We start from the raw sequence: 144,179 nt of genomic DNA, 5'->3' as shown, positions 1-144,179 counted from the left end.
CTCAGCAGAATCAATCGGCAGCCGCACGGGACATGCGCTGCGGGAGGAGTGAGAGGTCCGTGGGGCGTGGCCCGGCGGAGAAGCTCTCACTGTCACCCTCAGATCTCCCAGAGCGCCAGCCGGCGGTCCTCTGCTCGAGCCAGAGAAACCGGGACGGGTGGCGACAGAGGGGTCTGCTGCACTCCCCTTGAGGAGTGAGAGACGCGATCGCAGCGATGCCATGCTCATACGCCCACAATAGACGCATGAGTCATCCACGAGCGCTGCCTCAGCGTGTTGGACGCCCAGGCACTGCAGACAACGCTCGTGACCGTCAACCGCGGACAGGAAACGACCGCATCCAGAAGGACACGGACGAAACGGCATCTTGAAAAAGACGCGAATCGTCCGTGATTTGCTCTTTTAGGAACTGCTCTCTTAGCCGAAGCGCCCAGGGGAATCACTGCTGCAGGGACACCGCTGTAGTGCGCCGTCACGCCGACCAGGAACAGCTCTCCCACAACACAAAGATGAAACGGCTTTGTAGTGATATCCCATCAACTACTCGGCTCCGAAGCAAAAATCTGAATGAGTGGATGCACCTGTCGCCTATTTATACCCGTAGGCACGGGGAGTGGCTCAGGTATGTTAAATCCACTAGCCAATTTTCATTGGCGTTTTCTCTTAAACTCAGAGATGATTGGCCTCCCAAGTGAGACCCCATATGTCGTTCGACATAACTCGTAGTGACCGACAGATAGGGAACTATAACTTTATGTATTATTTTGCAATAAATAGGCTATTTACAAATATTTGCCATTGTTGATGGCAACACTTTTTTTTTCTGTCTCTCGTAGGCACTATATTTTTTATCTCGGTTTAGGTTTATAATTCCGGTTATTTATTTATTATAATCCATACATATTAATAAAGGTACACAGATTATTTACCAGACCCTTCATATGTAATGGTATTACATTATTTGTAAATTACATTTAATACTAAAACTTTTGTGATTTTTTTGGCCTATGTTTTAGCTTATTTCGTATGTTTGGAAACAGTGAGTGAATTTTTTGCGAATCAATTTGTTCAAGATTCAAGTGGCGTTAATGGTATATGGGAAAAAGGCTTTGCATTGCCGAATACTGGTAAAATAAAAAACATCAAAATAAATAAATGAATAAATAAATAAAAATAAAATATGGTAAAAAGAAGGAAAAGGTTAAAACAAATACAAATTGATTCAGTTCTGATTCTTTCAAAGCTATATTCAAAAACATATTTCGTCTCAGTAACGTTATTAGTTGTAATGAAATTACCCCGTACGCGGACTTCAGTATACCAAAAAAGGACTTTGGTAATCACAAGTTGTTGTAATGTTCGCAGTGGTTTTGTACATTGCAGTGGAATGTTTTTCTTAGTAAAGCTTTAAGATAATATGAAGGTTCAATTAAATCCAAACCTAAACTCCACCCCTGATTACCTGTCAGTTTTTTTTTGTGTGTAATGACTTGCCGATTATACACTATTCCTTAAATATGAAACCATATACACCGCTCTATCTCTGCTGTTCCATAAGCGCCACCTGGAGTCAGACAGCGGATTCACATTTTCATTCAGCCAGTCTGCAGTTTTGCTCAAACCAATGCAAAAGTCAAGCTGCATTTTGTACTGTTGTAAATTTTTAAAACAAGCTGTGCATTCTAAAAATCTAAACAATTTGGATAGTAAGGCATAAAGAATTATTACCAGAGCAGATAAAATCACTCATTAAATTTAACTTGTATCCTTTTTCTTAAAATCACTTTAAAATCTGTAATGTAAGGTTATTTTTTCTTTTTAATAAAAAATTTAACATAAATACATGTTACTGATAACATATGTATAGTGACCCAACCAATATATATATATATATATATATATATATATATTTTTTTTTTTTTTTTTTGTCATCGTTGTAAATGTAATTATTTTAAGTTGTTTCTGCTGTGGTTTCATTTTAGCCTATTAAAACCTTAACAACTGATTTTGGGTGGTTGGTGTGGTCGTTGTTTTTTGGTTTTGTTTTTTTCCAGTGTCCCATGGAAAAAAAGGTTGGGTTGAAGTGTTTTTTGTTGCTGCCTTTTATATAATATAGCAATGTTTTATACATATCTATTTGCTTTAGCTATGTGTTAATTAGTCTACGAAAGAACATGTTGCAACACAGTTTATTTAGGCCAATCAGCTGTAACAGTCAGGCATTCGGGAAGTCCCAACAGATTTAGCTCTTGTTGTGTAGACGTGTCATTAGATGCTGGAGGAGAACATGTCTTGTCCCTATATATAGGGAGTTAATGCATGTTGTGGGGGAGTCTTTACTTCCCCTCAAGTCAACGATAAGACAGCACTTCACACGTTCAGAATGTCACTTTCACCTGCCTTTGTCAGTCACAGCTGAAATGAGCTGTCTGTTGTTGCGCGACACGACGCTTTATTCCATTGGCTGTTTAGTGTTTAAGCGGAACGGTATCACAGTCCCATTTGGAGAGAAACGCAAACTCTCAATTCCCGAAGTTGCGAAGTTCACGAGACGGATTGCGCGTGGTGAAATTAAACGATTGCAGACAGCATAACGCGTGCGTGCGCAACTCGTCTGAAGCCGTTTTAAGCACGGTAAGCGTTTTATGTAACAGCATCCGTGTATATAACCTGGAACGAGTAGGTAAGGATTCCTATTTCATGCGGAAGAGGGTTGTGTTCCTTCTGCATGGCGTGTGGTGTTGCTGAACGCTGAATTGGCTACAGGACACAATGTAAATACGCTGCCTACGCTGTGCATTCCCATTATGACAGCGCTTTACCGGATTAAAATATGTCCATTTAAATGCGATAAACAATAGGCCAGGAATGCAGCGAGGCCGTCCGACCATTTTTGGTCACATTTGTGGCTTTATAGACTGCAGCAGTCTCTTGTGTATTGTTTCGTGGCTTGTGTTTGCCTGTTGTTATGTAATAGCTGTTATCATTATCTTGTTGATCACATCGGTTATATCTAATTGAATTAAAAACAGTGCGCCCCAGTGTGGATTATATAATAAGTCTGCTTTACTGATTCTTGAGGAATGCAAACGAAAAACCTGTACACATTAGGTTTATGCATTTCTGTGCATTATGTTTTGTGAACCTGTTCATTTCATGATGTATTTACCTATTGCGTGGGGTTTAGGCATCCTCCATTTTCTCACTAAAATGTGTTTTTCCTTGCCTGTCACTGTGTCATCATTGTCAGATACAAACACATTCTGTAAATATGTAATATAAGTATTAACAAAATCTAGCATTAGCTTGAATGAATGAATGAACTGAGACTAGCTCAACTACATTTTATTGTTACCACAGTAAGATTGAAATCTTACACTGGTGGACTAAATGAATTTTCGCACATCACACATGTATTAAAATAGCTTTTTTTGGTCATTTTGTGTTTTAAATGTTTCAAATGTTGCTTGACAAACACTTAAAATGAGGGAAGTGACAAAGCTGTGAAAAAGGAAGAGAGGACGTTTTGAAAACTTTAGACAATAATCTGTCAGGATATAGTATTAATGTTTATTTGAAAGATGCTTATTTTATGTGTTTCTTGAATTGAATTATGTTTTAATCAATATGAATTATTGAGTTATGAGTCTTTGTAGACGGGTGGTTTAGGGATTATTGATAATGCAGTGTCATTAGATGTAAACAAAAAGACAATCTACTAAAATGGCATATTTGTGGTAATTGATCATCTCTGGTTAATTTCAAAGTGTTAATATGTTAAAGTTATTGGATCTGTTGACTGTGTTATTGCGGTCAACAATCAAAATCAGTACAATCATTTGTACATTACTGTCTGCAGAGTGTAGGTGGAATTATGAAATCAGTGCAATATTTGCAACAATATTAATTTATGCTATCACTCATTCTGCTGAATGTGATGGCCTGTGCAAAACGATGGTAATAAATCAATCTTTCTGCTTGTGGTTATCTTCATTATGAAGGTGTTGTGCAGAGCCACAAGAGGGCCATGTCTGATAACAGCACCGGCAGCACCGGGTCATCCAGTAATAGCTGGACTCTGCTTTCTCCGGAGGTTTGCAAAAAATATTATCAAAATGCTTGTGTGATATTGTCTGATTTGTATGAATGAATCAGATGTAGTGATGTGCACTTTTTGATTTTAGGAGGCTGCTGCGGACCCTGCTGCACCAGTGGATGATGGGACAAGAGAGTATTGGAGATGCACCCAGTATTTCAGAGGAAAAGCAGGTTATAAACTAATTGCTCCTTAATGTTCTTTTGAATTAGTATAAGGATCAGTATTATTTTGGGAATTGGGGAAACCAAAAAAAATTCAAATAACCGTTGGAATTTTGGTAAAAGTTATTTTTTTTGGGTTGCACTATTGTTCAAAATTTGGGGTCGTAAAGATTTTTTTATTTTTATTTACCCAAAAAAAAAAAAAATTTGTACGCCAGCAGGGACACATTGAATATGACCAAAAGTGACTTCAGCCGACGCAAAGATTAAATATTTAATTGAAAATCAATTTCACAAATATTGTTCATTTGAACTCTCTATTTATCAAAGAATTCTGAAAAAAAGTGTCATGGTTTTCACAAAAATAAAAAGCAGCACAATTGTTTTCAACATTATATAATAAGAATTACTTCTTTGAGCACCAAATCAACATATTAAAATAATTTCTGAAGGATCATGTGACATTGAAGAATGTCACATGATCCTGGAATAATGACTGCTGAAAATTCCAGCTTTGACATCACAAGAAAAAATGATGGTTATAAAAAAATCTTAAAATAGGAAATAGGTTTTTTTTTAATTGTATTAATATTTTCCACAATATTACTGTTTTACTGGTCAAAGAAATACAGCCGTTGGGTGAGCATAAAAGACATAAAAACTTGTAAGAATTATACCAACCCAAAACTTCGAACTGTAGTGTATATTGATGTGCTGCTTATAGGATCTGTTGAACGAAACGGCATTTATCTTGCTCTATAGTTTTTGTAACACAACAATTTGTAGATTGTAATGCGAGTGAAACTGTGGTTTATTTCAGGAAGCTCTTTGGAGGTGAGGTCACATGGACCCTGAAACGCCAATGGGGGGAGACTGTTTTGTCAGAGGAGGGTCACCAGGTCAGTGCATCACCACCGGTATGTAAAGCGCATGACATTCAGTTATCAATTCTATATCACAGTATTTTGTTTTGTACACTTTGTTCACATTGTGCACCAGTATGACTTGGTCTTTAAATTCAACCTGAATCTGAATTTTGCTATTTTGAAAAGTGATTAAGTCTTTCATTTTGTTCAGATGTACATTCATGCATGTTAAAAAAAAGAACTTAAAGCTGAATCAGATTGTAACTACAATATATATGTAAATATTTCAATCAGGTTTTAAACCTATTTTTTTCTGTTTATCTACTAATTCTACTAAAAGTGGTGCCTTGTCATCTGAATTTGAAGTTCAGATTGACTTTTTCTTGATACTTAATGTCAAACTGTGTCCTTCCTAAAAGACTAAAAATTGTATGTTGTCCGATATCCAGATTTGCCAGGAAACATCTCCAAATTTCTTTGAGGAAGTGGCATCGTCTGGTCATACTGATGTTGAGCTTGATCCTGAGATCCATGCTCCTGTCATCCATGACACAATCACCAGTTGTCCCCCTGACAGTGACCTTCTGGGTGCAGTTCCCTTCGGCATCGCTACAGAATCAGCCTTTCAGTTTTCAGAGGAGTCGGTCCTTGATGAACCCACTGAAGACGACATTGCTGATATCTTCCCTGGCCAGCATGTTCCAGTCCAAGAAAGCCCCGCCCCTGAACCAGAGCGCAAAATCACCTCCAGTCCCGAACCATTCAGAGAAATGAGCTCTTCTCCAGATGTCCCTGTGAGCCCCATCCCTGAAATCAGTGATTCTTCTGCAATCCCTGTGCTTGATATTCATGCTGATGTACATCCTGCACCTGAAACCCCGCCTCTGGCCCCGCCCTCTGAGACTGATACAGGATTTGGTTCTACAATAGAAAGTCCCGCCCCTGACAGCCCTTACCCTGAAACCATTGGTTCGGTCGAAACTGAGGAGGAGGCTACTTTTGAGAAAGAAGACATAGAGCTGCCAGAGAAATTCCCAGATGTTATCAGAGAGCCGGGTATGATGTTCAGAAAAGGTTTATTAAGTATTATATGTTCCAGAAAATCTTTTTTCAGCCTATAAATGTATTTTCATTATATTTAGCCGTGGTGTTTTATATGTACACACACACACACACACACACACACACACACACACACACACACACACACACAGTTTGTATTTGTGTGTAAGTAAAATAACCCCAGAGTAATGTATTTTAAAATATAGCCATGTAATGATATATTATACTAATTATACTAATTTTATACAATGTTTGTTTTTAATGTTTGTTTTTGGTGTGAGCCTGTCTCTCTCTCCATTATAATTCGTGTGTGTGCATAAATAGATGCACATTATAAATATAATTATATATTATATTCAATTTATATATACTGTGTGTGTATATATATATATATATATATATATATATATATATATATATATATATATATATATATATATATATTATATATATATATATATATATATATACATACATATATATATATATATATATATATATATATATATATATATATATATATATATATATATATGCTCATACGCTATATATATATGTATGTGTGTGTGTAACAATTCTGACTGTAAATTATATAAATATATATTTAAATATATTTAATGTATTTTGTAATATATTATGTAAAATAATGTATTATAATTATTTAGTTTTATGCATTTTCAATAATGAATTTTACTGAGGTTGAGTAAATGTTACAGAGTTTTAATATATTAAACATGCATTTGAGTTTTTTTTTTCTCCACCATACTTATATTTCTACCCAGTTTTACCATATTTCTGCTTCTCTCCTTTTCTCCTTATTTCTTATACTTTTGTTCAGAATCTATTGGTGCTGAACTTCCAGTGGACACCTCGGCAGAAGATGATGGTCTGAGGCTCCGACATGTGCAACCTACCATATTGTTGAAGAGAAGCTCAGACGAGGAGGAAGAGGAAGAGGAGGAATTCAACCTGCCAGCGAGGAAAGAGGAGAAACGAGGTTTCTCTTTGAATCAGCTGATAGTGGGAGCTTTGGTCCTGCTCTGTGTTGGATCATTCTTTTTCTCCGGTGAGTTTTTTTGTGACATTGATACGAATCTTAAAAATTCACAAATCTAAATTACATTCTGTAATTGGTCCTATCAAACAGATGTCATATGACATCACACATAACATCGGTTGTGCATAATTCATATTTAGCCGATGGTTATGAGTACATGAGAAAGACCATTCATTTTCCGTTTTCAGTGGTTGCATTCATGTTGTTATACCTCCAGGTTCTGTGGTTGACTGTCTGATGGTAGGTTCCTAGTTTGAGCTAGGTGGCAGTATATGCTTGTGTTTGAGCTGTAGATAGGAGTTGTCCTCCCAGTGCTGATGGTAGAGTTTGTTCCCATCATATATATTCAAACATTAACAAATGAGTGGGGGTAAAAAAGCTACATTTACCTGAGCGCAGCCTCAATCATCAGCCTGTGTCTTCACTGCGGATGCACTGCTTTACAAAGGGGCTTATCAGCTGGTTGCTTCTACATTTCCCTTTTAAAGTTGAAGTGTATGATTTCTGGGCCACATTTTGTCAAACACTCTTCCAGTGCTCAAACATGCAGGGAGCTTCCCAAACTTACACTTTTGTTCAGAGGCCACTCAAACAAACAGACTTCAGTCTGGTGTCACTTGGGACAAGAAATTACACACTTCATCTGTTTTTTTTTTGTTGTTTTAGTTTCAGTAGTGGCTGCCTCACCCTGAAATGGCTTAATGCTGAGATTCAGCTGACATGAAGCTTTTGTAGAGAATGCCAGGGTTACTAAATCTGATTTAGGTTTTTATGTATAAAAAAAAAAAAAAAAAGGTTTGGTGTCATAAAGATTTTTTCATTTTTTTGAAAGATGTTTAGTATTTATTAATGTGTTTATTTGATGAAAGAAAAAGTAATATTGTAAAATATTATTATTTAATAGTTTAAATATTATTATAATTAAAAATGGTGTCATTTAAAACTATTTTCTATTTTAATATTTAAAAATGTATTCCTGTAATGGCAAAGCTGAATTTTCAGCGTCATTACTTCAGTCACATGATCAGAAATATGCTGATTTGGTGCTTAAGAAACATTTCTCATTATTGTCATTGTTAAACAGTTGTGCTGCTTTATATTTTTGTGATTACAAAAACTGGATTGTTTGATGAATAGAAAGTTAATTAAAAAGATGAGCATTTGAAATGGAAATCTTTTGGAACATTATAAACACCTTTATGGTCACTTTTGATAAATGAATGCATCCTTGCACAATACATTTATACATTTCTTTCAAAAAAACAAAAAAAGGATCTTACTGACCCCAAACTTTCCAGTGTGTTACAGAAAGACCTGGTTCATATATCCAGACAAAACATGCCTGTAAAAAAACAACCTAACTCCAGAAAGGTGTGGCTGCTGTTGCATAAACTACACTGACTTTTACTTGCAGTTTTTGACACTAACAGTTTTGTAATTCACTTCTTCTTGTCTGTGAAATCTCAAAGAACATTAAAAATCTATTTTCTCTCCCGCAGATGATTTTGATGGCACAGAATTAAGTGACCAGGTTTGTGCACTGCTTTATTTTTTGTCTTTGCTGTGTTTCATCATTGACATGTACAAGTTAATTTCTTCTCTGACTTTTGTCTCTGTTTCTAGGAACTTCTTGATAAACTTGCTCAAGAGAATAAACAAATAAATATATTAGAGGCTCAGATTGAGGTTAGTGCACAGTTCCTCTATTCTCTAACTTGGACCTTATGACATAAGGTAATCTTATTGCATTAAGTGAAAACTTCATATACAAAGTCATTTGGTTCTTTTTCTGTGTGAATTCAGTTTTCCCATTAAATGGCCTTGTTGCAAAGTCTGTAGCGCATTTCGGCAAATCATTTTCAGATGTTGAACTCTTAGAATATGGTCTTTGTCACTGATCAGTCACAGAAAGAAGAGTTGGACCGGGCTCTGAAAATGGCGGCAGATATGCATAGCACTGAGAAGGGTGCTCTGGAAAATGAGAACACTAAATTGAAAGAACAACTCTCTGATCTGCCTGGTTTAAAAGAAGAACTACAGACGCTGAGAGCAAGAGTTGCTGAGCTCACAAAGCTTACCGGTATGATGAGAGAGTGGGAGTGGCACATGAACAGTATTTAAATTTTTTAAAACTCAGCATCTAAATTTGGATGTATTTGGATAGGCTATGTACATTTAACAGCCAAATGATGAAACAAGATGAGAATGAGGTTGTTAGCTTTTTGTTAGCTTTTACCCTACCGTTCAAAAGTTTGTGGTCAGTAAAATATATTTTAAAAAGTAAATGAATGCTTCTATTCAGCAAGGACACCTAAAGAGACACTAATGACATCTATAATGGTACTAATTATTTACATTTCAAAATAAATGCTTTTATTTTGAACTTTATATTAATCAAAAAATCTGAAGAATATATCATGTTTTTACAAAAATATCACAAAAAATGTGAAGCTAATTTCAGCACTGATAATACTAAAAATGTTTCCCTGAGCACCAGATCAGCATATTAGAATGATTTCTGTGATCTCACCAATCACAGTTTTTTGAATGTTTGTGATATTTATATTTATAATAAACATTACTAAACGTCAGTTTTTTTATTTATTGGTATCTGTCAATTTTGGATGTTTAATTGTGATTGCTAATGGTTTTTATTTTAGATTATCTTTCTGTCATATAACCCTGACTGGAAGTTTATCTATAAAAACGCTAATAATTTAATAAAAATGCTGAATGTGATTTTTTCTTTTTTTTTTTTTTTTTTTTTAAGTGCCTTTTATCATATATTCATTTTCTCACTGCACATTATAATATAGTGCTTCCTGAATTCACTTGTAGTAAAAATGTCAAATATTAGTTTTACTGTTTTGTTTAGACAAGATAGTATGGAATTTTTATAATTAAACCATTTTTTTTAGAACCCTACATCAGTTGAAATGTGGAATAATATATATGGCATGTATTCTACTATTTCTTTTTCTCCTTCAGTTCAAGAAGACCTTCCACAACAGCTCCCCGACTCTGGCCCGCCTTCCACTGGTGAGTCTAGTCCAGAAGGAACTGAGAAACACTGGGATAAAAAAGAAGAACTCAAGCGTCAGAAAACTCTTTTGGAGGAAAGCCGGAAGAGGCTGGAGGGAATGAAGAAACAGGGTCTGAGGGAGAGCTTGGTGGAGATGCAGAAGAGACTCTCGAAACAGGTGGATCAGCTGGGCAAGCGGGAAGAGTGGAAGAGGAAACACCAAGAGCACAAAGGAGAAAAGAAGGAACGGGGCAGAAAGAAAGAACATGACAGTCGCTGGAAGAAGGACGAGGACAAAAGGGGAAAAGAGTGGAAGCATGGTAAAGACAAACAGAAAGACCATCTCAAGAAGTACAAAGAAGAGTGGGACCACAAGAGAGATGAGAGAAGGCAAGAGAGAGAAAGGAGACAGAAGGAAAAACCTTGGAAGGCCAAACCTTCCAAGCATCATCACCACCACCACCATGAGCAGGTAGACTTCTGGAAACACCAAGAAGAGAAGCTCAGGAGGAACCGACGTCCTGCTGAAGGCTGCCATGGCACATCCAACTGCGCTGATGCAGAGGGACTTGTTCCAGTAAAGCTTGTAGAGTTTCAGGACCTTCTTGAGGTCTACCTAAACAAACTAGATGGTGTTCCACAGGAAAGCAAGGAGTCTCTCAGCCGCCTCACTGCTCAGTTCTTCAGCGGTGGTGTTTTTGCTCACGACAGAATGCTCTTCAGCGCGTTTGCAGAGGATGTTGCAGATATCCTGGAAGATCTGGCAGATGGTTTAGAAGACAAACAGCATGACAACGATTCCCTCGAAGAAGAGATGGAGGAGTTTGAAAAAGAGGCTCTGCTACAGTTTGCCGCCCCTTTGGCATAATTAGTGCTGCCTCCCACCACAGAAACTCGGATGAATGGATGGAAAAATACACAAAGTGAAGGAAAGCAAAAAGAAACAATCGTACCTGTTACTTTCCTCGGTCTTTACGGACTGTAGATGTATTTTAATGCCTTGTGTGTGAGGAGTTTTCTTGTCATTAGTGAAGTCCCACATGTGCGTTGGGTGTTTTGTTGTAAGCTACCTCCGTTAGTCCTGTTCTTCAACGCCAAACCTTTGACTCTTGCTTGCTGTGTAAAGTGTCAGTCATCTTAAGCATTAAGTGTTGCCACATGAGTGAAACTGCTTCACTTGCAGATGGATCAATCACCTAGTACATAAGGAGTTGTGAACCAGATTAAGACTAAACTGGGTAAGTGCAATGAGATTGGTGGAGAATGTCCCTTTATAGTTGTCTGAACGCCCAAAATTTACTTTAAAAAACGAAGTAGAATGTCAGAACTTTTTTTAGTAGATTTTTTTTTATTTAATCTTTATTATTAAAACCCTGGTTTCTTGGCACCTACCCCATGATTTTGCTTACTTAGCTGGTGTCAAACTGGTTTCCTTTTAAGTTTTGTTTTCACCTGAGGTTTTAGAGGTCATTGTAAACGTTCGGTTTCTGCCCCAACTCAAGTTCTGCTCACACTTAATGTAAAGTACAAAAAAGTAAAATCTTTGAATGTTTTTTTTTTTCCCTCTATGAATTTGATATGTTAGCTTATGTGCCTTTACTAGTGAGCACAGAATGCTGGTACTGAAATCAACTCAAAACCACATTGAATGAAAATAGAGAAGGTTTCAGTAATGGTTTTGTTTGCACTGTGGTGATGTGGACATTTATTTATATCCTCTTTCTATCTTAGGAAAACAGCCATTGTAGTGAATCATCAATATCATTTGATTACAGCTGTGCTATTGTTTTGTTGCACTCTTTTGGGATGAAAACTATTGAATTAAGCCCTTTTCTTGTCTAATTTGTAAATATGAAGAAAAAGTTATTTAATAGAATTCATAGTTTAAGTTATAATATGGCGCAATGCTATTTAATATGAAAGACAATTTAATACCGTTTCAAAAGAAAGGTAATACAAGACCAAATGCCACAATGTATCAATATGAACAATTTTGATGATTATTAAAATGATGTACCATTGCCATGAGAACTACTCCTTATTGAGATTTATTTTACAACTGACACATCAGAAATGGGTGATTCCTTGAGGATGTCTAGTCTCATTTAGTCAATACCTTGACAATTTTTGTTTCATATTCTGTATAAAAGCTCATTCAGTTCTGACCTCTAAAACTGATCTGCAAGAGACATATTCGTGAGGTCTTTGTATTTGTTCCAGCATGTCAGTTGATGCTGAGTAAGTTTTGACAGCGTTATCAGATGAATTTTTCCTGATGACAGCTGTTTGGATTGACGACATTTAGGAAACCTGATAGGTGTAGAGTAATCCACCTTCATGTGTTAGGTTACGCTTTGAAATAATCACAAACAAACGTAAATAGTACATTTTCTCAGTACCGAAAACCACAATGTGGGGTTAATACCATTAATCTGCCAAATATACTGCATATTTTGTCTGGATTACTATAAATGCAGTGTGTGTTTGTGTGTGTGTGTGTGTAAGCGACCCTAAACTACATTGCTATGGTAACATTGAAGCAGGAGATGATAACATCTTGTGAAATAGAGCAGTGGGCGTGATTTTGATTTTCTGCTGAGTTTGACCGTCAGACGAAGAGAATATAAGGTGAGATGTGGTCATTTACACTCCACTCCAGTCAAAACATAATTCCTTGGCTCAGGTAAGCACATGATACTATTGTTTTCTATTGAATCTTTTTTTTTGTTTTTGCATGTACCTTTTTGACTTTTAACTCATGGTTCAACCAAAAATGAATATTCTGTCGTTATTTACTTACTCTGTTTTTCATCTTTTTGGCATCTAACAAAAAATGACCAGAGCATCCACTACTTTTTTCCATACAATGACAGTAAATGGCGATCACGTGTTCTTGGTCCTCATCCACTTTCACTGTATATGGAAAAAGAAGCTTAGACATTCTGTTAAATAGCTCTAAGTCATATGGATTTGGAGCATGATGGTTATAAGTAAACGGATCAGAATCTTCATTTCTGAAGACTAACCTGTCAATTACTTTTTTTAAAATTTTCTAGCCACCTAACTATCCCACTCCCAAAATCATGGAATCTGCCATTAACGTGCTCGTCTCCCAGTTCAAGACTTACGCAGCGAAAGATGACTCTAAGAACACTCTGAGCAAAGAAGAGTTTCAGAGCCTGGTCACCTCCCAGCTACCAAACTTTGTAAAGGTAAGCCTTTTGAGTTATTACAGTAAGGTTTGTCCACTTCATATCTATATTCCACAATTCAGGTCTACGTACTTAAATATAAAAAAGGTCCATTTAGAACCCATTTAGTTGTTTAGAAAATCATCTGAAGAAACTATAATGTAATGTTAAGAACTTTTTTTTAAATCTCCACAGAACTATAAAACCAACTCAAAATGGTTCTTAATAAGAAGAGGAGTGTCTGCTGACTCTCAGGTGCTGCAAAGAACCTCTATTTTTAAGAGCTTACAGCTACAATAAATGGTTATTTTCTACAGTATGCTAAACTTTATTATAGAATTTACTGTATAATTTTTTTTATTTTTTTTTTTTTTTATCTGTGACCTTTAATCACAATATTTAGAAAAGTAAATTAAAGATTGTTTAAATAAATAAATAAATAAATAATGGTCTTCATTCCAGTGCTTAATTAGTATGTGTTCTGAGAAAAATGAACCAAAATGGATAAGAATGCTGAATTTTACTAAATAATTATTTTATAGAATTATTTTACAGTTGTTTTACATCTGTGACCTAAAATCCCATTATTTAAACAATGAAATTAAAGATCATTTTAATGAATAATAAATAATGGCCTTAATGGCAGTGTTTGTTTAGTACGCTATTCTGTTTTCTGGGAAGAATGAATCCAAAAGGATAAGAGCACCATTTCAGAGGTCTGGTGTGAGTTATTAGTTAACCACATCCCAGTCCTCTAAAGAATTCCTTGTGAGTCACGTGTTTGTGATTTTGTAGAGGAAATTACACAAATCCTTCCTATGCTAAAACAACTCTCAAGTCAGAGACAGACCTTATACTGCTAGTGAGTATGAAAACACACTGGCTGCTTTCAGCATGTTTACATCCGAACCGGATCACTAAAAGCTGGATACAATAGAAAAATGCCACATCAGAGCATTTTCTGTTTGGCCCATCCAGAACAGGAACTCCCCCTAAACCAATAGGTCAGCAGAAAAGAATGCGCAGTACCACTGACAACCACTAGATAGAGACACTATCACTGCAAGTGCATATAAATGCCTGTCCATCTTGTCTTCTCCCACAGAATGCCTCTGACCCAGCCACCGTTGATCAGCTCATGAAGTCATTGGACGAGAATAACGACGGCGAGCTGACGTTCCTGGAGTTCTGGAAGCTGATTGGCAGCGTGGCGAACCAACATGGCGGCTTTAGCAATAAAGAAACCTGATGTATTAGTCAACTTCAAGAAAATGACTTTAATTTTACCTTGTGACTTTCTTATGTAATTATAACAATCTTCAGGTAATGATTGTCCAAAGCAGTTGACGGCAAATAAAATAAAGCGTTGTTTTATTCTCTAGGTAATCTTGCCTTGCCTCTTTATTGAGCATGTCATATAAGATTCTCTACACACCCTCCCCAATCTCTCCCATTCTTTTGTGTAGACAATATAACGCATCTGATTTAATAGCATCATTTTATGGTAACCCAACCACCCACCCTGAGGCCATCGACTATCCGATTGCACCGCGTCTTAGTTTTAGATCTTAACAATTTCACCTCCAGACATGCAGTCAGTTACGAGACATCCTTATTGACATATTCAATCTCCCACACAATATGAAGTAGGTGCAGACAGTTGCTTTGCTTACAGGTGTGGCTTGGGGGAAGGGAGTTGGTCTCTTTTGGATAATAAGGGAGATTTAGATCTTATTTGCAAGTGCAAATATATTAAACCGAACACAAAAACTCAGAAGAATTTTGAATTGCCTAGAGAGCATTGGTTATTGATGTTAAATCACCTGAAAACATGCATTGAGATTTTCATTTTAAACCCATCATACTGGTTTGATGAGGTGGCAGCAGGGGTCAGAGAGTTTAAACCTTGCTGAACCAGTCACAGTTCCTGTGGGGTGTCTACAAAAACAGTTTTAACAAAAACAAAAATATATTTAAGATCAAGTAATAGGTAAACTTTGTAGCATAATCAGAGCTGTGAGGCATGACCATAGTCCACACAAAGTGACAAGTCAATACAAACCATTTATATATAGGCGGTGCCTCTTGTAAACACAGATGATCACAGTAAAGCACAGGCACTGGGTTATGATTCATTAGCCTATATGTCTCCCCTGAGGCCTGTTGAAGGCTGTCTGAAGATTCATCGCAATGCAAGGCATTCCTATTAGCAAGAATTCTGACGAAACTCATTCCTAGGGCATTAAAATAAATAAAGCACTGTCAATATTGCATGTTTAGTGCATACCAGTGTCACAATTTTACTTTTTCAACTTTATGAGGGGCTATTTATTTGCCTCCTGGAATTCATTTTCAGACTTATTTTCTAACCATAGATAAATATCTAAAGTGTCATTTTTATGACACACACTTTAATTGATTAATAAATATTCAAAAGCATTATCAAAACACAATCAGTGTAGTTTATTAGAAAACTAAAGAAATGATTGGTCGCCTCTATCTCTTTCACATTATGGAAGATTTGTATCCAGCTAACCTCTCTCTCTCTCTCTCTCTCTGTGTGTGTGTGTGTGTGTAGGGGTTAATTGATTTAGCTACCAGCTAGAAACCACCTACCATGTTTCAGAGGCACTTAATTCATCACTATATACGACTGTAATACTTTCAAATATATACAACGTTGTAACCGGTAAAACAATTATACCCCGAGGACTGGTTAATTTTTGACACTCGTGCAAACATTGTGCAGGTAAGGGTTAAAGTTTTCGTACTTCCCACTAAAGCCCCAGACAAAACTCACCGTCCACTGCCATGATTCCCAGTGGGTTTTCTGGTGTGAAACTACCAGAAGTCCATTACTGTTGATTTTACAGCAGTAGAAAAACATTAGAAACATCGACTTTTTTAAACATGTCAATACTCAAATGTCCTGTTTAAAGTAGCCAAATAAGTTCGTCCCCTAGTTCCCCTCCTCCAGGTACACGCCCTTTCATTTGTCAGAGTCAGGGGCACAAAAAAAACCCTTTAACGAGTAAAGAAAAAAAAAAATCACGGAAGAGATTCGGCAGCGGTTCGAGTCTTGACAAGTTTTTTTTTCTTTTTTTCTTTTGAGGTAGGGAAAGAAAAGGGAAAGGAAAAAGGAGGTTTAACTGCAGCTACTGCGAACTCAATCCGTGCTGTCCCCATTTTAGGTTAAGTGCTCTCTAAAATACGATTCTTTCACCTTGTAGGCCTATTTAAACACAAAACTTTGTAGTTTTGAACATGTAAGAGTTTTCGTAGGGTGTCAACGCCACGTTTTATGAACACCCTTCGACCATCCTCAGCCGGATGAATCTGAAAACATCCCTCGCTTTTGCACAGTTAATACGTCTTCTTTTATGAATATACCGAACTATATATTGGTAAATATAACGTTACTAATGTGGTTTGACGCGGTTGTTTAATGGGGACGTTTTAATTAGAGTGCAAGCGGGAACAATTACAAATGTCCTTGATTGGAAAACTTCTGTGGGTGCTTCTGTTGAATAGCAATTGACATTTTAAACTTATCTTAAATTGAATATAATCTTTTAAGATTATTGTTTAAATTTACGTTATTAAAAGTATCTTAAATTGAATATAATCTTTTAAGATTACTGTGTTTACGTTATTTTAATATTTTTTTAAAAATATATAAATAATAATAAATATAATATATATAAAAGAAAACAAATAGGCTATATATATATATAATAAATATATAAATCATACATATTAGGATTAAAAAAAATGCTTAATGTTTATATATATATATATATATATATATATTATATATATATATATATATATATATATATATATGATATATATATATAGTCGAGTCGCTTGCCAGAAAAGAGAGACGTTTGACAAAAAAGGTGTGTTTTATCCACGCGTGATTTCAGGGTGAAGAAAATAAGAACTCCCTCGAGATTTGTTTCCCCCACGAGTTTTATGCAGAGTGTTCCCGTGTGAATTTTTTAATGGCGCACGCGAGCGGTGGGTATTGTCATTACTGCGATAGAGCGCGCGCGTATCACGTTCGCCAGTTTGGAAACGCAAACCTTTCGATCTCTTTTGCGCATTGGAGAGAAACGGTAGGGTGCACGCTGTTGAAAACTACATAATCTGTGTCCCCTTCTCTCTTTTTTTGACTTTGTTTGCACGGATTTATTTGTCTTCATTTCGCCCAGGAACAGAACAAGGTCGTGTCTATTTTGGAGAGTCATTCAAGTAATGGAAGATCTCTCTTCATTGCTTATTATTAACCCAGCCACGTGCTGTCTGTCTGAGGGAGTTTTGGTTAAAGCTGGAGACTGTCTAGGGTAGCAAGCACGGAATTGCCAGGTGACAGGTCCGGGGCCAAGACATCAATAATTTCATACGACTTCAGACTGGCACTGGATAGGGGTAGAGACCCGGGTTGAAAGAGTCAACCGCATCAATGTACGGTGCCTATAGTCACTAGAAAATATGATTGTGGAGACAAGGTGTGTAAGACTTGTGACACCAACACAGCATTGACTTAAACAGAGCAGCAGCCCTTTGATCTAGGGCACATGTAGACAAACTGTGGATAAGGGCTGACTGTATCTGGACTGTAACGTAGGGGCTGTGTCTCAAACCTATACAGTATTGTGCCGCCTACCTAGATGTTCCTATTCAGTTAGGATGATATTTTCTGTGTACACACGTGCTGGTGCAGTAAACTGTGAGTCCATAGGTCTTAGAAGAAATCTGTTTATGATAATGCTGTCCTAGGTAGGCAGCTCACTAAGTTTTAAAACACAGCCATATATAAAAACTCACTTGTATCATGTATGTTTTAAAACTAGGCCAATATTTGTATGACTTGTTTCAGGCATCGTTACTAGTTTAAAACTATTATTTGTTTAGGTTACACCAACAAAAGTCAATTTTAAGGGTCAATCAGGTACAATAGCACCTAAAGGTAACGACTGTGTTTACACTTATTTATTATTTTACATTTTCTTTTTGGTTAGAGTATGTGAGAACCAGATTTTATACATGTTTAAAAACTTGTGTATTCTTTAATCTAAAAGTTTAAATATAATATTTGGCATATGTTTTTTTTTCTTTATAGTATTAGACGCTTTTGTAGCTTTTCAAAGTTGGTTTCAAACAGCAATTGTTCTAGTTAAAAACCATCTTCAGGTATATATGTACAGCATTTTGGGGGTTTCCTAAAAAACAAAGGTTCTTTATTGTCATCTACGTTTCCATCAGGAACATCCATGGAAACTTTGCATTCAGAAGGTTCTTTATTATGGAAAAAAGGTTCTTCAGCTGATTAAAATGTTTTTTCACACTAAGAAAAACCTAAGAAGAACCCCCTTCATTTCTGATGCCCAAAAATGAGGTCTAGAAAGGCAGTCTGCTAGATTTTGAGACATAGTCATTGATTTACCACCGAATGAAGATGGTGGTGCGAGTAGTAGGAAGCATAATATAGCTTATTGCTGCATTGTCACATTATTAGCTGAGTGTCTGTGTTCCAAGGAAGTAGAAAAACTACCTTCATCACTTTCAAACACCCTATGAAACCAGGAAACTTTAATATGCGTACTGCGTCATCTCAGTATCTCCTTCTCTCTCTCTCATTAAATTAGGCTAATGGTCATGTTTCTTAATTGCTTACTACCTGTCGACGTGGTTATTACTGCTGATAAGAGGAAACTCTGTGTATTTACGTCAGCTAATTTGGCGGCATCAGAAACCATCTCGGATGACAAACACACCTACACAGATTTTGACCAGCAATAACAGCTCAGAGGGCTTTTTTGGTGACCGCTGGATGTCACTGTTTTTTGTACGTCTTTGTTTGTACAGCTATGCAAATTATAAGGTGCAGTCCCCATCTAACAAACAAGCTGTAACTTTCTGGTTAAGTGTGAATGACTTTCGTGAAAGAGCAATGATTGGAATTCAAAGGATGACAAACCCTCAGTTGTGTCTCTGTTGTTCAAGATTTTATCAATGAAATGTACCTTTTGTTGAATGCACACTAGAAAACACTGGTTGCTTGAATCCATTCTGCTGTTATATAACCGGATCATTTTATACGTTTGGCAGCTTTACAGATTTTTCAGGAAATATTTATTAATGTAGTATTTAGAATGATATTGAATTGAGGTTTTATTTTTATATTTAAATTTTCAGTGTTATTGTATTTGTTTTGTTTGGGTATTTTTAAGTTTTAGTATCAAGCATTTTTTATTTATTTTTTTATATATGGCTATAATTTAATTTCAGTTTAGTTTTAGTCATTTAACTACCTTAACGCTTATTATATAATTCTTAATTTTTTTAAAGTTTTTTTTTTTCATCAATATTTATTATATAGTATTTATTAATGATTGCAGTTTGCTTTTTTAATATTTATTTTAATATTTACTGTTTTTCATTTTAGTTTCTTTAAAGTTTTAAAAAAAATAAAATTCTAAATTTTTGCGTTTTAGTAATATTACTGCTTACATTTATTTCAGTTAGTTCCCAAGAAAAATGTTTTTACAATTTTTTTTTTAAATTTTATCAAATATTTATATTTAATTATATTTCAGCTTCATTTGAAAAATAGATTTTTAATAGTTTTAGTTATCAATAAAAACACTGCTACTGATGTCTTAATGCCGCTGCGTTTTCGGAAATGATCCTCTTTTTTTCAAAATCGAATCTTCATCTTCATGCCGAACATAGCTGAGTGATGAACCTCATCAAAAAAATCTGAGTAATGCCATTCATTAATGAGGGCAAGGCGACTGGCTATTGGCATTTCCTTCGAAAACTTTGACCAATCAGTAAAAAAATTTTGTAGTGGAATGCAAGAGAGAGTGAAAGTGTGCCTGCACTGGTGAAATCTTATATGTGACAAAAGGAGAAGCAATGCTGGTCAAGGAAAGAAAGGGGGAAAGCAGGATGAATTCTTTACATTGAAAGAGGCTGTGAAGAGCAAGAGGGACAAACTAGCCTACAGAACTAAAAAAAAAAAAAAAGAGTGAGTGAGGAAAGAAGGGATGTTTGAGCTGTTGGTAATCCCTTGAGAAACATGAAGCCGCTGTGTGGTTTGGTCATCAGTAGATCAGATGACCTATCAAAGATCAGGACAGCCACTGGCGACTTGCCTCTTTCTTCTCTCTTCCCTTATCTGCAATTGACTTTCATTTCTAACCCCCAAGATTTCCATTCTCCACACCCTAGCAGACTTTTCAGCTACGGTACACTTAGCAAATGGACTCAGTAGAGTGTTGGGCTTACTCTTTATGAGGAAATGTCCTGAAGCTTCTAATCATCCCACTTCAGCTTAGGGTTAGGGTTTGTTTAAAGTATTTAAACTTAAATCAGACTTTTGACTTTCGCCTGGCAAATGAAAAAAAACAAATGAAAGGGAATTTATTTATTCATGCATTGATTGACTGATTGTCATTTAGATTACACTGTAAAGAAAATTCTGTAAATTTACGGTAAAAAAATGGCAGTTGTGATTGCCAAATTTTTACCATAAAAAGACAGTAGCAACATTTTAGGTTTTATTGTTTTAACTTAAATTTACATTTAAATACCATCATTGCATTTACTGATCAAATGTTGATATACCAATCTATTGAAGTACTGAAATCTGTTTTGTACCTTTGTAATACATTGATAACCACCAAAAGGTGGTGATGAGAAAGTCACAGGATAAACCAAAGCCCATCACAAGTAGCTTTTAAATATTAACATATATATAGAAGGTTGCACAGTGTCCTTCACACAAAACACTAAAACACCATCATGGAACACATGATACTGAAATAATGAAATAAACATTATTTTAACAACATTAGATGTAACATACAACCCCTAAAGTACAAAACTGATAAGTGAAAAAACTAAGAAGAAATATTTATTCAACAAAAACATCAAATTTGGGGATTGTAGGGAAACTCTGGGAATGTCAGTTTAACGGTGGTTCACTGCAAATTATACATTCTTTTTTCACTTCCAAAAACGGTTATACTACCGTTTTAAAATTAGCTACATGTAATGTCCAATACAGTTTTCAACATATATACCGGTAGTAGGGGAACTATTTTACAAATTTTTACAATCTTTTACCGTTAAAATTCATGGTCTTTTTTTACAATGTAGTATTATCAAAGCTCATTTACCTTTACTCTATAAAAACAAATATTTTCATAATATTATGAATTATCAATATTTTAATTTCATCTTGCCATCACAAAAAATAAATTAATCTTAAATGATAGTAAAATAAATAAATGTGAAAATTCTAATTATATTTGCAGTATTTGTGATAAAATAAATAACATAAGAGATTTCTTTCAAAAACAATAAAAATCCTACTGACATTTTGAACGCTAGTGTAAATTAAAAAAAAAAATATATAGTATTTCACATTTTCCTGATGTGCAATTATAATGTTGCGATGCCTTAATTTACTTGTAGACTTTAAAATGATTGTTAGTTTTTTAGTGTTTATCTACAATTATTTAAAAAAAAAATAGTGTAGAATTTTTAATATTTGTAATTTATCATCCATCAGCTGTATAGTTTAATATCTGTGCAACCCAAATGTCAGTTGTATAGTAAATGTTTCTCTTTTTTCATCTTCTTGTAGAAGCGAAAGCAAAGATGGAGGCAGCTATTAAAACCGTGGTGAGTGTGTGTTCTGAAGTCATCCAAGGGCAAGGAAAACCTAGGGAGGGAAGGAGTTCCAGAGCCTCGGTGAAGAGCCAGCTCAAAAATATTTCTGACGGTTAGAAGCTGCCTTTTGTTAAATCTAGCAAAACACTTTATTTTGATATTCATTCATCATTCAGTTTCCATATTCGTCAAGGATCTTTCAGTACACTCGTTTTTTCCATGGCTACAGGTTGGCCTGGTCTATTTCTTTTTCGAGTATTTCCTTATTATCTGGACTTTGATGAGCTGAGCAGCAGAAACCACAAACTTGTGTCCAAATAGTCATTTACCATGAAGAATGCTGCTGTGTTATTTGCTCCGGTGCCACATAAAATTACAGAGGAAAACTTTTAGTGGTGCTCGTTCATCTCACATCTGTTTGGGCTGCTTGACATGAATGATATCTCAAATCGTGCAGTTTCCTTGCAATACTTTTGCCTGGCAGACCATAACAGGGTCTGTAAACTTGCTTTAGCTTTACATATTTAAACAGCTGAATCATAGAGGACAGCATGGTAAAAACCACTTAAAAAGACCTAAACATTGTGATGGCGTTATTCATGAGCAAAAAACCACTGATTAACATGTGAGGAACTTTGTGTTAGGGCCACAGAGGACAATGAGGCAGTAAAAACATGCGTCAACAGCTTGACAACAACGAGGATGGGAAGGTCAGCTTCCAGAGTATATGAATCTGATTGGCTATCTGGCTCAGTCTGTCAGCGAGCAGCGTTCTTTGGCAAAAAAAAAGAAAACACAACCAGAGAGTTCAACCCAGGAGACGCGGGCTGAGGCGGCAGCCACTGCACAGGCAGAGCCACAGGCGGCAAAGGAGGTGGAGAAAGAAGACGAGCCAGTGAACCGAGGAGGCAGCGGCCGAAGAGACAGAAGCCAGAGGAAGAGAAAAAAAACAGATATGGAAACAGGAAGGGGGTGAAAGTTGAAGAGAATAAATCTGAAGAGAAGAATAAAACAGAGGAAGCGATCATAGGAGCTTGAGGAAGTGGAGATTGTCGCATCTCAATGCTTCTGTGTTTGGTTTTGTTCGTCATTTCCATTATTGTGATATTTTAATACAAAGGCTGTTTATGAAACCTGGCCAATCCACTACAAATCTTTTTTACTACAAAGAGCCTTAGCCCTCTCATTACAGTTTTTTTTTTTCTTTTTTACAATGGCTAGGACCGCATTTCTCAATACTTTTCAAAACTCTCCTTACCAACGTTTCAGCTTGGCACGACTCCGTAAATTTCATATCCAAAATGGCACTAAAAAAAACAAAACACTTAAAATCATACAATAGTAAAGGTTGTTGCCAACAAACACCCTTAGGGCTTTTTACAATTGAAAAGTTAACCCTGAATCATTCTGTAAGCGTTTCCTTAGTTTGCGGTGTCAGTGTCACTGAATGACCATGAACACAGAACGCGACCTGTTTACACAACGGCTCTAGCATTATTCCATCTAGGTTATTCCAGTTTAAGGGGCACAAACCCTCATATATTTACGAGTGGTGAAATGTACCATTACCCAGGGTTAAAAACGCGGTTTTTAAAACGACTTTAACCCGAGGTTAACGCAGTGTAAAAAGTCCCCTTTGGTCACTTACTTAATGACCCTTAAAACCAACACCAAACAAGAGAAGGTAGACATTTTTTCTCTTTTCCTATAGTAAAATTACTTTACAAACATGTGAATGACATCTCTTTACGGTTTAGAATTTACTGCAGTTAGGCTATATGTTACCATGTTAACATTACAGTATAACATAAGTTTTGTAGATGAATAAAATGAAAGACTGATTATGTGCTTAGCTAGGCTACCTTATTGTTTTGATAGGATCTCATTTTTTAAGATTTGGAAATATATTTAAATATAATACAGTAATAGTACTCTAGAAGTGTAGCAAATTGCCTGTCTTTCTTTGGTGTAGTATATCAAGTTTTGAACAGTCGAGTTTTTAAAAGTAATTTGAAAAAAAAAAGTATGTTAATGTGCAAAAGTTGACCTTTAGGTACATTGAATTTTGGTGATGGTTGTGTTTCTTGTGTAGAAAATATTTTAATGTAATAGTGAGAGATGCGTTAGTCAATGAATGCATGTTGTGCAAAAGCAATGGAGAAAATGATCTCTGCAGTTTAGTGCCCACATAGACTGCTGTCTGTTTTCAATGTGAAGAAAAAAGGGACATGTTGAGAGAAATGGGTCCTGTAGTCATATTGTAAAAAAAACTGTAATACTAATTTCTGTTGTGTAAGCACCATCAATTCATTGCCTGGGATTTAATTTTATTAGGTATAGCCGCAAATGTGACAAATGGCCAAAGAGGTGCAATATAACTAATCACTATGTCCTTGTGTTGTTCGAGCCAGATTTGTTGTAAGGGTACTGCAACCACACGTGTCTCCCTCCAATATAGCTCTACAAAACATCAATTTTTATAGCATAAAATGTTGAAAAAGACATCACCACCTTTTAAGAGTCCATGATGTTGCTTTTTGTTTGTTGCCACCTCCTAAGGACAGGGACCTTACTTGTCCTCGGAGGGTGAGGTGCTAGTCGTAAATGTACTATGTATTTTCCAGTGTTGCAGAAGGCATAAAAAGAGCAAATGTTTTCACCATCTCTTTTGTTTGATGAATGCCAATCTGCAGGAAGTGAACATACTGCAATCACCATTTTAAATGTTGGGACTTGCACATTTGTGGCACACATGGGAACGCTGGGGGGGGACAGTGGGGGGTCGCAGTGCAGTCCACCATACTTGTTGTTCACATTTCTGGGCCCTTGTTTGCATGAGAATAAACGAAAAATTTGCTTTTTGAATAATGTAGTTTTATGGCAATATATTTGGATCTAAACTCTCTTTGACCACCCTCCATTAGCTGGTCTTTCTTTTAGACTTTCACATGCTGTCCATCTCAGTGCTTCGTCTCAAAGAGCTGGAATATCAGATGCCTTAGTGTGTTATGATAGCTGACGCTCAATAATTAAATGCCTTTGGGGACGGAACCACACCAGGGGACCCTTGTGGCCCAGCAGGAGCCCCAAGTCATCCTAAAAGTAGCTACAGTTCACTGTATAAGGCAGTTAGGCCCCAAAGACCTTTACATTCACATGCATTCATTCCCTTAACCGTTAACATTTGACTATAATTTGCCTGCATATATTTAGGTTGTGATTGTATTTTAATTAATAACTTTTTTATTGTAATGTTTGTTTGATCTCTTAATTCTGAGTTAGAGTGTGTGTGAAGTATTTTAATAGCTTTGTTAAATTTTAAAATGTCTTAAAGTCTCTTAAAAGGCCATATATTACAGCAGGGCTGACCGGTTTCACTTATATTTTGTTCGTTTTTAAACACATTTGGTCACAACTAGTGCATGTTAGCATTTCTTTGATGCATAGATAGATAGATAGATAGATAGAGAGATAGATAGCTAGATAGATAGATAGATAGATAGTTAGATAGATTAATGCATTATTACTAACATTAATATAATATTCCCATCATGTATTGACTGTTGCATAAGATTTGTGCTAGAAAACCCTGTAACAAAAGTGCTGTTGAGGAAACTTACCTTAATATACTTGAATTTTTTACTAATTATCAGTTGATTTGATTAATTTTGATATAGCAGCTACGGTAAATATGTAAACTTGTTCTGTTTGTCATGAAATGTCTATGAAAGCCATAACACACAAGAAGAAGAGACAAGGTACTTTCACCATTTTAGCCATAGCAGCTTACATAATACATTATACATGCTACATTATCCATTATACAGATATATATTGCCTACATCAGTGTGAAATCCTACGCTGCCTAAAAAGCGCTCGTTTAGCTCATGCTGTCATGTATATCCTGGCTATCTAAAACCTCTGTTTACTTTGGTAAACAGCTGTCTGGGGTTACTAGACCCCACTATATTAGCATTATAACATCAGCAGACATCATGACATTTGGCTAACAATCTTTGACCACATGTTGTTTGTATACTGTTGTTTTGATATATAATTGGACAAGCATTGACTTTCAAACTTGATGTTAATTTGATGTTTGTACTCAGTACATTAGCATTATAGTGTCATCACATCTTATTAAGTTTGGCTAGCATTTCATGTTTTGACCACACGTGGAAAAAAAATGGTATTGATATCTATTAGAAAAGCCACTAGCATGAACATGTTGCTGTTGACTTTCAAGATTGATGTTAGGATAAATAGCAGTAGTTAACAGCTCTCTTCTTAGGTAGCAGAAAACCTCTTCTGTCTTTTAAACGAATGCACTAGCATTTCATCAAGTGTACATAGATTAATTTTTAACCAACTGACCACATACACAGCCTTCATTTTCTATGCTGTACAATTGACCATCTCCATCTACTCAGCAATAAAGGACTGTAATGCAAACTCCACTGGCCTGTAGAGTCTTCTTGTGTAGAGTCAACTGGCATGACGGGGTCAAATGGCCTTTATATTGGCAGGTGAACTAAAGGAGGAGAGTACGGGAGGGGTGCGGGAGAATGCTCTTGAGGAAGGAGGGGGCCGTAGTGAGTGATATTTAAACCCCAGAGGTTCTCTCTCTCCTCATCTGTTCCTCAGCTCTCCGGCTGTCTATCATTATCCCCTGCGCTTATTAGTGACAAAGGAAGTTCTCCATAGGCATTTCAGGTAAGACAGACAACTCAGACGAGAGCAAGGACTCCTTTCTCTCCAAGCAGAAAGCTCATGAATGACGTCTTCGGATTGGATTATCGAATGATAACTTTTTTTGGTAGCGGTTTATTCGAATAACTGTCCATAGGCCAGTGCCCTACATTACTTTTGTGTGAATTTCTCATGGGATATGGATATTACACCTATATGAAGGGTGTATAGCTTCAAAGTTAAATGTAGATTATTTATATGGTACACAGCCGTTTTCAACCTTCATCATTACATAGAGGGGTGACTAAAAGATGAATTGGGACAACATTTTGCCATTGTGATTAATATATATATATATATTTTATGGAGTAGTCTTGGACCAGAATCCAGTGGAATACAGCGGTAAAATGAAATCTTATCAAAAAAAAAAAAAACTTTATTTTAAAATATTAGACATAATAAAACTACACTCCAAATGGTTTTTTAGGAATATACTGTAAATAGCATTTGAATAAAACATCATTGAAACAATATCTACCTCTACACAGAAAATCCAAGCACTAAAGTGTCCCACTTTACCTGATTCAGCCGAAACTACAATACTCCGTGTCCTGAAATATATGCGTTTTGTCTTGTGATTTTCATTGATTGTAAATGGTATTTTTTGGTGGGTGCGGTGGTGGTAGAGAAGGAGGGAGATGTAGATGTTGAAAAGAAGCAGGGTTGTAGGTAAAGTAAAAGAAGCTCTTCTTCGTACAGGGGCAATATTTAACGGTCCGTTTCCATCAGGTAAATGGGTCACTTGGTTGTTAGATTTCCGTTCCATCTTAGGTGCTATAGCGTCACAGTTGTCCATTTCTAACACTGTTCTGATATGCTAATGAGGCCCCGATTGGGCTTCTGTTTTCTTATGACCCTACAAAAATGTGCCATAATTTCACCCTCTGTCATCTAAATTTTTCAAACTGTCTTGGGTTTTTTAAATAGTTTAGTGCTGTTCTTATTCTTCTGCTGCCGAAGCTGCTTTGTCTTAAATGCGTCCATTTGAACTTTTTAATGCCGTTGTGGGACATTAAGACCATTCTCGACCTTTGTTAGTGTCCATTTCATGAACAATGTGTTTGGGTTTGAGTTACTGAGAGATTTAGTTCACCGTTTTTTTGTCTCCAACTCCGCAGGTCCACCATTTGAGCTTCCTAATTTAAGGCAATCTCTCTAGGTTAAACTTAATTACTTAAAGTAGATGGTGTAAGGTCTTCAAGTAAAAGATGGCTGTGCACGGATTGTCATACATAAGAAGTAACCCTAGTCTAAAGTTTGCACAATTCAATTACAGTGCTATTTATAGTTCAGAAAATATAGAGAAAAGGGCAAACACACAGGAATTTTGATATTTAATTGGTTTTATTTCGTACTTTTAAATTTATTATATTTGATTTAAATGGGAATAGATGCCCGGAATGATCACAACTGTCTTATGATGCCTCCCAGCTCTGTTTTGCTTTTTGCTGCATTTGGCAAATATTCATGATTACAACAGTCTACGGAGTGTTTCTCACGCTTAAAACTTTGGCCTCTGTCCGCAAAATTAACTAATGGCGTTCACTTTAGGATAACTTTAGGTGTGTATTGTGTCATTGTGGGTGTAGTGTCTTCATGAGAAGCCATCGGACTTACTTGGTAACAAGTTTTCCCATTGGGGAAGCTTGGCCCAAGTAGGTTCTATCTTCAATGTGGGGAAAGTTTAATCGTTGCATCTTGTGGTTTTCCTTTGAGAGATGGCTTCGGCCCTGTTACAAATGAGTAACAAGATGATTATGAGCTAGAGAAGGAGAAAGCGGTCCTTACAACTACAATGAGTTCCGTTCAGGGGAAAACACAGAGTTGTTGTAATGCTGAACAGTTTATATAAAATGTAATTGGGTGAAGAATAGGACTAGTTTTATAATTCCATTTAATTGTCCTCATACATTAAAGTGCCAAACTCTGTTGTATTCACAATATTTGCGGGGTTTAAAACCCGTTTTACCTTCTGTGTGTTGAACCCAGATACGCCATAAAAACACTGTTGAACAAAATCGGTTCACACCCTTTCCATCAAGGCTTTCTTTTTCATTGGCCCAACTTTCTGTTCAGGCTCTTACCTTTTCTGTTGGGACTTCCATCCAATGACTGTCTGGTCTGTGTTTTCTACATGGCGCATTAGCTCGGTGAACCCACGATGTAGAGAGAGAGATGAATTCCAAGATGGCCTACCACGCTCAAAGTGTTTATTGTGCTGTGTAAGTAAATGTTTGCTTGTTATGATTGACAAAAACCCCTAAATCAGGATTTTGTCTTCGTAACTCCAACTAACCCCCATCAAATAGTAAATGATATTAACTATTCTCAAACAAATTGATCGACAGAGGCATTTTTTTTCACTCTAATTGTGTTTTCACCCATAGTCCAAAACATGTGTTTTTTTGCCAGACATCAAATTGGGGAGAGAAAAAAGCCAAATCTCCGCCCATGCTAGTCACTGTGACCGTACAAATTTCAGCAGGGTTAGCGGAGGGGGAGCGCCATGTCTTTTTTTTGGTATCTTCTAACCTGTGACCTTGTTAACACACCTTACAGCATGTCCAAAGAGCCCAAGCTTCCAAAACTTCGGAAAAATGCGCCATCTTGCTAATTCTCATCACGACCTTTCGATAATTTATTCCGGGAAAGAGGAAGGGGGAGGGATAAAATTACTTCACGCTCATCCGAGGGAGACACTAATGCAACTATCTGAGGCATGAGGACGCTGGGAAATTAATCTTGGTTGGTGTGGGAAGAAGGCAAAAAATGGCAAAATTACAAAATAATTTGCAACCATCTTTTGGTGTCCCAAGGGAAGATCATTAAAGTGCCCCTATTATGGATTGTGGAAAAAATGTACCCCCTCATGCAGTGTGTAGACCCAGCCTCTAATTCGTGAATGAAAACCAACATCCTGCAAAAGTTTTAAAATCTAAAAGTTATACCCCTGGTTGCACCAGTGGGCTCGAACAAAAGGAAATGAGGTGCGTCTCTTACTCCATTGTATTTGTGGATCACAGCCTCTGGCTTTTTCTTCTGAATGAAAAAAAAAAACACATCATCTTTCCTTTCATGAACTATTCCCAGTGTTCGTTCAAGCAAAAAGCTGACACACGTTTCGTCCACTATTGGACTTTACTTGTTATGCATACATTCTTAAACAATAAACTTTCCAAACGAGGGTTTTTCACAAGTCAATGACACAGAAGAAAGAAACTTTTTTTGTCTTATTGTTCTGAAGGAGCTATTTTTAAAAAAAAATGATCTTTTCCCACTATGAACCTTACACTTTTAAAAATTAAGGTTGACACAACGAGGTTTTTACCGCCAAAATGCCATAGAAGAAAAAGCCATTTTTGATTTCCCAATACGAAGAACATTCAATGAACAGTTCTTAACCAAGAACCCCATTTGACAAAGAACCTGTGGTGGAATGGAAAAGTTTCCAGGGATGTGTTAAAGATTCTTCTTCATGGAACCATGATATTACCAGTAAAGAACATTGTATTTTTAATTAACTGTAAGAACCATTTTCAACTGGTGAGAAGATCCACTTTAGTTGTCAGTAGAAAAGTTTCAGGGCTAAATGTTTAGGGTTTCTTCATGGAGTGTGTAGTAGTGCTTTTATTACACTACTGATGCTACACAGTAGAAGTTTTAACTCTCCAATCTTTAAAATTTTTGTTCTTCAATGACTAGAATGGGCCTCAAGATAAAGACCGGTCGAATAAGCTTCGGTTGGAATGGATTTGGACACGATGACGTGAACGACCGACCCCATCGGAGGCATATTACTGCCGGCCGAACCGCGGTTGGAACTTCCACAAGAGTTTTCATCCCTAACATGTCCTCATCGGGGCACGGTGGACCGTGGCCTGCTGCAACCGACTGTTTTTCCTACTATCTTCCTGGGACAGCCCCGCCTCGCCCTAAAAACAAGCCCTTTTTACTGGCGAGCGCTCTACTTCGTTAAGGATCCCGAACGGACTGCCAGCCACAAACAGAGGTGATGGAGGGATAAAAGATAAAGCGTAATGCCCGCGCATGCTACCCAGAACAGAAGGAGGAGGGGAGAGGGAAAACGGAGCAAAAGTCCGTTAGCAGGGTTGCAAAAGTATTAGTAGGGTTGCATGTTGAGGCAATTGTGACGGGGTGTTTATCCACTTTCTTTTAAAACAATCAGGACCAAATCAAACCTATTGTCTTGGGAGTACTTTTCCTTTTCCTGCTATTATAAATCAACCCCAGCATGGTTAATATCACTTTCAATGGGCAAAATCTGTTCAAACCTGACCACCCCCCTTGGCAAAGACTTTGGGGTTGTGTAGATAGCCAACACTCAGCGAGTTCAGTGCCAGGATAGCTGTTTTGTCTATCGCCCTGAACTGGTTTTTTATTTTTTTTGCTAGTTTACAGTCTTTCAATGATTGTGTGCCTTCTGGTGTTGCATATGATTTGTGCAGATATTATAATACAGCTTACTATGTAGTAGTTTTTTGGATTTATGAAGATCGAGCAGCAAACTAAGTGTCTTTGATGTTTGCAATATTTTTTTTTTATTTTTTTTGTGGTATTTTGTCTTTTTTTGTTTTTTACTAAAGTGAATGTCAAAGCCTGGTATTGATAGAGTTATTATTTTTTTGGTTGTTTGTTTTGTTGTTTGTGGTTTTTTATTGTTTTTATTGTAGTTGGACAGTTATGATTTTTTTCATGTCATTTTTATAAATTCCTTAACTGCTGTGACTTGAAATTAACAGCTGTTGAAGTATTTAATAAATTTATATCTTTCCACCCTGATAATTCTAAACTACCTTTTCTTTGTTGAACTAGCAAACAAACATTAGTTCTACTTTCATGGTTTCCAACATTAAATTTCTGAACAGTGGTTATTAATCTAGACTAATCATGTTGCACATTGACCTTGTCTTTTTTTTTTTTTTTTTTTGGTTTTTTTTTTTTTGTTTATGTGTTTTTTGTATTATTGTGTGATTTGCAACAATCTTGTATTATGTGAACTTGGGTTTGTCCTCTTTCCTGTGCATCTATTTTTATTTTTTGGTTTGAATGTTCTCCTTTTTGTTTTTTTTTTTTATTATGTAATCTTAATTATGTATTCTAAATTATTTAATGTATATGTGGCCAACTCGACCTCCCTCTAACGTTCTGTCTGACATTTTTTGGGTACCGGTAATTGCAATTTGTTTTTATCATAATGTAGATTTATCATGGGGTTTAAAAGAACGCGTTTTTCTGTTATGATTAGTTTTTTTTTATTGTTTTTTTTTAGATTTTAGAGAGATTCATTAAATATTACATAGCTTACTGGCTTTTTTACTGTCCTTATTTTCTTTAACATTCACATTTCCCAAAATGTTTTTGATTGATAATGTTATATCCATCCTGCTTCTCAAAAATCTGTTCTGGAGTATTCAAAATTAATTGTGATTTACTTTTACTATGGATGCCTATGGTTTTTTGGGAACATTTTAAACTATTTACATTATATTTTTTTAATATATTAAAAACTAAAAATTTAAAAGTAATATATTTTCTGAGATTCACAAGCTTATTTTTCCATTTGGTTTTGTGCAATGAGCACAAAGCCCGTTAGTTAATTAGAGACAGAATTGTAGGTTTTGATAATATCTATTTACTTTTTCGGTGGGGGGGCGTCTTCACGGGTAATAAAATTTTTGTTTTTACCCAACAGAAAATTCAAACAAGGTTCCGAAAGCAACCCGAACTAGGTTTATTATTGTTAAGTAACAAACCTAAACACTAAAAACCTTAACTCAATGTCATTCCTTTGATAATAAAATAAAAACCTTAACAAATAAATAATACATGGATAATTATCTATATAGATAATATCATTTCCTCAAAAAACTTCTCTTACAAGAAGGATTGTGCATAAAATTGAACTGGTCTAAAACATTAAAGATCTTTAATTTGACATATTAAACAAAAAACAATAATAGTACAATTATTATAAGAATTCTGGGTTCTGGTTTCAGTACATCAGCACAATACACTTATCAATGTCTGAGAAAACTTTGGGTGTTGTTTTTGAGGCAATGTTTCAAAAAAGTCAAGCTTGCTTTTCCACTAACCACCTCAGACATTTGTAGTAGATCAAAACTGAACCTTTGTTTAACGATGAACTTAAAGTCTTCTTTTCTGTGTCTTCTGATATTACTGTTCCACTTCCATAACATTGTAGGATTCCCGCTACTTTGTGGGAAATACTACAAGGTGCTTGTGGTGTGTTTGCGTGTGTGAATGGGTGAGGACGGGGGGCGGGAGCCATAATCCTGGCCTTGCGTTGCTCCTATTCCAGCTCACACCCTGTGTTGACACCTGCTCTAACTACTATGCCATGGTTTAACCCAGAGGCTAGTAACACGAGAGACGGCGAAATAATCACCCAACCACAACATCGGAAAGAGCATTAAAAGGTTCTCTGCTGAAAACCCTGCATTGCATAATTTTCCAGTAAGCACATCTGTCGTCAGGCTTAGGCAGCTAATTACTTCAATTCCAGACCGTGCAGGTTGAAGTCAATTATGAATGTAAATGTTTATTTTTTCAGTGATTCTAAACAAGCACTATTCTACTGGTTCGTGTTACATAGCAACTTGAATCACAGCATATGTTTGCTGTATTCATCATGCTCCATCCAAAGCCAAAAAAAGTATTATTAACGCATGCGATCAGAACTAGGGTGCTTTCTACAGGCAATGCATTATGACAAGGTTTACACTAACATAAACTCATGCAATTCACTGAGATGTACATGACACACAAACCTAGCACATGCAATGGCCAATAAAATCATCAGCCCAGAAAGACTGCCACAAACCTGTGATTGTTTTATTTATACGGGTTGCATCAGCGCTGAAGCATAGTCGTGTTGGCATGTTACAATGCAGAAATGTTAAACATTTCATTTTTTTTCTCTTCATCATTGTTGCAGTGTAGTTTTGTATTTATTCTCTGCACCTAATACTAACTTAAAACTTTGCATTCATTAAAAATCATTATATTTTTTTTATCACACTACTTTTTCCAAAAGTCTATTATGTTCACCCAAGGCCTGCATGCCATTATTTTATTGAAAATACCAAAAAAACAAAAAACAGTATTATTGTGAACCATATAGATTATATTATGATTTTAAGTAGTACTGGTTTCTATTGAAATATAATCCCCCCAAAAATAATATTCTTATTATTATCAGTGCTGAAAACTGTTGTTCTGCTTATATTAAATAGGACATAATATTGTTGTAATAATATTATAAAATATTATTTATTTTGAAAACCTTGATATATTATTTTTTCTGTATTCTTTGGATGGTAAATTAAACAAGCGGTTCAAAAAAAAAAAGAAACAAAAATAAAAAAGAATGAATCAAAACAAGAAAAAAAAAAAAACTGCAACAATAAAAAATATAAAAAAAAAAAAAAAAAAAAAAATCATAAGAATAAAAAAGACCGTATTGGACCTAGGACAAAACCATAGTCCATAAGGGGTCAATTTTATAAAACTGAGAATTCTATACAAACATCATCTGTAAAGTTCGCTGAATAAATGCACTTAAAAAAAAAAAATGTTTGTGGGTTTGTTAGTAATAGAACAATATTTGTCCAAAATACAACTATTTGAATATCTGGAATTTAAAGGTTGCAACAAAAAAAATCCAAATACTGAGCGAGAAAAATTGCCTATAACATTGTCCATAAGTCCCTTAACAGAGTGCAAAATTAACTGATCATAAATTAAGTTTTGATACTACATAATATGAGGATAACTTTTATTAAACGATATAAAAATGAGCGAGTACAAGCAATTATCATCGACGCAGAGAGACTAATAATGTGTGAATTGTGTCCAGAGATAGTACAACGAAGCTAATAAAGAGTAAGGACATTAAGGATAGAAAAAGCAAAAAAATGTTTTGCTTTATTAATTCTATTATTATATTATTATTAATTCCTTTATCATCAAAACTTATCCGATGCAGTGGATACAAATCCTGCATTTCCACACAAACAATTACAGAATAAACATAAAAACCTGTTATGAACCAAATCTAGAGGATTTTGTCTTCTTCATATCTGTCCTGCTACACAGACTACAGACAGTGTTCAGGACAGTGACAGTTGTTTGTTGCAGCTGTGATGTGGTGGTGTCACCTGACCGGTGTCCGGCTGGTAACTGTAGTGCTGCATGTCAAAACCGTTATCTGGACCCACCCTGACAGACACCTCAGCCTTACCACTCACTTCGTGAACGTCTCCACCGCAGTCTCCAGCGCCTCTGGGGCTTCTGATCCCGCCACGGCGGATGAATCTGTGCTCACGATAACAACAACGACAACAGATGTCCCATTATCAGTGTTCGATACATGCAGACAACACGATACTTTCCTACACACTAAAGCGGGTGCGAGAATGCAAACAAGAGCCTCGAACAACGCAATGGATTAGCTGCTAGTATGAACACCGGAATGATGCATTTTGTAAAACTGTGGTTTGACATTCTAGGGCAAATGTTACACTAGACAAACGTCGTGAAGAGTGTGTGAGCAGCTTCTTCAGAAGAGCCACAGATGATAATCCAATAGATCACAAACTAGCCAGTGAATCTATACTGTGACTCTACATTTCCTCATACTTTTGATACTGGCAGATAGTAGTTACATTGTGGTAAAAAGCCACTAGGCTACCTACTATGTTTTACTTATGCCCTTATGTTTAATTATATATATCATATATATATATATATATATTAATAACTATTTAATCCAAAATAAAAGTTTGTTTTTTTCATAGTATATGTCGTGTGTACTGTGTATACCTTTATTATGTAGATATAAATACATACACATTGCATGTAATATATTTAGAAAAGTGGTGTTACACATTTATACTATTAAATATTATTTACATATAATATAACTTTATTTGAATATAACTATATACTACATGTAATATTTTTCAAAACATATGCTGTATGTGTGTGTCTTTTATACATATACACAATAAATATACACAGTACAACATATTTTATTGTAAACACAAACTACCTTTTTATTTTGACAGCACTAAAATATAGCATTATAGATATTTTTAGTTATTAGATATAGATAGAAATAGAGAATATGATCATGAATGAGTATATCAAACATGTATATATATTAATATTTTTGCCTTAGTACTTATCTACTACGTGTAATTTATGTTTAATTAATACTTTTTTATATAGCAAGGATTCATTAAATAATCAAAAGTTGAACAGTAAATTAAATCAAAAAGTAATTCAAATCAATAATAAGTTGAACTTTCATATTCATTGAAGACTACCTGGAAAAAAGTTAAGCCACAGATTCCACACAAATAGTAACAGTTATTTTAAACTGTAATATATCTTTTCCATAATATTACTAGTTTTTTTAATGTCGACTTATTGTTGTTTTCAAAAAAAAAACATAATTAAAACATCTTTCCAACCCCAACTTTTTGACTACGGTGGTGTATACAAACTGAACAAGGAATGTTATAGATGTTCCCACAACCAAAATGTCATTTGGAAAATGTGTCAACAATTACGGATTTGTTGTCTAGGTGGTTTTTTTTCTGGTCGAACACTGCAGTTTTGAGGTTGACAAGCAGAACTACAGTTTGTTCTCACCCTGAAACACAAAGTTTGAAACACCATCCGCTTGTTTCACAACCATTTATTGGTAATTGACTTGATTGTCTCTCACTTGCTTTAATATTTCCTATGCCTTGCAGTGTAATTTCTCATTGTTAAAATCACAATTATAACCCAGCTGTCGAGCTACATTTGCAAACTATTACAATTCAGCTAACACTCTAATTGCTAGCAGCTAAAGATCATACTGTGAAATGTTCCCAGGCCTATAAAGTTTTGACTTTTAAACGTGAATTTATTATCACACACTTACAGCCGATACCATATGTTTTTACCATTTTGATTAGATACTTAATTTTTAATTGTAGTTAATCAACTTTGAATCCAAAAGAGCCTGTGTTTAAGGCCTGGGTTTGTTTCTGCGGGGAGAGCTTTTGATTTACACGTATTTGACGTGGTTTGGTGTAACACCGATATCTTCTTTAACGGCTGGTTTTTTTCTGTCTGTCTCATACATATGCTCGTGGAGGATGGCTCTGGTCTTAAAATGGATCACAGCAGGCGTCACAAGAGACCGCTTATCTGACTCCAGCTATCATGATGATGAAGTAAGAAAGGTAAAAAAGAGAGGGGATCTTATAGTACCTACTGAAAGGAAAGGGGGAGGGCTGGTTGTCAATTTCAAGCCTTTCCCTGCACGTTAAGTGTCCTTTAAATACCAGGGAAACGATACCGAGGCAACACTTTGGCCGTTTTTTTAGCAAGCGTGATTCCCTTCCAGGACTATCCAGCTATTGCTCGCCTGTAGTTGCTACATACCCTAAACCCCGGGGAGCTCACATAGACTCGTGTACATCTGATCTGCAAACAGTTCATTAACTCCACGCTGTCGCGCTCCAGCGACCACCGTACCTTCCCCTATACCCTTCACTAGCGATTCCGAGCATTTTAACCTAACCTAAGCTGACAGCAGCCCCCCCTGGATTAACAATTCGATCTCGATTTAAGACAATGCAGAGGGACCGGGTAATATATCAACTACCCTGACGCTAAAATTAAACAGCTTAAGTTAATGGGCTCTTGAAGAGGGGCCCCTGAGAGAATGCCCAGAAATCATTTATGAGAGCAAACTCGGGAAGCACTCGGAAGATTTCAGACATCTATCAATGAAAAGATCCAGGCAGGTGCATGAACTAATGACCAAGTCTGACGGTGGACAGATCATCAGGCAAGGTGATACAGTGCCATGTATGTGATGAACAACACAGACTCAGTGTTCTGGGAACTAAGATCGACCCAGTGTAAAGCACCTTTTGCGTCCTGGGACGGTCCTTCATGTTTGGCATTGGCGCTCAGGAGTAAATGACACAGTCTGGGGTTATTAACTAAAAACTACAATCAGTACATCTCAAAAAAAAAAAAAAAAAAAAAAAAAACAAAACCAAACAAATAATATAAAAACAAATCAAAAATCCATTCCCATTGCTTGAAATTAAAATGGATTGCTATACCCTGAAATAAAAGTATTTAATTTAAATTAATAATTTTTTTTTTTAAAAACTGCAATATAAAATTTTAAAAAAAGGTTTTATTTAATCCTAGATGCCCAACAGCAACATTCTCTCATGTTTCTCAACCTTAATTTAGGCCCTAATAAAATAACTAAAAACTGAATAAAAATTAAAAGAATAGAAACACTTATCTCCTATCATCTTATTGTTCCCGTAAGAGCTCTGATACTGCGTAGCCATTTGTAATTTTCCAGATGCACATCCAACTTTTCAGCTTACTGCTCGGCCTGTACAAAAAACAGCAAACTATTGTGGTCTTAGTTCCATATTATTTTAATGTTATATATCTTAATTATGAACCACACTGAATGATTGTATGGACTGCTAACAGTTTTACCATTTTTTAACCTACTTACTGCACTACTGTTTAGTCTTATGCTTGTTTCCTTCATCATCAGCTATTATAACCGGAAGTCTCGCACATTCATTCACAAAAACTTAACTTCTTGCATTGAAAAATAAGTTAAAGAGAATATTAAAACCTTTCTAGATTAAAAACAACTTCTAAAGGCTCCAACCATGACCAAACCTTACTGCGATCTTTTAAAAACTATAAATACTTAATCTCAATGAGTTACTATTAATAACACCCTGCATAACTGACTGCAAAATCTACATGCGGCAGAAGAGTTGTTCAGGATTTTGCCTCATTGATGGAATGAATAAAGAATGATTCACACATCAAGTTTTCTTCTAAACTTGGACTACAAGGTGAAGATAATAACCTTTGCAGTCATTAATTGGTTCCCCCCCCCCCCCCCCCCCCCCTAGTACTAGGCCAACAGACCTGATATTGTAATATATAGGAGAAACGTTTAAAATGTAAATGCAAGAAGCAATTATACAAGATAGATAGATAGAGTAGATAGATAGATAGAATAGATCGATAGAAAGACCAGATAGACAGATGGACAGATTTTTTGGAAAATGTAATTTGCTATGAGTAGGAAAGTCCCTGTGAATTTATACACTTAAATCCAGTTACTTTTTAGTTTACACTACATGAAAAGTTCCTATATAATGCACCACTTATACTGTATTACAAAAGAGGGTGGTGCTACCTACCATCATAGGCCCCATGCTATTTTAGGGCAGTGTGGAAGTATCCCTCTAGTCAATTCAGAAAGCAAGAAAATGGTTTCAGGACAATATCACAGTGAATTAAGATGCAATAATATCTGTGAAAGTGCTGCTGCTTGTGGGGGGGGGACAAAAACTCCTGGTTCCCCATATGACCCCCCCCTGTTACTGTTTACAAATGATTGGTACAAATAACACATTGGGGGCCAATATTATTTGAAGGGGTTGGTTTCTCTGTATGAACCAATAGAGGCCGCAAGACACTAACTTTTAGTCAGATGGGCACCGTTGTAGTCTCTCATGTCTTTTTTTACGTGAAGAACCCAAGTTCAGGGTGGAGCTGGTGCATTGTTGCCCTGTTTAACTTGACTGACAATAAAGGGCATTATAAGTCAGTGGTATAAAATAAATTTTAGCCGTCTCTTTAGATCCAAAGCAATGAAAGTTATGTGACGCTAATTGTCTTGTTCTAAAAACAGTGTTTTTTGGTACCTGTATTTTCAGCTAAATTATGCCTACAAACTGCAAAAAGTATACTTTTTTTTTTATTTTAAAGGCATTTTATATTTAGAACAGATATAGTGTATTTAGGAAAAAAATGAGAGAGGAAGGGGGAAAAAAGTTAAATCAAGCTGTTTTTTCAGGCAATTTATAAAACGGCAGTCTTAAAACTACAAATGACGCCACTAAAATTTTATTTATTTTTTGTCATGTCATGCAGCTGAACCATACAACATTTCATGACGCGTTATATATCTATAATACTAAATCGCATTTCTTATTGGGTCGTAAACGTTTTTAGACGTTTATTTTTTAGAAAAAACGGTCAGAGAACTAATTCCCTCCAAAACAATATGGTACAAGATCTAATAAAATAGATTCTAATTTGTACCTATTAACAACTCATAGCCTATCGCGCAGTGAGACTGGGGACTGCAAAATGCACACATACGAATGTCTCTCCCTGCATTAGTTTTGCCCAAGGTGGTCTGATCTCGATCAGTCCACATGGTTCGATACACGGGGGCGACGATAAAAATATATTGAGCAGTTACAGCAAACAGCGTCAGGCATTTATCAGGTTTACATGTATAACACCTAAATGTCACTAATATAAATTTAAATACAAAACAATTCTATAATATCAATAAACATAAACATTTAGTCAAAATCGCTTATTTTGTTTTAGCCCGACCACCCCTATTTTTTTTTTCCACACATGCCCTGCGCGAGTCGACTCCGGGCTGTCCCTCTTTGTCCGGCAACGAGCAGGCCGTAATTAACATGGCCAATTTCGCGTTTGGGGATAAATATTAAATCGTAAGTCTATTTTGACATTGAATATTGTTTGTCATATGCGGGTTGACATCCATGTCTTGATGCAACAGTCAGGTGTATATGCAATGAGCTGTGTGAGCAACGTTTACCGTCTTACCTTGCTTGCTGATGGCTAAACGGCTAACAGTAGCTAGATCGCGAATTCAAATCACGTTTGAATTAAATTCAAACGCTTTAACGCGTCATTTACAGCCGCACTTTATTTTCGAATCGGAACGCAGTTTTAAAAATGGGGGGAAGAGCTCGGTGTGCTCGCATCTGAGTGAGATTTCCACGGCCGTCCAGGTAGAAACACATCTGTATGTGATCACATTGCAGGCAGGCAGATGTGTATTCACATCAGTCCATACCCCCCCCCCCAATCACTTCTCATCAAGGCTGGTTTGCGTGCTTGCAAAGATCTTTTGGTTAATAACTCAAACGTATCTGCGATGCTCATCCAGATCGCGTTATTAATTGGGGGTGCATGCGTGTAAACGTGCAGAAAATGATAAATCTGACTCGAACCATTAATGCATCCTTCAGACATGTTGCTGAGTAGGTGCCTGATCTCATTGGCCCATCGGTACAGTTAAAAAGTAAGCATTTCACGCGCAATTCCTGGGGCTGCGGGGTGATACATCGACTTTGGACCCGAGGAGGTTTTCGTCAAATAAACTAATTTCTGTAAATGAACGGTGTCATGGCACCAGCACCGACAGTCATTTTAATGGCGGGACAGCAGGCGGGACAGAGTCAAGGAAAACGAGGCAGGGTAGGAAACTGTCCATCAGCGCATCTCTGTGTCCGAGCGGGAATCCACACAGCTCTGGCTGCAAATCTCCCTTTTTCCCTGTCCGCACATGCCTCAGTGTACGGGTGGCCTTGTTTTCGTGGGGATCTGTCTTTGGGTAGCTTTATATGTCAACCTCGCATCACTTGTCTATTCACGCGTGGTTCGTTTGGGGTTAGTCTTATTTTTTTTTTATTTTTTTTTTAACAAGCATTGCATTCAACTCTTTTCCAAGTGTGTTATTTGTTCTAAAAGCAAGCCTCTTACTTGGGATCAGGGGTTTGGGATCGCTAAAGGGTTGCATAAAAAAGTTCATCAGCTGTAAAGTTTGTCTTCAGAGAGTAGACCGATAAAACGACAGATTGTCTTTAACTAAGTGCCAGTATGGCATTTTTTTAATTTCCTCTTTAATTGCTGCTATTGCTCAACAAAATTGTACTACAATTAAATGAGATTTAATATAATATTTTATAGAAATTTAAACAAAAAATATTACTTATTATTATAAAATGTATGCATTTTTTGTCCCACATTATCCAGATTATATTTATTTTTTTTGTGGCTGTGTAGCTGTACAATCTAAAAAATTGTATAATAATTGTTATTATTAATCTAAAAAAGTGGCTATCACAGACAGACACTGTGACTTTAGAGACAAATATTGCCTGTATATCCATAAAAATATTGGCCAAACCGATTATCTGTCTATCTCTAGTCTTCAGGTTTCCTTGTCATGATGTTTAATAACATGGGATAGACTTTGATAATTTAGGTTTTATGGGGGATTTGTTTTTTTTTATGTTTTGATTTATTTGGTTCTTGAGAAATATATGTATTTATTGGAGATACTGAGATGTGTGGTTGTTGTTTCCACACAGTTGTTATAATAGAAATAAAAACATGATCTAGACAAAAGCTATCAACACAATGTTTAATAAAATAGTCAGTTATCAAATCTATTTGTTACCAGTGCTCTGCTTTATCTCTTCAAATGCCAGTCAGGGTCACAGTTGATGCTAGCAGTGTGACACAATGGGCAATGGTAAATGAGCAATTCCACCTAATTACCACCTGGCAAATTACAGTGGAGACAAAAAAAATGATCTTGTGCACGTTTTTGCATAAAAAAAAGTTTTTTGTATAAATGTGCTTTTGGTTTTAACTAACCTAATTTCTCCCACCCTATTCTATTGTTCATTTAGTTCCCCCCCTTTCCATTTCTGCCTCCCATAGGTTTTCCCAGATGAAGAGCCAGCCAGAGAAAAAGAATGAGAAAGTCCAACACTCAGGTTAGTTTTTTCATCTTTTGAATCTCTTAATGCTTTGTTTTATATTTAGATATTTAGCCTAACTTTTGTTGTGATATTTGCAAAGGTATTCATATTCTTAATGAACTTTGGTACCCTCTTTAAGCTAAATGTAAAAACAAAAAAATTGCATTTAAATGAATAAATTCAGCCTGCATTAACATTAGAAACTAAAACAGCAATTCAGCATTGCCAACTTATTTCTCACCCTTTGGTATTTCCTGCTAGCGGGGCAGCATTTCTCTCACCTCTCTGAGTTTGCAAACCCCCTACTACGCCGATGCGTTGATCACCTAGTGCCTCTATTACCCTTTCGATGATGACCTTGGTCCATCTCCATAACTCACCCTTTTCGATGATCGCACTGTTGGTCCGCCATCGCGATCTGGTGGAGGAGGGGGTGCCAGGTTGGTGTGCCCTCTTTTCTTTCCCCGTCCAGGGGGAGGAGGTGGAGGTGGCTATGGTGGACCCCGGTCGAATGGGAGGAGGTATTGGGATTCATGGGTGGCCCAGATGTGGACCTGGAGGGCGGACACAGCCTGGGCCGCGACTCCGACCCCCTTTCGGTCCGCCAGCGCCAACACTACTGGACCACACCACCCACTTGGTTTTGGGGGCATGCCAGGCTTTGGAGGTGGTGGAGGCGGAGGGGTGGTGCGGGAGGGAGGTTTTCCACCAGGAGGCCCATCCCAGTATAACATGCCACCCCAATTTTCAGCCCACCCATGCACCCTGGGCAGACTAGGCTTTCAATCCAATGTTGTCGCCTGGAGGAATGGGGTGGCGGTCCGTCCAGGAGGTGGAGGAGGTCCACCTCATCCCAGGTTTGGTGCATGCCTCCCGCAACAGCCTCCACATGGACAAGGTGGCCATCCCTTCAACAGCCCGCCCTTACCTGGCGGCCCTGGCCCTCGTGGGCCTCCGCACGGCCCCATGAACCCTATGGGCGGTATGGGAGGAGGAATGAACATGATGGGCATGGGTGGCGGAGGTGGTGGGGGTAATATGGTAGGTGGACATCCAGGTATGCCTCCACAAGGACAGTTCCCTCCTCCACAAGATGGCCCTTACCCTGGATCTAGTCCTCCTGTTGGTGAAGAGGGAAAGAACTTTGGTGGCCCAGGTGGTGGTCCACCTGTTCCCTCTCAAACAGCAGACCACCTAAACCTTACCACATCACCTCACCGGTTCCTCCATCCAACACGAATCAAATGGCCACATGCCCCCTGGTCCGTCCCCCAGCCCCTGGCTCCCCCCCACAGCGCCTGGAGGAGGTTTCCCAGCCGTCAATCCAGATGTCCAAAACACATCCCCAACCCCAACACTCCAGGACAACCCCAGTCGGCTCCTCAACCCCCCAATCCCAACTCGTCTCCCACTGGCCCCCATAACGGGTCCCAGAAGGTTCCCAACACCAACCAGTCAGCATCCTCCACCCAACTCCACTGGTGCCCTGGCCCCAACACCCCATCCAACCAGCAACAACCAACGCCAAGTATTCCCACCAAACTCCGCCTCCAGGTTCAGCGCCCCTACAACCAGCAGAACATGCTTCACTGGAGGTCCAATGCCAAACCAGCCACCCAACTCCAACCAGAACAACCTTAACAACAGCAGTTGGTGGCAAACACCACCCCAGGTAGCAACCCCAATCCTCCATCCAACTCCAACTCCACGCCCAACACCCAATCCCCACTTCCCAGTGGGCCCGCTCCACCCTCTGCTGGCCCGGGCTCCGGTCCCCCAAAGCTAGTGAGGTGGAGGCATGGTGTTCCCTTGTGGCCTCTGCATGTCGAAGTGCCACGAAATACCAAGAGGCCATCTTGTGCGAGGCCCCTCCTGCCAACGATGGTTCCATAGAGAACTGGCAACAGGCCTAACTGAGCCAGCATATGGGCTGCTAACTAGGGGAAATAGCGCCCGCGTTTGTGGGCTTGCGACTTCTGCCTCAAGACAAAGGAGATTCAAGCTGTTTATGTGCGCCAGGGACTCTGGAGACAGCTGGTGGCTGCCAAATGATGGCTAAAAGTCTAAAGGGAGGAGAAGAAAAATGGGGAAAAGAAAAAGAAGAGGGGATTTTTTTTGATTTATTTCTTGGAGCTTTATGTCTTGTGTTTCATGGTGAGAAAGTGAAATGGAAGTGAAGAATTAATCCACCAGAGGAGAGTGAGACATACAGATAAAACTGAACTTCTTAATCTGATGTTACTTCTTGAATTTGTTTCTTCACAGACCTCATAAGCACTTTTAGGGCCCATGTCTCTGATTAAAAAGCATTGTAACAGATGTTGGAAATGTTTGTATATAAAACATCATGACACATTTTCAAAATTCAGCTGTTTTTGATTGATGTTGCACTCATAGGTCTTCATTTCAACTTGGTGACAAATTTGGAGAAGCAGATTGTTTCTGGCCACAGTAAAAAGCAAAATTCAATATATTTGTACAAGAATTTAACCTTTTGTGTGATTATACCGAAGATCAGCCTCCAAAGAGCTGTCCAATCTTTTTTCTTTCTTTCTAAAATCCACCTTGTTGATCTGCAAAGCACTGAAGCCAACTTGCTACCTCAGAATTTTGACATGTCTGGCTAAGAATGCTTTGATTAAGTCAAGAGTGTATAGTCACCACACAACCTCTCCTCTCCTCTCAGTGATCTCCATTTCAGTATATCCAAAGGAAAACGGCAGCGTCCTGAAAAAGGCATATGAGACGTAGATAATCAACATTTCACTGGGTGTTTTTGAATACATGAGTGATCTGACAGAAATTGGAGTCCTGCGATTCATTGTTGATAAAACTCTAGATTGTTTCTCTTCATGTACAGCTACTCACTGTTCTTGACACAAAGTGGACAATGATAGATGGTGGCATAGCCGATAGTGGTAATCCATTACCATATCAGTGTATGTATGTAGTCTTTGGATTGCATGTGAACCAATGCAGTACTTCGTCAGAACTGTTTTATTTGTTACTTTTACTGTTCCGATTAGGCCTCATCCTGGGCTTTGAAGTAGACCAAATAATACAATGAAATCAAATGTTGTCGCAGAGTAAGTTGTTTGCAGTTTCTCTCTCTTTTTTTTAATTTCTGCATTTCTGTCCAGGTTGCCTTTTTCTAATTTGTTACTTTTTATGTACCTGTGTGTATGCAGTTCAATGTGCTTGCTCTGGTGCCCTCCATTCGCCAGCATTGTGCAACAATATGGGGGGGTTTTCTGGCCTCTGGCTCTGTACTGAAAGAAGTAAATTGAATTGTTTTTTTACAAGTCTTTTTTGTGACTTTATTATTGTATTAAATATGGATAAAAAAAAAAAAAACTAAACAAAGGCATATAATTAAAGATAATTTTTTTTTTTACGTGTATATTTTCAGCTCAGCAGTCTTTAAAATAATATTTAAAAGTTTCTTTTTATATATATATATATATATATATATACATATATAGTATATATACATACATATTATACATATTTATATATATACATACATATATACATATTTATATATATACATACATATTTTTATATATATATATATATATATATATATATATATATATATATATAAAAACAGCATTTTGTTTTTTTTGATAAACAGCATTTTGATGCTCATGTCAGTTAGCTGACCGTCAACTGTTTTTAAGATGTTTTAAACAAAACACTTGTATCCATTGTGATTTTGTTGTTTATTTTGTTATGTTAAATTTGTAGGGCAACCCAGAAGACTAATTCACCATGGTTTTTCTATGGGTTTTCAAAATTTAGTAAAAGGAAGTCTGTGGTTAACATTATTTCGAGGGTGCATGTTTTGTTGCAGCGACTTCAATGATCTCAGTCTTGCATTTTGAAGCTTCTGTGTTTTTAAAAGGCTTGCTAACAAGTTGCTATGCAAGGACTGCTATAGTTTATAAAACTTTAGCAGCTTTTGCCAACTGTAATTTGTTTAAAAACAAAACACAAAAGTCCCTTCAAGTAATACCACAAACCTTATTTTACTCAAAAAACAAAACAACCTATTCAAAAATCTGCTGTAAATGTAAATGTCAGAGGAAACTCATGCATCGAAAATGCAAATTTTGGGTGTATAAACTAGTTAGTAATGCTAAAGTAAGCTATGAATGGCCATATTCATGAAACATGAGCGGAACAGATGTCTAAATCATTCACGGATCCATAATTTTGCAAATGATTAACACAGAAATTTGTTCTAGTGTTGCAATGCTATTTTGTTTTTTTACTAAAGGTAAAAAAAAATCAATTTTGTAACTGAATTATATTATAATATATTGACAAATCAACTAACTAAAATCTTTATAAGAAAGAACGTTAAAAATAAAACTTGTTTGTTATCTGTTATGACTTTATGATACACGTTAACTATTTTTAGAGTTTATTTTCACAACTTTATTATTTTTAGTGTGTTGTTTTAAAACAAAATGCAATTTTAACGGGAATAAACAGTGGCATCGAGTTTCTTAAATTGGTTAATGGACGGGCCCTGAATTATTTGTATTTGATTGACATAAGATCTCGGCCAATCACGTGTTCCAATCGGCCGGCCTTGGGACAACTCTTCATCCAATCAGCGTTCAGAAGGGGCGGATCAACGACGCAAAGGCAACAGGTTGTTTCGGAAAAAAACGCACTGACAGTTTTGCATGGACTGTCCATCGTCGGTCTCAACGAAGAGTTTCTAATTGACACCAAACCTAAAAAGAGCTTCTTTATAGTTTTGTGCCTAGTGAAGGTCATTGCTGAAGGTTCCGGAAAACAGGTAAGCAAAAGGAATGCCTTTGTTTACCCAGCGGTGGATATTTGCATTGGGCTTTTTGTTTTTGTTGCTGTTCATGGCTGCGGGTTTGTGTCCAGCCTTTCAGTTGTTATAATCCATAATCCCACGGTTTCACAATTACGATGGAGTTCTGCTGAGCGAAGCAAAGAAACACCTGTTGCTTTGTGTGTCTGAAGCTGGAAACTGGATCACAGAAGATGCGCTGATCCAGTTTGGCTTTCTCCTCTATAAAAATAATAAAGTCGGTATGACTTTGACCTGCATTGATCCCAGTAGAAAAGACCAGCATCGTTTTTTATATATTAGGTATCGAGAAAGTTGCGAATTTTAAATATCCCATATGATTTAAAGGGGGTTTTGATAGCATATGTGTCTATATCTTTTACAAAATCAAAGGACAACACAACTAAACAATAAGTCAAAACTGTAGCCATGATTTTTTCTATTCTTGTTTTGTACTATAGATGTAACTTTAGCCACGTATATTAAAATAACATGCTGGTTTCGATCCCACCGATACTGACTGACTTGATGGGTGGGTGTGACGCAATTTAAACACGACTGAAAAAAACTTTCATTCTGCACCTTTGCTTGTGCTTCCTCATCTCTCTTAACTCATATCTGTGAAAAGAGAAACTTAGGGACAAAAACAGCTCCTCTAAAAAGTGCCTGTCTCAGTGTAATTTAATATTTAGCTCTTGGTTATTTCCAACACAGTGTAACCAGAACATAGTGGAGTCTAATTGTGAATGACACAATAACTCCAATCTAGCCTCAAACCCAAATTCTATCCTGTCCTTTATAGTGTAATAATCTGGCAAATAAAATAAAAATAATTAAATGACAGTGAAAAAATGCCAACGACTAAGTACATGTGTGTCGTTGGCATATGTGATAGTATTTTGTTATCCTATTTAAAATGTTGATTTCAAAATGAATAGTTTCGTTCTTGTTTATGTGCTTGGATATCAGTTAATCAAGCTACTGTAATTTGTCAACAAAAACTAGCCGAAAGCTATCATATTACTTTATGACAATAAGGAAAGAGCTTAAATATATATCCAGTTATGACAGAGCCCCTGAAATAAGCTTAAATTATCATGATTGGCTGTTTTAGGTGACAAGATATCAATATAACACTCTAAAAATGAATGTCATTGCATCAAATTACAAAACATCAAAGTAGAACATTGTATTAAAGACAGAGAGCACATTACAATAATAATAAAATAAAATAAAAAATAGAAAAATTAAACAGATTAAAGAGGAAAATTACTTTTTCATTTTCTGGTTAACTTATTCCAGTCAACGAAAAACACATTAAATTCCAAATTATTGCTTTTCAAATTCATATGTTTGAATAGCAGTCACATGTTTGTGGAATATGTTCATATTCATGCGGTTATTCTGCTCTTGAGGAGAATTGACTTAATACATCCAACTAAAATAACCATGGGACAGTTGGGTAAAAGTGGATAAAGCAATGTCTCAGAAAGAAAAAAATAGAGAAATTGTTAGAGAAATTGTCATGCATAATTTTCATATAGTACAATGCCACTCGGTTAAGAGTTTACTTTTTAGAACCATGTAAATTAAATAGCAGTTATTGAGACCACATTTGGTGACATTTTGGAAGTGATAAAAAGTGAAAGACTGTGATGACATAAATTTCCCCATAGAAGCATCAGCCAAGAAAACAACGAATGGATTAAAGCCAATTCAGACACAAGTACCCTCAGGGAACTAATACTATCAAAGAGAGTGGAAACTGTAAATAAAACCCTAAAAAATCTGTTTAGGTATTTTTTTAAATGAGCAATTCTCAACAAGAGTTAAGTCAATGATCCTTTTTTAATTCCATTGAAACATGCAGCGGGGATGAGTCTTGTTAGTGTGTTATCATAAACCTAAAGGATCTGATGTAATACTCCCGAGGGGTTAACATAATGTGCTTTTTATTCAGTCATTCATACAGAGCTAAAAATATATTTCTAGAAATTTGAGTGTGGTTTGAGTGTAAAGTTTCAAGAAATCAAGGGAAAATGGAAGTAAATCCAAATTAATTGATATTAATACAGGACATGAATCTATTTTCTAAATGCATTTTTTCTTTTTTGATCATCTATTACGTTCGGATGTAAGTTTAAGAAAAAATCGGTCACTACTTCCATTACAACGCAACTTTAAATATACAAAATTATGTGTGATACATTGCAAAGGGGTGGAAAATTTACCTGAAATTGTCTGCCACTTTGCAACCCTAGATGTAACAAAATTTTACCAGTAGTGTGGTTGAATTAAAAGAAATGAAAACACAGTTAAAGCTACTGATTACTAATACAGTAAAACTGAGTATCATCGTTCACTGATTAACATGCTAAATCAAAGACTTAATTTTCGAAGATTAGTGATTAGTTTTTTTTTGTTTTTTCGTTTTTGTATTTTTTTTTTTTTTTTTTTACATTTTTGGCAGAAATTAAAGGGATACTTCCACTCCCTCTAAATGGAAATATTGTCATAATCACGTTGTTTCCAAACCCGTAAAAAGCTTTGTTCATCTTCGGAACACAATTTAGAATTATATTTTGGATTCAAACTGGGAGACCTGCAAATAAAATACACTGTCATGGTCCAGAAAAGTATGAAAAACATCATCAAATAGTCCATCTGCTCAGATTCTCCAAAATGGCACTACGCTGATTTTGGAGAGACACAGAGGGAGAGGAATTGGGTTGGCTAAAGTCTGTTATTTTTGTTTTCTTCATGGTACGAAAAAGTATTTCTTCGTCGCTTCATAACGTTACGTTTGAATCACTGATGGCAGATGGAGTATTCTGACGATGCTTTTCATACTTTCCTGGACCTTGACACTGTTACTTACTTGGCAGTCTATGGGACAGTCACAAGCCTCCCGGTTTTCCTCCAAAATATCTTAAATTGTGTTCCAAAGATGAATGAAGCATTTATGGGTTTGGAACGACATGGGGGTAAGTGATTAATGACAAAATTTTAATTTTAGGGTGGAGTATCCCTTTAATGTTGCATAAAATAGGTCAGGAAATTGGGGCGGTACTTTGGTTTATTACAAAGCAAATCAATCCATCACATGCTTTTCTAAGTATCTAAGAGTATGATGCCAGCACAAATATTTTGTATATCTGGTTAATTTTACTGCTGATGGAAAATGTGACAGAGAACTGATGATCTAGTTAAGTAACATTCTCCAAGTACCAACAGCCATTCTGATGCCAGGTTGGACCCAGTGCAATTGTTGGAGGAAGAGATCACACTCCACACAACTATTCCAGACCTGTTTTCATACACCTGTAGCTTTTAATGTTTGGCGGATGTAAAACACATGGGTTCTAATGTACTAATAATTTGAGAAACCTGCGGAACAGCATTGCACCCTTAAACAGTTTTTCATTTTGGTGAAAGTATATATTTTTTTCTGAGACATTAATATTTGTCACATCACATGTTTGTCTTGACAAGAAACTCCATTCAAAAATATACAGTTTAAATATATACAGGTTTCACCATAATTACATCTGCTCCATTAACCGTGAAAAATCACATGGTGGGTTCCATTTTACAGAATGCCTGGAATCCCGTCTATATGTAGGAATGGACAATGGATTACTGTGAGTAGCTAATCACACCTAAGGGCTCAACAGAGGCGCTGAGACAGTTATAATGTAACCACCATACCCCGTTGTTTCAACTAAGTTATCATTGATAGACCAGAGTTTGTGGACTGTGTATTTTAGTTCTCAATTGTCATCACAAGCGTTATGCTGGTGCATTATAAGTTTGTGTTTAACACAGGATGCAACATACTACTGCATACACAAACAGCAATTGTTGACTTTTATATAGAGATTGCAGAAAGAAATTTGCTCAAGTACTTCAAGTTGCCCACACTGATGAGGTGGTAAAACGTGGGCGTTAGATGATGCCCCTGCATAGCTCTGGATGTTTTTCTGCATCATATGCTTCATACCACTAGAGCACATATGCAATCTCTTTAAACGCCAGTAACTCAGTTTAATCAGCAGATTAGACTCAGCGCATCTTTGATCCGTCATGCAAGCATGCTCTGTGGCGCTTTGATATGATTTGAGGAATGTTCTCGTCGGAGTGATAAGCTGTTTTTGAGCTAATGTTAGCTCTCCTGCGTGCTGGAACTGTGTTCAAGGAAAACGTGAAGACCGGAATCAAAGTGGAATGTGCTAGAACCTGCTCCTACCGCAGGCACACCTGTTTGTCACACACAAACAATGTCTTTCTCTTTTCACATGTGAGAAGACTCTCAATACCTGTGGCCGATACCTGATAGCTGTGTCATGTACAAAACTGCTTCATATTTCCATTTACCAAAGTGTGACCACTATATCAACGTGGGGAGTTGAGAATGGTTTGTTAAATGTGTTCTCTGGGAAATTTAATAGTCCAACATATATTTGAAAGGTGAGACAAGATGGAAGCAGCAAAACAGCATCAAATCTAATAGGACAAAGTGTTTTTCTGAAAAAGCTTAGATGCTTGAATGAATTTGCTTGCCATTCTGACTGGTAAAAAAAAATACAATTAATACAAATAAGGTGTTAGTACAGTGCGTCAGTATGTGCTTTTTTTTTGTGTTCATAGTTGTTAAATTTAGTTTTTTAGTAATTTGGTACTTCTGCTTTATGTTTTAGTTTAGTTGCCCAGCCAACACTTTTCAGCAATTTCATAACAACTTTGTTTTTATTTTATTTTATTTATTATTTGTCAATTAACGGAAACCTATTTTTTAATGGTTTAGAGTTTAGTTAAGAATAACAACACTGAGAAGATGTTTTTGTGTTTTAAAATTAGCTTGTGAATGTTTTGTGGGCCCTACACTCCATGCCATGGGTTTAGGGTTAGGGTTGTGATTTACATGAATCACTAGCATGTTCAATGGGGTTGGACAACTTTATAATCCCAACAGCAGAATGTTCAGGTGACTGTGTCTTTGAAAAAAAATCTTTGTAAAGAATTTCCAGTAGACAGGGAAAAAACTCCAGAGAATGTAGGTTGTGAAAATGAAGTGTCCACTTCCTGTTGAACCTAAAAATTCTACATCTTTTGATCAGACGGTAAAATCTATCCCACACAGCTTGTTGTTTTCATTTGAAAATGTAAATAAGGGAGTGTAACTAGGGAGTTCCCCTTTTTTGGTTTATTGCTTTGTTTTTCATGTTGCGGCTTTTTTGTGTGTCTGTTGCCCTTGTTGGTCTCCCGTCAATAGTCCCACCAAACAATCTAGCCGTTTAGTTTAGTCTCTAAATGGGCTAGTGCACTGATTTTATTAAATTCTTTGTCTTGCACCCACAGCAGGTCCACAAATGAGCTCCCTCTCAGCAGACAGGAAGCCCCCTCTGGACTATGGTGTCCAGATTCGCTTCATCAAAGATTTGGATGACGATGGCGGAGGGTCCCAGACATTTCGGAGTCGACTGGCTGGGTGAGTTTGGTGGCAACAATAACGGGACTCCCTTCACCGTCTAAGTATGGAGTAGCTGGTGCGGGTGCAAGGCATTTCCGGGACAACCATACGCTGTGCTTAAGGACGGAGAAAAGTTAGGGACTCTCTCTTACGGGTGGTACCAACCTGAAGACTCAACCACAAATCCAGAGTGGCTCGCTCCAATTGTCTCTCGAACCTCCCCATTTACAACACCCTGCATCTTGGGACAAAGGGAAGGGGCTCGGACTCCCCATGGGGTTCCTATAGCCCCCGCGGACCAACCTAGCTCGCCAGATGAGGATTTTGGGAGCCCCTTAAGAGAGCCACCTGGTGACGGACAGCCCAGGCAGGGACTCAAGGAGAAGCTGAGCCCAGGTAACGACAGAACATCTCACCCCTTCTGCTCTGGGCTCCCAAGGTGGAACAAGAAGGACGATGATTGTTTTTAACGAAGCATCAGGTCTTCGGAATGTCAGGCAGAATGGTATTGCGGGAGTACTTTATGGAAAGTGGATGGGGGCTAAATGGACCCTCATTGGATGATGACAAAGTCACCCAGCTATTAGACACAAAGTCACTGGCTCCAATTAATTAAACTCAATTGCCGGCTTTATGTGTGCTAGTTCTGGTGAGTTGGTCAAACTCAGAACGTCCCCGAACTCGGATTCACCTAGATAACAAGTCCGGTCTCACAGGTGGAAAATGCGCCTTCTCAATAAACCTACACAGATGAGCCCCTCACCAACATCACCCAACGATAAACCCCTATGCTCCTATTACTCCAGCATACAGTGCCCAAACTTAGCTCACTTTCCGAAAGCCCATCAACCCGGGCAGTTCTAGGACGAGGAACTCCACCTCTGTGGCTAAAGTGGCCGCTATGCCCAATTCCAAACCCGTCACCTTCAGCCAATCTCCAAAATTGTTTGTGCCCAAAGAAGCACCACCTGCTCTACCAAAGAAACCAGTGAGTCCTCAAGATATTGTTCTTCTTCTTGCATAAATTTGGCACACCTTAAAAATCCAATCAGGAACCTTTCAATACAACCTAAGTCCCCACACTACATTTTTCTTATAAAAGTAGTCCTTACATTCCGATTTTCTTCACAGTATGAAAGAGAAGATCGGTTACCACATTATTTTCATTGTAACTTTAAAAGTGGTTTGGAAAAGCATGCTTTAAAAATAAAAATCTGTAAACATTGGAAAAATGTTTGGGGGGACATATTCATGCTTTTTTTCCCAGTCCAATTGAAAATGCTTTCTGCTTGTTAATCATTTTGTACATACGGGATTTGCTGAAGATGTCAGCATGCTTTTGAAAGGCGCTAAACATACACCTTTGGTTAGAGAACTGCCTCAAAGTTTTTTTGATTGGCACCTATTTCAGGAGCACTTTTTATGTATGGTACTTTCAAAAGTAACACATGTTTGATATGTCTTTTTTCCAGGTGACCCCTGACCCTCATAAAGAGCCAGACCACGAGGGCAGAGCTAAACGGAAATGGAGAGGATACCCAGACCAAACAAGCCATTTACAACCTACTTAAAGAGGGGTATGATAATTCTCGTCCAAGTTATTTTACAGAGCCTTAAAGTTGCCTATATAATGTATTTCTCATATATTCATCCGGTTGGTGAAGTACCATTCATAAAGAACATACAGTCACATTTTATTTTAAGGTCTTTATTTTAATTAACTACAACTTTTAACCTCAATTAACTCCTAATTTGCTGCTTAGTCATAGTAAAGATAGTTATTGGGTAAGGTCGGATTAGTAGGATGGCTGTAGTATGGTCATGCAGAATATGTCTTTATAAGTACTTAATCAACAGCAGATATGTTAATAATAAGCATGCTAATAAGCAACTAGTTAATACTGAGAATTAGCATTATTAGACATACATTATGCTACTTTTTTTTTGAAAGGCTTGGCTTGATTTCCCACAACAAGGTTACTGGATGACAGCTGTAATATTGTAGGAGTGACTCGAGAGATAAACTGAATAATATGATTTGTAAACTTATACTATTTTAAATGTTTTGCTCATATGGGCTTCAACAAATATCAACATGCTGTAATACAACTCACACTTTAGCATGGAGTAGTATTCAAAACCATTCGAATAGCCTAAAACATGCTTAAAACCCACTTATAAACACCCTAGCAGCCCTGGGCATAGATAGCTCATTACAATTTTTCTTTAGAGCATGCCATAATCTCAGGGTCTGTCCCTCTGGCTCTCAATTCTCTATTCCCATTCTATATTTTCTACACACACTAGGTCTATTGAGAGTTGATGGTCAGCCATCAAACACAAAAGCAAGCCTCATCATGAAAGGTTCTGTGGGGTGAAGGTAAGCACGCTTTTATTCATAAATCAGTTTGCATTTCCCAGCACTGAATAGTGCTTCAGCAGTGTCTGCTGAATGACGAAACTCTACATCTAGAGAGGGTGTGTGGTGTGTGTAATGCCCATGGTTTTGCAGATCGATCCCTGTTGTGCATGATTGTGAGAAAGATACTTTTTGAGACAGTGAGAGGAGAGAAACAGCAACAAGACAAGTTTTTTTGTGTGTGAAGAATTAGCATGCTTGTTAAAGAGACAATGATCATTATTATGAATTTTTAAAAAAAGTAGGTCAGCTAAGAAGAGGCTTTATTTAAGGGCCGCCAGTGCACCAAAAGGGAAATTCCAGTAACATTTACTCAGTGCCTCATTTGTTCAAAACCTATATGAAATTTCTTTGTTCCATGGAAACACAAAAGGTGACTTTTTTTTTTTATTATAATTTTAATTCTTAATTTGAGTTTTATTATAATTTATTGAGTTTAATTATTAACTGGGCCTGCCAAAATGACACAAAAAGCCCAAGACATGACTGTCCATGAAAATACCCAAAGGAAAGTGGTACATATGACTTAAGTTCTTTATTTCAGTTTTCTGAAGTCATTTGCTAGAGATTTCAGGCTAAAATTAAATTCACTTGTTTTTCCTAGCATGCTGTTGATGAGAGAGATGTCCATTGTCTAGTTTGTTAACGAATCATGGCTTTTTGAATTGGATGTTTTTCATTTAGTTCACAAAACCGGTCTGAGCGATGAATTTGGACTGATCTGGTTCTCATAGCAGTTTATCAATAAACAACAACAACTTTTCAAAAAAGTTTAACACAAAGCCATCTTATGACTACAGAAGACATTATGATCCTTTAATGCTTTAGAACAAAATGATAGTACGCAAATAATTTAATTTGGAGAATAAATATCCATCTTAAAGACGGTTCTGTATCTTCCTGTACGTACACCCATGGCATGGGCGTGTGGTGTCTCTTCCTAATATTGTTTCCCCCCCTACGTGTGTGCATAAGCTTCCTGGCATGTGAAATATCCTCCTGCCGTCTCTTGGCAACCCGTCGCCTAACAAGGAAAGCTGATTAGGGCCACGTGGTTGAGAGCTCGCTCTTTGTGATCCATCAATAATTAAGTTACAATGAAAATGGATGCCTGAGATGGAGGGTTTTCCCCTCAACCTGTCTGTTTGGTTTTAATGGCCACTCAGTGTACCAGCCTGCTTATGCTGTCATATGCCAATGGTCGCATCGTCCATCATGATAACTCTGTTGTTGTTGTTGTGGGCAGTACTGCTGGGAGACGTCTTGCGTTGCGACTGTCGTTAATTAAGCTCATTTAAGCATGGAGTGCACCTTTTCAGACACTTGGAGATAGAAGTTCGAATAGAAGTTGGTACTTTTATTAAGCAAGGAGGCGTTAATTTGATTAAAAGTTTATGACAATAAAGACATTTATAATGTTACAAAAGAGTTTCTGTTTCTATAAATGCTGTTCTTTTGTACATTTATAGTTCTGAAAATAAAAACTGCATCATAATTTCAACAAATATTACAGCAGCACAGCTGCTCTCAACATTGATAATAAAAATGGTTTCTTGAGCAGCAAATCAGCATATTAGAATGATTTCTGGAGGATCATGTGGACCTGAAGACTGGAGATGATGCAGAAAAATCAGCTTTGCATCACAGAAGTAAATTATATTTTAAAATATATTACAAAAATAAAAAAAATACTTTTATTTGTAATAATATTAAGCAATATTACTGTTTTTTACTCTATTTTTGATCCCATAAATAGAGCCTTGGTGATAAGACACTTCTTTTAAAAAACCTAGTTGTATTGTGTATGGTAGTGTATGATTATCATTTGAACTGATCAGGTTGTATTCTTCCTAAAATTTATCTACATGTCTAATTGTTCTGATTTACATTGGTGTTGGAGGTTTACTTCTAATAAGATGACTTTAATAGTTAATTTATGAGATCTTTTTTATTCAAAAAGTAACTTAAGACCCTGCAACACAAGAGGTCAGTTCAAATGACCTCGCAGTAGCCATGTGTGGTCATTATAATGATGGCAACAGCAGTTGAATAGTCTGAATGCGATATCCCTGATAGGCTCCCTGGGTTATTTGAGGAGCACACAGCTGCCTACTGGCTGTGTGGATTGTTTCAGATCTAATTATATGTTGTTTTTACTGTTTTCCTCATTTATAATTAAGATCAGCGGGCCATGTGCAGATATTAAGGCATGGGATTCATTTAGGCGTATCTGTGTATCAGGAGTCACAATCATGTGACTGACAGTAAGAATAACTAGCGTAATGTATAGCTCAGACAGAATGTAGTGATTCCTGACCGTGGGCTATTTGAGAAAATTATATTGCTGTAAGAGAATATGCATAGCCTCAAGATGACACCGAACCTCTCCTTTGTAGAAATATGCATGTTTGTTTTGGTGCTGCAGCTTGTAGGAACAAAGCTACATGTGTTCTGGTTTAATAAGGCCTTAATAAAGACTTTTTGTTCAATAGTTAAATGAATAAAAATGGAAACAAATCCTAAGTATATGGTTCCAGCACAGTAGTAATTTTTTATTTCTCTTTATATATTTTCATGTTTTAAATCAGGAAAGTCTTTGTTTTACATGTATTTATTTAAATATTTACCTATTTATTTTATAATGTTCGGAGAATTGTAGATTAAAAGATTTATTTTTTCCCCATCGGTTTGTGAAAAACGTGCAAAAATGTTATTTTATTATTATTGTATATTTTTAATTTTACGGTGCTTTAACACTGTACAATGTAAGTTGGATATTTGGCGGTTTCAGGAGACTATTTCAGGCTAATTCCAGTTGTGACGCTTCGGTGCTTGACATGAGAATACTGTGTGATAAAATCACTTAAAACCAACTCTTGTCTGTGGAAAGTTATTCAGTCTTTATAATTTCGGACCCTTTCAAACCTTAATAGTCTATGAACTTTCACATAATGCACCGCAAGACAACAGGAAGGAGTTTTTTTGTGGGATTTACGTCAACATCATGTACGGCCTGCTCAGCTGCCCTTGAGAAACAGTAGCCCAGTGTGCGCTACAAGGATAACATTTAAATACCTTTAGCTGATCATAGACTCACAATCATTTTGACACGCCGCGTTTTAATGAAAACTTGAGCATTTGTAAACCCATAGAGATTTGATTGTAAATGCATTACTGTAAGTGTGAACTTTTCAGCATTCAGTCCAGTACAGCTCTTATTTTTTTTTTGAACCCAAATCATTACAGTAATTGTTAAAGCGCATTGGGGTTTTTGTGCTCCCACAGGGTCCGCAGATCTTAGTGACTGACAGCAATTTGAAGTCTGAACTGGAGCAGGCGTTCAACAAAAACACACAATTCCAGCAACCCCTGGACAAGGCTCAAGAGAGAACTACAGGAAAACCAGGACCAGTGAGGTCTCTATGTGCATTAAAACAAGAAGCAAATGTGCATTTGCCAACAGAAAAATATAACCCTGTGGAGTTTGAATTAGATTTGTCTAATATTTTACTTCCCTCTCTTTCAGAATGGTGGAGCTGCGTATGGATCGAGAGGCAGCGGAGTCTCGCTTACCGGCAGCAGGAGGATCAGCTAGCTCAGCTCCAGGAGGAGCTCAGACGAACGCTGGAAAACTCACCTCAGTCCGACACAATGCAGCTAGTACGCACACAAAAATTATTATGATTATGATACAGAATGATTGCGATGTCTGCTATTAATGACCCTTACGTCAGCTATCGAAAAAAATCATTTGTAAGATACTATTCTTTATAAACCGGATTTTGATACTGAAATTTAGTTTTCCCTTAAACACACTTTTTCTCTGCAGGACTTGATGACGGTGCAGGCAGAGCGTTGTCAGAGTCTCTGATGCTGAAGCAGAAACTGGAGGACACCCTGAGGCAGAGAGAGCGAGAGCTCACCGCTCTGAAAGGAGCCCTGAAGGATGAGGTGGAGTCACATGATAAAGAAATGGAGGCCCTGAGAGAGCAGTACAGTCAAGACATGGGCGCCCTGCGGTCACAGCATGGAGACTGTCTCACAGGTGAACATACACTACAAGACAAATTATTGCCTGTGTCTCACGTTCTGAGTCCCTTCCTCACAGAGAAATGTTTTATCACTTGTCACATCAGCCCTGATACCTAGGCTGGATTGATTCAGATTGATGTGTGATCTGTTTTGTTGTCCAAACCGTTGTGAGAAGAACTTTTTGCAATCTTGAATTGTTTTCACTGATACCTGTTGTCTTTTCCTCTGGCCTTATCCACAGTCTCAGCTGGAAATCGAGGAGGAGCGTCAGAAGGTTAATGCTTCCATCTTGGCTCTGGAGGAGGAGGCTGGAGGGATACAAAGAGCAGAGGGACCGAATGGAAGGAGCAGCTTGGCTCAGCCAACCGGGAGTAAGCTCTGACACAAGGGGGGGAACATCAACTTCTAAAACAAATATGTTATATAGTGATTCCAACTTTTTGGTGAATCTCGGTTATGTGATGTGAACTTGATGTTTATTTTACTTGCAAATAAGTGTTGAAGCCCACCAGTAACGTTAGGACATCCAGCACTATGATTAACAACCATCAGTTAAAAATTACAGTATGTGTAGTAACATAACCATAGCTATGCAGCATGAATCACATAAAACATTGTTTAATAATTTCATAAATTGTTTAGTAAGATCTTAAGGTTGTCACTCCCAGGTTCAAGTCCATATTTGTCTAAGAGTTAAGAGACTCATCATCTGTAATCATATACAAACAATCTTGTGACAACACCCTTTTTCTACATTCAGACTTCAGTACGTTTAATACATGCTTGGCTTCTGGTCCTGTAGGATAAAAGATCCACATTTCATTTGCCTGATGTGTTACTTCACATGTAGATACTGTTATTATCCTGTATCCAGTTCACACTCACTCCTGTTTAAAATTTTAGGGTCTGTAAAATTGCTTATGCTCAGCAAAGCTGCATTTATTTGATCAAAAATACACTGAAAACAGATGTTTTAAAGCACATTTAGTTTTTTACAGCAGGATTTGATCTGAAACTATAACTCATAATCTTGTCCTACAGGTTTCATTATCTGTTTTATATGTTGTCTTAGTTTGTTTGCGTTTTTCATGTGCTTTATGAGCTTCATGCTACATGTCCATGTCAGCTGTGCTTGTTAAATGTTTATTGTTGTCTTTCTGTTTCTATGTTCTTGTTTGCCAGACGGGGGCAGTGCGCAGCGCATTTCAAAAGTGAGACAGGTCCGGTAGTAGGCCATAACTACTGACACCACTGGCAGAAATTAATCATCAATTAACTATAACTGATGAAGTGTTTTAGTGTAAATCAGTAACTTGTTGTAAAATCTGGCCCTGGTGAAAACTGACACACTAAACTAGAATCTATGAAACCTGATTTCAGTTTGGCTGCAGGTTATAAAATTACTCGGCTATAATTAAGACTAATCAAAATAAAATCCTTTAATCTCACTATCTGAGCTGGTGCATCATATACACTTCTACTAATATATGTCAAAGTTCTAGTGCAGGTTATCCAAATGGACGCTCAAACAAATCTTTATCAAATCTTTTCTTTTATGTCATAAATCATTTTAATTCTGATATAACCGACTTCTATAGGATGTTGATTCTTCTACTCGATGAAATGTTTTAGTGAATAGCTGAATGTGATAGTGTGTGTGTGTTGGTTTGTTTTTAATTTGTGTTGTCTCATTGGACAGGCTGCTGCGGGCCTGCAGCAGGAGAAGAAAGAACTGGAAGAGAAGCTGTACACAGTTAAGAAACAACCAGATGAAACTGATTCAAATGCTTTAATGAAGGTAAGATACAAATACAATGCAACAATCTGTTTAATCTCTTCTATGGTTCGTTGTGACTTAGATATGTTTTTTAGCCTGGTATAAAAAGTTATTTTGCATTTTCAGGAGCTGCAGCGGTGCCAGGATGATTTGAAGAAAGCTCTTTCAGAAGTGGAAAAACAGAAAGCAGATGCAGCAAAAAGGGAGGAGGAGCTTAAATCAGTATCAAGAGCCAAATGAGAATCGAGAGAAGGAGGTGAAGGCAGAGATTGACAGACTAATAAATCAATCAAAGAAAGACAAAGAGGTAAACTCACGAAAGTGCTGGAGAAAAACACAACAGGTAATTCTTGAAATGATGATTATTAAAAAGCTATCAGGGTGCATTAAATCCTATTTCATCCATATTTGTTTTTGTCTTAACTGGCCTATTTAAAAGATTACGTCTCATTGGTCGAACCTCTCGCTCGCTATTGCTGAATTTTAAATATGTTTTTGATGTACTGGGATTTTGTCACTTTATACAGCTTTATTACTTAATTGAGGAAAAGAAAAAGTACTTTAAAATAATGTTATATTTGTTCCCTTATTCTATTGACTTCTTGTTTGTGTAGCCCTCCACATCAGAGCAATATCAAGGTACTGAAAAGCAACCTAGAACTTCAAGAGGCCAATGCTCGCTTACGAGAGAGAATAGCACGCATGGTAAAAACATCCCTTTTGCACTTAAGCATTTTGCTTTAAAATGATTGGCATAATGATTCAGCTCTTCTGATTTAGTTTGTCTTCCACTTTTCATTTCCAGACACGCTTGCACTCCAGTGTTCCTGACAGCTCCTCAGATGTTCAGGAGGACGAGAACCGGAGCCTGAGGAACCAGCTGGAGGAGTCCCGGCGTGCCGCTTCTCGACTGGGTCAGGAGAAAGAGGAGCTCAGCAGACGGTTGGAGGAGAGGGAGAGAGAACGGGAAGCGTTGAGACGCAGCAAAAGCGACATTGAGGAGCAGAAGAGACTGCTGGACCGATCGCTGGAGAAGATCAATAAGGGGGTGTGTGTGTTTTTGTGTAGTTAATAAATGTTTTCTATTATTATTATTAATTATTTACATAACACAGCTCTTCAAGAGTTTGGGGTTGGTGCAATATTTTTAAAATGTTTTTGAAAGAAGTCTCTTATGCTCACCAAAGTTTTGAAAGAAGTCTCTTATGCTCACCAAAGGCAGAAGTGTTGTTATATGTTATTACAATAGCAGTTTTTATTTTGATATATTTTAAAATCTAATTTACTCCTGTGATGCAAAGCAGAATTTTCAGCATCATTACTCAAGTCTTCAATGTCACATGATCCTTCAGAAATCATTCTAACATGCTGATTTGCTGCTCAAGAAACGATTCTTTGAATAGAAAGTTATAAAAGAACAGCATTTATTTTTTTTTTATGTTCATTTTTCTTCTTTCAGATGGAGACTATGATGGGAGATTCACGTCAGTCGGTGCAGGTTCTTCAGTCTCAGTTGGATGAATTCAGGGGGATCGTTCTCGTAGAGAGCTGCAGGATGCTCAGAGACTCAGTAAAGACAGGCTGGTTGAGCAGCAGAGAGCGCAGGCCCTCCTAAAGACCACCCAGGAGGAGGTGAGACAGACCAGCTTTCACTAGATAGTATACACATAGTGCTAAAGTACAACACAGTGTTTATAGGGCAAAAAAATGACATCCTTCCTGAAAATCAAGACGTTTTCTGTGAGAATATTCCCACTGCTTCTATCCATCAGCACATTTACCTCTATTGTTATTGACTTTGGATGCCATGAGTGTCCACTGGTCCTTTGATCTGGCTCTTGCTTGAACTTACAACCTTTCAGATCACAGCATAGATACTCAGTGCTTTGGTGTGTGTTTCTCAGGTGTCTCGTCTGAAGAAAGAACTACTGTCGTGCTCAGAGGAGAGGGACAGCGCTCAGCTGGATAAAGAACTGCTGAGCAGCCGTCTCAAACACCTGGAGAACGAGCTGGAGACGGAGAGAAGCTCACAGACCGGACCGCAGCAGAGAGATCCGTCTGATTGAGGTAACTGTGTAGGTCTGGCACCTAGACTTCTCCAACTAGACAGCAACCAGTCTTTCTTTTTAGAGGCTTTTCTGAATGTCCATATGATTTAAGAGTGACGGGAAATTAAAATAGGCTGTTTCAGTAATATATGTTCAAAAGTGCACATTTTTGTTTCAGGACAAAGTGAAGACATTAGAAATTGAGTTGGATGAGGAGAAGAGTGGAGCAGAGCTACTGGAATGAACGCATTGCTCGCAGTCGAGAGCAGGTACACAGATTATCGTATTTATGTTTGATTCATTTGCAAACATAAGCTTAATATAAATGTGTTTTTTAATCTAGGTGGATCAGCTCCGTTCTGAACTCATGCAGGAACGTTCAGCCAGACATGATCTTGAGATGGATAAGAGTGCACTGGAGAGACAGGTACACACAGACACCTTTTTATTAATAGACTTTAGATCAGAAGATTGAAAACACACCGTGAAAGCAAGACATTAGGAAAAATATTAGTTTAATGCATGTTTGACACTATTAAGTCACATTTATAGATTATTACTGTATGTGTTTAAAACACATACATTCTGTCATCCCTCTATATTTCATGTATCATCTCTCTTGGTCTCTCAGGTGAAGGAGTTAAAGTCTCGTATCGCTGATATGGGCACTCAGACTCGTCCCTCTGCTGGAGTTGCGATGCTAGGAAACAAGAGTCAGGAACTGGAGGACCGTTTGCGTAGTGAAGAAAAGTAAACAACTGGACAAACACAAGCACAATCAGCACATAACTGGATATTAATAAAGCATCTATCTGTCTTTTGTGCATTTAGAGAGAAAAAACACCATTCTAGCAGCTCAGAGGAGAATGGACAGGAAAACTTAAGGAAGTGACAGCCACCCTGGACCAGGAGCGGAGTCAACATGCTGAACAGAGAGACCAGGTAAGCACATACATACATGCACATTAGGCTATGTACTTGATGTACTTAAAATAGAAAGGTCATTTTTTTATGATGTTATTTATCATTCCTATAAATGATGTGTGGACGAAGCAGTGTATCTAAACAGCTGCTGTGTGTTCATGTCTCTAATAGCTGTCTCTGCGAGTGAAGGCCCTGAAGCGGCAGCTGGATGAGAGCGAGGCGGAGGTGGAGCGTCTGGAGGGCGTTAGGCGGAAGGTTTCTGCGGGATCTTGAGGAGCAGCGGGAGCTGCAGGAGGCGCAACAGGCCAAAGCCAATGCACTGGAGAACGAGCTCTCAAGTGAGTTTTCTATCAAATATCCACATCAAAAAATCAAGAATAATGTGTTAATATATTTATTTTAAAAAAGATACACATATATGTCAGGCGTGCCTGATGTGAAAAAGCTCCACTGTCTTGAAAACATCTGAGCTAATGAAAAATTTAGAAGTCAGTAGTGTCACTATCTTTAGCTAGTTAATTCCCACCATTGACAGCAGATGCATTTAGGCCTCGGTTTTGTTGAATAAACCATTTTATTAGTTGTAATGAACATTCTGGCCACTAGAGGGTACACTTACAATGCTAAACTATTGACAGGCCTATGGCTGATATTGGTTTCTCTATTATAATGTGTGTGATTGTTTGTTAGGAGGAAGGTTCAGCAATCACGACGCCCAACCTCTGGAAAGCACCTTGAGCTCTGAGGAAGAGGACAGTTACTCTGACTCTAAAAGCATCAGGTCTATTCTCACTGAAACGCCACTTCAGACCACCAGCTGTTAAAGACTCAACTATAGAAGGAGAAAACCTTGTTGCACACATTTGATTTGAGTTTTCTAGTAAATGTAAAATAATGAAAAGAGACATGAAGGTTACAATTGGTGTGACATCAACACAGTCCAAAAAAAAAGTGGGATGGGATGGGATAGATGGGTTTGTGAAGACCTAATAAAGCTGTCAGTGTGAAGAGTTGTCACCCAAAAGCTCCTTTAGTATTGTTTTAAAAAAAAAAAAACTGGTTAATTTTGAAGAAAAGTTGCTTGTTCTTACTCTGTTTATGAGTGTCATGTTGTTTGTTTTAGGAATGCTCGCAGTAAATTGAATTTGCATAAGATGTTGGTAGGGTTTTTGACATCCTTAATCATATTACCAAAATTTCCTTTGGGTAATGGAAAAAAATATCAATGAAGGATACATGATGGAATGTCATAAATCCTGCAAGTTCATTTGTGAAAGTGAAATTTGAAAAAATGATTTTGATTCCTTTAAATGACAATTGAAATTTCAAATGAAACACTGTGGTAAGTGTTCTCCTTATTATCTTTAATGTTACACACTAGTGAAAATTATAATGAAGGATATTTAGAAGGATTCTTTTCTGTGTTGATTTAACGTGAGAAATAAACTTGCACTATGAATGACACCTTTTGTGCCAAGACAGAAAAGGAAAAACTCTTTTGATGTTACTGGCTTTGAAAAAAACATATTTGCCTTCAATTTTATTTTAGAAAGCTAATAAAACTTAAGTTGCTTTTTGACCATTTTTCCAGATTTATCAGAATGTATTTACCTGTCCGATGGTAAGGTACCATGTTTTTGGAACACGGTTTCATATTACACTGAACAATATTTAGATATGTTTTTGTATATACTATCATTTGTTTAAAGTTCATTCTTCCACTACACAGTAAAGGTTTTGAATTACTCAAACTTTTGTCATGTTACTCTGCCAGGGTTTTTTTTTCTCTCTTTGTGTTATGAATCTCTCTTTTATACTGTCAGTTATTTCTCAACTTTGGTCAGTGTCCTCCTGTAGACAGCAAGCAGGATTTTTTTTTTATATATATATATATATATATATATATTATATTTACCATAAACTGCAAGCATTTTTATTTTGTCAGTATTAGGTTGAATTTAGAATATATGTTTTTTTATAGGTCTTTAAATGAACCATTTTTGTTATTTAGGACTGCAGTTTTTGGTGTAGAGAATCTTTTTGACTATTGCTGCTTTGAAAAAATGAAATATGTTTGAGTGCAGTTTTAGTACAGCTCAATAAACTGTAAAACTGTGTGTACTGTATGTGCAAATGGATAAGTGCTTTATATTATGAAACATATAAGGCCAGTGCTTTCAACTCTAAAAAGTCAAACTTCAGAGACCAATTAATGAAGTTTAAGAGCTTTATTGTTTTTCTTTATAAGTAACTTCTATAATTCTATTTAGTAAATGGTCCTAAATGCTTTTTATGCGCACATGATGTACACACATGTAAAATATAAAACATTTCAAAATTTTATGTTGACACTGTTCATAGTATAAAATATTTGCCACAGTCAGTGTGAGAAAGACATAAGTGACAAAAGGTCATTCATTTTGTTTTATCCGAGCAATGTTTGATAGTAATATAAATAATAATTAAAATGTTGTACTGTGTTAATCAATATTTTGGTTACAAACTTTAATAGATGCTTACAAGCTCAATCTTGATTTCAAGGCTTTTTTCTCAACTGATTGTCATTGAGCAAAAAAGTTTTTAACATCCAAGCATTCATTTGTCTGGTGTACAGAGATGCAATGCCAATCAGCAGGTATGTCGACTAGTTTTAAATTTTATCTCTCAGCAAATTTTGTGTTGTACTTGGTAAAGATGTACTTCCAGAAATCAGTGGCTTCAACAGTATCGTCAGGCTGTATCCTCCAGTCAGCATAGATCTCTCTGTATTCCTTTTATGGATGCCACTCATGTCCTGTGTCTTTACATTGGAATTGTTTTTCGCTAGCGATGAGAGATGAGCATAAGTCAGGGACTAATTTGTTTGTGTCAACCCAGCTGTAGTAACCAATACCTTCTGGCCGATGAACCGAGGCAAACTGTTCAGTATGGTCTTTTCCACCAGCTGCAGAATGGACACATTTCCCCACAGCCAAACACTCTGCTGAAGAGCTCCTCTTGAGGTTTGTTCACTGAGAGTCTGGTTAACTTATATCTCACATCACTTACACTGCGTAGCTGATCTTCTAATATCTGATGCAGTTTGTCTATTGATAATTTAAAGGCAATCTGCAAACTCAGTAGAATTAGAATTGTTTAAAGTCAAAGTTGCATTGAGGTTGTCAGATGGGTGTGACCACGCGCTTTATCAAGATATGTGAAGATACTGGTTATAAAACTGTGGATGTTTTTTTTGTTTCATCTCCACTGTCATTGCTATGGAAGATGCATGTATTTTTTCTGTGCACTTACAACAGCTTCACTGATTTTGGTGATGATGATGTTCAAATGCTTCATCTCTAACTTGAGAAAGGCATCTTCCTTTGAAAAATTTTCTTCTCTAAAATCCACTCAGTTACAAATTTCTCATAATTTTTGCACATACTCACAAATATTGTTTGAAGTCATCATTCTGAAGCAGCTGTTTTAAAAGCGAACACTGGAAAAAATGTCTGTGTGCCTAAAATCAATGGCATGCATTGACTTCATGGACATTGTATCCATGTTGGTGATTTGGGTTTCAAACTTTGTGTACCAGTCAATCATGTGCTTCTTGAAAGCCCATTCCCAAGTGTTAAACTCAAAGTTTGGAGTACGCTTCAGTGACAATGGTGTTGCGAAAGTTTAAAATATATATTTTTTTTTTAAATTTAACAGAAGTCCAGAGACTTCGAATCCATTCAGCAAATGCCACAAAATCCTGTGCTGAGAATTTTGTTGTCTTGAAAATGTCATGTATGCCGTTCTTTAAGTTAATCACCTCTTTACTGCAGCCAGTGTTAACAGGTGCCATTGGAGGAGTTCCAAGCCACATCCAGGTATGTACCAGTTGTTTTTATCAATGTTATACTCTAAAATATCTGTAAACTTCTTGCTGTTGCCCATTTTCTTCATTTGTCCAGCTACTTGAGTCATTGCATCTAACTGGTCCAAGAAAATATTTTCTCTCTCAAGATCTTTTTTACGCACACAACATCTGCAGTGTTTTGATGCACAAAATGACAACAGGCCTTTTCCCCCACCTCTCTCATGCGGAGAAAGGCATGGACAACAATTTGCAGAGTGTCTTTCATTTCTGTAGCATTTTCCATGGCAATGTTGACAATTGTAATGCTGCTCAGTCCAACAACCAGAGTAGCAAGTTTGTTTTCATACTCCTAACTATCAGCTAGCTTCACCAGTTCTAGAGATTTTAATCCCTCTGTGTCGATTACAAGGATATAGTCACACTGAAGCTCTGATCTGAATTCCTCAGATACGGCTATTAGAAGCATGAAGGCGGCTCTCATGCATCTGCCGCTGCTAACAGCAAACTGAAACTCCAAACATTGTGATTTCCCAGTGCTTTGAACTCCTAAAACTGTCACAATTTATATTCTGTTGTTAGGTGATGTCAGTTTGTTGAGTACCACAAGCACATCTCTAATCCATGTCATGGGCATATTTGATGCATCTCCATCAATAAGTACTAGAGGAAATCCAATTTAGCATTTAACTGAGCACAAATTTCTGGCAGTTTTTTTAAGATGAGGGTGGTTCCAATTTCCTTGGAAGTGTGCAGACTCGTGGAGTTGGCTTATCTCTCTCATAAAGTGCTGGACTCCTAAAGAGCTGTTGGCAAACTGATATCCAAACATTCTTTATCTTCTGTGGGATTTCTACATACCTCCCTATATTGTTCCTCAAGCCTGGACAGGTGTTTTTTGGTAAGATGATCCAAATTCATTTCATCCATTTGAGAAAGTACAGTTGCTCATTCGTGGATCTTAACAAGCCATTGATGAATTGATTTATTGCTTCATTTAACCCGTGCCTTCCTTGTTCCATTCTAAGATTGTGGATTTTACTTTTAGGTTCACTCTTGTAGAACACTATGTTTGTTTCTTTGCCTTAAGCCGGCACATCTCTTTCTCCAGTGTAGATATCTCTTTCCATGGTTTCCCTTGCAAAAGGGAGTTCCTTTATTTTATATTCAGGTATATTTTCAATGTCCCTTTCCTTTGCTTTTTGACAAATGGTATTGTTTTCATCTACACGAATCCCCAGATCAGGTGCAATTTCTGACAACTCAATATTCACTTTTGTAGAATCTGCAAGTAGTTTAGCAACAGCCTTCTGTAGTTTATTAACAAAACTTAGCATCATCTGTTCCTGTCCTTGAGGATAACTGAGTCTGTGTTGAGCTTAATCTGTGCCAAACTTTGTTCCAATTTGTTTTGTAATGTTTGATAATTTGTGGTGCAAACCAGAACCAATTTTGGTTTGAGTTGCAGGGGATTCAGAAATACCTGATTTGAGTCCAAATCATCACAGAACAGAAAAACTGCAGATGACGTTTGACTCAGAAAAGTGAACTGCACCATAAAATCAGAAATATCCCCACGGAGATTAGCCACAGCTACTGGCTCTGAATTTGTCATTTGATTTCTTACAGCCAGGGAGATACCAGCTCATTTCAACAAGCCCATTAGAGATCTTTCTCGGAATGTTCCCTTTGTCCAGTTGCTTGTGGAAAAAAAGTGTCATGATGATGCTGTCTGTTGCTGAGGAGTTGTTTAAGAACTCAGATTTGGACATACTGCTTTTTCTTAGTCTGACGAAAGAGATCAGGGGCAAATCAGTCAGCACAATACTGCCTTCCTCTAAACTGATCTGTGTCACAATTCGGCAGCAGCAAAGGCACAGAGAACTGACACAATGACATTTTTAGAGCCATTTCTTGCTGGAGGAAAGGATCGGCACAGTGGAACAGAGCTGTGATCAAATCTAGTGGATGGATTCCTTTCTTTCTTCATCGATGTTGGTGCTTTCTTCACATGTTTGAGGGTTACTGTTTGAAGCACACTTTATAATTCTGGCTGATGAACTGACCATCATGAGCTTTCTGAGGAAAAGCCACGGCAAAGATCTAAGACTATGTGCAGTTTCAACCACATCTGACAGTTTCCTTAATTTCAACACAGACTTTAAAGTCAGTTTATTCTTCAGGTGGTTTTCTAGTCCCAGATCCCTTAACAAGGATTCCATAGTTATGTCTGCAATGCAAAGTTAAGCCATTTATATATCCGTTTCTGAACCAGCTGGAAATAGAAACCCATCATTAGGCTTAGACAAATAAACATAATTATTCATTAACTTCAAAAACTTCAGAATATTTAGAACACTTATATCTATACCATCAGTTTCTTCTTGTTTATCCTCATTTTGAATCCCACTGCTTTTATCAGGGTCCTCCATCTCTTGCTTCAGAATCTGGCAGTTTTATATGGGGTAATATTTAATTATAATGTTGACTGTAAGACATATCTTATAAATTATAATCTTTCACCATTAGGAAAAACCTCTTACAAAATAGTTTATTTGTCTACTTATGGAAGATGTACTAAGGTTAAGGAGGGTGCATGATCAGGATTTGCGTATCAAAGGTATTGCTCTTCATATTTGATAAGTAATAATAATAATGCATTCTGTTTTCAAAAGAGTCTGTTAAAACGAAATATTTACCAAATGAAAGAAGGAGACCATGGTTCATTTTTAAATACATAAAACTGTTTAAAAACATGGGATACAATAACTCAGATCAAGACAGTATATACTGTAATACACACAGGTTCATTCATTCAGTGTTTTAAAAGAGATTCATCTTCCTTGAGAGTCAAAGATGAAATGATGGTCTCTGTGTCTCTGTTTCAGCTGATGCAAGATTTTTTTTGGCAGTGAGAACAGACTGTTAAAGTAAAATTGTCTATATTTGTTTTAATTGATTTTGATGGCTGAAGGAAGCTTAAAGCTGCACTTTTGAATGCCCAATAGCCAGTTACATTTTCCCCTCAGCATCTGTGCTAGATAAAAAAAAACCTAGCCCAAAACATCCTAATGTGTCAGTATAATTAAAAAGACATTGACTTAAGATGATTTAACACAGATGCTGCATTAGGCAGTGCTTGCATAATAAAGGAATTTAAAATAGTATATTGAAATTCTTATGTACACAGTATTGATCCATATTTAATATTCAATATTCAGAATCATAATTTCAGAAACTAATAGCAAGTACAAAATCCAGACTGGAGAGAAAAAGAAGTACTTGTCTTTCCTTAGTGATGCAATCACATATAATTCGTGAGAAATACTTAATTTTAGCCTTTTATGGACAGAAATCCTGAATAAAATTGTCTAGACAGTGTAATTGGCTCACTTGATATATGATAGCATGCCAATAAAACTGTATTAAAGCACATGAATAAACATATACACCCCATTTCTATCACATACATCTATTTCTATTGAGTACACTTTTGAAAAGATGCAGTGTGCAATCATGATCAACTATCAACTTATTCATAATTTACGTGCTTCCCTATTTGACAAAGCAAATGGAAATCTGAACCAAGGAAAACAGTTCTGTGTATTGTTCTCATGTTTTCTGGTTAATGTTATTGCTCTCTTTACCAGAAAGCTTCAACTTCATTTTCCTTCATGTTCACAAAAGTATTGCAAATATGTCATCTTGTGAGACTCTTGAAAAGACACAGATATTTTCCATTTAATGGCAACAAGCTGTTGTAGTGCCACAAAAATGCACATCCAGTAAGGGCCAAGTATTGCAGCCATGCTGAGAATTAACCCACTCTGACTGAACCACACTTACCAAAAAGTAGTATACTTCAAGTTTATTTTATTAAGTATGCTAAGTAAAATTCAAGTATATCTTTAAGTATACTTTATGTAGCAAGTATACAAATATCAGTGTTCTAGTAGTATACTTGTAAGTGTACTGTTTCAGTACTCCTTGGGACTAAATTGGCCCACTTTCTAGTATATAAAAGTATACTTTAAGTATAACAGTAACAAACTTTGAGTAGCCTACACAACTAGTTTACCTCTATGTTTGTAGTTTGTACTGCAGTTATACTAAAAGTGAACTTATAGTTTTACTGATAGTTTACTAATTAAATACTTTGTACACTTTGAGGTATAGTCTCAGTAAATTCCTTTTCATTGACTTGCATTTTTTTTGCCAGTATTAGTGAAGAATCATAACTACTGTTAATACTGAAGAAAACCAGTTTCCACAGCCCACAACTGAAATAAAACCAAACAGAACTGAACTCTTTTTTTGTTGCACTGTAAGATACCGATGTATTATGTATTATTAGTTGAAAAACAACACTATTTTAACTATCTGCAACTGAAATGGTTAAGTTCACTCGCACATCCACTGAGCTGGATTACTCAAGTTTTACATGTGTGAACTGATTTTATTGAGCTTGTGAAGACAAGATACATGTATTATGTAAATTATTAAGATTATGTAACTTTGTTGCTAGAAGGAGGACAACTGAGGTCACTGGAAACCTCACTGTGTTGTCTGTATATATATATACTTCTATTGTGTATGCAATATAATCATTTTTAATGCTGTGTAATGACTGAATCAAGTGATTATAGTTTCATGTGAAAGATTATGCAATATGTTTTGCAAGGAAATACTATACTGATTTTTTTGTGTATTTAAGTCTTTCTTCTTTAAAAAAAACTTCATGTTTAATTCAATGTGTTACTTGCTGTTTTTCATTTAACAGTGATTTTTTTTCTACACCCATTTATTTTTTGTATAGCATGGTAATATATTAAAAATATGAGTGTGTACTTGTGGGACTAAAACCTTTTTTTTTTCTTAGAATATGTCATTTCACTCAAAAATGGAACACAATATCAAGTGTTTCCATACAAGTTGTATGAAGTTGTAGCTGCTGGTTTGTGCAGCAGGTCTCCTCAAGTGTCCTCTGGCCCATAGTTTTGCAAGCATAAACCAGCATGACTGTCTTTTGCATGTTATGCATTGGCATTTAGTCGCTCAACTCATCTATGTTGTGTTCAAAGGCACATCTTATGATACTGATCAGTTTTTGTTACACTCACCAGCAGTATACTGGCAGAACAATCACATGGCAAATAAAGCTGGCATTACACATTATTTAATTCAAACAACTCCATTCAGTTAAGTTCACTTGATAACACATTTGTATTAACATGGATGAGAGAGAGGATTGAAATAAAACTAACAACAGTGAAAATTACATACAAGAATGACTTTACATAAATACATGATGATAGACTACAATTCAAAGGTTTTGGAGGTGGTAAGATTTTGTAATGTTTTTGAAAGAAGGTTATATTTATTTGCATTTTAATTTGCATGCTGTTTCGTGTTTTGATTAATTAAAAAAAAAAAAAAATTTCTCCATGTGATACATGTTTTCCAGGATACTTTCATGATTGAAAGAGTAACATCAAAAGAGTAGCATAACATTACAAATGCATTTATTGTCACTTTTGATCAGTTTAATGCATCCTGAATACAAATATTAATTTCTTTAAAAAATCATACTGTTCCACAAGGCCAACAAAGTACATTTAATGCATTGTTTAAGTTTTGAAATTATTATTACATTTTAAAAATGTACCACTTCAACAGAAATCTGCAAACCACATAGGCTACATTTAGACCACACAGTCTCTCACACAGTCTTTGTTTTGCAAACATCAGACTCTCACAATGCACACTGGCTGTCTTAAGGCCAAGAGTCTTCACTCAGCACATTGCTGTTATGTGACTGACACTGTTCTTTTAAAACTACTGAAGCAAGCAAACGATCTGCCACGATACTGATTTTAAGATAAAGCAGTCAAGTCATGTCATGTTAATATTGTGATGCTGTGCTTGCAGTTTGCTCAAATGTCAAACAAAACAAAACATGAGGACAGAATCAAGCTTATCGTGTGTGTAGATTATTTTTTTGTTTTGTAAGATGTATTTTTTTCTGCTTTTTTTGAACAAGCTAACATACAGATACATTTTTTTAAGTGTTATATTTTTCTTTTTAAGTGTAGTGTTGTGAAACTCAGCAAGGGTCAATAACACTGCATTAATATTGCGCAAATCCTGGCAGCGGCAGGTCCCAGTGCCACTTCTGCTGTTTTCTCGCTAAAAACTACACTGTTCTCAGTAGCGTGCGGTGGTGTTTTTTTTTAAATGATGATGCAAAGTTCCCACAATTGTATTTTTATTATTATACCCCTTACCAAAAAATAGTATACTTCAAGTTCATTTTATTAAGTATACTCAAGTGAAGTTCAAGTATATCTTTAAGTATACTTTAAGTAGCAAGTATACAAATATCAGTGTTCTAGTAGTATACTTGTAAGTGTACTGTTTCAATACTCCTTGGGACTACATTGGCCCACTTTCTAGTATATACAAGTATACTTTTTAAGTATACTTTAAGTATAACAGTAGCAATCTTTGAGTACACAACTAGTTTACCTCTATGTTTGTAGTTTGTGTTGCAATTATACTAAAAGTGAATTTATATGTATACTGATAGTTAACTAATTACATACTTTGTACACTTTGAAGTATACTCTCAGTAAACTACTAGTTTAGTAGTTTCATATTGCAAGTATACTCATAAGTTTTCTTTAAGTGAACTTTACATCATATTTAAAGTATACTACTATTTGTATGTTTTGGTTTTTATTTTTATTTATTTTGTTATATGAATATCTGAACATACAAAACATCCAAAGAAAGAACAGGGTATCTGCTTGTAAACAAAAACATTTTTATTCTAGCTTCATGCATTCTTTTTTTAAACACTTTAATGTGGGTAAGTTTCATAAAAAAATTAAGAAATAACATTTTGAACAAAAAGCTGAAGAAAAAAACATGAATTGGATTCAGAATGATAATCAAAACGTAGATGGAGTCGATCAACACCCCAAAGCTTGACTGTAATTATTACCTTTTCATCGGTCGACATTTTATTCCATAACATTACAGTTTTGATGTATATTTGTATACATGTATATTTGTATATATGTATATTTAAGTATATTTCTGAGAAGTACATAAAGCCCTTTTCTGAGAAGTACATAAAAGGTAAACTGAAAGCATACATTCCTATTTTTAGGTTTTAAAAGAAGTATACTAATAGCACACTTGAATAAACTTCCTTTTCGTAAGGGACATTTTTATGTATCAGCTGCCAGAGCTCTTCCCAGGAGTCAAAGGCAGCTGCCACGCTCTTTCTCGACGTTTCTGCTGTTTGCTCAGTAAAAACTACACCGTGTATATCCTCATAACCTTTTACTGTTGTCACATTTCTCTGGTTAAATATAAACACTACATAAAAAAGGTTTAAAAACAATTATATTTTGTATTTTTACACTATGTAACATTCTGTTTATCAAAGCAAAAAAATTTTTTTCAAGATAGTGTTTTTACGTATTTTTACATTTCTTTCAAAATAATAACAAAAGGCAGTAGCAATACAAACAATATATGTTATTTGTCAAGTGATGTTCAGCTGTTTATTTTAACTTCACCAGCGGGTGTCGCTGTTGGACAGTTAATTTATTAAATCTAGTACTATTTTTAATGTCAAATTTTGTTTATTTTTTATAATATCTATATCTTTCTCATCCAGTATTTTTTTTCTCTAAAGAGACTCTGCCTCCCTTGCCTTGACTGTTGGCAGGCAAACAAATGATGGCAGGGAGAAGCCATACAACAAACAAACATCAAAAATGTATTCATCTTTATGATCCTTGCGGCTTTGAGGTTATGTAAATTTTGGCAGGTTATTTTACATTAATTTCATGCATGCAAATTAATAAAGTGATGAATGGAAAATTGGGCCAGTTCAATTAAAGTATAGAATACATGGGGATTGAAAATGGGCAAATGTGGGATCACAGAGAAATTAAATGTTATTTATGTTTATTTTTGTTTACAATTTGTATAACTACGGTTTTACTACAAATAGCATGCTTAAAGATGCTGTATGTAAGGCTTTTGACTCTAATAAAGCATAAAAATATCATAATATGTTTGCAGATATTTAAGAAACATGCTAAGTTAATATACTTGTTATCTGAAAAACAAAAAACAATGCTACAGTCAGTTATTCTCCTTTGAAAATGTGCGTTCAGGACAGGTGTTGTGCCAATTTTGACGCCAAAGGGGCACCTTTGGCGTCTTCATAGAGGCGCTTGACCCATGCTTCGGTTTTTGACGCCTTAGATCTGTAAAAACTTCATGTTTTGTAATGTTATTAGCAGGGTTTGGGCAAACTAGGTAAATTAAAGCAATAAATATCATCCTCCTTTTGTATTATAGACCCATGCATATTTTAATTGATTTGAATTCATTAATTAAAAATGAATGAACATACAGCGGCGAACCTTCAGAATTTAAGAAGCTTAAAAGTGCCCGTCAATTGTACGAAGCTAGTAAAAAGTTAAATAGGCCTATACATAAAGCTATTTCAATATGGAAAAGCAATAATAAAGTATACAGTATTTGTATCATGTTACAGTTCTGCCTATGTAGATTCATTGGAATGCTTTCGCGTTTCACTTTTTAAATGAGCCTTTTTTTATTAATCTGCTCATTAATCTGACTGCTGTCATCATGTCAGTGTTAAAATAGTAAAATTCATTCATCCAATTCATTTATGTTTACGACTATTGAGGAAATGGACTAAATTAATTTAGTTACTTGGAGTAACCTTGTCTTTATTATGTGCATTACTGGTTTTAATTGTTCTGATACCTCGACAATTTATTTCTAGAAAAAAACTGTTGTTTCATAACGATGCATTTGCGGTTTCCATGATGCGCGTGCTGCAGCAGTCGTGTAGGGGGCGCAGTCGAGGGAACGCTGAGGGCGATCAGGGCTGGACCGTGGAAGACTCACCCCTGCCTTCTCGCCTTCTATGGCAAAAAACCAGCCTCTTCTCAAGAAACGAGTCACCAGAACCAACACATGCCGCAAGTACAGAGCAGAGAGTCTGCATGTATCTTCAGCAAGGGTAAGCTTTTTGAACGCCTTTTGTTCGTATATTCATTTCTGTTGTTGAGCAGTATTTATGATAAAACTTCATAAACTACATAAATTATTATTTAAAATAATTTAATACTAAATATTAAGATGTTATTACTTTATTCTTCAGTTGGGAAAATCCCGATGTTTTTGTTACTTTTCATTCGTTGATAATGGAAAGAGGGTCGTGATAGTTTTTTAGGCTAAAACTGTTCTGGGGGGAAAAGTTCAATTAACATTACGCTTTCAGCATTTCACAAAAAAAAAAAAAAAAAAATATAAAATGTTTGTGGCTTGCCTGCGTTCCGTCCTAACCAATAAGTGTTAGCTGTACTAGGACAGAAAAAACCAAAAGTTCCCATGTAATTATATTTTAACGTGTTTACTGTTGTGTTGGTGTATATTTTTTAGGCTATGTTCAATGGTTATATTTGTGTGATTTTTAAATGGACCAACTAAGCACTGAAAGTTTATGGACTGACCAGTTTGTGACATGGTTTGGTGATGATAGTTTATATGATTATATATTGTATCAGATACCATCTATGTTTGCTCATATCCTCTGGTGTGGAAAAAAAAGTAACCAGGGCTGACTCATTAGTTTATCTCTCTTTTATGACCATTAGCTGGCATCGGTGTGTATGTAATTTCACCTCCATTATCACTCCACTGAAAACTGTGGAAATATAAAATCGTAATGGCAACCATTTCGAACACAGTGAGTTTGACTATTATATAGCAATTTATGATTAATATAATCACATATTTGCTTAAAGGCCATGTAGACTGTATGCAAAAATGTATTTTTAAACAATGTGAATTTCACAAGCTGATTTGCTTCTAGCAAATTCTGCAGGTTGTTGTCAAGAGCACCAAAATGTATGCATCATTTCCAAATGATAACAGTCTGGGATGGCTGATTTGACCCAGTCTGACCAGTATTATCTAATTTGTGTAACTTTGCTGGACTCATTGAGTTTAGCTCATGTCTTGGCACAAAAACTATGCACAGTGGCTCTGGGAAGCAAAAGATGAGGTCATTTCTTTTAAAAAGGATATTGAGGTAGCTGGTATCCTCACTTTATGGATTTGAAAACACCTTTTATGCCTTTGATGTGTGTGAGATGGCCTTTCAGAATGAGATATGTGTGTGTGGAAATCTTAGCAGTCGCCTTTATGTCAATGCAAATTCACATGCAAGAAGAATCGTCTCTTTATATTAAATATATCACATTTGCTGGAATTTTTGCAGGGTTTCTGTTAAGGGCACGATGCCAAGAACATTGGGGTGGGCTATTCAAGTGAAGTGTAGCAGGTGGATAGAATGGTTCAGAATGCATAAAGAGATATTTCAAACAAACAAATCAGACAGAAGACAGAAAATAAATAAATAAATAAATACATTTATTGCATTACATATAGTCCAAGCTTTGGGGGCTTTGTGGTGGGAGTATTATAGTAAAAACAAAAAAAAAAAAAAAAAAAATTCAATAGACAATTTTGATTTGTTTTTGTAGCACTCTTTTCTTCATACTGATCCGCGAACCTTTTTGATTACTTTGGAAATATGCTAATCATAAAAAGGAGTTTGCTACACATTGCTACACATAGCCACATGCATGCGTTGACATAAACCTCCAAGGAAAATTGACACTATCATTTTTATTTCCACTTAAACGATCAGCTTTTGTTTTTTTTTTTGGATCATGTCAATTGATAAACAAGTTTTCATTACCAACAATAAAAAGTTGCGCGCAACATGAGAAAACATTGAGGAACCTACAAATATTACATCGGCATTCCCGAACCTGAACCAAAAGGCTGAACACGCTTTTGCATAAGGATTAGCTTAATAACATTGCTGAGAAGAGGCTGCATATTAGCCATGGATGATTTGCATAAGTACAGATTTTAATGGGGTGACTGTATATATTAAATTTACAGAAGATTTGCGAGGGCAGTTTTTTTCCCACGGAGATTTTTTTTTTTTTTTTTTTTGTGGGCATGGATGTGCATCAAGGCACCTTCTGTAAACTTCAAAGTTCTGCACCTTGAAGGGTTTATGGATGTGTGTGTACCAGTAGTCAACATTTGAAGTGGATCAAAAAAGTTTATAAAAAGTGTCCTAAAACAAGACAAAGAACGCATTTTGGTTTTAGGTTTTAGGACAACTTTGATGAAAGGTTTTGATCCACTTCAAATGTTGACTAGTGAATGTGTGTGTCAGTACACGTTTACTAAGTGAAATTTGGAAGTTAAATCTTTAATTATTCCTGCCACTTCTGTTCACTTATGAATCATCAGTTCACTTTGTACCAGGGGGGTGCCAATAAAGGACTTTCATTTTGGCATTTTTCTAATTACAAAAAAAAAAAAAATAAGTATTACAAATTAATTAATCCAAATGTAAAACAATTTGAGTGGAAATTGTGCAGAAATTTTTTTTTTTTTTTCTTCATTTTTACGTAACCTTTTTTTCTCAAAATACTAAACTTTTTTTTTTTTGTTTATTTATTAAATTCTTAGTTTAGATTCCCAGACTTTTTGGAAGCCCACACTTTTTAGGGGTACCATCCATCTGTTTCTGGTCTGTTAAAACTGTTAACTCGCTCAAGCAGATTGTGCAAGAACATGCTTGTACGAAACATGAAAAAAGCGCAAGTAGCATTGTACCCTTCTAGCAAATTTTTTCCACAGGATCAGAACTTGAAAGCCAAAAAACACAGTATACAGAATCAGCAGCACAACATAGGAAAAAACAGATTGAAAAAGTGAATAAAAAAAAAAATATAAAAGTGGGCTTTCAGATTTTTGATCTCTTTATTTCTTTGCAGGTTGTTCATAACCAGTTTTCAGACAAAACATCCATTATTGAATATTTTGTTTATATTTTGAATGCATGCATACTTGAGGTTCCACATATAAAGTTGTTTATTAGATCTTTATCATTTTTTTTAAAGTGTCCATGGGCATTTTGCATTTACAGTACAACAAGCTTTTTACACCGCCAGCCCTGGTCAGAAACTTGTTTCCGTTGGTTTTTGGTGTATTCAGGTTTTCCAAAAGCAAAAAACTGCAGGGCCTTTCTCCCACATTTCTCATCTCTCTGTGTTGTCCTGGGCTTTATGTAATGGGACACCTCCGGACTGCCCCGTGGAGGCTACTGTACAGGCTGTGGGAATGAAGCCTGCAGGTTGGATTCAATATAAAGAGTCTGTTTTGAAAGTTAAAAAACTGTTAGAAACAAGCTATTTTTTTGGTGTTATGGGTTGGGAATTGTTTAGTGAATGTCGAGATACTGCTCAATTCAGCATTTGCAACAATTTCCTGTACAAAATGCCTAAAACTAACTTAACTTATTGTTTGCAAAATAGGGAGATTGGTATTTTCTTCATGTGAAGGCCATTTCTTCCTTATTCACAAAAAGCTTGACGTCAAAGCAGAAAGCAGAATTTAATGTGTTTTGTTTTGTAAGTGCAATTGCCTCCATGTCTTGCCTTGAGGGGTAACTGTTATCAAAGGACTGGGGCCAGCGATTCTAATGGCGCCCAAGGAAAGAAATAAACCCATTTTAGGATGAACAAACTATTAACATAACAAGATTCAGAATAAATAATGACGGCAAATGCAAAGTTGATGCATGGGGGGGGATGACAATGTTCAAGGTAATGAAGAGGGTTGTGTGCACTCAAAAAAAAAGAACATTCAGTTTTTTTTTTGTGAGGGAGCAATGGGGAGTGGCAGCGTTTCAATTAAAACTTTCTCTTTTTTCTCCCAGAATGCACTTTTTCGCTAGGCATGTTAGTTTCCCCTTCCGTCAAGTTTAAAAGTGTTTCTTTTTTCAGAAAAAACTGCTGTTTCCTGAGTATTTATGTGCCATGAGTGTTCAGTTTGCAGATGTCACCCCGAGGCTGTTGTTTCTGGTCTCTGAATCTTGCACACATCCTTCTTCCACTCTTGCCTGCAGGATAAAACATGCCAGGGCCCTTGATGATTTTTTTTTCATTGCAACTTCTAAAAGGTTTTTTGATATGCACAATGTTGTGCTGTTTTTTTCATGTATAGGGCACACAAAGAAGAAATTAACAGACGCACAAACTGATGAATACAGGACAGATTTTAGGGAAAAAGTCCTGGGAAATTCGAGAAACTGTGCATGGGTCAAAATAAAAATTCGACATTTAAATGGAAAAAAAAAAAAAAAAAAACCGGGGTAAAAAAAAAAAAAAAACGGACAACTTGCAAGGACTTATAATTGCCATTAAGTGGATTCACTATGGATGGGAACCTAAGTTTATGTTAAAATTGCATGGGGATTATGTGTTTTGGCAGTTGGGCAAGTGTGCTTTTCTTTTATCCCCTACAAAACAACTATTTTGATTGCCCTTTAGAAGAATCATTTTTTAAAAAAAAAAAAAAAAATGTAAAAACACAACATGTAAAAACAAATTACGCATTAAATGAAATGTAAAATATTTTAATTAATATCAACTTAATATGCAATTTAAAAACCATTTTAAAATATAATTTTTGGAAAGAGTTTTGAAACTCTAATCTTTCAACACTTACCGGAACTCTTTAAAACAAAGGAAAACTAAAAACACAAAAAAGGAGTTTTATTATTATATAAAAACATTGTTTGTTTTTTTATATAGGGGCAGCAGGGCATATGTGGCACGTTTGGGCACATTTTATTAATTGACATTCAAATAAAAAAAATAATTGTATTTTAGGGGAATTTTTTACAAAAAAAAAAACACAAAAAATAATAAAAAGTGTATATCTCAGAAAAAAAAATAAATTTTTAGGTTCCAAAGTTTTCAGGTCGGTACAAAAAAAATTTGGTTGTTTGTTGCCAAGGGCTGCATTTATTTGATCAAAAAAAGGTCGCAAAAAACAGCAATAGTATTATTACCATTTAAAAATACCATTTTTTTTTTTTTTATTGGGTATATTCTAATGTAATTTTATTCCTGTGATGCAAAGCTTGGAAATTTTCTGCATCATTACTCCAGTTTTTTTTTCAGTGTCACAAACAGAATCCTTTTCAGAAATCATTCTAAAACAAATATTTACTGGGATTTTGTTGCTCAAGAAACTTTTCTTATTATTATCCCACTGTTGCTGCTTAATACTTTTTTATAAAAAACTGTGGATTATTTTTTTTCAGGGATTTTTTTTTTGAATTTAATCATGTATTTTGATTCAAAAAATAAAAAAAAATCAAAAACAAAACAGCATTTAATTGAAATAAGAAAATTTTTTGTAACACTATAAAATGACTTTACTGTCAACTTTTTTAATGGAATTTTTAATTAGTAATATGCTTTTTTAAAATATATCCTACCTTTACAGTATACTTCCACATCCACACAGCCGCCCCATTTACAGCATTTAATGGAAAGCTAGTCACTGTTATCAGTTGAGGGGCTTTTATTAAACTGGGTCAGCAGATAATTTAGTTGACCTGTAGTGTATTTATTTTACATTCGTGGCTGCTGTGTGTTTCAAACATTTTCCCTGGTATTTTTTTTCACACACAGCAGTGACCCAGACGGCGATGATGACACACTAGCAATAGCATTTTTTTTTACACTAAGACGCTAATCCCCCAAAAAAAGGTGTTTTATCTCTTGGGAATCATCAAAAATTCAAACAAGAGGCACTCAGCTCATACTAACCTGGTAAAGCCAATAAAAACCTCAACCCTTTTACCAATACAAGGCTTGCCATCTGTTTACAGAGACTCTCTCCAGCGCGCCTCCCACCTTTTCGCTGGTATGTGATGTAGCTGGAAGTGGAGGTGAATCAGCAGTCTGCGCGAGTGAATTCTCACTTTTTTATTCAGTATACCTCTTTCTGCGTCTGTGTGGTCACATCCCAGAGGGGATTCAGACCCCTTTCTTCTCTTCTTTCTCCTGCATTGGATGGACTTGGTTTGGACTCGGTTAGGGATGTTATTCACTTTCCTTCTCGGGGACTGTACAGAACAGAATGTATATTGTGATTGTCTGCAGGAAAAAACAAGTTTTTTTTTATGTTGGCCAGGTAAACCAGAGATTAAATACCATTAATAAAACCTTTGTTTGCAATTTGTAAATGCTTTGTCATGAACTCATAAATCAGTTTTTTGACAATTTTTGAAAGGGGAGACAGGGTTGATATGTATAGAGCTTTTTCAAAAATCACGAACGGGGGGGGGGATGTTTGTGTAAAAAAAGGCTTCCCAACAAAAACACTCCCTCTGTCTACCATTGGGGTTGGACCCCAAAAACAGGTAGCTTTTGTCCTTAAAAACCCTATAAGTTGTCATTGGTTGAGAGAAACTTTGGCGATGTTTAGGGGCTGTGTTGTAATTGCTTCAGGGACATAAAATATGGTTCAAGTGTTTTTTCATATAGCGTACCACAGGGGCAATTTTATGTTCTTCTGGGAAAAAATCCAAGGGCCTACTAATAACCATATTCAAACCCTATCTTCATTTTCCTCGTTGATGCCTGTAATTATGGAAGCTAAGGTATCCAGGAAAGCTTTAATTTAGGCAGGGAAAAAAAAAAGATTTTTTTACAATGTAACCCTTTTCTACAAAATTGACCAGGGAATTTACATTAGATCTGAAAATATGTTAATTAATGGTTCCCCAAATTCCCCAATTCTTTTTTTTTTTTTGAGCTTTCCACTCTCCATCCCTTTCATTTTTCAAATGGGTCTAATAGCCCTTTAAAGAAGGATTTTTTGTTTCCATGTTCCCCATTGTTTGTTCTCATTTTTTCCATTAATCTTCATTACATGTGTGACTGGACTTGTTGGCCTGTTGGAGAATTTACATGAATATAAAATTTGGGCTTTGTTTTATTTCCGTCTTAATTGCACGGTTTGTTGTTTCCGGGGTGTCTTTTGCCAAAAAAACGCCGGTCCTCCCTCCTAATTCTCACTGTTACCTCTAATTAATCGCTGTGTTGGTTTCTTCACAACCCTCATTCTTTTTCTCCTGTTTTTAATCCTGCTTATGAAATATATCGCCAGGCAGGTCAATTCCCACTTGCAACAAAACAGAAAAAGATCGGCAAGGAGAGGTTTCCCCACTGCAAAAAACTACAGAATCGGGATCGTCCGGCCGGAACGTTAGTAAGAAAAAAAAAATCTTTACAGGTAGGGTTCTTTACACCTTTTTCCCCTCCATAAACATGACAAAAAAAAAAAAAAAAAAAAAAAAAATTAAATTAATTAAAAAATCAATATATAAAGGTACTTTCAAAAAAAACCAGATTAACTAAAACTTTTTCCATTATTTAAAAAAAACCAATTTTTTTGCTAGCAAAGTTTACAGATTGCTTGATTTAATGGTGTAACATTTTTACAAAAAAAAAGAGGATGGGCTCCCACGGGAGGAGACTTTTTTTTTTTAAAAAAAAAAAGACTTTTTTAATGTATTTCATTTTTATTTCAGGGAAGCATGGCAAAAAACAAGAATTTTTTATTTAAAAAAACATAGAAAAATTCTGTTCTCTTTTGATGACATACTTCCGTCATTTCCATCCTAAGATATTTAGCCAAAAAAATATTAAAGCAGCACAAACTGTTTTTCACAAACACTTAAAGTCCTTTAAAAAAACCTCAGCAAGGAACCTTTACACACAAAGGGAGCGGGGTTGGTCCCACCAGGTTTACATTAATGAAATGTCATTGAACCCTTTTTGTTTGTTTTTTACCAAGCCCCTATTGTGGGGAGGTGAAAGCCCCCAAATTCCACCAGGAGCATAAAAATGGACTCAACAAACTGTTGTAGGGAAGACCTGCAAAGAGAGGAGGAAGCAGACCGTGTCAAAAGATGTTGGGGACTGATGGTTGGTGTGCACAGGTGCCAACAAGAAGGTTCAGTGGTTTTTTTTACCGGCCCCACTCATTAACCATGGGAGAGAAAATGTGTGTGATTTTGTGTGGAGTTTGTTTATTATGCATCTGTGGTGTTGTGTTTGTCGTCAGGTGAAGAATACTGTTACGGTTTGAAGACCCTAGGTTCTGCGAGAAGGGTGCCAAATGGCACCAGACAGTGCAAAACTAAATAAACAAAAACCAACAATAAATAAAGTTACTATATTGTTCCCAAAAAACTGTTTTCAGATGGAAAAAATTTTTCACTAAAATCAGTATTATACACCACTATTTCATTTTTTTTTTAAGTATAGGGTATCAGTTATTTCTTCCTCAGTTGCTTGTATTTTTATCGATCAATTCCAGTGTTTGGAAATGCTTCTTACATTTCTTCTTCAAAATTTAAACAAAAACCTCTCTTTAAACTGTCTCATTCCTTGTGCCCTAAAAGCGAGATTTCCATCAAAATGGCTTTTAAAGTTGATTTGTTGTACTTTACCAGGGCAGCCAAGGCCCAATGGGCTCCAAATGGAACTTGTGGAAACGGGCCTCTTCTAAAACACTCTAACAAAACACAAAAAAGCGAAAAAACTATTTGTTCATATACACATTGGCACCACTTATAAAAAACACACCCTTAAATAGCAAAGCATTGTATAAAAGCCTACTCACCAAACAAAAAACACAACAAACAGGGAGGGACACTCCCCATAGAAGAAAGAACGAGGGAGCGAAAGCAATATTTCAGTCCCACTCCGCTGTAAACATCACCTTTCAGTTGTTGTTTGAATTGCCGTTTATTGTTGACATAATTTCCTCCATTAAAGGGTGAATTTTAATCATGGTTCAATCTCTCGAAAAAAACTGTTCTCTGTTTGAAAATGAAATTGACGGAGTTGTTCCTGTTTTTTCTCTTGTACAGAGTCTTCGGTACAAGAGTCCCCAAATAATGAAGATTATCATGGGGACACAAAGTAGCAGATACAATTAGTTTTACTCTTTTAATGAAGATACAATGACGGTTCATTTCAAATCCTTTAAATAAAAAAAAAACATCTACTGTGTTTTTACCGTTTTTGTGTCGTTTCTTGTTTTCGTGGTAATGTGCTGAGATTCTGGGAGCGTACGCCACATTAAAAAAAACCCCTTTTGCTTTCTGCCTGTTGAAAAGTTCACACCCGTGGGTGACCCATGATGGCCCTGGGAGCCAGCAATTCCAAAAAACTTGTTTGTGGGGCTGCTGCTCAGTAAAAACAAAGAGCCTTCAAAAACTAATATTATCCCTATAGTGCCTTTTCCGTGCACAGAAAAAAAGTTTTTATTTTACGTATTATACAATAATAATAATAATAATTTTTAGATTTCTGGTTTCAAGCCAGAACATAAAAACTATTGACTAATTTATATTTTATAGTTTTTTTTTACAAAACCTCCTCACATTTTTTTTAAAACAGTTATATAAAAAGAAATGATGCTAAAAAAAAGGTTAGGAAAGCAGCAAAGAAATTATACTAATTTAAATTATTTGGGATTTTAAAATTTTTTTTTTTGTTTAGCCTTATGTTTTCTTTGGTACAGGGCCAGAAGATGATGATGAAAAGCACTTTTTAGCCCTGAGAAGAAGTCACATAAACATCTGTAACGCTCGGGTCTGAAAGGGAGAATGGGAGGGGAGGAGACAACCAGGAGGAGAAAAAGAGAGACTCCAGGTTCAGAAAAAACCGTCCATTAAAAAATTACCAGGGAAAATTTAATAATAAATATGTGGGAAAAATAACTGTTTTGATGTGTGGGGGTCTGAGCACCTTACGTTTTTGAAACTGTCATTTAGGCAGAAAACCATTGAAACATCAGCGGCCGGTTTCTGGAGGGGCAGAAAGGCGAAGAAGAACCCAAGGCGGGAGGAACACAGGGGCAAAAAAAAAAGTGGGAAGAGATGCAGACAGCTCAATGCGTGGTTTGGAATGCTGGAAAATTTTTGCCCACACTTCGAGGGGGGGAAAAGTTGGCTTGCATAATTGGGAGGGGATTGCTGTGAAAACAACTTTGAGGAAACTGCCACGAGGGGAACTGAAAGAAAAAAAACCCGATAGATTGAGGACCAAGGGTCAGGCTTCTTTTTTTGCTTATCCAAATTGCTACTGTTTTTTTGTATACATATAGAAATGCATGTTTCTCTATGTAAAAGAGCTGTTTCCTGGCTACATTAAATATTTTCCCTATCTGCAATTGTTAAAGCTGTACAATAATGGTGCATCGTTTCCTTGGCTCGTTTAATTAAAAATATTTCAACATGTGGCAACAATTTTAGTTACGCAATAAGGGTTGGGTGGGCCTAATGGGCAACTCTGTTAAGTTGCATTTTGCTGCCATAGAAACTCATCTTTCAATTGTCACGGCCTCTACACATGGAATTCGACTTGACTAATCTTGTACGTTAGAAATAAAGACTCACCCCTCTTTTACGTTGCGAATGCAGTTGTTTCTGTGTTGCATGCAAGTGTCATTTGTGAGTGTGTGTACAGTGTAACCTTTACAGGTTTTCTGTAATGCAGGTTTGAAAAACTGAAAAGGAGCCCCCCCAGGGAAACTCTGAAGGATAAGAACACAACATTAGAGTGGACTTTTGCTCAAAAGTCAACAAAGGAAAGTCAGGAACATGATCGAACAGGTAAATAATTTACTGGGCACAGGATATTGGAGAAACCACCCAATCACAGAGACAAATCACGAAAATGGATGTAACATTTGCAAACCATTTTATATATGTAATGTGGGAACCCTAATTTTTTTCAGTGATTAAAAAATGTAGGGCGGGACATGATTGGATCATGGAAAAACAAAAAGGGAAAAGTGGTGGGAGAGGGAGAGGGTATGTTATGAATGTATCAATGATAATTTAAAACCAGTACTTTTAATTTATTTATTATAAAGGTATATAATGATTTAATCATAATTTTTAAAAAAGTAATTTTTTTTAAAATTAATAGGCGGGAAGATAATTATAATAAAATTTTAAGTTATATGTTTTAATATTTACAACAATTAATTTGATTACTTGTTTAAAAAACATTTTAATTTTATTAAATGTAAAATTTATATAAAACATTTTTTAAAATATTTAAATCTTATGTCACCCATTCTGCTGTACAGCATCTCAGATATATAGTTTACTTTTAAATTACTATTTAAATAAAATTAATAATTTTACCTTTTTTTTATTTTTGACTTTTTTAAAAAACATTTGAATTTTAAGAGTTGTTAAGTGTAATTTTGTACAATTTTTTGAAAAACGTATTATAATTTTTAAATATCCATTTACAATTTTATTATTTTATATAAAAAAATTCTATTTTAAAGCAGCTTCTAAGGGATGATACAAAAAAAATTTTTTTTTTTTTCAAAAAACAAACAAGGTTGTGCATTTGTAATATAGAGTTTGGTTTTGCTCAGAGATGAAGAAGTTGAAAAGAAACTCAACCTCAGTCCATAAATGAAAGATGCCGTTTCATTTCCCTGTCTGCCTCGGGCAAACATCGGTGCACTTTAGGGATCCATTCATGGTTACAATCATAATGGCCTTTCCTCCATGAAATTTCCCACCTGAAATCAAAAATACAAGGCAAGCATTATGCCAAATCTTAGCCCTCCGTTTTTAATTTTTTCTGTAGGTTGTACAAATGTTATTTCAAACTGTTATTTCCAAACCTTTAAAAGTCAGTTTTAAGGGTGATAAGTGCTTGCATTTTTTTCATTTCATATTGTCCAAAATGGTGTTAACAGGTGCAAAATTCAAGAACCATAAAATGGAGCAAAGAGACCGGCTTGATCGGGGACCTCAAAAAGAGTGAGGGGTGGGCTTTCCTCGAAGCTGAGGTCCAGTGGTCCTGGTAAGTGATTTCAAAGAGCCGCTTTATTTCTTTTCTGCTTTTCCACTGTGTGAACTGTAACATTTATATCCAAATGTGTCCTACAGAATCGAGAGTATCATGAATGACCCGGATGGAGTTTTATTTGGGCAACCAAGTGTCTAAAACCAACATATAACTCAGACACGGGGTCCCAAGTTTTGTTCTACAGGTATTTTCTTTTTCTTTATAATATATACTTATTATATATCCTCCTCATTTATACAACCTCATAAAACCCCATGTTTTTTTTTTTGACCAATGTATTATTTTGTATTATTAGTCAAACCTCCTGATGCCAAAAACAAGGCCCTGGAAAACAAGTCCTATGCCATTCATTCTTAAAGTGGTCGAAATCAAGTCCTGGAACAACACAGATGAAGGGCAAACTGATGGGAATGCAAGAGAGAGAGATTAATATTGAAGTGGGGACAGACACATTGTTAGAAGAAGTAAAAACAAGCATTCCCTTTTCTCTCAAACAGTTTATGCATCATCTCTCTGTTTAGCACGAGTAGCCACTTGAGTTTTTTTTTTTTTTTTTCTATAATATCTGATATATAATATATATATATATAATATATATATATATATATATATACCACACAGTGCTTTTTGTATACTACACCCAATAATTTAAATTCCCCTGTCTCATGTATATTAGATTTGCAGATCATAGACACCAGCTAAAGTTTTTATGCAAACTTATATAATAGTCGTAGATGTAAGTGGTGAATATTCACATTTTTTTCCTGCAGTTCTGTCAGTACGTCTGTTTTTGGCATGTTTATAGAATCGGATAATAAAATAGCCATTTGTAATAACTATGTTTTTATACTGACAGCGCACTTTTTTGAATAAAATGATAAAGGTCCACCAAATGTATAGATAGATAGATAGATAGATTAAAATGGCCCTCTTAATGTATCTGTGTGTTGTGTGCCAATTACTCCCCCCCTTATATAGCATTTTTGCTGAATTCACTGTAGCCTTGTAAAGCTGTCTTTTCCCTTTTGGGAACTGTGAAATTGTATGTTTGTGTTTTGAGAACAATGTTTTTCTGTTACTGTATTCTGTGGCTCAACATCTACCGTTGCCCATCCTCATCTCTTATTAAAATGGTGAAAATGGGTTTTGGTTACTGATAGATGGAATTGTACGTGCTATGCGGCACATTTTTTTTTTTCTTAGGTCCCTGTATTGTATTTATCCTGGGATTATGTATTTTCCTGCTTAAGGGCTAATCAATTAAAAAGTAATGTAAGATTCCTCACAATATGTTGCACGACTCGATGTTACTTTTTTTTTTATATAACTGGGTATAAACAGAAATTTTCTGGTAAATGCCAGATTTATTATTGTTTATCAATTAATACGTTTAGTGTATTATATTTGTCGCCAGTTTTCCTTACAACAAATAAGGATTTTTTTTTTTTTGTTTTTGTAAAACACGATATTGGGGAAATATGGGATTGACAGAAACATGCAAATGTACTGCTGTAGTATCAAGATTTATCTTCGCTGGAAATGGCTAAAATAACCTGTTAATTAGAAGTGGGCCGTCCCCCCTGTGAATATAATTTCGGTCATAAAGTGTAGAAATATAGCTAACGCATCATAATTTCCTATCATTCATCGGTCTGTGGGTCCGGGTGCTCGGAAGAAATTTCAGCGCACAACACCTAGCGAAACCTCTAGTGATGTACACTCGTAACACTCAAAAACTTTACAACTCTCTGTCATATGAAATTCGAACAGTTTGCGGCAAATATACGCTCGATACGCATCGAACTCGCTTTGATTGTTTGTTTTGGTTACTTCTGTTAAAGACCACATAATGCCTTCGGTTTTTACTTTGACCTGTTATCATCAAATCACCTGTTAGTTTTTCCTAATGGCGCTTGGGTGGTAGCAAAACGCACCTTTTTGTTTCCCTCGAAAAGCCATCCACAATTACAGGTATCGGTGCCATTTTTTAAACTGAAAGATCTTTTTCTAAAACACAGTGGGTATGGAGAATCAAGTAAACGCCACGTTGTTGTTTTTTTTCCGTCCCAGTATAAACTTGTCCTCAGCTGTTGAAAACATAATGAACAAATACAAAGCTCTTATGTTTTTTTGTACTTGTTTTATATAAATATTTAAAGCTTATGCATGAACTGCAAAATGATTTTTTGTTTCAGGCCTTTCACTTACTACAAATAAAATAATAAAAATAAAATACGAACTAAGGTAACATTTTTGATCATTTTAGAACGCTTTTAGAAATGTTCCTTTAAGTCCACTATTTTATTTAAATTTTAATAATCAATTTTAAAAAAATAATTTAAGGCCTTCCATTTTAATAATAGTACACTTTTTGGAAATATTATAGACATATTAACAAATCAATTTTTTTTTTTTTTTTTAAATCACTATAAGGCCACAAATTACTTGAATTACAATGACCATAAATGAAATTGTTTTTTTTTTTAGTAAAATTTCGATCTGTCAAATCACACATTATTAAGGTTATTAAAATGATTGCAACCTATTTGTTTTTTTTTGATGACTTTTTTTTTTGTTAAATTTGGGCTGTTTTTGACCTTAAAAACTCTTCAAAAAAAATTTAAAATATTTCCATATTTCTTTGTTCTCGAGCAACCAGGTTTTATGCCAAGTTTCCCAACTGGGTTTCCCGCTGGGAACAGAGACCTAGGGTAAAATTTGGTGCGGTGGGAATTGAAAAGGCCCCGTCATAAATTCCAATATCAAATTAAACTAATAGTGTGCCCCTTTCCCCCATTCCATTTTTCGAATGTAATTATTCCCCCAGACCTCAACTGTTATATAAGTGGGCTGTGGTTGTACGTTTTGAGTATTGATTTGTGAAATCCGTGGAAGACTTTATGAATGTACATAATAAGCCTAGTATTTTTGTGTTAAAGGAGAAAATTTAATGTTGGGAATTCAATACATTAATTACAAATAGTATTTTGCCCAATTTTGTTTGTTAATATCATAAATTCATGTAAATCTTATAAAAAAAGTTGCACTGTAATGTCTGAATTTTAAGAACACTTTAAAATGTTAATTATTATAGTTTTAATGATAACGGCCTTGTCTGGGTTTTAGCTGAGTTTTTAACTAAAAAATGTTTGTTATGGTAAATAATTGACTAGGTCTCCCCCAAACCTAGGGTTAACCTATCCCGACCCTACACCAACAGTTTTTGGCAACCCATGTTACCGTATTCTGTTTTTTTTTTTTTGTAGTTTTTCTTGTTTTTGGCTTGTTATTTTAAACTAAATAATAACTTACTAAATTCCAATTAGGTTTGCCTAAGTCCCAGTTGTTAAAATTATCGCGTTCCACACACGTAAAATATGTATGCTTCATTATGTAATTTGTTATGACATCAGTTAAATCCATCGCATCAGGTGGGTTTTTTGTTTTTCTTCAATAGTAAAATACCCAAACTGCAACTTACATTGTTGGAATCAAGAATATATAATATTGCAATAATGTTGTTGGTTTGTAAGTTGTTATATACCTTTTGGGTACAGTACCACTAACCTTTTTGTTATCACGTGGTGTTGCTGCTCTGACGTGAAAAGCCCGCAGTGGATGTTGAATAAACCACGTTGGATCGCGCCTGATTTCGGGTTTTCGTGCAGTGTGGGGAAAGAAAGAAAACAGGTTTTAAATTTTTGGCCACTCGTTTTATTTGGTTTTCATGAACGCGAGTTCGGAAAAAAACTCGGCCCCCCCTTGGTGTGTCGCCCTTTGTGGGGAATCGAAAGTTTGTTGAAGCGAAAGAGTTCGTGGTTTTTGTTTTTTTTCCCCGTCCTGATTCCAGGAGGTCCGATAATAAAGCCTCCGTCCCGGTTTTGGCCAATTATTCCCCATTTTTTCCTCCATTCCCACCGGTGTCTTTTGGGTTAGGGTATCCTCGACTGTTTTTGTTCATTTTTGGTCAGTTCGGGGCCCTGTAGGGCCCCATCGGTTGAAACCTCGGTGTCCGAGTTTTAACAGGTTGGAACCGAGGGGAGTCGCCTTCATCCCCAGGGGGCCCGTGTGCCTTCCCAAGTTTTTTGGCAGACCCAAAAAATTTTATCCGTGGGGCGATTACCTCTAACGACAACAACATTTTTTGTACCCACACATTATCGTGTGTTTTTTGCCTTAGCTAGGACACCATATTGAATATTAACCAACCGGAAAAGTTAATTTGGCTGTTGGCAGGCAAAGCAGCAGCCATCCATGATGGCCCGGTAACCGGGCCCCATGAGGTTTTTTTTTATCAGTTCCCGCCGGCCCAGAGCGGGAAAGCACCCCATCCCACTCTAGTAGAACTTTTTTATTTTTAACGTATGCAAATCACCGGTTTAACGACTATTAAAAAACGTGTGGGAAAGTGTGTTGTGTTCATATCGTATCCGGTTTTGTAAATTTTTGCTTTGCCATGTTTTAGTTGGTGTATCATCGAGTGTTTTTGTTTGGGCCTTTTTTTTCTCTAAGGCCCTCGCCCCTGTGACCTTTTATCAATAATAGTCCCCCTTCTATCCATAAAATGATTGAGTTTTGTCTGTTAATTAGTGAAGTTTAATACAGTTTACCTTTACTTTCTCGTCCCCGAAGTATTTATTTAATGGGATTTCCAGTATGTAGATCTAATGGTTAGAGCACGAGCAGGTAATGTTAGGTTTTTTTTTACCTTGTTTGTGGATTGCTTTATTTTTGTAACCAATTGGCATTGAATACTTTTTTTAAAGCAATTGTTTTTACGTTTGGAATGAATGCCTTTTTTGTTTTATGGTTGCTTCCTTTTTTCCTAGGAAGCTTTTTTCTTTGTTTTTGCATATTTTCCCCCCCTTGTTTTTATTTTACCTGGTAAATTGAATAGTGTGAGCGTTTCAAGAAATATTAAAAATGAACGCGACTGACAAACTTTTTTTTTACCCCATGGGGACGTGGGAATTGTGGTTTTTCACGTGGCCCCTCCAACCAGGGTATCAGTTTTTTCAAGATACGCCCCTCCGCCCCCCTCACCCCCGGTTTCAAAAGTGCCCGTTTTTTGCGGGTGGTTTTTGTTTTCTTTTTTTTTTTCTTTGTTTTGTTGTTGTTCAAGCTTTGTGATCCCGTTAAAACACGTTTTTTGTGGTTGGTTCCGACCCTGTTTTTTCCCCATCGGCTGGGGTCCCCCGTTGTTTCTGGTCACGCTGGCCTGGGTTCTGTGGCGCGATCTGAAGTTGCGCAGTTGCTTTCTTCCACCCATGCACGCATCTTTTCTTCCTTATGGCCGGCAGAGCCTGCTACCGTGGACTTGGTTTGTGCATAACCGCACGTGCACTATTTCGCAACATTGCATCAGGTGGACCGCTTATTGATGCAAGTTTATCGAAATGTGAAGGGGTTTAAAGTTTGTTTTTTTGTGGGTGGTTTCTTTTTTTTTTTTTTGTGTGTTTTTTAAACTGAGGATACTGAGCCCCAGAGCGCGTTTTTTTATGGTTCACCCTGTTGCAGCTTTTGACTTGTAAACAAGTATTTGGTCCCCTTGTTTTGTCACGTGCGGTAATTGCGCCAAAGCTTTCAAAGTTCGCCTAGAATTGAACCTCTGTTTGGTGGTTCTGGTAAACTGGGCCCCGTTCGCTTTATGTGGTAACGTTAGATCGTCAGGCATGTGACGTTTTTTGTGTTTACTTCCAGTTTTGGCTCATCCAAATGGTGGTGGCGATTGTTATTTGCATGCATATTTAATGTTAATGGTGGGTTGTCCACAACCATGTGATGTATTTACGGATTGTTATTTGAATTTTTTCTGATGAAGGTTGTCCCATTAACATTTTTTCTTTTAATCTGCTGCTCTTTTAAAGGTGTTATGCTTTGTAAATACTGTTATTTTGGTATCTACTGTAAATGATGACTTTCACGTGGGAGGAAGTCCGGGACCCGGGGCAAACTGGAAGGCAGACACAGGGGTCAGACACAGAGATCAGTCACAGGCACACGCAGCAGAGGCCTCAGGTAAGTTCACAAGCGTTATGTATTGATTCATTATAGTGATTGGCTATGTTTGCCACACCTCCAAAGCCCCCTTTAACCCACCACAAAAACTTGCCTACACATTGCCACCTAAAACATGGTAATCAGAAACTGCAACCAGCATAAGTGGAATGTGTTTAAAAAAATTAGGTAATTGATTGCCTTTTTCTGTCTACCCAAACACATTTATGGATTATTACATGACTGAATTATGACAGTTATAACTGTTGACGGGTGTTGCGTCAAAAAACTCAGTTGATCTGAATTAAATAGCATTGGATGTTTAAAACAATACATGATTTTAATTGCCAAGTGATGGTCATTGCATGTTCTCGAGTTGTTTGCAGTTTTGCTGGCTATGAGACACAGCACACGTTTCAGTCCATTTGGAAAACTGGTATCAGTGGCTTCCATCAGGCTGAGACTTTTTCTCTGAGTCACTGCCAGGTCTATCACCGTTCTTCTAAATCAAATTAAAGGGCTTTAGAAATAAATCATAAATTTATGCCCAAGCAAATGCTAAGCCTGACCTATTTTTCCTTGGTTGTATTCTGGCCTGCTCGGGTGGAGGGACAGACACAGAATTTTATTTAAAAACATCTTTAATGTGCAGATTCACAGACAAGGCTTAAGCCTGGTATAAGACTGTCTTAACTGAAAGCAACTTGCACTGACATATCTTAAAATATGTTATTGCCAATTATTTGTATCAGGTGCACACCAGCAATGTTTTATCTATGGTAGATTTAAAAAACAAACAAACACAAAAACAAAACTACTGTGAGTGTGATTAATTTAACAAAGGCTTTAATCTAAAACCCTGTCTGTGAAAACTGGCCTAAAAGTCTGAATTCAGACTTATTAAATGTCTTTGCAACAAGCAGTTGTAGTATAATTGATCATGTTGGAATATATACAAGAAGCCAGCTGATTTGTAAAGTTTAAAATTATTTCTGTGAACAAGTTCAAAAAAACATGCTTATTTTGATGATATGGCTATTTGAAATTCGTTGGGAGGAAATTAGTTGTGTATGTTTTTTAGCTTTAACTTAAAGACTTTAAGGGCCAGATTTACTAAATGCATTTAGCTTGAGAGAGCAATTTCAGAAAATCGCCGGTGGGAAGTGGATATTTTTGCAGGTGATTTACTGTTGCGCAAGTTAAAGAACACACACGCCAGCGCATTTCCATATGACTAGTAAAACTGACTACCTCTAAACCTTAATAAAATCACCTTGTGTGATTAATTTATATACTATCCTTTCATACATTTTGCATCTGAAATGGAAATGCTTACAAATGCATGCAGTAAGGTTAGCTGCAAAAATGACTGTCCGTGCCTTTTCATTTGCTAAGGTTTATAATTGCTAATGTTTTACTGTGTGTATTTAGTAAATCCTGACAGTTTTTTACCGCCAAAAGAAGGCTTGCGCTGGTGCAGCCTCAAGACTCAGTTAAAATCCTACTCATAAATGATTCTGACATTCATTGCTGTATGTTTCACAAGTGTTATGGGCTCAGACTTAACCATATACTCCTTTTGTTTGTTCAGGCCACCGCTGAGCAGATCCGACTCGCACAGATGATCTCGGACCATAATGATGCAGACTTTGAAGAGAAGGTCAAACAGGTGAGTAGGGATGTCAGAAGTTGGCTCAAAGGAAATTAATGGCAGGGTCTGCGTTACCTCCATCAAATGGTCACTTCAATAAAGAAAATTGGACTGTAGCTTCTTATCAGTTTTCCTTGCATTATTCCGACGTGTCTATACCAGCAGTTTCATTCTGGGTCACTTAGTGCGCACACAAGTTCCCTCACTGCTCTCGTTATAGCTCTGACGGGGACCATCTGTGCCTAGAGTAAAGTTTGAGCTACTACCGGATGCTCTCTCTCAGTCTCACTCTGAGTTAGAGAGCAACATAAAGCTCAGACATCTCATAGTTCACTCATAGTTTCCATCAGGCCACTTCCTGTTTGTCATGTTGCCTTCCAAATATATGGCCTAACTAAAGTCGTACAACCACATGACTTTAAATGCTTCTTCTTGTTGCTCCTTTTCTCTTTTCTAGCTGGTTGACATCACAGGAAAGGATCAGGATGAGTCCATGATAGCGCTTCACGACTGCAACGGAGACGTCAACAGAGCCATCAACATCCTGTTGGAGGGCAGCCCTGACACTGTGAGTTCTTTCTTTCAATTACTGAAAATAATTGTATATGAAAATGATTTGAATAGTTTAACTATAACAATACTGTTTTAAAGAATTAATCAATATGTGTATTTGTTATTAGTATTTAGATCTGATTCAAAGTCTTAGATTTCTCAAAATCCCATAGTTTCATCCCTCTTTCCATGTTAAATTTGCCCCTTTGCTTTGCAGGAACTCATGGGAGATGGTTGGAAAAAAGAAGAAAGGAGTTTCAGGTCAGAAGGAAAGCGCACAGACAGATGGAGGAGATGAAGGGAAGGAGAACCGGGAGAAAGGAGGAGAAAGAGATGTGGCACGTCGCAGAGGAGGGGCCCCGCGGAGGGGCCGTGGAGCAGCGTGCGGCGAGACGTGAGTGGAGATATGCTTTTGTTGATGCTCCTTATTTTAGTCTGAAAGACATCATGCCACTGTTTTCCTATTAGATGAGGCATTTAGTTAAAAAAAAAAAAAAATGTGACATTTACTTGGGCCATTTAAGAGAACTGTACTTTCTTAGTCTGCAGTCAGTCTTTTCTATACCTCAGGACAGACTGCAGCACACCACAATTTACCCGGCTGCTCTCTCTGTAGTGCTGAAGGGACAGTGTGTGCCACAGTAAAGTTTGAGCTGCTACCGGATACTCTCTCTCAGCCTCCGTCTGAGGTAGAGAGCAACATAAGGCTCATATACTATGACTCAAGTCTTGGGGTTTATTCTGCAATCTGACTTTGATAGCCAATAGTCTTCAGCTATCATTTGATTAGAAAGGATTTATGTAGAATGCATTCACATATATGTTTAAATCAGAAGCTTGGGCTGCCCAGTCAAAGTGGGGTAATAAAACACAATAGATACTATTCGTAAACACAGAAAGAACTAATCATAAAATGTTTGTCAAGCTATTTGTTGCTCTTTAGTTTTCTGATAGCTTTTAGCTTTTTCAATAGCTGCTTTTAACCCTTCCTCAATATAAAGCTTGCATGCTACTTAATGCATCTATTTCAGAGTAGAAAAAAATAAAATAAATAAATCAAGCATCCGAGGGAAGTGTCCTTGTATATGCTGAGACCCAAACTTGGGCCTCTTAGGCTTCCCTTTTTAGGTGTGAGTTTTATTAGGAGTGCTAATGGAGTCTTAAAAGGATAGTTTGTACATTTATTCCCTCCCTTCTATCTTGTGTATTGTTTTTACAATAAACAAAAAAAAATCCTGCCATTCTTTGTATCTTCTCTTCAGTCCGTTGGGCAGGAGAATGGTGTTGGATGGGGCCAAGGCAGGTGGAGTTGCAGGCAGAGGAATGGAGCGAGGAGGCCGTCGGGGAAGAGGCAGAGGAAGAGGCGAGTACTACTGTTGATAATGATTAACTAAAATGAAAAATTGGTTGTGGTTTTGGTTTGATTTCATCTTTCTGTCCTGCAGGTGGAGCGTGGAAGGCGAGGAGGGAGGTTTTCAGCTCAGGGCATGGGGTAAGTTTTTGTGCTTCCATTCAGGTACATTCTCTTTTTGCATGTTCTCTAGAGATCTCCCAGAATTTCAGATTCTGGGAAATGCTAATGGTATCCAGCTAAAATGAATAATCTTGTGCTTCAAAAACATGTAAGGTATGGTGTTTAGCGGTTTTTAGCAGAGAAAGCTGTTCTGTTGAGTCCAACCTGCTGGGTTTAAGTCCTGCTGCTGTGCTTATCTTGAGGCTCTGTGTGCAATTACAGCCTGTAAACCTTAAAGATTTTAACATGTTTTCTATGCAGAGGTTTAACCAGGTAAGTAAGAGCTACTGTGGGGTTATTTGCTGCTTTTTGGTGCTTTGCCTTTATAGGCTTGATGACACAGTGCGCTAAATTGATGGCCACTAGGGGTGGGCGGTAGAAAAACAGGTAGAAAGGTCAAACTCTTAAAAATTTGAGTCATTTGTATTGCTGTTATCAAAATGCCACTTCAGAGTGTAGGGAATGTCTGTTGCACTCGCTTGATGTTTAGAAAGAAAATTGAACAAGATTGTTATACCTGCACCTTCACTGCTATTGTCAACATGTAATGTGAAGTTTATATTCAGGTGTTAAATAGTGCACTGTCATTAAAAAGTTTGGATTTAGGCATTTGTTTATTTATGGAAAGAACGAGATTCAGCAAGGATGCACTAAAATGATCCTGAAATATTGAAAGAATCAGAAAACTAGAAAAAAAATCACGGTTTCCATAAAAATATGAAGTGGCACAACAATGATAAGAAATGGAAAAGTTAATTTAAATTGCAGCAATATTTCACAATGTTAGTATTTTTACTGTATTTTTGATTAAATAAATAGAATTTATAAATGAGCATGAAACATTTCAAAAACAAAAGCAAAAAATTTTATTTTTACTGTTTTATTGATAGTTCATTGAAATGTATATAATAAATAGATTTGGCTACTAGTTTTTTATTTTTGTGTGTGTTTTGGGAATAGCTTTGAAAAAAACAAACAAACAAAAAAACTCCTGACTAAAATAGTTGCCTAAAGTGTATATACTTAATAGTAAAAAATAAAGGTACAGTGTGTGTGTGCATAATAAAATTAATCCTGGATCATGTGATTATTGTAAGGTTATTTGATAACTGAATAAAAAATATTTAAATATACATAAAGGCATAGATTTGTTGCCCACCCCTGACAGTAACCAAGATGCATTTTAATATTTTGAAGTGCCACTATGGCAAGTATAAAAATGTTTGTGTCTGTCATACTGTTATTTAGCAATATGAGGAGTTTCATTGTCATTGTAAACATCTAGTATAGTTTTTTTTGCAATATTCAGAAGGCTAGAATCTAGTCTCGTCACGCCCCTGGACTGGTTTTCTTTTTCTGACAAGACCGCCTGGTCACTTTTCTTTGACTTGCAGTCTTTTTAACTGGCCCCTTTCGCTTGTTTGGTTTGAAGTGTGCTTTTGGATTTCGCATGTTTGGTTTTCAATTCTTGGCCTCTGAACCTGCAGAGTACCAGTTTAGCCTCGTCTGAGCTGGCAAGTCACATTACTAGCGTAGCTGTTTCATTCTAAAGTATTGTCTTATGCTTTTACACCTGTAGAGCAGGTGTGGTAATTTGACCAGCTATGGACGTGAGCACGATGGTTGCCATCTCTCTCGCTCTCTCTCTCTGTCTTGTGCACACACTCAAGCACATCTTTGTTCGCACCATGCACCCCCGTGTTTCTGCCTGTGTTGAGTTGCTTGTAATTCTCCCTGTTGTTTCTCCCTAAAGCCAGATTGATAAGGGCCCCAGATATGATTTGTCAGGAGATGAGAGGTGAGTTAAATACATTTATGAGCGTGTTGGTTTTGTTTGTGTAGGATCAAAGGGTTTATAGTGGTTAGTTATTGAAGAATGCATCAGAGTTTGAGCTTCATATGTGTTTAGTTTCCAGTGGTTTGGATTCCGGGTTTGAGAGTGAGTGGAAAGCAGATTATGTGTCTTGGTGTTTATGGGGGAGTCGTGGCCTAATGGTTAGAGAGTCGGACTCCCAAATCGAAGGGTTGTGAGTTCGAGTCTCGGGCCGGCAGGAATTGTGGGTGGGGGGAGTGCATGTACAGTTCTCTCTCCACCTTCAATACCACGACTTAGGTGCCCTTGAGCAAGGCATCGAACCCCCAACTGCTCCCCGGGCGCCGCAGCATAAAATGGCTGCCCACTGCTCCGGGTGTGTGTTCACAGTGTGTGTGTGTGTTCACTGCTCTGTGTGTGTGCACTTCGGATGGGTTAAATGCAGAGCACTAATTCTGAGTATGGGTCACCATACTTGGCTGAATGTCACGTCACTTTTTTTTAATTGAATTTAGAACGTTATGACATAAGAGTGTTTTTTTTAGGTCGTAGTGGATCTGTTGGAGTGATTTTTGCACATTTTACTGATGGTCTCTGATGTTATTTCTTGCCTCCCTCATTCACTCAATGTTCCCTCAAAAAACAAAATTTTAATTTGTTTTTTAGTACGTTTAACCCAGCGGACTACACTGAGCCAGCCCAAACAGAGGAGAGCTACACAAGCGGCAGCTCTTGGAGTAACACAGGCAACCTGGAACCCGAGGATGGAAACAGTGAGTGATGCCATAAGTGTCTCTTGTAAACCCCTCCTCAGATTCTGACAGTGTTGGCATTTCTTCAGGCTGAAGTACACGCGTATGTTAGAGTTGATGTTCTGACATAAATCTGTTTCCACAGGACTTGAGTTTACAGGTGGAGAGGGAACAAACTATCCTCGAAAGTTTGACTCGGCCCCTGGTGAGTCTTGCACTGGCTGCTTTGCTAAGGATTTGTTTACCTGTTGTCATTGTAAGTGATCTAAATGTCTGTGTAACAGGTGCTTGGAGAACTGCCACAGAAGAGTGGGGCATGGAGGACTGGAATGAGGATGTGAGTATTTGATCAGAGACCAAAAACCTGCTTTTCAATTTAAGACTAAGCAAAACTAACTCTTGTTCTTTTAGTTGTCAGAGACCAAGATATTCACTGCCTCCAGTGTGGCATCCATGCCCATTCCACAGGAGAATGTCACCATTACTGCGGGACAGAGGTAAGGCAGTGGTGATTTCAATCAGTGAAAATCACTAGTCATAAAAAAAAAAAAATTGTCTAGGCATACCATTCAGAAGTCTGGGGTTGTTGTTGTTGTTGTTGTTTTTTTATGTCAATAAAGGCTGCATTTAAAAAAATAAATTAAAAACAAATATTTAAATATAATTTGAAATGTGATTTGTTCAGAAGCCATTTACCCCCAGTCTTCAATGTCACATGATCTTTCAGAAGTCATTCTAATATGCTGATTGCTCAAGAAACATTTTTGTTGAACAGTTGTGCGGCTTAAAATTTTTGTGAAAACTCTGACATTTATTCACTCATTGATTGGTAGAGTTGGGAACCCAGAACCAGTTCTTATTCAGAACCGGAACCGTGAGCAATTTCTAAGTTTCGGTTCCGAAAATGGTTCTGTGAGCAGCCTTGCACTGGTGTTCTGACGATTCAACGTTTCCCGTAAAGGATGTCACAAACCAAATAACAGAAACGCCGCCCTGCCTCCTTTAATTGCTGAGCACACTGTTTCTAATAATGCGCACTCGCGCCTTTGATAACTGTGCACGTCATTTTGTCTGACTGTACATGTACCGGCAGCGCGCAGCACCTGCTGCTAGTAAATTATATTATATTTGTCCCATATTGTCATTAATATACATACTGACTTCAGCTTGGACCACTAAATAAACAAACTGCTATTGTAATGCAAGTATGAGGGTTAGATTATTTAGTGTACAGGTCATTTCAAGAGTGATAAACCAAGTGATAGAAAATATTTATTTTCATGCATTTTAAATGTTTAAAAATGTGGAAATTTCTCATTGCACCACAACATCTCCTGACTGCATTGTTATTTGTAAAATAGGGGCTTTGTGGAGTGTGTGTACACATGGTTATAAGTATAACAGTTTATATTTCATTAATTTAGGGAAATGATCAAGTGTCTTAGCCGGAAAATTTCTAACGATTCCCAACCCTATTCATTGGATAGGAATATCAAAAGAACAACATTTTTTTTTTTTTTAAATGGTGTAACAATCTTTTGTAACAAATGGCTTTACTGTCACCTTTTGAAAAATTTTACGCATCCCTGCTGAATAAGTGTTAATTTATTAAAAAAATCTTACCAACCTGAAATATTTGAATGGACAAAACTATCAGAAGTCTAAATTTTTAATGCAGATTATTGTTTTATCTGGAAGGAATGCAATTTCAACACTCAAAACCACAATATTGTGGTGTCTCTAGATTTCACATCCTGCAGTCATGGCATACGAGAAACCTAATTGATGTAAGCATGTTTGATGTTCAGGATTGATCTGGCGGTGTTGCTGGGGAAGACGCCTCCCTCCTCTTCCTCAGAGGCAGAGCCTGCTTCGCTTGAAGGCCCACAGCCACCATCTCTGTCTCAGTCTCTGGTGTTCAGCAACTCAAAGCAAACAGCATCACTGTCCCAGTCCTCCTCCAGTGCTCCTTACAGCCAGCACAGCATGGTGAGCAAGATGTGATAATGAAATCAGTCACACAGGTCATGTCATAGCTGTTTTTAAGGGTCAGTTTTTATTATTCTTACTATTAGTAGTATTTTTGTTGTGGGGGGCATATTTTATCCAATTTAAGTTTAACGTAATAGATTTTAAATTGAATCGAAGTTAGATTTTTATAATGTTTGTCACCTTTTGGTGTTTTTGTATTTTTTGCTCCAACCCTTGAGTTATTTCCATTTACTGTCCAATCAGCATTGAGATATGGCCAGTCAGAATTCAGAACTGGTATTAAGTTCTAAATTAAACATTATCCTACCTAGACTATTTGAAGGAGACCAAAACATTGGCGTTTTGTCTCTAAATGTCCTTTCTACAGGTGAGCATGCTCAGTAAGGGTTTTGGTGATGTTGGCGATCCAAAAGGAACCACTGGAGGCTCCACAACTGGTTCTCAGTTTCTGGCGCAGATTAAGACGGCCCGGGCTTTGGCCCAGCTAGCAGCCCAGCACTCACAAAGTGGCCCACCTAATGCTGGTCCTTCTACCTGGGATACCAGCCCCACTACACTGGGGCAGTACGGTAAGAGGGCTGACAGGGTTCAAATCACTTCTATGATTGTTCGACCCTCTCTATTAAGTCTTATTCTTTCTCTTTGTCTACAGATATTAAACCTCAAATAGAGCCGGTGCACAGTCCCTTCACCAAACGGCAGCCCTACCAGCCCATCTCCCCTTCTTCCTCCATGATGGATGCCTTCTTGCAGGACAAAGCCACACCAGCTTCTACCACCTCAACCCTACCTCCTCAGTCCACCTCATCGTCATCATTGCCCCAGGCTGTCACCACCCCTCTCTCCAAACCCTCGGGACCCAACCCAGGTCAGCAGAACTCTTCCAGCCCAGCCGACCCACAGGCATCCAGCCCACTACCCCTGCAGCAGCACAAACTCAAACAGCAGAAGAAGAGGGCTTCCATCACAACCAAGGTCTCGATTCCCGTAGTTCATTGTGGTCTACGTTGCTTTGTTGGGATTGATCAGCTTTGCTTTATAGAGTTGATCAGTCTGTTTACTCAAATGGTGTGATTTGCAGATTCCAGCCCTAGCAGTGGAGATGCCAGGCTCTGCGGATATATCTGGGCTCAACCTGCAGTTTGGAGCATTACAGTTTGGCTCTGAACCGGTGCTTCCTGAGTACGATGCCTCGGCAGCTGTTGCCACAACAACATCCAGCAACCAAGGCCAGAACAAGCCTTTACAACAAGTGCTAGCAAGTGGGTATCTCACATCTGAGGGAGATTGTCAGACTGCAGCTTTTATCTAACGCATTCATAGTTTCAAGCACAGGTTAAAATTGGTACAGTTATTACAGTTATTATTATTATTTTTTTTTTGTTAAACAATATTAAAAAATGTGTCTGCATTTCTTCATTTTTAATGTTAAACCATCATGCTTTTTTGGTGGAAAACTGCTGGGAGCTCCTTAAAGACTTACAACACAGTTCATGTTTTATAAGCACTTCTTGTTACAAATTTGGGAAGATGGTTGCCACATGTTGCTTTCCATAAGTGTACAGAGATCCAAGCTGCTCTGAGATGCTGAAAACACTGGAAACATCATGAGCTGCTCCTGTCTAAAAGCATATGAAACATGCAGCGCGTTTATTTAATTGGGCTTACATTGCAGCCTTTGGACTTAAGCCATATCGTGATTTCAGTTTTATTTGGATTAATCATTCTGCCCTGATTGTAACAGTCATAAAATATCAATTGATGTTTTTCTGATTTGTCCACAGTGAGCAAGCAACAGCCCTGTCCAACCCCAGTCAGATGGAGCTTTATGAGCCAAGAGCCAGCCAAACAAGGCGCTATCCTCCTTCTGTGTCCTCCTCACCACAGAAAGACATTCAGTCAAAGGTGAGAGTCAGTCTAAACAGTCAGTCTGGGGTTGTCTATCAGTGAACCACCATGAGTCTTTTAAGAAAAAATGATGCTTCATCCAAGCAAACCTTTTCTTTCTGATTACAGAATGGGTTCAGTTCGATGCAGACGTCACAATCTCTGGAAGGTAAAACTTTCAAGTTTTAATAATCTGAATCAACCCAACTTTAAAGTGCTTGAGCATTTATAGCAGGCATTGACATTGCCGCTGCACGTGCTTATTATAAACCGAATGTATGTCCGTTGGTGTGGACACTATTACAGTTATCTCTCTTGGAAAACAAGCCTCGTGCAATATGTTAAATATCACATTATCTTTCCTAGCTGCAGCAGGCTCTGCAGTGCCCTTGAAACCGGCATCCGAATCAGTCGTCCCACCATCGGTTTCCAACATATCCTCATTGGCTGACCCTTCATCAGGTCCTCCTTCCCTGCTGACTACATCCAATCAGACGCCTCTCAGTGCTCTCGGACACGAAGACAGCTCACCCAGCTCACTGGCCACTCCTCAGCACAATAAGTACGGCATTTTGTTTTTGCGTAACTTCAGATTAATCTGTCTGGATAAGAGAGATGCTAATAGTACTGCATGCTTCCCATCAGCTCCCTCCCTGCACAGCAAAACAGTTTGGTACCTTCTTCAGTTCGCAGTTCGAGCACAAGTCTGCTGGTGAGTTTGCAACTAAATGTACAGCGTAAAGTCAATGTGAAATCAGTATGGTCTGTTTACATGATACATAGTCTTGTTTTGCATGGCATAATAATTACTTGATCTGATCTGATTTATTCTTCCAAAAATTGTCTGTTTACAAAATTGTTTTATTTTGTATTTAATTAGTTTTTATTTTTTCATCTTGTTTGCTCACTGTGGTCTCCTCCCAGCACCCAAGCGTGGATGGCGATTCCAGCTTGCACTCCTCGTCTTTCTCATCGGTCTCTGCTGTGGCTCCTTCTTCAGTTCCCTCACCCTCTTCAGCTACTTCCGCGGCCCCTGTTTCCCACAGTGGCCCTGTTGCCCCCTCTTCATCTGTCAGTTCGGTCTCAGTGCAGTCTGCACTGGGTCCAGTCAGCAGTCTGACCATGGGATTGAACAGTGGTGCTGGTGTGGTTTCAATGGCACCCCCTTCGGCTGCTGCATCATCATCATCATCTGCTGCTGCCTTGGCCACTGCAGCACCTTCATCTGCCTCATCGTCTCGCAGCACGGCTGCCTCAGGTAAAAGTAACGTGACACCCAATTACTCTTTCTGCGATAATGATTCATAGGGTGCCATCTGAAGGGTTAGAATCATCTAGTACACTTGCATTTAATTTATTTTTGTAACTTTGAGAAATGCTTCCTTCAAGCATTGGATGAACCTGTGGTCAGGGTGCTGGACAACAAGTTCATTAAACCCCTTGCAGCTCTTCTGCACCCAGCTGCCATTTCCACCTGTTTTCAGTTATCAAAGACATGTACGCAACATATATAATGGGCATAAATGCTAATTTATTTCCACGTATGGAAGAAAACCCCACAGGTTCCCTACTGGAATTTGGTGATATTAATCTGTAGTAACACACAGATGTTTCAGACGATTTTGCGGAATGACCCCACTATATGTTTAACTAGGGATAAAAAGTGTTGTTTGGAATAAACTGTACATGTTGAAAATGATGCATAATGATTCTGCATCAGTCAACATTCCTTTCATTATCTCAGAGATGTGCAAATCAAAACTTGGGAAATGCTTGATGTAACAGAATAAAACCATTTCAGTATAATTTGATTGAACGCTGCTTCATCTAAACAGGGAAAGCACCTCCAAACCTGCCTCCTGGAGTGCCGCCCTTGCTACCCAACCCTTACATTATGGCTCCCGGCCTGCTTCACCCATACCCAGTGAGTGTTTTGCTTTTGTCACTTCTGTACTCTTCAAGCATGCTTTATTTGTCATGTATTGTTTTAGCTCACAAACGTCTTATATCCTGCAGCCTCAAATGTATGGCTACGATGACTTACAGATGCTGCAGACCAGGATACCACTGGTAAGGGGTTGTTCCTGTTTGATTAGCTGAAGTATTTTATATGAAAACAGCAGCGCTGGATTTGTTTGTAGCATATGAAGTTGAAACACTATTTTCTCCTCCTGCAGGACTATTACAGCATCCCATTTGCTACTCCAACCACAGCACTGACTGGCAGGGAAGGCAGTTTGACAGGCAACCCTTATTCTGGTAAGATGCACTCAAGTTTGGTTTGTGCATTGCATTTAGTATCTGGTGAGGGGAACCTAAGAGTTTTGAGCCAAATGCTACATTTTCTGAAATGCTGTTTATAAAATCTTACTTTTAGCTGGCGACCTGTCGAAGTTTGGCCGTGGCGACGCATCATCTCCTGCCCCAGCCACAACACTGGCCCAGCCTCAACAGACCCAGACACAAACACACCACACCACCCAGCAGCCCTTCCTTAACCCAGCCCTTCCACCGGGATACAGCTACACTAGCCTGCCCTATTATACTGGTGTGCCTGGTCTGCCCAACACCTTCCAGTACGGCCCTGCCATGTTTCCGGTAAGCATTCAAAGTATACAGTTGTAATTACATTGTGGATAAATATGTCACCTCTGAGAAGCGATAAACAGTCTGCATAAACACTCCCACTTTAGAAGCTCTTTTGGGCCACCTTTGAAGTCTAAATTTGGCATTAAATTTTTAACTAAATTTTTGACCACAAACGGATGGGAAACCCATGGAAAAAACGATTAGCGATTGGCTGGTCTTGTTTTACCGATATGGCAACCTTGCCGTGATTTTAAAGGAGTGTTTCTGAATGTTCCTCCAGGTGGCTCCTACCTCCTCTAAACAGCACGGTGTGAATGTCGGTGTCAATGCGTCTGCAACACCCTTCCAGCAAGCTAGTGGTTATGGATCACATGGATACAGCACTGGTAATGCATTTTCTTATGTTCATGCAGCATTTAAAATGTAGTAAAATCGGTCAGATGCATAGTAGGTCTCGTAGCCATCTTGTTTCACAGGGCTGAGTTTTCAAACCATGTAAAACTAAATTAGCTCAGTCACCTCTAAACCCTGCATTGGCCAAGTCTGTTCTGTTTCTTGTCTGTGAAGTTGAAGCATGAGACAATGCATCTTATGGTTAAAGGTATAATACCGGGGTACTCAACAGGCGGCCCATCTGCATTAATTTTGTGGCCCGCATCATGCTGAAGATTAATGTGTTTATATTACAATTTGCACTCAAAAAATTAGATTTTCTTTTTTCTTTTCTTTTTTTTATGTATACAATCACAGTAGTAAACTCTGCTCGATCTCTGCAAGCGCAGTTAAAAAGCAACACGCCCCAAACAAATTAAAAGAGAAGCGTTGTCCAACAAAAGAGGACATTTAATAACATGATTTTACTCCTCAACATCAGTCGAGTGATTGAAATAATTTTAATTTTGTAAGCTGATGTATGGTTTTTGTCACAAACAAAAATTGTTTTAGCATTTTGAGTTTCAGTACTCTGAGAATGAATACATCAATATATCAAAACAAACTCTTAATCCAATTTTTTGTCCCCAGATTTTTACTCTTAATATATATATAAATATATTGTATTTATTAAGTAAATGGCCCTTCGCATTTTTATGTAGTTTAAATGTGGCCCACTTGGCCTCTGAACTTGAGTACTCCTGGTAAAATCCATAGTACTGCATCTTGAAAGTTTGGTTTTGCAAAACCAGATGACTTTGACAATCACATCTGTACTGCATGGAATTTTGTTCTGTGTCCTATTTGTGGGGTAGCTTTAACAATTGTGGGTTGTACTATTGAATTGGAGTGTTCTGGACTGAAAGCAATCTGAAGCTTCAAGAATATGGCCAACTTTGAACATTTTAAGAACATATGTTGGCCGATCATCTACTGTATTTAGTGAATCTCAACTGTGATGTGAACTGTCCAAAGTTTGTGCACAGATAGGCTTAATCAAGCACTTCAAAGTACCGCCTATGGGTGGGTTTCTGTTAGGGGTGGGGGGGCGGGGAAAAACGATACAGCATAGTATTGCAATATTTTCCATGAGAACACTAGATGTTGGTGTTGAGGTTGTTGTTTTTTTTTTTTCTTCTGGTGAGGTCAGCTGGCTCACCTTTTGCATGCAGTAAGTTAGTAAAATAAAGATGACAGCATCACGGAAAGTTATCAGTAAAGCTACATGTTTAAATCGGATGTAAGACTTTTATTTATTTTAAATTTGACAGTAATTTACTTTCAAATGCCCCAATTGCTGAAGGGTCTGCACAACTTTTTTGTACAAGTTTGTTGCATTGATCAAAATACCTGAAGTAGCACAGCAGTGTATACCTGTTTACATTTAATTAAGGTGGACTAGATTAGACTGTAATACAAAGAGTTTGCCAGGTGCATACGACATTTATGACAGGTCTTCTTGAAAATGTTGGTCCGTTTGTTTGCTTGACAATCCCATTTTGCACTGCAGCAATAAAATTGAAGTGAGATAAACTGAGAAATGCTTCTTTTTAGTTAAAACATGTTGCCAAATTTTCCTTTTGGGGACATCATTTGACGTTGGTAAAAGGTAGTAAATTACAATATATCACGATACATTTAAAACTGCAATAATATTGTATCGTGAGTTTTCTGTGGTACCAGTGATGTAAGGAGAATGAGGTGGGAGGGAGGTCGCTTGGTTGAGGGTGGTGGGTTCACACATGCTTTCCACACGCTGCTTGCGTTTAATCTTCCACCACTTTTGAGCACTGTTTGTTTTACCCTTCCATGACTTTGCACTTAGGCTCTCATTCGATCTCATGAAGTCTCTTATTATTAAAAATTTTTTCTTCATTCTTTTCTTCCACAAATTCCATCTTTTTCTCTTACCTTTTCCATTCTTTTGTTGATCTTTTCCAGCTTCATCTTCGTCAGTCCTAATGTTATTTTTCTATTCTCTTTATTTCCATCACTTTATTTCCTGACTTTAAGTCACCAGTATTCTTTTCTGATGAGGCCCCTCCCCCAGCTTGCAGCGTCCCTGCCTCCATCCCTATGCCCCGCCCCTTCACTCCTCCTCCTCCCTTCTGGCCCTGCCTGGTGTGTGTCTAATGCTGTGGGGCTGTGGCTGTGTGTCTGACCGTTTGCAGGCTATGAGGATTTGGGCCAGGCTTCGGCAGGGAGCGGGGATTTCTGTAAGGGCGGCTACGGCACCGCTGTTGTCGCAGCCGCTGCTGCCGCCGCTGCTTCTGCGCAAAACAAGCCCGCCAGCTCCGTCACCGGGCCCGGAGTGGGTGAGTGCAGCCTCACGCTAAAACCCCATTTTCCTATTTCCTCCTCCCTTTTCTTTCTTAAGCTCTCTCTCTCTCCCCTCATTTGCTCCTAACTCACTACTGGTCAAGCTCAATGAAGCCGTCACATTCGGCCTGGTCTCAGATGGAAGGAGATCGGGAAACGGGGTTTCACTAGGAAGGGTGGAGGACACGGAAGGGTAGAACATCAGGGTTGTTACTCCCGTGACTTCAGACACCAACATGGTGACAGTCTTTAACACTTTCATAAGTGTTTCCTGATGGATGCAAGAAGCCAACTGCCCAAAAAATGCTTAGATTAGTGAAATAGTTTGAATGGCTTTTTTGCCTTCCAGTAATTTAGTTCTGGTCAGATATTTTTGTTTCTCTGAAATGGGCTAGTGTTTACTGTTAATGGGGTAAAATATCAGTTCTGATAAGAGCAGTGGTGGTCTCTTAAATTTTATTTGTCTTCATCTCAGTAAAAATGCTTTATGCATCAAATTGTGTTTAGGTTTTTCATCTTGTGATCATTTCGGCAGCTTGATGATCTGGGCTAAATTTGTGTTTTACACTACTTATGGCAGTCTGTGTACATTGTGTTTTTTTTTTTTGTTTGTTTTTTTTTTTATTAAGCAAATTTGTGTGTGTATGCTATATTTTAAATTGCATATATTGGTCAATAATATGATTTGCTTAAACCAAGTTAGGTTAATTTGAAACTATTTTTGGGAATATTGTAACTAAAGCAAACTGTTTTAATGTGCTTTATAAATCCAATATTTGGTATCTACTTTTAAATGGTGTCTTGTGGTCTATTGCGGAGATCATTGTTTTCAAATGTACTATCATAATTGTATGCTTAAGTGAATTTACCCCATCCTTAGTGACTCTTCACTGATTTTCTTTAGTCATCTTATGGTTTCTTCAGCCATCTTTTCAATCTTAAGAACACTTAACTCGTCTGTGTTGGTTCAGTTTTTATTGTAATTGTTGCTTGTGTACCATTTTGTGCCTCGTGTAAATCAATTTGCAAGTGTTGTCTGTGTGTGGTTTTTATTTTTTGCCTAAGTTTAGCCTTGAAATTATTAATGTGGAGCCACAGATAATGAGCTTTTGTTTTTGTTTTTTTTACACAATTTTCCTGAAACTCCTCTTAGAGGAAAACATTTCTATGCTTCCACCTTTAAATATGCATTCCTCATTTACTGGATTTATCAATTTCATACTACTAATCATACAAGTCAGCATTGTAAGGTCAGTCTGTCTCAAGCTAACTGATGTTTTGCTGCTTTCAGCATTCACCATTTTGTGTTTTTTGACTTTTCTGCTTTAGGTGTCTCTGTGACATCAAGCAACACAGGAGTCCCTGACATTTCAGGGTCTGTTTACACAAAGACGCAGGTGAGCATTCTCGTCAAAATGTTGTGTTTTTCTTTGTTGGATTAACTTGGTCACCAAAAGTGTCTTGATCTGACCCCCACAGTCTTTTGAGAAGCAGGGTTTCCACACAGGAACCCCCAGCGCTTCCTTTAGTTTGCCCTCAGCACTTGGTAGTGGCGGCCCCATCAACCCTCCGGCTGCGGCAGGTTACGCTCCAGCCCCTTACATGCACATCCTGACCCCCCATCAGCAGCCCCACTCTCAGATGCTCCACCACCACCTGCAGCAGGACGGACAGGTGAGCTTGCACAATCACGTCTGATTTTGTATTTGTATCCTGTTTATAGACCAATCATAGAAAAAAAATTCTTGTTCTTTCATTATAACTTAACCTTTTTTTTTTTAATGCAATAATTGATTATTATTATTAATATGATGATTATTACACATTTTCCCCTGCAAAATCAAAGCTTTTTGTTTGATTTGGAATGGTTTTTAATAATAATAATTTGTCATGTTTAATTTAGAATACTAACTATATATATATATATAAACTAAATAATTAATAATAATAACAATAATAATAATTTTATGATTGTTGTTGTTATTACACATTTTTATAATAATAATAATAATAATTTGTTGTTGTTTATATTATTGCTGTTATTATATTTCCCTTCCAAATTGTCATGTTTCATTTTTAAAGCTTTATCATAATAATAATAATAATAATAATAATAATAATAATAATAATAATAATAAATATATTTCCCTTGCAAATTGTCATTTTTCATTTAGAATACTTTATGATAATTATATTATATGATATTATTATATTTCACTTCCAAATTGTCATGTTTAATTTAGAGTACTAAATTAAATAATTAATAATAATATTAATAATTTGATTATTACACATTTGTATAATCTGTTGTTGTTGTTGTTGTTGTTGTTGTTTCCCTTACAAATTGTCATGTTTAATTTTAGAATATTTTATAATAATAATTTTATTATCATTTGTAAGTCACTTTGGATAAAAGCGTCTACTAAATGTAAATGTTGTTGTTATTATTATTATTATTATTATTATTATTATTATTATTTCCATTCCAAATTTTTCATGTTTAATTTAGAATACTTTATTTATTATAATAATAATAATAATAATAATAATAATAATAATAATTTTTTTTCCCTTCCAAAGCTTAATATAAATGTGCATTTTTAAAATATGAAATATCTTTATTTTATTAATATTTCAATTGTTTCCTCTCTCAGAGTGGCTCTGGGCAGCGCAGTCAGAATGCCTCCATTCAACAGAAGTCACAGATCAACAAGTCGGGATACAACAGCTACACCTGGGGAGGCAATTAATACCCTGTCCTGCCTCGTCTGGTGTTCCAAAGGCTGGATTAGTGGATCCTTTCCCTTCTCCCCAGATATCTCCCCCCTTTCTCTGTCCTCCACGGCACTCCCTGTCCTCTCTCTGCACAGTCACCCTGCAGTACCAACCCCATTCCACTGGTGGCACTGTCCCGAGAGAGAGAACTGTAAGGCCCGCTCAAAGAAGGGGCACAGGGGAGAAGTCTTAACGGGGAGCGTGATCTCGCGAATATATGGATAGTTACTTAGGCCTTCATGATCGGAGTATTGAGTATTTGGAGTTTGTATTGTGTTCAACATACAAAAAAAGCCCCACCCCCCTTTTTTTTTTCTTTCTGGCATATGTAACAGATCTGTTTTCTAAAAGGACAAGAGTTTAGTTTTTTCCCCCCTCTTCTTTTTCTTTTTACTGATGGATAAAATGAAAAATAGAGGTTTGTTAGAGGGAGAGGGCAGGTTTTTTATTTTCATGCAGTTTATTTCCCTCCTTTTTTCTGCTTGTTTGATCAGCACCCATGATCCAAATGTACATGCACCTCCTCTGTTTTCCCCCTGCAATGAGTTTTTACCTAATTTTATTTTGGGAAAAGAAGATATCACTAAATCGGCTAGTGCAGTTGTGAAGTTTATTTTCTACCAAATATAAATGGATATATGAAAAATATAAATATATATAGGCGAGTTCACAGGCTTTGGATCTGTACTGCGTGTGTATGTGCATGTGTGTGCTTTTGGGTTTATTTTGTGTGTGAATGAATGAATTGCATCGTCAGGGTGGCCAGTGTATGAATGTTGTACTTATAGAATAGGCTTCAATGTGTATTCCTTTTTAATTTCTTTATTGGAGCCTTATTGTACTCTCCAGATGTGAGAAGTGCACTGGTCACCTTATACTTTAGACTTAATTTCTGCAAACTGATATTTTTTTTGGTCCTTATTAACCGCCCTTCCTGTAGCAGGGAGACTGGATTATGTTAAGTAATGACTTTTGACCTCTGCGTTTTGCCATAAGCTTGATGTTCTTCATTTGCGATGGGGTTCTGAGGTCACAGTTTTCTTCGGCCACCCCCTGTGTGTTTTTCCACAGCCTCTGTCCTTCTGTCATACCTGCAGTCATCCTCCCCTTGAAGTGCGCCAGCTTCTGTCCCCAAATATATTCTTTTAGTAATATGATTATTAGGAAAGTGCTGATGGACAGAATTGTACTATGGGTATTTTTTTCTCCCTTTTTTTTTTCTTCTTTTGTCAGTGACTTTTTTTTTTTTTTTGTACTGTGCATTTTAAAAAGATTTAAATGGATAAACTTGTCTTGTACATATATATATAAAAACACAAGTACTGTAGTATGTTTGTTTGATGGCTTCTTTTCTCCCCTCTCCAATCCTTACACATGGACTTGTTAGCAATTTTTTTTTTTTGTTTGTTTCATAATTTTTTATTTTGTAAAAAAAATATATATATAAATATTAAGTAAATAAACAAGAAAAAGACATTTTCATCATTTTTGGATGTGAATGTCTTTTTTAAGAAAACTATGATTGTGTGCCTTTTAACTGAAGTGTGCTTCTTTGTCTTTTAGTTTTAGGCCTTTTAAATGTTGCTTTGCAAACAATAAACAAAAGTAGCCAAAATCTTTTAAACCCAGCATGAGGTGGCTAGTTGGCAAAGATATTAAAAAAAAAAAAAAAAATAGTATTTTCAACATGCATTTTGAAATAAGGTGTCTATTTATTGTTATGCATAAAAAGGATCTTGCAAAAATGATTGTTAAAAGTGTTGAATGGGGTATTGAATTAAATGGCTTGCCACAATCATGATACTTTATTAACATTTATTTATTTGAAATTTACACACAAAAAAAAACGTCTTAAATGATCGCATAATGTTACCATGATTTTGTGAAGTAAACAAATTGTAGTTTTTAAATCCTCTGTAGTTTGAGAGATATTAGCATTAGATTCTCTTTACAGCACCTAATGTAAATCCTTCACGTAAATTCATCGTAAACTTGATAATGTCTATATTATTTTCCAACTACCGATAGTCTGGTATTGTTATTTCTATTTATTTTACAATTTAAAACTGTATTCCACATCTTATCATTTTCATTAGGCGATCACGATTGGCTATTACGGCGGACTTTTATTTTGAAAGGATTTCCCGGAAGTTAGTGGAAAGATCTCGTAGGTTTCCTCTACTGTCCTTCCTGTGCTGGAACTCTGATGCAACTGATTGTTATGGTGCCGTTTGTGAAGGATCACTGGGTACTGCGTCCTTAAATGAGCGTTTTTGATCTGTTTCGTGGGTTTTTCGGGGTTCCCGGTGGTCATTATCGTGGTGACGGCCGCAGGTGAGTCTATCGAACAATTTAAAGTGTAAATTCATCCTTACAGCAGCAGCGGTTAGACTAAATAACACGAGTTAATCTTGACAAGATACGCTGTGTAGGTTAAAATATTGTGTATAGTGTCATAAACGTGAATGATTTGATAATGCGTTCATTTTTGGTGTAGTTTTATTCCCCAAAGTCATTTAATTGCTACTATATGTGAAGCCATATGGAACCCAGTACACACTCTTTCAGTTTTACTTTGACATATCAGGGCATACATAATAGTGGGCCTCATTTATTGATTATTATTATTATTATTATTATTATTATTATTATTATAGAATGTGAAAAAGAAGCAGTAAAGAAGAATGAGAAATAGAAGCTCCAGTTTTTTTTTTCTTTTTTTCATTGTCCGGTTATTAGAAGTGAAAGTTCTGTTAGTATTAGTTCTAAATACAAATGTAGACCCAAGTTGATTTGAAGTGTGTTTATTTGTCCTTCGTTGTTCCTGATTGATTCACTGCAGTGACATTGTTGAATTCTGAGCAGTCTGCTAATTTGAGTGTGTTTTGATCAGGGACCCCTTCTTCGATGGGATGATTCACGAAGATGATGACGATGAGGATGATGACAGTGGATTTCAGCACGATGACTTTAACCGGCCCCATCGGGACTCGTTTGATGATGCCTTCAGATTTGGTTTCAGTTTTGGGCCCGGCGGGATGCGCTTCGAGGAACCTCAGCTGTTCGGCCAGATCTTCAGGGACATGGAGGAGATCTTTGCCAGTTTAGGCCGCTTTGAGGAGCGTCATGGCATTGGACACAGAGGTGCACTTGTTTGCTCTGTTCCACAAGGATTTTTAAATTAAATTTGTTCGAAGCATTTCTTCAACTTGATTGATTCTTATCTTAATTTAGGTTTTGAAAGCTGATTGGGTGGATTTTATCTTCTCCTTAACTTCTCCTGGCCAACAGGTGCTCCATCAGTAGAAGCTCCGCCTCCTCAGGAAGGTGCTGAGAAAGGCAGGGGTCGAGCAGGAAGTAGTAACCCGATTAGAGATTTCATGTTGAAGTCTCCAGACAGCTCTCCCTACACGCCACCCCTCCCTCCCCCCTCTGGGGCACCAAAGGACAGGGATTCCTCTTCTCCACAGGATCCCAGCAGCCACTTTCCTCAGTGGAGACCCTTCTCAAAGGTAAACCTATTTACAGATTCAGTGCTTTTAGAGTCTTTTCATGCTGGGTTGTCACCTGATAGTCTTCATTTTATTTTTAGTTTCATGATCTTTGGAAAGATGGCATATTAAAACCAAAAGAGGGAGAGAAAAAAGAGGATGGAGGTAATGCATTTTGCTTTTTTTATTGATTTTTTTTCTATGATTTAAATGCAAGTATACACAGTTAGCAAATTCTCAAGAAGACAAGTTCTCAAAAAACACTTTTTTTCCTCACTATTCTGAACAGGTCTGTGCACACATTTGTCATTTTTAAAGAAATATGGATACCTTAATGAAACATTAGATATCCAAACTCTTGAAAATTAAGCCTCCAAATAAAAGAGTGATGGATCACTGCAGTATAAAATTTCAGATTTTTCATTTTGTCTGATTTTTCTGCTGACAATTCGGATATATATAATTCATCCAGACCTTTTGTCTTCTGGTTCCACCCTCAGATCTGGACTCACAGGTGTCTTCAGGTGGTCTGGATCAGATCTTGACTCCAGCACCTTCACAGCCGAAGATAAGGTCGACTTTTAAATCTGTCAGCGTCACCAAGGTGGTCAGACCAGATGGAGTGAGTGATCCTGTATAATTTCGTACTCAAGATGTTCTGATCAAAAATATGGTGATATTGTAGAGCAACGCTCAGAATATACCACACATCTTGTGTTCAGATGTTGTCTAACAAGCCTGTGAACACCTGTTTTTAATTACAATAATACAGATTGTATGTCTGTGTGTAGACGGTAGAAGAAAGGCGAACAGTCAGAGACGGTGAAGGTAATGAAGAGACTACGGTGACCATCTCCGGTCCAGGTGTCTGAAACGGGCCGCAAGATCAGTCTGGTCCGCTCATGCTGGGTTAGTGGTTTCTAGACGACCTTTTAACAGTGTCCTGTCCCATGTAATGTATGGTCTTAAAGGTGAAAGACAAAGAGAATATTTAATATAGACAGCTTATATTTTAGAGAATTTATATAACATCCTTATTTACTTATAAAATACTTTTTTATTTATACATTTTAAAGTAATTTAGAATATTCCTCAAGCTTGTGGAATGCTTTGCTCTAGCTTTTCCTGAATAATCATTCAGAAATGTATTTTCTGTATATTTCAGGTGGATTGAACCCTTCTGTTGACATGCAGGATGATTTCTCCAAGTTTTCCAAGTTCTTCAGAGGCTTTCAAGGCTGAAGAAGCTTTGGACACAAACCTAAGGGTGATCTCTTTTCACCCTTTCCCAGCAAACCCACCAACTGCAAGCTACGAGAATTATTAGTTGATTTTACATTGTTCAGTCTGATTGAATTGTTCAGTGTGAAAGTGGAGATCCCTTCTTGTTTATTTGGGTGAAGAACAAGTATTTGCTACCACAAATTGACCCTAGTAATTTTGCCTACTGTTTTTCTTTCAATAAACTTATTGAGAATGGTTTAGGAATTGTATTAACATTGAACCTTGGGTTGGTTAGTTGAAGCTGCGATGTTCTGAAAAGGACTGACTTACAATTATAGTTTGGTGGTAAAGAAGAACAGATAAGACAGAGTTTAATATATTTGTAAATTGTATTTTCAGTGGTGTTTCACTATGTAACATAAAGAGAATAATAAGATCTGCCTTGTTTTTCTTTTTTCATTTATTGTTTTAGCGATGCTCTGGTTTGAGAACAGGTCAGTTTAAAAAGTGATGAACACGGTTCAGCTCTAAATTTTTACCAAATTGCTTTTCTTGTAAAATGTGAACTAACTAGTCAGCCTGGATTTAACCTATTCAAAGAGTAACAAGGTTATTGAGTTGTGGTGATATGAAGTTTTTTAAATTATGTTGGGGTGGCCATGAAAAGGACACTGAAAATTTTTCCCCATGAAGATCCTGGGGCGTTTATCCTGCCCGTAAGTCCAAAACTTATTAAAAAACTGTAATGTTCATTCATTTTGTCACATTTCGGACTTTTTACTTTGTGTTTTACACTCCATTGTCTTTGGTTCTTCTCAAACAGCACTATTTATTTTTTTGAATCTCAGAGGTAATCAGCTCTTCAGTTTCCAGAATGTGATCTCACAGGGTATGTTTAGCAACAAAACGTTTCATTTTGAATCGGTCAACACGCTGACCCAGTTCTGACACATCTAGAGACTTACCGGTCACAGGTTTTCCTGTCTGCTCTTGTTGACTGGCAGTTTGAAGCATTTAGTGCAATGCTGACATTGTAAGCTAACAAGTTTAGTAAAAAAGTAGTTACATTTTTTTTTTTTTTTTTAACAGTTATTTAAAGTGAATTAAAAGTGAAAACAGAAAATAGTAAATTTGTATTCACCAATTTCCCTCTAAAAAATGAACACATACAGGAACATCAAGGTCAAAGATATAGGCACCAAACCTGGCACACCGCTGGTCATAGTGCATATCATGCCATAACTGGTGAGAGTTGGTTAGCTTTGCACCTACTTTGATCTTTATCTAGTGACATTGACTTTATGGAGATTGACTTAATACTCTGTTATATAAATGATTATCTCCTAAGTAGATAGAAGTTAAGACACAAGCTCAACAGATATGAGATAACCTCAAAAGCTGATTTCACTTCTATGGGCCATTTTGATCCCAACATGAATAACCAGTGGTGTAGAAAATTGTTTTAGGCTTTAATTATAATTTTAGTCCATTGGTGAGACTACTATAACTATGATGAGAATATTGAGAACAGCTGCATGGACACATTAACTCTTCTGGAAGCAATCATGGACCTCAGAGTCAAACATTTACACATCATATGTCAACTAGTGTAGCTTTGCTTAATTACTCAGAAAACTAGTTCATTAGGAAAAACACTGAGAAAATGGGGCCTGAGCCATTAGATATGCATGACACGAGAGATATACATTTATGTATGTGCTTGTGAATATTAGTTCTGAGACAACATAAACATGGTTTTCTTTCTTAAGGGATTTTAGATACTGGTTAATGGATAAATGGTTCAGCTAAAATTAAGGCATCTTCTGTATCTTTTATTTTACTCTGACGATACACACACACACTTTTAAAAATTAAGGTATTTTGTATGAATTAGGTTATTAAGCTTTTGTTTTAAAATAAATAGTAGAAGATTTATGCATAAGTCTGGTATATGCCAGCAGTGCATCACAGATAAAGTTAACAATAAACTGCTCATCGTTTTATTACACAAAAGGGCAATGTACTACATGTAATTGTCATTCCTTGCCCAGACATGCACTTTATCACAACAGATAGTCTTGCGTTTACTTATGTGGTGTGATAATAAGCTAAACCTTTGTTTTTGTTTTTTTGGAAGACCATGCAGTCTGACTGGGTCTTCTCATTACAGACCTTCTGTATGCAGCCCTGAGAAACATCTGGAGTACTGAAGTCCTGGCCTACATTTACTTTCATTGTAAACGAACAGAAGACACAGAAAGTAGGCTACAGAGGGCAGAAATGATGGATCGTCTGCTGAGGAGATGCCGAATCAAGAGCAGATTGTTCAGAGAATGTCTGGCGGAATTTTTCGGAGTCTATATTTTGATAGTAAGTCACCCTTCATAGCTGTATTTGTAATATGGAAATATGTGCCGTTAACCTGTATCTTAGCAAAACTTTTGATAATTTTAACCAATTTTATGAGACTGTTATGATATATATACTGTATATATTTTTTTATGTAGGCCTATATATACATGTTTGCATACAAATAGTAAAGCACTTATAAAAAATGTATAACAATTTTTTTTTATCTTTAGTGTATCATATCTTTATTGAGTCGAATATAGCACCTTCTGTCCATTAAATCTTTTCTGAGGCAAATGTGCAAAGAATTTCAGCAATATTCTGGAGATCAAACTTGACTTAGAACTACTTAATAAAATTTTGGCACTGAACAGAAACTTCACTTAAAGAGATACTCCACCCCAAAATGAACATTTTCTCATGAATCACTTACCCCCATGTCGTCCAAACCCATAAAAGCTTTGTTCATGTTCAGAACACTATTTAAGATATTTTGGATGAAAACCGGGATGAATACACAGAAGAGCATTAGCCGCCTGCGTCCTGCTCAGATTTGCCAAAATGGCGCTATGCTGATTTGGAGAGACACAGAGGAGAGGAATTGTTGAATAAAGTTGTTATTTTTGTTTTCTTCGTGTACAAAAAGTATTCTCGTTGCTTCATAATGTTACGGTTGAATGACTGACGGCAGATGGAGTATTCTGACGATGCTTTTCATACTTTCCTGGACCTTGACAGTGTTACTTGGCAGTCTATGGGACAGTCACAAGCCTCCTGGTTTTCATCCAAAATATCTTAAATTGTTTTCTGAAGAAGAATGAATCTTTTACGGGTTTGGAACGACATGGGGCTAAGTGATTAATGACAACATTTTCATTTTGGGGTGGAGTATCCCTTTAATGCACAGCAGTCTTATTGTGCCATTAGCCTTTTCATTAAAGATGTTGTGTCTGTGTAAGACATTCAAAATAGATAATTACTCATGTTGTTTTTTTATTTTTTATGCCACTTTCTCTTTAGCTTTTCGGGTGCGGATCAGTTGCCCAGGTGACGACCTCTCAAAACACTAAGGGTGAATACCTGTCAATCAACCTCGGGTTTGCATTGGGCACCACATTTGGGATTTATGTGGCCAAAGGGGTATCAGGTATAAAATCTCTAAAGCAGCTGTGTATATTAAGACATAAGGCCCTGTATATACATATGAATGAATAAATTGCTCATCTGTTAGGAGCTCATCTGAATCCAGCTGTTTCCCTCACCCTGTGTGTCCTGGGCAGGTTTTCCTGGACTGGTCTTCCATTCTATGTGTGCTCACAGCTCTTAGGAGCATTTTTGGCTGCAGCAACTGTTGCTCTTCAGTACTATGGTGAGTGAATCTCATTCTACCTGACCTATCTTATCTACCAGTCAAAAGTCAAGTCAGCATTATTTATATAGTGCTTTTTACAATGCAGATTGTGTCAACGCATCTTTACAGTATTAAACCTAGAAATGGTCTGGAATAGTTACGATTTTGTTACTATTTCTGAAAGAAGTCTCCTATGCTCACTATATTTATTTGAACAAAAATACAGTAAAAACTATAATATTGTGAAATATTATTACCATTTAATATAAAATATTTTATATTTTATTATGTTTGAAAATGTAATTTGTTCCTGTGATGAAAATGTAAATTATTCCTCCAGTGTTCAGTCGTTATTTATTTTATTATTAATGTTGAAAACATATTCAATAATATGTAATATGTAAACACATTCAAAAACAATTAGGCTCCAACTCAGCATAATAGAATGTCACACTGAATACTAGACTGAAAAAATTGGTATATAATGATTACTAAAAACTATTATTATTTTTTTTTACAACAATATTAACTTAAATACATGAATTTTTATCAACAAAACTAGTATTTGTAACTAATTTGAAATAGCTATTTAAGGTATTGCATGGTTACCACATTTTACAGCTGCTCAATGGTTGCTAAATATTCAGCTTTGCCATCACATGGATAAATTACATTGTTACAATCTACAGGTGCATCTCAATAAATTAGAATGTCGTGGAAAAGTTCATTTCAGTAATTCAACTCAAATTGTGAAACTTGTGTATAAAATAAATTCAATGCACACAGACTGAAGTAGTTTAAGTCTTTGGTTCTTTTAATTGTGATGATTTTAGCTCATATTTACAAAAAACCCACCAATATCAACAAATTAGAATACTTCATTAAAAAAAAAAAAAAAAAAAAAAAAAATTTTTAGTGAATTGTTGGCCTTCTGGAAAGTATGTTCATTTACTTTACATGTACTCAATACTTGGTAGGGGCTCATTTTGCTTTAATTACTGCCTCAATTCGGCGTGGCATGGAGGTGATCAGTTTGTGGCACTGCTGAGGTGGTATGAAAGCCCAGGGTTTCTTTGACTGTGGCCTTCAGCTCATCTGCATTGTTTGGTCTCTTGTTTCTCATTTTCCTCTTGACAATAGCCCATAGATTCTCTCTGGGGTTCAGGTCTGATGAGTTTGCTGGTCAGTCAAGCACACCAACACCATGGTCATTTAACCAACTTTTGGTGCTTTTGGCAGTGTGGGCAGGTGCCAAATCCTGCTGGAAAATGAAATCAGCATCTTCAAAAAGCTGGTCAGCAGAAGGAAGAATGAATTGCTCCAAAATTTCTTGGTAAATGGGTGCAGTGACTTTGGTTTTCAAAAAACACAATGGACCAACACCAGCAGATGACATTGCTCCCCAAATCATCACAGACTGTGGAAACTTAACACTGGACTTCAAGCGACTTGGGCTATGAGCTTCTCCACCCTTCCTCCAGACTCTAGGACTCTTGGTTTCCAAATGAAATACAAAACTTGCTCTCATCTGAAAAGAGGACTTTGGACCACTGGGCAACAGTCCAGTTCTTCTTCTGCTGAGCCCAGGTAAGACGCCTCTGACATTGTCTGTGGTTCAGGAGTGACTTAACAAGAGGAATACGACAACTGTAGCCAAATTCCCTGACACGTCTGTGTGTGGTGGCTCTTGATGCCTTGACCCTAGCCTCAGTTCATTCCTTGTGAAGTTCACTTGAATCGATTTTGCCTGACAATCCTCATAAGGCTGCGGTTGATATGTCGGTTGGTTGTGCATCTTTTTCTTCCACACTTTTTTCTTCCACTCAACTTTCTGTAAACATGCTTGGATACAGCACTCTGTGAACAGCCAGCTTCTTTGGCAATGAATGTTTGTGGCTTACCCTCCTTGTGAAGGGCGTCAATGATTGTCTTCTGGACAACTGTCAGATCAGCAGTGTTCCCCCATGATTGTGTAGCCTAGTGAACCAAACTGAGAGACCATTTTGAAGGCTCAGGAAACCTTTGATTTGCAGGTGTTTTGAGTTGATTAGATGATTAGCATGTCACCATATTCTAATTTGTTGAGAGTGAATTGGTGGGTTTTTTGTTAAATGTGAGAATCATCACAATTAAAAGAATCAAAGACTTAAACTACTTCAGTCTGTGTGCACTGAATTTATTTAATACACAAGTTTCACAATTTGAGTTGAATTACTGAAATAAATGAACTTTTCCATGACATTCTAATTTATCGAGATGCACCTGTATTACACTTTACATAGTTATGAATTAACATAATTAGTCATAACCAGTTATATTTGGTTATGGTGATCTTATGACGATCCAAACTTTTGGCTGGTAATGTAGACCTATATATAAAAATACCAAAGTACATCCAAATGAAGACACTTTTCTACTCATGTGTTTGTTCACAGATGCCATAATGGATTTTACTGGAGGGCATCTGACAGTTAGTGGTGCCACTGCCACCGCTGGTATCTTCTCAACTTATCCAGCAGACTACCTGAGTCTATGGGGAGGAGTGGTTGACCAGGTCAGCATAATATATCAAACATGGAAATCTACTGTTTGAAATGCTAAGACTATTCTCAAGACGCAATACTTGCGTAAGATTACCATAACCAAATAATCAAAGCCGATTATGTTCATTCATCATTAAAGAATTACCTATTCTGATGCTTTTATGCAAAAGTAGCTTAAATTTTATATAAAATACTGTCAAGTTATTGTCAGCCATTGAAAATTGTTCCAAAAGAAGCCACCACAGAATGCATGTATTTTTATGAATGAACTTTTAAACGCAGTCATTTTTGTGCCACCTACTGGTCACATATAGTTTGTAAAACGTATTTTTAGTTAGTGTCTGTAACTGGATTAGCTCAGTTCACACTCTGTCAAAGTTATGTAACATTAACAAGGCTTTAAAAAGAACAAAACTTTAAAAAGATGTGTTCGTCAGTTTGATCTGAACTGTGTAGCCAGACCACATTAACTTGAGCTTGTCCTGCAGATAATTGGCACAGCTGCTCTGCTAGTGTGTGTTCTTGCATTGGGAGATCCTCGTAACACACCAGCTCCTCCCGGGCTGGAGCCTGTCCTGGTGGGAGCAGCTGTCCTGGTGATCGGCATCTCCATGGGGTCTAACAGCGGATATGCTATTAACCCGGCTCGAGACTTCGGCCCGAGACTCTTCTCTTACATTGCAGGCTGGGGAGATGAAGTGTTCAGGTCATTCTAACTAACACACAAGGGTCAGAGCCTTTTCGTCAATTTATTTTCCACTGAAATATTTTCTTATTTTATATATATGTATATATATATATATATATATATATACACACACACACACACACACACACTACTGTTCTGTGTTTGGGGTCAGTATGTTTTTGAAAGAAATCTCTTATGCTCAACAGGGCTGCATTTACTTGATTACAATGGAAATAGTAATATTGTGCAATATTATTACAATATGAAATACCTTTTTTATGGGAATATATAGTAAATTGTAATTTATTCCTGTGATAAAAAGCTGAATTTTCAGCATCATTACTCCAGTCTCTAGCATCACATGATCCTTCATAAATCATTCTAATATGCTGATTTGGTGCTAAAGAAACATTTATTTTTATTATCATATGTTATTTTTATTCCTGTGTTGAAAACAGCTGCTTCATGTTTTTAAAGTAATTAAATTAAAATATAAATGTCAGGTTTCTTTGAAAAAAAAAAGTAACAAATCTCTTTACTGTCACTTTTAACCAATTTCACACTTTCTTGTTTCATAAAATTTTTCTTTAAAAAAAAAAAAAAAATGATAGTGCATATTATATACAAACTATACTAGTATTTGTAATCCACAATCACTGTAATATATATATATTTTTTGGGGTGTGAAATTGTAAATAAATCTTTATTGGAGTATGTTTTACATGAAAATGCTACTTAAGTGTTTCTACTTCACAATGAATTATACACATTTCATTCAATTTTTTACAATTTCTTGTTATTATTTATGAGCTTTACTTGTAATTCTGGGTGAAAATTGTTTCTACACCATTTTTCCTGTGTAGACATACAACATAAATGTTTAGCATTGTCAGTGTACAACAGGACAATACATTTGTGCATGTGTAAAGAAAAAGATTTCATGTACACTAACATGAGAACTGTTGTGTGTCAGGGCTGGTCATGGCTGGTGGTGGGTACCTGTGTTTGTAACGTGTGTGGGTGCTCTCCTGGGCGCATTACTCTATGAACTGCTGATTGGAGTTCATCATCCAGACTCAGAGCCAGAAGAAGCTGAGGACCTGACAGCTGTGCTCCAGCAAACTGTGGAGCTGGACGGTATGCAGCCAAAATTTGACTTCTTTAAAGAAAACGGCAAGGACGGGATCTTTTCCATAACCTCAGCAGACACTGGCTGAAGTGAAAAGAACCTGCAAAATTTCAATTGTTAAAATTATTTTGCTAAATACATTTAATTTAAGGATTATTGTGTTTATGATATTAAAAGAAATAATATGAAAAAGTTATATGTTGTATATAAACTGGGTGAGCTTATTTTTTATTTTATTTTATTCGGTTTGTTAATGATCAAATATAAAATGATATATATATCATTGACTTTGTAAAACCTTAAAGGATATGTCTTAAAATAAATTTCGGTTTAAATAATGTAGCACAATATCTACATGATATACTGTCTTGCCTACTGTTGATTTACTGCTAAACAAATTCAACAGAAATATAGAAATTTATATTCATATTTTGTTAGCAAAAATCATGTACTGAATACTGTAATGAAGTTGTAAGACCTTATAATATTGTTTTGTTTGTTAACATTAAGATGAATAATTTCAACAATTTGTTTCAATAAGTTTTGTGAACTAACCTGAACGAAAAACAATTGTTTTTATAAATACTGACATTAACAAACATTAATAAATCCTGGAAAAATATGTTGCTCAACTCAGTTAATGTTAACTACGACAATGAAAAATGTGACCTTATTGGTCAGTTTCTGACTAAGAATTTTCACTGCCTTGAGTTTCAGAAGTAATTAAATTGGATTTAATTATATTGCTAATGATGATATTAAACTGTGCATTTTACTAGTGTTGGAGTTCCCAGCATGCACCGAGACATAAATCACCAAGGATCTGTACCGTACCAATTTACTGTTTTATTTAGAAAGAAGGGCAAGAGAACTGACACAGATGTACGGCAGTGAAACAGGCAGGTGATCACACAATAAGATGGCTGTCTATAGACTGTCTATGTATGGAACATATACATATATTACTGGAGGGATAGAAAGTCACACTCGCACGAATGATCACACGATCACAATATTACTTTAAGAAATGTGGTTTTCAACAAGCACAGAACTTTCTGATAGAAAAGACTCTTATCAAAGAAAAAAAACACAAACAACATTCATATTTGTACATAATTCATCTTAAAACACACATAAGCAATCCTTCAAACGCAATGCCGATTCAGATGAAGTGGTAAAAATTACACCAGGCTCCGAACGCAAACTTTCACAAGCAGTATTTCAATATTGACTTTCAGCTAAGGAGAAAAAAAAATACAAAGACTGAACTTATTCACATTTCCAAATTCAACAACCATATCAAACTGATGTACTGCATTTATACACATAAAATGTGCTCAAGTGTATCTGTGACTGAAATGTATCCATGTTTACTTATATTGACCTGTTTTTGACTATTTAAACTTTACAATCCGTCTTTGACCTCACATACGTCTGCTGTGTATCTCCTTGCACAAATGAAACCTTTCACCTCACTTAAAGTTCAACGATTTTCAAAAGACTGATGAATGCTTCAATATAAATAAATATCAGTACTACAATGTCTGTACAATATTGTTACATTTAAAAGTCAGTGTTTTCCTTTATTTATTTTTTTAAAAACCCTTCACTAGCACCCTTTTTGCTTTAATGCTTTTTGTAGGTTGTCGCAAAACCCAGCAGACGCCCAGCTGCTCGATGTACAGTAGTTATCGAGCAGATACAATTTGACCTAGTGTAAATACATTTAAAAGGCTGAGGATGTTACAAACAGGGAGGAAAGGCGGAATTAACTTTAATATCTTTGTGTTTCGGAAGACAGATCACATTACTATCATAACGACAAGTGAAATTTTCCAAATTAGAAGTATTAATCTTAAACTCGTCTTGGATGGTTCAAAGCCGTGACCTATTTTGCAATGGCTTTTCCTTGTTTTGTGCCATCTCGCTTGTTCTACAAGGGCTTGTCGGTCCTGTGTGCCGTGATGAAGGCCATGCCATGCGTGCGGAAGTGCGTGTTAAGGTCCGAGGCCTTGTCGAAGCGCCGGCTGCACACCCTGCAGCTGACCCCTCCCTCCCCCTCCTCGCCTGCTTTAGGTGAAGATGGCGAGCCATCCTGTGGCGACGTGCCAGGTGATGCATTTCCGCCCCGATTGTCATGCTGACCTTTCCCTTGGCGTAAACGGTGCGTAATGAATTTGTGGCGACTGAGCGAGCCAGCCGAGGCGAAGCAGGCGCCACACTGCAGGCACTGCTGCGGTGCATTCTCAGCGTCACAGTGGATGGGAATGTGGCGCTGGAACTCTTCCCAATCCTGTGAGGTGAAGCCGCAGGGTGTGCAGCGGAACGTGCCATCGTCTTCTTCCTGCTCAGGCGTCCGGTTCTCAGACGCTCGAGTTCTTTTGGGCTGGACATGAGGCGTCTTCTCCTGCGGCATCATCGGGGTAATCGGTCGGGCCGCGCATCGGTATCGGTGCCGCCCCCTACTGGTGGAGCTCCGCCCTCGTTGTCGGTCTCTTAGGATGTTAGTGAACGCTTTCTGGTGTTTGGAGCATTCTGGGAGAGGAAATTAAAATTAATATATGGATAATCAAATATCTATGAATGCTGACAGAGGTGAAGTGTCCCAAACTGACTGACCGGTCTGTCTGTTGTTTGTCGAGCTCTGATGCCATGTCTGACCCGAATGTGCTTCTCTAAAATTAGACGACTACTGAATGTACGCTTACCCTCTGAGCAGTGCCTGAGGAGAGCAGTATATAGCAGAATTAGAGGGGCAAACTAAAAAGAAGAATCTGTTTTAGGGAGGAAAAGAAAGATTAAAATAAATTTGTGGTTGATGAATGTTTGACTCACGGGCAGCGGAAGACTCTCTTGACGCCCTCATGTATTATCCGGACATGTCGACGAAGGCTGTTGGCTGAACTGAATGAGCGTTCACACAGTCTGCAGGGGAACTTCTTCATTAACTAGAGGAAGAAAAAAAAAAAGACAGGCATATCACAAATGTAAAGAAATTTGAATAATTTATTTTAAACTAAATATACAATAATAAAAAAAAACTCTTAAGTTTTTGGATATTGTCACCCACGGCATATTGGAGCCCTTTTGGAAATATATATAATTGCTTAAATAAATAAATAAAATTGGTAAATATTTATATATGCTTATATATACATACAACAAAATGTAGTAAAGTAACCCCCCCCCCCCGCCCCCCCAACCACAAAATCGGGGTTCAGCACAATTTGATTTTGAAAGAAATTATTACTTTTATTCAGCAACGACATATTAAATTGATTAAAAGTGACAAAGACATTACAAATTAAGTCTGATTCAAAAATAAACACAAAAATAAAATACAATAAATAAATAGATTTTATTCATTAGTTTATCTGTCTATCTATATACACACACACACACACATATATATATACACACACACACACACACACGTGTATGCTTTTAAGAATATCTACCGTGCCATGGTCATGTCTTCATGTGGTCGATGTACTCCTCTCTCTCAGCAAAAGCGTTTCTTGCACTCTTTGCACCTCCACTCCATACTCCCCGCTTTCTGGAGAGCTCAACTGATCTTCCTCCTCATTCTCTTCCTCTTCTCCCTCTTCTCTCTCTTCTCCCCTTCATGCTCTCCCTCCTCCTCTTCCCCCTCCTCATCCTCCTCTCTCCCTGTCCCTGGCTCAACTCATCCGAATTGTTTTCTGTGGGCTTAGGTTTAGGAATGGAGTTGCTGGAAGGAGCTGAGACCGGAGATGAGGTGGTGGGCGGAGCCTCAGCTTTGACAGACAGGCCTCTATGAACAGTCTAATGGGAAATATTACAAGACAGCTCTGGTTAAAAGCATGAGCGTTACTGACAGGAAAATGTGACAGTTCACATTCAGTGAGGTGGCTGTTGTACTTGGCATGAGCTTTAGACAAGGTGATACACAGAAATCACTTTGTAAAGGCCAAACCAAGAGTTTTACTGTATGCCTTTGCTGACACCACATTCTTTAGAGGAAGTGAAAAGAATGGGTAACACAAAAGGCAAAATAACAAGTAATTAATTCCAAACATTTAATATCCTTAAATGCACTCTATATAATAATAATTATTATTAATAAGGTATTTACCTTGATGTGTTCCATCATTGAGCCTTTTTTCTGGGCATAACGTTTAGTGCAGTCTGGACATTTGAACACATGCACCTTCTGTTTGGCCAGGTGAGTGTCAAAATGCATGTAGAGCAAAGGTTTCTGGGTGAACACTGTGTCACACATGACACACTTGTAGATCATCCTGTAGAAATAACATAATTATATTCAGACTTAAAGAATGTATTTTTAAAACAAAATATTAGGCACTAATCATGAAAAGCTGCGTGTGACGGCTCAACCTACTTAGCCTGCGCAGCTGTGAGGGCGGGATGCTGGGAAGTGATGTGCCCCTGCGCGCTCTGGGCAGATTTGAAGGCCATCGGGCAATTGGGGCACTTATGAAACACTTCACAGTGAGCTGTTTGAATGTGGGACTTGATGGAGTTCAAACCTCCGAACACAACCTGACAACTGGAGCACCTGGGACAAAGGATGCAGATTTGCATGTATAACGAAACATTTTACTTCCTTGCATGAAATCTCACAAATACCCTAAAAATACAGCTGCAAAGCAAGAAAATGTAATGCGATATCACAAAAACAATGAAAGGAATTTGAAGGGCCAGGAACCTGTAGCCGATGCGCCTGGCGAAGTGCAGGCAAGACTCTTCCAGATGGGTCTGAAACGTGGCCTGACGAGCAGTGCCTCCACACTCTGGACACACGTGGGGGTGCGCGGTGCTTATGGATCCGCTGATGGGCTGAAACACTGCACCCAGTTAGGCAGCATCATGGGAGGAGAGCAAAGCATAACCAAGTCTGAAAGAGAAAAACAGCAGGGATTTAGGACAAAGGACTTAGTAAATAAAGCAGCTTACAGATTAATTTACACATTACAGATGCTGGGCATTATTTATGAAACATTAGCAAAAACTGTAAATGTGTAAATTGTTTTAATGAAAACTATGTAAATTCATTTAATAAAAATAGCACTGAATGCGATAAAAATAGCACTCAATGCATAACGTTACTTAAGAATATATTTTGTGTATGTATATATATATATATATATATATATATATATATGGAGATTTAGCGGTAATCAGGGAACCGGCTTTACTGATGAAATGCGTTCGTGACAATCGCATGTGATATATCGCCCAGCCCCTACCCCACAACAGATTTTCCAAAAGGCTTTGACTTCACTGAATAAACATGGTACTGACGCACCGTTCCGTTTCAAAATCAAAAACCGGTGTGGGTGTTTTTATATCACTGTATTTCAGAAGGAAACAGACTATTTCGAAAATTTTCGGTGTCATTTTCATTACATCTTGCATGTAATGCCTGATAAAGCATCGTTTGTAAGCTCAGCGCTGCTTTATATTATATTATATATATGGGGGCGGGGAATGCCGCCACAAATAGAGGGTAAGGCCGTGGGAAACACTGATGTGTATTTTTTTTTTCTATCACAAGCATACTTTGAAATAAAGCTATTTCTGATTCGGATTCTATATAATTGTGTGTGTTTGTGTGTTTGTGTTATTACTATCTATTTCTGAGAGATAAAAACAGCTGAAAATTAAAGTTAAAAGTTATTTATGTGGTGTGGTTAGCAAAATTGCTGGCAGGACATAAATAACTGAAATACTGGCCCAATGGACCAACAGAAAAAAATTATTCGAAACACGTTTACAATGTTGCAACTTACCGAATTAGGAGTAGCTCTGATTTGCTGGAAATGGGTCACTAATTCAGCCTTGCTTGAAAACTGAGCTTGACATTCAGGACACTTGAAGTTGTGGTATTGCAGGGCTTCGCCCTTCTTGCAGGGCAGTGGCATCAGAGCCTGGGGACTCTGGGGTCCACGGCGGGCAGGGCTGGGCTGGGTTGAAGCCGTGCCTGGAGAAGGGGAGTCCTTCAGTGGACTGGAAGTGGACGGTATAGGAGTCGTCCCTGTCTGGGTGGTGGAGGATGACAGAGGTGGAGAGGAGAGTGATGGAGAGAGCATACCTAGAGAAATGAGAACATTTAAGAGATTATTTCACTGCTGACAAGATGGGCCTTTAATGAAACTAATCTTTCCATGACAAAAAAGTTGAAATGGTGCTACACGAGAAAACAGAAAAGAACAGTGGAGTTTTCTTTTACTAAAAACATAACACCCACAATGCAATTTTGATTTTGTTACCGCACACCTTTATTGATCTGACTGTCTGGACGGGAATACAAAAATGTGGAAGCTTGATCTGTAGTTTTAACAAAAGTCCCAGGCTTTTGACAGCTCCAGAAAATACAGATTGAACTTCTGCATTCGACAGTGGCGTGATGCCGAAATCAAAATTTGCATTATTGGTGTTTTTATCCCAGTTTATTTTCTAAAAAAATTAGAGCTACATGACAAAGTAGAGAAGAACTATGTTCGCCACAGTTCTTCTCTATTTTGTCACGTAGCTCAAATTTTTTTTATAAATAAACTGGGATGTCTGTGTGCAGGTAACAGCTGGCTTATTTTTAAATACTAAGCCGAAACAATCCTATTCAAATTGAGACAAAAAGACAACATGTTGCAAAACTTACCAATGGGAGTAGTGTCTTGCTGGCCGATCATCTGCTCCACTGTAACTGGTCTCATAACCAAATGTGAGCACTGCATGACCAGGCCTCGTTCCTTGTGCTGCTCCCGAGCATGTAACAACAGGCTGCATTTGTTGAAGAAAGCCAGCCGCTTCGCGCAGTGATTGCACGTCACTTCTATTCTCAAAGAGCGCCGGTCGTAGTGTCGCGCCAGGCTGCGCTCCAAAGCAAAAGCATCTCCGCACTCCAAGCAGCGGTATCCAGTAGCAGGCATAGGAAGACCCCATTCAGGGGGTGGCGGGGTCGAGAGATCTGGACGGTAGCTGGGCAGCAGGTTCTTGCTGTTCAGGATCTTGTTGAAAAGTCACAGACTAGACTGGCTACGGGAAATAACAGCACCGGTGCTGTTGACAATAGACGCTGGTTTACACGGCACGGTACCTCCATTGGCGGTTTTACCGATCGTAGACCGCACGCTTATCCCACCGACGGCTGGTGCGACTGGTAAAGTGGTGGCTTTTGTGATGCTCACCGCTGTGGCAGAGATTTTGGTGGTTTTATCGGCTTGCATGGCCATTTTGTTTTGGACCTTGCTGGCTGCGGCTATCATGGCACTGCTGGCTTCTAGAGTGGATACTGGTAAGGTTGAGCATTTTACCACTTGACCATCATTTTTTTTGGCGTCCTTTTCGCAGGAACAGCTCGACTGCCCGTTTGGGCTTTACTTGCATCTTTGTCTGCATTGGCAGTGCCTCCCTTACCTGCTACTACTCGGGTAACCGTGCGTGTGATACCTCCTGTAGACGTCTTAATGGTCTTGATACGGACTTTAAGAGGTCTGGAGGGAGCATTTCCGCCAGATACAGCTTTGCCACCACTGCTCGGTGATCCGGCTTCTGCTGGAAGGGATTGTGCAGCATCTACCTCCATTTTCTCTTCATCCCTCTTCCCACCATCCTTATCATCTGTATTAGCCACATCTTGTCCATTCTCCACTGAATCTTTGTCTACCTCCATCTCCTCTTCTTCTGCCTTAGGTTCTGAAGGAAGCAGATGGTGATGAAGAGGCACCGCTGGGCTACATGATCTTTTTGTAACTGCAGATGTTGGCATGGAGGACTTGGGCACCTCTGGCTCGGGGGCTCTCTGGCGAATCTCGTTCTTCTATAACAACTGCTCTGGGTTTCGCTCCTCTTGGGGTAAACTCTTTCCGGTTCCCTGTTTGGACTGGTGCGGAAAGCCAGTTCTGTTGCGCTCGAGGTGAAGCAGGTGATGCCAAGGGAGTGTCACCTGGCTTGGGGTAAGCGCTGGGCGATATGGATGTCGAAGGAGGGAGAGAAGGAGACTGTGAATTTTCTGGAGGTGACCTCAGCCGACGTGATAGTTTCGGTGGAGTGGGGAGAGTCTGGACTCTCATGGATGCGAACCAGAGATCCTCCGGAATCAGGATCGGAATCCTCCTCATCTGAATCCACACGTCTGGAAGCCGGCGAACTAAGACGTGGCGATCCGTTAAATGGCTCTGTTAGGGATGTAGCCAGCGGAGACGATGCCATGGTCCCAGAAACACGGGAACCAACCGATGGAGAGGACGATGACGGTGAGGAGGACGAAAGCGGTGGAGGGAGTGGAAAGAAGTGGTTTAGGTGGGGGAAAGAACGGAGATGCTGCTCCACTTGTCCCACTAGGAATCGCAGGGGCTTTTCTCCTTGTCCGCACCTTCTAGTTAATCTCCCTGCTGCATATGCTGCTGTTTGCAGAAGCTGCATTTTTTTTCGGGCCCTTCCGACAGAGTCTCCAGCACCCTGTGCCATCAAGGGCTTCAGCTTATTGAAGATGTTGCTGCCTGGTTTTGGAAGTGCCGGAAGATCCAAGCGCTCCTGTAGTCTCAGAATTGCCTTTGAGCTGCATATGGGCCATTGTTCCCCCCATTTGGCTGGCCCCCGGGACTGAGACATATGCACCGAGCCACCGGAACGACACAAATCCATTATGGTTTAATGGGTCTGGTACAGAGCTGTCGCCACCATCAAAGGGCTCAGGGCGAACACGGTTCTTCACAATCACACTCACAATAGATGGGTCGCTCTGAGAATCCGTGATGGGCTGGGTGACCTTAAGGCTGAACTTCCACCTACTGAAGCATCACCAGCCTTTATGAGTGATCCTCCGCCTGCTCCTTGATGCCCCTCCACCTCATCCGGGGCAGACTGGATAGCCTCTTTGGCATCAATGTCAGGAATGTCAAACGCTGCCAACACGTCGTCAAAATCGGGGGTTTTCATGTCCCCCATGCCGGGTCAGTGGACTCAATCCTAGAATGCATAAAAATAACAATGTAAGAAAAATGTGGTAAACAACTGCATAAAAACCAAAATAATTTACCCACCTTCATGTTGTTCCAAACCTGACAAAAGAAGATATTTAGAGAAACGTCTGCTTCTGTTTTGTTTTTTTTCTCTCCATGCAATGGAAGTCAATGGTCACCAGTAACGACATTTGGGTTGTCAGTTTGGTTGTAAAATATCTTGTGTTTCATAAAAGAAATAAAATTATACAGTTTTGGAACAACATGACAGTGAGTAAATGATGTAAACTACTTTGGGTAAACTGTCGTCCCTTTTAAGTCCTGTGCTATCATTAGTTCAAATTAAAAATGAAATAGAGACAGGTCAAATGGAAGGGCTTATCTTACTTATTAACAGCTTACTTTATTTATTTATTTATTTTTAAATATTGTAATATGGTTTTATTATGTCGGACCCTTAATGCAGGGGGTAATGTGTTATATTTTTAACAATATCTTATAGCAAATCATCTGTTTTCATAAAGTAAGTTTAATACATAGATTTTTTTTGCAGTTTATTTACAAATCAAGTACTCAAGCTATCAGTTTTTTAAACCGCAGAAAGCTTCGTGCTGAGGAACCTATGAAGGGCAATTAACTTAATGGATTTTAGCCGCATATATCCCGCTATTTAAGCTCGTTTGTTTACTTCAGCAACATCATAAATATACACAAATATACAGCACAATACCAAATGACACCCGAACGGCTTTTTGTTAGCTTTGGCTAACAGCCACGTAATGCCTCTGTATAAACTTAGCATTGGCGACTGAACTGCAATGCATATTTACATGTGCAATGTGAAAAATAAATCATTTAATCATATATAAGATTATATTATAATCCAGCATCCAATTTCGGCTTAACAATGGATCGCTTAAGGTAACAGAGCCTGTTTAGCACGCTAAAGCTGCTATGGTATCAACACGAGAATACAAACAAGCCCTCTCACATGAAATAAAAACATTGCATGACTACATAACTGATAAATTAAAAAAAAAATATCGCTACAGTAACAACTGAGCACGTAACAGAGATTAATTTCATATATTTATGACAAATACAATTGTCTGAGAACGGCTAAAAACCTGCAGCTGACCTGGCTAACTACAAATGGGGACCGAAACTGAATCGCTAACCGTACGATTAAAGGGCTTCTGTCACATGCTGTCCTTTAGATGTGGCTTCAGCGTTGCTGGACTGATAAATAAACAGCTGGTGGGTCGATAACAGATATGTGAGGTGTATTTCGGGTTTGTTATGTCATGACGGCGGGGTCCGTGCTGCCCCGTCGCGCGAGGGTCATTTAAGCGCGGCCACTGCATGTGCACGGCAACGTTTTACCTGTTTATAAATACCTCACGTGGATGCCACATTATGCCTTTTAGATCATGCATTTTATGTAGGTGTGTATTATTTTACAGATTGTGTATTTTCATGCACGGGGAGGTAATTTGTTTACCTGTTTTCTTTTGAGATTCCCGACTATCCTCGCTCCAGATGAAGCGCCTTAACTCCCCCGTCATCGATTGAGTACGGCCAGGTCCTGGCAGATAGCGACGATAATAATGGACAGGAAAATGATTTTCCGTCTGCCTTGGTCAAACTGCTACGTTTTCATGTATAGATATGTTAATATTTTAGCATTTTATTTTAACTCAAGAAAAAACACGAACACTTTCATTGTATTTTATGGATGTACAGTTGTAGTTTATTTTCATCCTTCCAGGATCTCTGGATATTTCTCTGTCTTTAGGTTTATTTGGTTTAGGCCTTGATTAGACGGATTGCGTATTTTGGATCCCCCAAAACACAGAAGCTTAATGTTTATTATAATAACACGTATGCTATATGTATTGTAGAGTATTATTTGAATATAATGTTTCTGCCATTTCATGCATTAACCACAAAATTACAGACAACTCTGATAAATAAAATATGTAATCAATAGATTGGGTACCAATATGAAAGTGAAATACATTATCACAAATACTGTACATCACAGTGAAATGTTGATCATTATTGTGAATCTGTGGGCTTCTGCGTAGATAGATATATTAATGCATATAGTGCATCACAAATCATGTCGGCAATTCCTTGTTACCGTATTGAATAATGTATATTATATACAGACATATATAATAAGACAAATGACCGATGATATTGACAATCTCAGGACCAACAGCACTGAAATGTGCAGAAATATACACAGCGAATTCAATTTAAATACACCTAAAAATACCGTTTTCATAGACTAGGTTTTAGCGCCACCTAGAGCTCACTGACGACGTGCACAACTCAGCACTGCCAGCATTATTTAATTCGTATTAATCTATTCTATTTTTTTTGTCATTATAACAACCGTACAAATACAATAATATAAAAAAATACAATATTTTAAAAATATATAATTCGTATTTAACCGTTGTCCTGCAGATGTTTAACAACGTCATGAACTATGCCTTTTGAAAACCAGTTACATGAACATAATGTAATCGGTCATACATAGAAAGAAAGGAATAAAGAAATTAAATCAAAAGATGAGATCCAAAATAAGGGCTATACATACATTAAAAGTAAAAAGAGGAAGTTAGTTGACCATAAGGACTTTTATTTACGAAAAAGTAACCGCTGACACAGTTCGACGTCTTAGTGACGTCCTCACATTTTGTCCAATCAGAAAGGACTTGGAAGCTTTTCGACACTTATGGGCGGGCTTCGAACTCGCTGCGAGGGAAGTTCAAGCACCAGGGAAACGTAAACGGTGGTGGATTTAGCAAATAGCGTTTGGGGAAAAAACTTTTCATTTAAAAAAAAAAACCTTTTCTTAGATGAAATAAACGCCACAGTTATTACATTTACAAGAAAGAAGAAACAGTAAGTGTCATGAATATACTAATCCAGAATGTTTAACGTTTCATTTCTTCATTCGTTCATTAGCTAGAGTAACGTTAGCTAGCCATCATTGGAGGGAACGATCTGAAACCTGTATTAATAAAATCTCTCTAACAGTTACATTTATTGAGAAGAAAAATGATATCTACTATTGTCCTTTATTACGTTATGATAAAGTATTATTTTACTATACACCAACGATGTAAATGAAGTTTGACGTTTCAGTTACAACTCTCATTTCAATGTGTTTCATGTGTTTTTGATACAGAAAGATATGTCTATGTATCAGAATTTTTTTTTTTGATATGTATGATGTGGAGAAGTTCGAGTTCGGGTAGGGGTTTGTTTATTTTTTCTGAACAGTTTACAATGAATGTTTTTTTAGTTTTTAGATTCCTAGAGACCGCAGTGATGTTCATAGAACGTTATTACTACCGATTGTTACCAATAATCCGCTGTTTAACAATTCGTTGAGTCACCAAATAAAAATAAACTAAGTTGACGTTTAGTAATATTTAGTTTTCATAATTTCAAAATAAGTTGAAACATGGTGCTTAAGTATATTTTCTGAGCTGTTAAAATGACATTTATAACGATAGTAAAGTGTAGTATGTTTGTTTCCAGGCATGTCATGCTTCCTAAGGATATCGCTAAAAGAGTTCCCAAGACCCATCTGATGTCAGAGACAGAATGGAGGAATCTGGGTGTTCAGCAGAGAGTCAAGGATGGGTACATTTACATGATCCATCAACCCGGTATGTGTGTGTTTGCTAGGATGTCAAAAACTCGCCCAAATATGTGCCATCTCTACTGTTGTCACTGTTGATGTTCATGTTTGTGACTTCTTTTTATTATAGAACCACATATCTTGCTCTTCCGACGTCCTCTGCCCCAATCCAAGTGACTCCATAACCACAAACTAAAGGAATTCTGAAAACTGGACACAATCTGAAGATGTCTGAGAGATGCCGGGTGCACCCCAGATCAGACTGTGTCAGTATCATTTGTGCTGCTGCACATGTATTGGACTATTATTTGAGTTAGATTATCATCACTGTGCTTGATCTCTGCCTTAACTGAGAGATGTAACTGTGTGTAATTTCCTGCTGCAACTGTATTTTATTATTCCTTTCAAGCATATTCTGTATATGGCCTTCACTTGATTCATTTTTTGCATTGGTAAATATAGACTCTGAAAGATCTAGCAGCATTGGAAACTTTCAAAAAGTACACATACTGCGTTATTAAAATAAATACTTTATTTTTCATTTTAAAGTATTAACAATGCTGTTTGTACCCTGTATGTATCACCAGTACTAATACACAACTGAAACCTATTTTCTCAAATTTTTTTTAAAAAAGTCTCTCAATAGAATATGTGGAATACTGTCCTTTTGTATAATAAAACTATTTCAGCGCTAGCACTTTGGCTTCAACACCAAATCCTTACCAGATAGAAAGCAACAATGTTTACTTCTTTGCTTTTAAACCAGTGGTGAAGTTGAGTACACTGTAATAAGTGCTTTAACTTTTACTAGACATGCACAATGACACAGCCATTGTAACATTCACTACCAGTTATTTGTAGTTGCACAAATCACTCGTTATGCTGCTTGATATTGCAAACTGGTAATTCTTAACACATAATTCTACTGTATTGTCATAATTTCAAACACACTGGTTTGTAGTGCAAATAGTTTATTTTACATATTGCTATTCTTCTAGTTGTTTACCCCATTGCATAGCTAGCTCTAATGAATCTGACGTCTTGCACATTCATAGAAAATGTCCTGAATTTTGGATTGCAACATAAGGTCAGTATACTTAGTGGTTCTACTTCCAAACCCCATTGGCAGTAAAATCTCGTTAGTCTAAAATCCCTATTTAGTCCGGGTGATACATGAAAAGAATGTTCACTTTTTTTTTTTATAAAAGCATGAAACTTGGTACACTTGTATAGTTTGCGGCTCTTAAAAGTTTCAAAAATTGTTTCAATAACCTCATGGTTGCCATGGCGACCATTTTACAATGACTATTTTAACCAAATTATGTATTTTGTGTCTCTTGAATCAGACATGATAACACAGAAAAGGTGATGTATAACCCTATGTTTCGATGGTCAAGGATTACAACGATACCATATACAAAAACATAAACTGTTCAGGTGAAGAATTAATGGTGAAATCAGCAATGTGAGAAGGAAATCACAGTATCTGAGTATCACATCATTTACAAAAGTCCATATTATGACTATTAATATGGGTGGGTGGGTGGGTGGGGGGGCTGTCATACTGACTGAAATAGAAGGGTAATTAAAGAGCTGAAGGAGGATAGGAAATTTAGTCTTTATAAATGATGGTACAGGTACAAGAATAAATATAAATACGGGGAAGGAATCGGCAATAGATCTTACTTTAGTATCTAACTCTCTAGCTGGTGTTAGTAAATGGGAAGTTTGGACAAGTGATACAGTAGGTAGTGATCATTACCCAGTCGTCTGTTCAATTGAAGAAAGAGAGGAAATAAGATCAAGTGATGGAAATCCAAAATGGATATTTGGAAAAGCAGATTGGGACACGTTTCAGAAACTGAGTGAGGAAGCTATAACAATGACTGCTTTATCTGAAGATATAGAAGAAATGAACAATCAGATTACATCAACAATTATAAAACGGGGAGCAGAGGGATCTATTCCAAAGAGTAAAAATAGGAAGGAGAGAAAACTGGTACCATGGTGGACAGAGGAATGTCAGCAGGCAGTGAGGAATAGGAATAAAGAATTCAGATTAGTCAAAAGAACCCACAATATGCAGCATTTGATCAACAAGAAGGCTCAGGCTAATAGCGAGAAGAACAATACGTCAGGCTAAGAGGGCTAGTTGGAGGAATTTTTGCAATGGAATAGGAAGAACAACACCTGTGGGAGAGGTATGGGGAATGATAAAGAGGATGGGAGGGAGATAGAAGGAAATGGGAATACCCAGTTATAACAACAGAGGAAGGAACAGCAGTGTAAAATAGGGAAAACACAGAGAGCATGGTCAAAGAATTTGCAAAGATACATAGTTCAGAAAACCTATCAGAGAAAGAACAAGAGAAGGGAAAATAAGTCAATATCCAGGGAATATTAGAAAGGGAGGAAGAAGTAGATTGTACAATAGATGAACCATTTACAATGGAATAAATGAAGAGAGCGATAACAATTTCAATACTATTATCCCACAAGAAAGGTATGCTTTGTGATGTAAAAAAATATAGGTGAAAGTGTGCTATTGAAGTTGCTGCATTTGTATAGATCCCTTAATCGCCTACGTCACTGTGACGTCACCGCTCTAGCTGGAGGCAAAACATAAGGAAGAGCTCATAGCAGGCGCGCTAAAAGTTTGAGGTTTTGACTTTAAAATGTCGTCTTGTTGTGTTTTTGGCTGCCAGAATAGAAGGAACAGCACTTTTTGTTCAAAACTAAAGTTTCACCAGGTCCCGGCCGACATTCCTTCACAGAAATCAAGAAGACAATTTGTGGTTGAATGCAATACGGCGTACAGACTAGACAGAGACGATCATAAATAATGCTCGTGTTTGCAGTGCACACTTCATATTAGGTAAAATAATCATATGCATATGTACTGCTGTGTGTTGGTTTTATCTAGTACATATCAGCAAGTTTATGTTTTATAGGTGAAAAGTCGCCAACCTTCAGCGCACTAGCTAGCTTAAATGTTTAAACAAACATACAGCGATAGATGTGTGTGCCATCCTTTGAATGGTCTCTTAAAATAATCCACATTGCTAATCATAGTTAGCCCAGCGATAGGTTACATTAGATAATAAGCCTTGATAAAATTCCCCAAACCACCCGAAAGTAATTCATATGTTGTCTAGGAAATATCCAAAACCTGGTTAAAATGTTTCCAATGAGAACAAGATACAAGAACTACACCAGGCTTAGCTAAAAATAAATAAATAAATAAATTAGGCTAACGTTACTGTAATGTTATACACTCGTCATTATATTTTGGTCAGATAACCAGTTTGGTCAGTGAACTGAGTGATCAACTGAATTAATTGATAAATGTATAACTCCCACTTTTTTTATTATTATTTTTTTTGTCACGGTCCCGCAGAGTCAGTGACTGTACATATTCGGACAGTTCCGAACCTTTTTCTGCATCCATGTTTTAATAAATCCCTACTAAAACGTGCTAGTTTACGCTTGTCAACATTGCGTCCACGCCTCTTTTTGCCTCCAGCTAAGCCCCGCCCACCCGGAAGCGTTGCAATGTTTACAAACTTTTAAGGGGTCTATAAGGATGGATGATTGCCAAAAAAAACGTGGAAAGAAAGCTAAAATTTCTGATAAGGAAGCTTGGTTAAGGATCTGTCAAAACCCACCAATAGCCTTAACCTCTAATTTATTCAAAATAATGGAAAGAATGGCTAACAGAAAGGATATCATATGAGCTTGAGAAGAAGGGAAAGATGGCAAATTATTAGGTAGTTTAGGAATGGAGAAGTACCATGGACGCAGTGATCAGGCTAGAAAATGAAATAAGGAAAGCCCAGGGAAATAAAGAAGCAGTAATTGCAGTGTTTATGGACAAAGAGCCTATGATATGATCTGGAAGGAAGGAGTATTAATTAAGTTACACAAGCTGGGGATTTGAGGGAGAGTTTTTAATTGGATAAAATATTTCTTTTTTGAAAGAAATATAAAAGTAAGAATAGGGTTAGAATTGTCAAACCAATATACTGTAGAAAATGGTACACCTCAAGGTAGTGTGGTAAGCCCACTACTATTCATAATGATTAATGGTATCTTTTTAAAGGTACCAGCTAATATAAGTACTTATATTATATAACAAAATCCAAAACTACATGGCCCTGTGTGTGAAAAAAGTGTTTGCCCCTAAACCTAATAATTGGTTGGGCCACCCTTAGCAGCAACCACTGCAATCAAGCATTTGCGATAACTTGCAATGAGTCTGTTACAGCACTGTGGAGGAATTTTGGATCCACACTTCTATGCAGAATTGTTGTAATTCAGCCACATTGGAGGGTTTGAGCATGAACCGCCTTTTTAAGGTCATGCCACAGCATCTGAATAGGATTCAGGTCAGGACTTTGACTAGGCCACTCCAAAGTCTTCATTTTTGTTTTTCTTCAGCCATTCAGAGGTGGACTTGCTGGTGTTTTTTGGATCATTGTCCTGCTGCAGAACCCAAGTTCGCTTCAGCTTGAGGTCATGAACAGATGGCCGGACATTCTGAGAGCCCAGGTTGCTGATAGTGGCCTTCAGCTCTATGGCATTCTTGGGTCTGGCATATCGCATCTTCCTCTTCACAATACCCCATAGATTTTCTATGGCGAATTTGCTGGCTAATTAAGAACAGGGATACCATGGTTCTTAAACCAGGTACTGGTAGCTTTGGCACTGTGTGCAGGTGTCAAGTCCTGTTGGAAAATGAAATCTGCATCTCCATAAAGTTGGTCAGCAGAAGGAAGCATGAAGTGCTCTAAAACTTCCTGGTATACGGCTGCATTGACATTGGACCTCAGAAAACACAGTGGACCAACACCAGCAGATGATATGGCACCCCAAACCATCACTGACTGTGGAAACTTTACACTGGACCTCAAGCAACGTGGATTGTGTGCCTCTCCTCTCTTCCTCCAGACTCTGGGACCATGATTTTTAAAGGAAATGCTAAATTTACTTTTATCAGAGAACATAACTTTGGACCACTCAGCAGCAGCCCAGTCCTTTTTGTCTTTAGGCCAGGCGAGACGCTTCTGACGCTGTCTGTTGTTCAAAAGTGGCTTGACACACGAATGGGAATGCGACAGCTGAAAACTATGTCTTGCCATACGTCTGTGCTTAGTTGTTCTTGAAGCACTGACTCCAGCTGCAGTCCACTCTTTTGTGAATTTCCCCCACATTTTTGAATGGGTTTTGTTTCACAATCCTCTCCAGGGTGCGGTTATCCCTATTGCTTGTACACCTTTTTCTACCACATCTTTTCTTTCTCTTTGCCTCTCTATTAATGGCTTGGACACAGAGCTCTGTGAACAGCCAGCCTCTTTTGCAATGACCTTTTGTTTTTTGCCCTCCTTGTACAAGGTGTCAATGGTCGTCTTTTAGACAACTGTAAAGTCAGCAGTCTTCCCCATGATTGTGTAGCCTACAGAACTAGACTGATAGACCATTTAAAAGGCCTTACAGGTTTTTTGAGTTAATTAGCTGATTAGAGTGTGCACCAGGTGTCTTTAATACTGAACCTTTTTCACAATATTCTAATGTTTTTCTGAGATACTGAATTTAGGATTTTCCTTAGTTGTCAGTTATAATCATCAAAATTAAAAAGAAAAATATAACATTTGAAATATATCAGTCTGTGTGTAATGAATGAATATAATATACAAGTTTCCCTTTTTGAATGGAATTATA

The 144,179-nt window shown here is 37.2% G+C and overlaps 4 protein-coding genes, 1 long non-coding RNA gene, 1 other non-coding gene and 5 pseudogenes across 8 annotated transcripts; 8 read left to right on the top strand and 3 right to left on the bottom strand.

The window, feature by feature from the left end:
* The first annotated feature begins 2,497 nt into the window (after positions 1 to 2,497).
* On the top strand, positions 2,498 to 12,290 carry LOC109093897 (annotated as a pseudogene).
* Positions 12,291 to 12,668: 378 nt separating this feature from the next.
* Positions 12,669 to 14,839, top strand: LOC109093898 (protein S100-A11-like). Of its 2 annotated transcripts, XM_019107555.2 has the most exons (4): positions 12,669 to 12,950; positions 13,324 to 13,479; positions 13,654 to 13,713; positions 14,564 to 14,839. In XM_019107555.2, the coding sequence occupies exons 2-4, from the start codon at positions 13,351 to 13,353 to the stop codon at positions 14,705 to 14,707; spliced, it is 333 nt and encodes a 110-aa protein (XP_018963100.2). In that variant the 5' UTR covers positions 12,669 to 12,950; positions 13,324 to 13,350; the 3' UTR covers positions 14,708 to 14,839. The 2 variants fall into 2 exon arrangements, with proteins under 2 accessions (XP_018963100.2, XP_018963101.2); XM_019107556.2 differs by lacking the exon at positions 13,654 to 13,713 and having other exon boundaries at positions 12,701 to 12,950.
* A 27,506-nt stretch (positions 14,840 to 42,345) lies between these two features.
* On the top strand, positions 42,346 to 44,639 carry LOC122140843 (annotated as a pseudogene).
* An 8,148-nt stretch (positions 44,640 to 52,787) lies between these two features.
* On the top strand, positions 52,788 to 65,061 carry LOC122140756 (annotated as a pseudogene).
* A 4,207-nt stretch (positions 65,062 to 69,268) lies between these two features.
* On the bottom strand, positions 69,269 to 70,154 carry LOC122140842 (annotated as a pseudogene).
* A 26,149-nt stretch (positions 70,155 to 96,303) lies between these two features.
* Positions 96,304 to 114,715, top strand: LOC122134596 (ubiquitin-associated protein 2-like). Its single transcript, XM_042745182.1, is given in 29 exon segments — positions 96,304 to 96,453; positions 96,893 to 97,004; positions 97,207 to 97,381; positions 98,250 to 98,354; positions 98,447 to 98,479; positions 100,254 to 100,298; positions 100,980 to 101,086; positions 101,211 to 101,270; positions 101,350 to 101,402; positions 101,477 to 101,562; positions 102,874 to 103,054; positions 103,425 to 103,626; positions 103,710 to 104,032; positions 104,139 to 104,294; positions 104,297 to 104,319; positions 104,842 to 104,962; positions 105,074 to 105,113; positions 105,311 to 105,506; positions 105,590 to 105,656; positions 105,869 to 106,202; positions 106,780 to 106,868; positions 106,961 to 107,014; positions 107,122 to 107,203; positions 107,322 to 107,542; positions 107,814 to 107,919; positions 110,137 to 110,280; positions 111,614 to 111,681; positions 111,764 to 111,958; positions 112,939 to 114,715. Coding segments are annotated over 29 exon segments (3,609 nt in total). The 5' UTR covers positions 96,304 to 96,318; the 3' UTR covers positions 113,035 to 114,715.
* A 511-nt stretch (positions 114,716 to 115,226) lies between these two features.
* Positions 115,227 to 118,210, top strand: LOC109064519 (HCLS1-associated protein X-1-like). The gene is made up of 7 exons (XM_019081559.1): positions 115,227 to 115,393; positions 115,953 to 116,203; positions 116,351 to 116,571; positions 116,652 to 116,715; positions 117,051 to 117,172; positions 117,342 to 117,459; positions 117,716 to 118,210. The coding sequence occupies exons 1-6, from the start codon at positions 115,323 to 115,325 to the stop codon at positions 117,420 to 117,422; spliced, it is 810 nt and encodes a 269-aa protein (XP_018937104.1). The 5' UTR covers positions 115,227 to 115,322; the 3' UTR covers positions 117,423 to 117,459; positions 117,716 to 118,210.
* On the top strand, positions 118,148 to 126,456 carry aqp10b (aquaporin 10b). 2 transcript variants are annotated; one of them, XM_042745179.1, is made up of 7 exons: positions 118,148 to 118,268; positions 119,945 to 120,144; positions 121,144 to 121,270; positions 121,355 to 121,492; positions 123,910 to 124,028; positions 124,506 to 124,723; positions 125,679 to 126,456. In XM_042745179.1, exons 2-7 carry the CDS (start codon positions 120,055 to 120,057, stop codon positions 125,920 to 125,922), a joined length of 936 nt encoding a protein of 311 aa, XP_042601113.1. In that variant the 5' UTR covers positions 118,148 to 118,268; positions 119,945 to 120,054; the 3' UTR covers positions 125,923 to 126,456. The 2 variants fall into 2 exon arrangements, with proteins under 2 accessions (XP_042601113.1, XP_042601114.1); XM_042745180.1 differs by lacking the exon at positions 118,148 to 118,268 and adding an exon at positions 118,939 to 119,019.
* A 202-nt stretch (positions 126,457 to 126,658) lies between these two features.
* On the bottom strand, positions 126,659 to 134,957 carry LOC122134556 (annotated as a pseudogene).
* LOC122140892 lies at positions 129,727 to 129,865 on the bottom strand. Its single transcript, XR_006157434.1, has one exon. It is a non-coding gene; the product is annotated as a small nucleolar RNA SNORA13 (small nucleolar RNA).
* Positions 134,958 to 137,546: 2,589 nt separating the features above from the next.
* On the top strand, positions 137,547 to 138,938 carry LOC122140668. Its single transcript, XR_006157262.1, has 3 exons — positions 137,547 to 137,716; positions 138,359 to 138,489; positions 138,592 to 138,938. It is a non-coding gene; the product is annotated as an uncharacterized LOC122140668 (long non-coding RNA).
* Positions 138,939 to 144,179: the final 5,241 nt, after the last annotated feature.

Source organism: Cyprinus carpio, chromosome B19 (assembly GCF_018340385.1).
Source record: "Cyprinus carpio isolate SPL01 chromosome B19, ASM1834038v1, whole genome shotgun sequence".
Classification (NCBI taxonomy): Eukaryota; Metazoa; Chordata; class Actinopteri; order Cypriniformes; family Cyprinidae; genus Cyprinus; species Cyprinus carpio.
Note: the sequence above shows the minus strand (reverse complement) of the source record. Positions and strands in the feature narration are given on the sequence as shown.

Bases quoted from the DNA above. Each gene is read 5' to 3' on its own strand.
- LOC109093898 (XM_019107555.2), top strand. From the start codon at position 13,351: ATGGAATCTGCCATTAACGTGCTCGTCTCCCAGTTCAAGACTTACGCA. The intron at 13,480-13,653 runs GTAAGCCTTTTG...AAATCTCCACAG, and splicing joins AGCTACCAAACTTTGTAAAG to AACTATAAAACCAACTCAAA. The intron at 13,714-14,563 runs GTGCTGCAAAGA...CTTCTCCCACAG, and splicing joins GAGTGTCTGCTGACTCTCAG to AATGCCTCTGACCCAGCCAC.
- aqp10b (XM_042745179.1), top strand. From the start codon at position 120,055: ATGATGGATCGTCTGCTGAGGAGATGCCGAATCAAGAGCAGATTGTTC. The intron at 120,145-121,143 runs GTAAGTCACCCT...CTTTCTCTTTAG, and splicing joins TCGGAGTCTATATTTTGATA to CTTTTCGGGTGCGGATCAGT. The intron at 124,724-125,678 runs GTCATTCTAACT...GTTGTGTGTCAG, and splicing joins TGGGGAGATGAAGTGTTCAG to GGCTGGTCATGGCTGGTGGT.
- LOC109064519 (XM_019081559.1), top strand. From the start codon at position 115,323: ATGAGCGTTTTTGATCTGTTTCGTGGGTTTTTCGGGGTTCCCGGTGGT. The intron at 115,394-115,952 runs GTGAGTCTATCG...TGTTTTGATCAG, and splicing joins TATCGTGGTGACGGCCGCAG to GGACCCCTTCTTCGATGGGA. The intron at 116,572-116,651 runs GTAAACCTATTT...TTTTATTTTTAG, and splicing joins AGTGGAGACCCTTCTCAAAG to TTTCATGATCTTTGGAAAGA.